Here is a 119,644-nt window from a genome sequence, read left to right as displayed (position 1 = left end):
TGGTAGGCAAAGGGCCAGGTCTTGGCCCATTCTCTGCCCTCCCCCCCACCCAGCCCCTCCTGCCACAGCCCCCAGTCCCCTGTCTGCCAGCAGCCCACTCCTGCACGCTGATGGTGCTGACCCTGCTTGCACCTGTTGATAGCGCAGAGCAATTGGGGCGGGTTCAGTGCGTGCCAGGCGGAACTGCAGTACATGGGAGCAAAGATTTTTCAGTAACCACCAGATGCTCTCCCCAATGACAGCAACTGCTGCCCTGCCTTGGTTTGGCACGCCCTTTCACCGCTCCATTCTGCTGCAGCCAATGCCTGCCATGTTCTGCACATGCCTCCTGGTGGTCAGTCCACATAGCGACTGGTGGTCAGGTTGTTCCCATTGTTCTATTTGCATATTAGCCTTTTATTACATAGGGTTGTAAAGATACATGGCAATATCACGGAAATGTATTTAGGACTATAATATTTTCAGAATCTGGGAGGAAGCAAAAGTATTGAACACATTAAAAGAGGTTTTTGTGTTCATGGAGGTTAAAGATTTTGAATTGATTTTTAGAAAGTGAGAAAAAGTCTATTGGCTGCCGCTTGTACACCCTTACCAGGGATTAAGCCCACAACCTTTTGCTGCACAAGACGGTGCCCAACCAACTGAGACACACCAACTAGGGTAATTCACCTATTGATTCAAACAGTTCGGTAAATTCAAAAGAACCTTTTTGATGGTTCTTAGAAAAGAGATACATAGGAATGTGTCGCTAACTACACGTGTTCTGAGAAGTACATTGTTGGGTAACCTGTGAACATCTGACTCAAGCTTAGGTGGTCTGCCTACTGCTGTGAGCTACAAACCTGTACAGAATGCTGTAGGCCAAGCATAGACAATGGTAGCACAATGTTGAGAAAAGGTACAGTAAAAATATGGTTTAAAAGATTTAAAATGGCACCACACCTGTATAGGGCATTTCCTGTGAATGGAGATTGCAGGAGTGGAAGTTGCTCTGGGTGTCAGAATGTTGAATGAATAAAGGCCTAGGACATTACACTACTGTAGACTTTATAAACACTGAACCACAAACCCTCTCCTCTCCCTGCTTGCTTTCTAACAGGGTCATGTAGAATGTCAATGCTGCTCCATAAACAGTACGTTCAGTGGTCGGCAAACTCAGTCAACAGAGCGGCAAACTGCGGCTCGTGAGCCACATGTGGCTCACGAGCCGCAGTTTGCCGACCACTGTTAGTTGGACTGATTGGAAATACAAAGAAGAAACCAAATTGGCTGGGCAAGGTGTAGATCACCATGATAGTGACAAAGGAGGGAATAAAACTTGGCTTGAGGGTCAGGAGGAATCATTAAGATGGGAGAGATAAGGGGATCTAGGAGATTGTTGTGGCAATGTGGTTTTGGCTGTTGAATGATGGAGCAAAAGTCAGATTAAGGAATTTTGGTAAGCCTAGAAAACATGGAGACGGTGTTTAACATGCAGAGGATCTAGAGCTAATTCTCTAGATTTTAACTTGGGAGATTTTGTTTTTTTGCTGCATTGCCCCATCTGGTTCAAAGGGCTCTATGGCATTGAATTGATGGAAGAAATAAAACTTACACTTTACCCTATGTAATAAAAGTGTACCTGGTAATATGCTAATTAGGCCAGACAACTTTCCAGACGAAGCCGAGGCTGCGAGGGAAGCTGGGGGAAGGAAGGCCTACTCTTGCATCAGGCCTCTAGTATAACAACAAAAAATTTTACAAAGTACAGGGAGGGACAGGCTGGCTCCACACCACTGCAGAAAGCTCTTACTGAAGTGGCAGTGGTACATAGTACTTGAGGTAGCTCCTGTGGACCTGTGTCCTTGTGCAGGATCTGAGGTCCTCCAGGAATTTACAGCAGTGTCCTCTGAAGACATCAAGGTAGATCTGGGAGAGCTGAGGGGACAGGATCCTCTGCTGAACAGGTCACTGGGATGTAATCTGTGCTCTCAAAATTGAGGTTGTGAGAAATGGGATCTATTGCCACACAGATAGTGACCCCATCAGAGATCCTGAATCACATACCCTTCCATTTCTTAGACAAAATTCAGCTCCATTATGATCTTATGGGACCATCGTGGTATATGTGGTCTGCTATTGACGAAACATTATGTAGTGCATGACTGAAATAGTTGTCTTAGTGAATGGGAAAGCAAATATACTAGGGAAACAGAACTTCTGGCAGGTGAGGGGTTGGATTTAGTCAGGGCTTTGCCACCTAACTTCAACAGAGGAAGAAAAGAGCAAAACTATTGAAAGTGAATGTAGGGCTATAGTTGACAGTAATGTTCCCAGCATCCCCTGATCTAGGGATGGGTCTGATTAGCCAAAGCCAATAAAAGCATAGCATTCTCGGAGAAACCAAGATGGCGGCATAGGTAAACACCTAAACTGCTGCCTTGCACAACAATATCAAAACTACAACTAAAAGACAAAATGGACACCATCCAGAACGACAGGAAAGCTGGCTGAGTGGAAATTATACAACTAGAAGGAAAGAGGAAAGCACATTGAGACTCAGAGGAGCTGCAAAAGGCTGAGGTATGGAGATGCATGTGTGCGGAGAGGACAGGCGGCTGAGTGCGTGGCTGGTTTTCCCAAACGGGAGAGAGACGGAAGCTCCCGACTGTGCTGAACTCCAGTTCTGGGCGAGACTCTGGGAACCAAGACTCATTCGGGGGGAATCTGGACTGTCAGGAAAAGAGAAAGCACACTGAGACTCAGGGGAGCTGCGGAGAGCAAAGGTCCGGAGGTGTGCGTGCGCAGAGAGGACTGACTGCTGAGTGCACGGCCGGCTGAGTGTGCAGCTGGCTTTCTAAAGCGGGAGGGTGACAGAAGCTCCCGACTGTGCTGAACTCCAGTTCCGGGCGAGTTTCTGGGAACCCAGACTAATTCTGGGAGAAACTGGACTGTCTGGCAGCGGGCGAAACTCGAGGGCGGCTTTCTCTCAGAGGTGCTTGCAGCGATTACCAAGGGGCACTGAGACCCAGGGGCCTCGTAGGGCAGGGCTGACGGGAAGCCAAGGCTGTCTGCTCTGCCCTGAGACTCATCTAAGCTGAGCACAGAGGCTTTTGCAATTTGGAAGTCTTGTCTCATAAGGGTGTCTCCAGCACAGAAGTTCTCCCAGCATAGACACAGCTGATTCTCACAGTCAATTGGCCTGGAGGTCAATTCCTCCCAGTGACACCAACAACAATCAAGACTTAACTACAACAAGGCTGTGCACACAGTCCACAAAGGGGTGCACCAAGAATGTCCAGCTCAGGTAACTGGGGAGGCTGAGCCACTGGGCCCTAGAGGACACCTAGCACACAAAGCTACTCTACCAACTCAGGGAAGCAACGAAAATGCAGAGGCAAAGAAACAGATCACAAACGAAAGAAATGGAGGAAAACAAATGACTGGATATAGAATTCAAAACCACGGTTATAAGGCTTTTCAAGAATATCCTAGAAAAGGCCGATAAATTTAGCGAGACCCTTGAGGATATGAAAAAGGACCAACTAGAAATTAAACATACACTGACTGAAATAAAAAATATTATACAGAGACCCAACAGCAGACTAGAGGACCACAAGAATCAAGTCAAAGATTTGAAATACAAAGAAGCAAAAAACACTCAACCGGAAAAGCAAAAAGAAAAAAGAATCCAAAAACTTGAAGATAGTGTAAGGAGCCTCTGGGACAAACTCAAGCGTACCAACATCAGAATTATGGGGGTGCCAAAAGAAGAGAGAGAGCAAGATACTGAAAACCTATTTGAAGAAATAATGACCGAAAACTTCCCCCACCTGGTGAAAGAAATAGACTTACAAGTCCAGGAAGCGCAGAGAACCCCAAACAAAAGGAATCCAAAGAGGACCACACCAAGACACATCATAATTAAAATGCCAAGAGCAAAAGACAGAATATTAAAAGCAGCAAGAGAAAACCAGTTAGTTACCTACAAGGGAGCACCCATATGACTGTCAGCTGATTTCTCAACAGAAACTATGCAGGCCAGATGGGAGTGGCAAGAAATATTCAGTGATGAATAGCAAGAACCTACAACCAAGATTACCCAGCAAAGCTATCATTCAGAATTGGAGGTCAGATAAAGAGCTTCACAGATAAGAAAAAGCTAAAGGAGTTCATCACCGCCAAACCAGGATTATATGAAATGCTGAAAGGTATTCTTTAAGAAGAGGAAGAAGAAGAAAAAGGTAAAGATAAAAATTATGAACAACGAATACATGTCTATCAACAAGTGAATCTAAAAATCAAGTGAATAAAAAATCCAATGAACAGAATAAACTGGTGAATATAATAGAATCAGGGGCATAGAATCATGACAATTCTCGGGGGAAAAGGTTGTGGGGGGTGCGGGAAGAGATTGGACAAAAATTGTACACCTATGGATGAGGACAGTGGGGAGTAGGTAAGGGCAGAGGGTGGGGTGGGAACCGGGTGGAGGGGAGTTATGGGGGGAAAAAAGAGGAACAATTGTAATAATCTGAACAATAAAGATTTATTAAATTTAAATAAATAAATAAATCGGAAAAAAAAGCATAGCATTCTCTGGTGACTGAAATGGGTCCAGGACTTGGCAAGTGTTCCAAATTGACTCAACGGAGTAGGAGTACTATTTTAAGGGAGTTGGTGGTAGTGGTTCTAGACTGGCATGCTTAACCTTGATATGTGGTGCAGTTACTGGTGATGACATGTAGGTTATGGTTATATGAGTGGAAGATGAATAGACACTCCTGAAAGTGAAAGGTCAGAAATAGACAATGGTGTTCAAAGAATCCTCTGGGCAATGAGATGGCCACAAGTGATGGTAGAAGTAGTACCATGGAGAAGCCATGACAGTGACCCTGGAATGAAAATCTTCAAGGAATGCTGCTGGATATCGGATATAATCTGAGGGTGTGGGCTTCAAAGAAGTTGATGTTGAGGCCATATGAAGGAGGAAAATAGTGTAGAAGTGGCAATGGTGTGACAGGAGACTTAGCCCACCACCAGGCATCATAGTACTTGGGTTAAAATAAGAAAAAGACGCCACTGAACGGGCTCCGAGGGAAGTGGTGTCCTAGGGGTGAGTCTGGTTAGAGGTAGAATAAGAAGGTGAAGGAATATTCAGAATAGGCCGGTGGCTGGCTTTCAGAGGGCACGGTGGAAGGTTTGGGAAGGGAGCAATATTGGATCAAAATTGGAGTAGGAGACAGTTCATGGGAATTAAAGTGACAGCTGACGGGGGAAGCTTTAACATCTGGTAGAGGCAAGCAAACAGGATTGTAGCACGGGACAGGCTTAGTCCTGTGGTTCTGCTGGAGGAAGGACTAGTCTGATACTGGTGAGGCTGGCTTGCGGCTGGGAAGGAGCAGTTTTAGCAACTCTGCCTCTCCTTGCTCAGAATGGTACCCCAAGGAAAGGAGGGTCAATTTACATTCCTTTAATCTGGCTGCCTGCTTATAAGGCTATAAATGGTACAGAAGTGAGTAGATTTACACCTATTCGAGTGATGTTTTAGCACTTTACAGGTTTAGGGTAACTAGCTGGTGATAGGGAATCTGGATTATTTTTAAATAGAATCCTTTTCACTTCAAAAATATTATGCCCTGCCCTAGCTGGTTTGGCTCAGTGGATAGAGCACTGGCCTGCGAACTGAAAGGTCCCAGGTTCGATTCCGGTCAAGGGCACATGCCCAGGCTGTGGGCTTGATCCCCAGTGGGGGACTTGCAGGAGGCAGCTGATCCATGATTCTCTCTCATCATGATGTTTCTATCTCTCTCTCCCTCTTCCTTCCTCTCTGAAATCAATAAAAATATATTTAAAAAAAAATATTACGCCCTAACCGGTTTGGCTCAGTGGATAGAGTGTCGGCCTGCGGGCTGAAGGGTCCCAGGTTCGATTCCGGTCAAGGGTATGTACCTTGGTTTTGGGCACATCCCCAGTAGGGAGTGTGTAGGAGGCAGCTGAATTGATGTTTCTCTCTCATTGATGTTCTAACTCTATCCCTCTCCCTCTCCATTCCTCTCTGTAAAAAATCAATAAAATATATTTTTTAAAAATCTTTGAAAAATATTACTCTGGGGCAAAGAAAAAAGTTTAATCAGAAATGACCAATTTAGACATTGTTGCAGAAGTCCATGTAAGTAATGAGACCTGGACCATAGACATGACAGCAGGAAAAGGAGGTCCAATTTGAAATGTTTTCAGAAATGGGGTTGACAGATCTTTGTGACTAGCTAGATGTAGGGATGAGGACGAGGGAAGAATCCAGCATGATTGTGGTTTGTTGATGCAAATAGTGCCATCTGCTGGAATAGAGAATGCAAAGGGGTATGCTCAGTTTTAGCTATATAGAGTTTGGGGTACCTCTGGGCCATCCATGGGGAGTATGCAGGAAGCCGATTTGGAGCTGAAGCCAGGTTGTAGCTGAAGGTTTGACACTCAGCAGGCAACTATTGAAAGCTATGGTCATAGATGAAGTCACATTACTCGAGGAGCATCTGTGAAGAGCAGAGGGTGGAGGCCCCGGCTTTTGAAATAAGGCCAAGGACATAAAAGTGATGATTGGAAAACGATGTATTAAATCAAGAATCGTGGACATCATAGAGATCTAAAGAATAAAGTAGAAATGGTTCACCTGGCATCAAAGCCAAGAGTTCCAAGGAGGTGGAGGGAATCCTGGGAAGGTGAGCTAGGCCCCAGACCGCAGCAGCTGGAGGGTGAATGGAGCTGCTAGCCCACAGCCTTCCCCATTTCGGTAACAGCTGGTCCATCCTGACAGGTCCCAGCCCCTCAGAGTCAATCCTGACATCTCACTTGTTCTCACATTCCACGTCCCGTAAGTCTTTAAATCCTATCGGTTCTACCTTTGAAACCCCCAGAATCCGAGCACTTCTCACCGCTTCCAATCACATGGATCCAGGCCTCCATCATCTTGCCTGGATTATTGGCATAGCCTCGGTGAGCTCCTTGAAACCTTCCCACGCCCGCCCCTCTCCCGCAGTCAGCTCTCAACATTAGCAGCAGGGTGTCTTAAACACATGTCAGACTTTGGGTCACTTCCCTGCTCAGACCCTCCAGAGGCTTCAGTGTCACTTGCACCATATGCCCCCACCTGTCCCATTCCCATACTGTTCTCCCCCAGCCTCCTCCACCCCTGCCTCAGGCCTTTCCTCCTCGTGCCAGGCACACTCCCACCTCAAGGCCTTGACACTTGCTTTCCCCTCTCGACAGGATGACTGTTTCCCCAGATAACAAAATGGCTTTCTCCCTCAGACCGCTCTGACCTTCCTTGACCGTCTGTTTAATGTAGCAGGCCCTCCCCACACCCAGATCTCCCAGCCTTCTTACTTACCCTGCTTGATTTTTCTCCATAGTACATACCCTCACCTGCTCATCTATATTAACTTTATTCTTTCTCAGAGAAGGTAAGCTCTATAAGGGATTTTATCCGTTTTGTTCACCTGTTGATGTAGCCAACAAGACTAAAAGAGTACAGAGTTAAAGCTCACAGCTGTAGCCGGCTTGGCTCAGTGGATAGAGCATCAGCCTGCGGACTGAAGGGTCCCAGGTTCGATTCCAGCCAAGGGCACATGCCTGGGTTGCAGGCTTGATCCCCAGTAGGGGGTGTGCAGGAGGCAGCCGATCAATGATTCTCTCTCATCATTGATGTTTCTATCTCTCTCTCCCTCTCCGTTCCTCTCTGAAATCAATAAAGAAATATTTTTTAAAAAAGCTCACGGGATATGTTGAAGTGGGATGAAGGAAGCAAGGGCTGCCACTGGAAGGGCAGATGCGTGATTGGGGCCCTATTAATTTACATATTAGCCAAATAGGATGCTTGTGAGAAGGAAAGGGATGTGGTTATCATTCATACTGGGATGAAAATTGCCCTGGGCAACATGGGACTTCCAGTAGCTCTAAAGATAGGTAAATTTTGGGGAAGGGGTGTTTTAGGACGAGGAGACATGTTTATAAGGTGAGGGAGAAGGAGCCAGCTAAGAAGACAGCTTTATGCATACGGTACAACAAAATGCCTCATTTTACCCTGTGCATAAAATTTGATTTCCATAAGTCATTTTCAGACACCAGGAAGGAACGTGATTTGGAGTCAGGAAACCTGAGCTCCACACAGACAGTGAAATCCCACCTTCCAGAGCCTCCTTGTGGAGCTCACACAGAAGTCAGCACGGCATGTGGAAGTATTTCTCAAAGTGTGGTCTATGGGCCCCACTCGACAGTCCCCATCAAACCGCTAATTCAGATGCAGGGGCGGACCCTCCGAATGAGCATATTACATAAGCCTGGAAACATTCAAATAGTACCAACTTCCTAAAGTTCTTGTGAGGATTACATGAAAATCAGTAAAATAATAATACCTGAATAATAGCTGTAGTGACTCCCAGGGGATATAAAGGCCTGGTGCCTCCCTCCACCCCAATCATTTTAGCTTTTTTCTCCTTTTGGGAGCCGGATATTAAAGTTTAGGGGACAATCAAAAGCAACCACATATATGGGGAGAATCAGAAAGTCACTGCACGTGCCCAAGGAAAGCCACAGCCTCAGCTAAGACCTGAAAAGACCTTAAACTTACACCTGAGGCCGATCCTTGGCTTTTCGCTGTAAGTCAGGACCCACCTACATAAGCACCTACGTCACTCACAAGGAGCACATACACAGCAGTAATGAAGTGAAACAGTAAAAAAAATTTAAAAGAAAGATAACAATTCCTGACCTTTACTTGTGGTAAATAAATAATAAAAAATATAAGGCACATATGTACATACGTCAAAATGACAGAACTTTTTTTAAAATATATTTTATTGATTTTTTACAGAGAGGAAGGGAGAGGGATAGAGAGTTAGAAACATCAATCAGCTGCTTCCTGCACACCCCCTACTGGGGATGTGCCCGAAACCAAGGTACATGCCCTTGACCAGAATCGAACCTGGGACCTTTCAGTCCGCAGGCCGACGCTCTATCCACTGAGCCAAACCGGTTAGGGCAGAACTTTTTTTTTTTATCTACACTAATAAAAGAGAAACATACAAATTAACGATCACTCCGCTACGCCCTCCAGCCAATCAAAGCCAGTATGCAAATTAACCCAACAAAGATGGTGGTTAATTTGCATACACAGGCGCAGAGTGAAGACTGAAGACAGTGTACAAGGAAGAGAGAGGGGAAGCAGAAAGCGGGGGCGGTGGCAGCAGTAGTGGGAGGGAAAGCACAGGGGGAGGGGGGATGGTGGCGGCGGGAGGGAAGCCCGCCTCGGCGGCCGCAGAGGCAGCAACAGCAGGGAAAGCGTGGGGCTGTGGCTGTGGCGGCAGCGGGGGATGGGGGAAGCCCTCCTTGGGGGGCTTCTCTACCTTCTCTGCTTTACTCAGGCCACAGGAAGCCCTATTCTTGCGGGAAAAGGCCCAAGGAAGCCCTATTCTTGCAGGAATCTTCCTGCAACGGGCCTCTAGTATATAAATAAATGGGAGATGGTGACATAACCACGAAACGACATACATCGAGTCCGACGTAACCCGAGGACTGCCTGTATTTACTTATTTGTTCAATCCCCGTCATATGTAACCAATCTGTGCCCCTGCCAGTCAAGGACTCTGCAGCTTTGTGGGCCACCATGTGATCTACAGGGAGAGGGAGTGCTTCCGTGACACCATAGCATCGTGTCAGCCTTTTGATGCTTTGAAAAAATTTCTACACTTCCCCAACAGGAGTGTTGTCCAGAATGAAATTGCCTAAAATTTCTCATAAGTGGAACCAAATCTTACTTTTATGTGCTCTAGGAGCAAAAAAGATCAGGAAGCATGACTTTGGTCCAGTTTTTCCTGGGTCAGGTTTAGTTGGGGCTCTCCCTAATCTCACCAACTCGAGATGAAATAATAAATTCATCCATTTTCAATGCACCTAGAATTCAAATGATGGAGGAGAACAAGGTATCTCAATTGAAATTCTCATCTAGAAAAGGAGAGGCACCACACAGCTTTCGCTAGCTTAGGTCAGTGTTTCCCAGACTTCAGTGTGTACACGAATCACCTGGAGATCTGGAGACGTCTGTTCCACTGGGTCTGGGGTGAGGCCTGCGATCCCGTGTTTCCAACAAGCTTTCGGATGATGTGATGCTGCAGTTGGAGGGCTGTGCTTTGAGTAGCGAGTCCCTAACGTATTTGTCACGCTTATTCCAGTGGTTAGCGGGGGTATATTAAATTGTGCACCTGAAAAGCGTGGAGGGATTTTTAGCCTTTTATTTCTTGCACTTGCAAACGTCCACACAGAGAGAACAGTGAACCTCTGAGAAGCACTGGTTAACACACAGTGCACCGCACACTGCTGAAGATGGAACTCAGTAATTACAGAAAAGAGGAAGGCCACTTAGGCCCAGAGTCCAGGAGTGTGAAGAAGCCTGCAGGTTTGGGGAGGCTGGAGAAACCCGCGTCATTGAAAAGCAGTTGAGTATATTTGTCTGCTTCCAATTTCCCTTGCAAATGTGATTAGTTTGCTTGAATAAATAGGAGTATGAAAGAAAAACAAACCACTGGTTATCAAACTTATTTTATAACTTCTTCTGCCCCTGACCTTTTTGTTCCTAGAGTATTTTAAAGCAAAGTCAGCCATTATATTATGTCAGGGTGCACTTCTAAGAGATAAGGGTTAAAAAACAAACAAACCACAGTGTCATTATCACACAAAATGAACAGCACAAATAACACAGAATTAACCGTAATTCCTTGGCATCGTCTAATACTCAATCCCCACCCAGATCTTTGGATGCAGACAACAGGTGAGTCCCCTGGCCAGCTACTCCAGTGCCCGGGTTTACTCCCCTTGCTACTTGGACATTCCTTAGGGGCTGAGCATACAAATATATTCCTCCCCAAACCATATTTTTTGGCCAATTTCATTCTTAGGTGGGCAGTGTTTGCAAAAACAATGGCAGAAGCTTTAGGATTAAACCCTTTGCCTCTGGCTAATTCTTTAGCCTTGAGGTTGGGACAGTAAACAGGATTCCAGTCCTGAGGCTTGGGAAGTTAACCCCACCACAGGCTGGCAGCTCAAGTGACCTTGACGTAGACATTTGAAAGAAGTTGCTTCAGGAGAGTCCTGGGGGATCAAGCTTCCCAAACTCTTCTGGCTCCAAACCCTTCTCCCTTCTCCCAGGCACCCTCACATTGCCGGCACCACAACCCACCCCCCGCCCGGCCTGCTCCCACCCCCCACACACTGTTCATCAGTGTATTAGCTGGGTTGTATGTGGTGAACTGACTCCACCTCTCCAGACTCTGGCCTCGCTTTAGGAAGGACCACACTGAAGTGTGCTCCTGCCTTGCTCTCAGGCCTGCCCCGGGCGCAGAGCTGGGCTCTCTCACTGCCTGTCCCTGAAACCCTCAGGAAGCAGCTAGGGCAGCCTATCCCCACATCTTCCGACCAAGTCCTATCACTGCAGAACCTGGTTCTATCCTGTTTTAACAAGACCCAGAAAAGAAGTTTAACCTTGGATACACCACCTAGGAGAACACTGGTGGGCCCTTAACTGTTGCCCCTTAAAATCCCGCCCGCATCCTGGCCTGAGGAACGCAGACCTGAGCCATGCCTCCTGTCTCCTTTCTTTTCTCTAAAGCTGGTGCTGTTTCTATCCGTGAGGATGGTGGGTGGGGTGTGTGTGTGTGTGGGGGGGGGGGGGGGGGCGCATGAAACCTTGCTCAGTGACAGTCCTGAGCCTCTGGTAGACCCTGAACCGTAAGAGACCACACAGTTTCCTGGCCAACTGCTTGGTTGCCAAATCCCCAGCCTGGGACCGAGGTCGAGCCTTGGGCCCCACATCCCACGCTGCTCAGCCTGCACCAGTGACAGGAGCCTTCTGCGACACTCAGTGTCCAGGTTCCAACTCGGGGTTAGACAGGGCTCTTGTGGCTGCGCGACAGGAATCACACTCCAAGTGGTTTCAGCAAAAGGGGTCTGTTTATTGGGAGACTCGGGGAACAGCCTGGTCTCAGGGTCTCAGGAAAGGCAGAGGGAGACAGGGCTTCCTCACCTCTTCTTGGCGGTGCCTTGCTCCTCTGAGACTCCCCCCCGCCCCGCCCCGCCCCGCCCGCCCCGGAGTGGGAAAAATGTGGCCCCAACTTTAGGCCTCACAGAGGTGCTGACCGCTGCCGCCCCTCGGGAGCTGCCTGAGCTCAGATGCCCAGTCACCCCAGGCCGATTACATGGGGGTGTCGGGGGTGGAGCCTGGGCGTCAGAGGCGAGAGCAGCTGAGTTATAGCTCAGGATGGAACTCAGGCCAGAAGACTCTTCGTACTCATCCATGTAAACCATTTAGGGCCACACTCGGGCCCCTCTCTGGCGCCCCCTCTGGCCAGAGGCTGGATGGGCTTCATGCCTTCATGCCGTAGCCATTCCCGAGACTCCGCAGGGATGTGCAGCAGCTGTCCAGCCAGGGCCCACACCAGTGATCCCACAGCAGCTCTCCTCCCTCCCTTTCCCGCTCCCTCGACATTCATCTTGTCAGAATTCATCTCTCAGAGTCAAGCTCGGAGAAGGCTGGGTTGTGTCCTGGGATCTGTGACTTGGTGAGAGAGGTGGTCACAAAAAGTGGTGGAGGAATCAGAAGGAAGCTGGCTGAGGAGGGCATCGGGCAGGCAAGGGGCCATCGTGTCAGCTCTTTCCGCGTGGGAGAGAGAAGGCGGTGGCCAGAGAGAGACTCGGGGTCCGGGAAGGACGTTTGTGGTGGGAGAGGCCTGAGCAGGAGGGAGGAACGGATCCGGGTTCATTTTCCCTGCTCTCCTCTGAGGCCTCTCCCCCTTTTAGACTAAGGGGTGGGTACCTGTCCCAGGGGCAGACCTAGGAACAGGGGCGGGACTGCATCTCTCTGTAGGTCCAGGGATCCCTGACCCGGGGATGCTGCCCAGTGCTGGGCCAGGCCTCAGGGTGGGGTCTCCCATTAGGAGGTCCTAGGGCCAACCCAAGGCCAGGCTGCGGAGGTTACTGGGCAGGAGTCCTGGTCAGCCTCGGCCGCTGTGTAACCCACCCTGGACCTGTCTCCCCATCCTATGCCTAACAACCCCAGGGACCAGCTCTGATCTCTCTGAGCCAGCCCCCACCCTGGCCATGCCCGGGACAGATCAAATGACACCACACTTGGGGCTGGGTGTTCACTTCTCTTTCCAAAAAGTACCAAACACACAGTCTGGGTGTGGCAGGGAGACAGCCAGGCTGGGGGGCTGGGCATTACACACCCAGGGGGGCCTTGGAGGAGGCAGACAATTTAAGAATTGGTCTGAAAGTCAAAAGAGAGGACAGTTGGTTAGTGGGGTGAGCAGCAGAGGGGGAAGGAGGGGCAGGGGCTGTGGGGATCAGGCCTGGGCCCAGGGATTGGCCAGTGGGGTCAGACCTGGGCCCCCAAAGCAGCCCTGCCTGGGGCCCGTTCCCTGGGGGAGGGGGAGGAGGACGCAGTCTGTGTGGGTGTCCACGTAGTGCTGGGCAAGCTGCAGAGCTGAGACCTGAGCTCAGAGGCATGGGGTCTCTCTGAACCTGTTCCCTCATGTACAATGTGGCAACATTCGTCATCCCAGCACTGCCTCCTTCATGCGGTGGCTGTGAGGAGCCCAGGGCTCTGGCCACCCCAGGGCGCTGGACACCAAGGTCCATCTTTATTGCTCTGCCCCAAGGTCCGTCTTTATTGCTCTGCCCCCAGGGCCCAGCACGGTGTAGACACTCACGTAGGCCTTCAGTGAGTAAATAAGCCTCCAGTGAAAGGGCCGGCACCTGGACTGTGGGGAAACACGCAGGTGCCATGAGACTGGGTGGACCGGCCCATGCCTGCACCTGGACCTGTGTGTGCACATGTGGCCTCTCTCTGAGTGTCTGGGTCTCGGTCTCAGAGCGAAGGGTGGATGCCTATGTTGGGGACAAGCTGCTCAGAGCCCTAACCAAGCTCAGGGCACACCCTGTATCCCATGGGCCCTGCCCAGAGCGCTGCAGGGGCTGTGGAGTGCTGGGGGTAGACTGCTGGCTGGGGCTGGTGGCTCAGACGTACTCTCTGGCTGCAGCTGAGGGTCCCGGCCGGTAGGGCTGTGGGCTGCTGTTGACTCTCTCAGGCTCTGGGCACGTGCAGCAAAGGAAGGAACCCCCCAGCATGGCCAGGCCGGCAGAGGCCCAGCCCACGAACAAGGCTGGGCCAAACTCGTACCTGCAAGGAGTAGGGAGGATGCCATCAGGTATGGCTGCAACCCAGGAGCTCGGTGTCACCAGGGGCTCCCTAGCCTGGGCCCTGGCTGGGGTCAGGCAGGTGTTGGGAGCTGAGACTGGGGCCTCACAGGCCCTAGCAGCCGCTCCGGATGAGCTGGGATGAGTGCTCATTCTTCCTCCGTGGCCACCCCAGCAGGTCGACACTATACAGGGTGACCCCCAGGCCCATGGGAGGCTGCTCCATGCAACCCCGGGCCCCTTCCTTATCTGGCCAGTCCAGGGGTAGGGGAGGGCCTGCAGGTCCTGTTGGCAGAGCAGGGCAATCCCTGCTGCCTCTCTCAGTCACGGTCTGACCCTTAGAATCCCAGCCAGGGCTCCCCACTGCCCTCTGAGAAGGGCAGACCCTCCACGTCACTCCAGGCTCTTCAGGTCTGGGCCCTGTCCACCAGCCTCGGCAGTGCCCTGGGTCTACCTGCGTCTGTGCCTTTGCCTGAGGCGCCCCCTCCTGGAGCATCTCCTGTTCTGCGCCTCCTGTGCTCGGCCTTCAGGACCCAGCTAAGAAGCTACCTCCTCCAGGGGACTTTCCCAGGCTCCTCTGTGCTCCCCTGAATTGCCCGGACTCTCACTAGGTGGCCATTCAGTACCATGCTTGTTCAAGCCATACAACCGAGGTCTCATTTTTCTTCCCTCTCCATACCTCTGCCTCCTCCAGGGAGCACTCCCAACTGCTACAGCCCAGGCATCTTTTCTCATCCTCCCTCCACCCCCCGCAACTCCTCCACCCCCACCACCCTACTCTCCCCACCTGCTCAAGGCCTGTGGGATGTCTGGGATTGAGATTGTCCCATTCTCTGCTCCTGGCAGAGCTGAGAGGTGAGGGAGGAGCCACAGGGGCTCAGGTTCTTCAGATCCCCATTCAGCCCCCACCTTATGTGTCCTGACCCTCCAGCCTTTGAAATATCTCTGACCTACTCTTCACTGCCAGCCCCCTGGCCCATGCCCTCTGCTCCAGACCTTTGCAACAGCACCTAATGGTCTTGCCCCTCTCCCACCATTCTTCACACCACAGCTGGAGGGGTTGTCAGCTGCCCAAGGAACAAAACCTTCCCATGGCTGAAGATCCTCCGTGATCTGCCCGACCTCTTCTCCAGCTTCACCCACCCTGCTTCCCACCCCAAGTAACGGCTGCCTCCCGCAGAAATAACAACAGCGGGGCTTGGCTGAGTGCTCTCCAGGGCCCAGGCACTGTGCTGAGTCCCTTACCTGCATATCTCGTTAAACCCTCACAACCTCGGGTCCTCGGGTCCTAGCTCCCTTTAACAGGGAGGTAATCTGGCACAGGAAGATTAAGGAACTAGCTCGGTACACAGCAGTACGTGCAGAGCTGGGATTGAAGCCCAGAGCCAGGCACTTAGCTTCTGGATGTCCTCACAGGCACCCTGTCCTTTGGAGGGCCCAGCCACAGAGAGCTTCTCAGTGACAACACCCTGTGCGCTGTCCATGTACCCTGCAGGATGTAGGCCAGTGGCCCCAGAGGCAGTGGGAGGGGAGGCCCAGCCTGACCCCTGGCCCAAGCCATGTCTTGGCACTCACCTGGCATTGATAGGTGTGCTCGGGTTGAAGAACTCCTGGGTCACCAGGGTGGCATACCATGAGACTGCAGTCAAGGTGCAGAGGCCTAAGGACAAAGGAGCAGGTGCTCAGATCTGCCCCCTGCTGGCCACAGGGTGGACTACCTGTCATGGCCAACATGGTGGAGAAGGAGCCAGGGGCACTCACCTGCCAAAAGGAAGAGGGCCCCCCCAGAGATGGCAATGCGGCCCTTGGCAATGGGGTTGCTGTCTCCGACCCGGGTGCACTTCATGCCGACGACACTGAGGATCATGGCCACAAAGCCCAGGAGCACAGCCACCACCATCAGGGCTCTTGCTGACTGGATGTGACCTGGGGGGCAGGAAGGGCTGAGCCGATGGGGGGCGGGCGGGGAAGTGGGTGGACGGGGGAGCCCCGGAAGGGAGGGACTGGAGCAGGAGCTGGAAGCTGCTCTGGGACTGCCGTGGGCAGGAGTGAGGGTGTAGTAAAGGTGGTTCGGGGTGGAGCTTCCCTGTACAACCCATCGTTCACTGTTCCCTCTCGTTTTCAGGCTTCTCTGTGGTGACCAGGCAGTCCTCTCATCAGCCGCTCTCTGGCTGGGACTCCCTTTGGGGCCTACCCCACCCAAACAGCAGGGGCAGCTTCTACTGAGACCTTTCAGATTCGGCAAAAGGAGGAGCTGAAGGCAGCTGAGGCCCAGTTCAGCCCAGATGGCCCTTAGGGAGGGATGCCAACCCCCATTGGCTGTTGTGATTATTGCCACCTTCCCCTTTGCCCTTTGAGTCACCCATGCAGCCGTATGCCTGCTGCCCGGGTCAGTTCTGGGCTGGGGGCAGATGGCTGGTCGCTGGGCTCTGGCCTGTGGGCCCCAAGCCAGGGACAAAGCTGCAGTGGTGCCTGCTTATAAGCCAACTTTTTAAGGCTCAATTCCAAACCCCAGGAATTGAGAACAACTTGAAGGCTCAATTCCAACCCCCAGGAGGAAGCAGAGAACAACTTGAAGGCTGGAGCACATGCATGTGCGCATGCATGTGTGCATGCACGTGTATGTGTGCATGTGTGTAGGTGTGTGTGTGTGTGTGTGTGCGCATGCATGTGGGTGTGCTTGCATGTGGATGCTTTCCTAGCTGGCGGGGCCAGCATGTGAGTGCGCACGGGTGTCTGCCTACAGAGCATGGGGAGAAGGGGAGGGGAGGGTCTTGACCGAGCCTTTCTGAGTGCCAGGCACTCATCTCACCTGACCCTCCCATCAGCCTCTGTCATAGTTTTCCCTTTATACATGAAGACGTAGGAACACAGAGAGGGAGGGCCAGTGGTTTTTTCAAGGTTACAGTGGCAGAGCTGGGATCTGGACCCCCGGCTGCCAGAATCTAGACCCCTGCCCGCTGTGGGACACCCAGCCGGCCTAGATTTTCAACAAGTTCACAGGGCGGGGGGCAGGGGCTGGAGAGTGGAGCCCATGCAGATGGTGGACTGTATGGAAGCTTGCTCGGGACCTCCTACTCCCCACTCTCCACCCCCACCCCCACTCCCAGCCCAGCTGGCATGAGGCCTACCTTCCAGGGCAAGCAGCGAGTCGTAGAGCTTGCACTGCACCTGCCCGGTGCTCTGGGAGGCACAGGACATCCAGAGCCCTTCGTAGAGGCCCACAGCGGTGATGATGGCGTCGCCGGCATAGGAGGACTGCTTCCACTGCGGGAGGGCTGTACTGGCAATGATGCCCACCCAGCCACCCAGGGCCAGGAAATAGCCCAGGAGCTGGAGGCCCGAGTTGGCCATGGCCCAGGGGAGGGGGCTGGGGGTCCCAGAGCTCAGGGCTGGGCCAGGGTCCCTGGGGGAGCGGGGGTCATGGCCAGGTGAGCCAAGCTGCTGGGCGGGTGAGGTGCAGCGGTGGTAAGAGGCTGAGGAGAGGTGGCAGCCCAGCCACAGCAGCAGCAAAGGCAGCGGCTGGGGCTCTAGAATGCAGGGGGAGGCCTAGGCGCTGGCATGGCCAGGGGCCCGCCCACAGCAGCCGGCTAAGCCAGGGCAGGTCCCAGCAAAGCTCCTGCCCAGCCCCCTGGGGGTGGGAGTTGGCTGTGGAGCAGGTGGGTGCTCCTGCCCCACCCCCAGGGACAGAGAAGGGAGGGACTGGGGGGAGTGACCCTGTTGTCCTCAGGGCCTTTCTGCCAGGAAAACCCCTTTAGGAACCTGATGCCAGTGCCTAAAATTCTCCTAATTCCTACCGGAGCTCCAGCCCCGAGGGGAATGACTTTGCTCTTGGGTGGCTGAACTGACTCCGGGGCTTCTGTGCTCTCAGCCTGTGGGACAGAAAAGAAATGGAATTCCAATGTGCAGCAGGTAAGACTAGAGGAAGACACCGGGGAGAAGAACTTTTTGGAGAGGACTCTGAGGCAGATTTGGAGAGACGGGGCTGGGAAGGGGTGTTGGAGAGAGGGTGTCCTGGGAACCTGGGGGCCATGTGTATAAAGCCAGGGGAGGCCAGACCAGGGAATATGCACTGTGAGGTCTGTTTAGGATATGAGCAGGGCAGAGAGGGACCCATCAAGGCTGGCCCAGACCTGGCTGCTGGTCAGCAAGGGGCCTGGCAGGGAGGTAGGAGATAGCACCGGCCTTCTGGCATCAGCCTGAAGGAAGGCAGACTGTTCAGCTCCTTAATCCCCTTCTGGCTGGCTTAGCCGCTCCTGCTGGGGCCCGAGGCACTGTGCCCTGGCCCCCAGCTCCAGAGCAGCCTGGTGGGGAGGGAGCCGTGGCCTCTGCACATTCCTGGGGTTCAGGCTTCCCCCTCTTCCCACCCACCTTCCCCTCTCTCTCCCACACCAGCTCCGCCCTCTGGAGCAAGAGAATATTTAACTCTCCTGGACCTCATTAGCAATCCCCTCACGTTCAGTTGAGTTCAGTTGTGGGTACAGGGGGAATGTCACAACCCTGCTCCCACTCCTGCCAGCTCCCTCCCCCAGCCGCCCCCTTCATCTCCAGGGGCCACCTGCTTTTGCTGGACTGAACTGGGTGAATGCAGGGTCCTGCTGTTGACCACCCCAGCTTCCTCCCCCACAGCCCTGGCCCCCCTCTACAGAGACCCATCCCCAGCCTGCATCCTTGCATTCTTCACGTGGCTATGCAAACGAGAGGGTGCCAGGCACTGCACAGACAATGGCTGCCCTGTGTGTCCACCCAAGGCGTGGGCCCCTGGTATGGCCTGGAGCCCCAGTCCTTGGGAGCTGGAGGAACAGCCAGCCCTCTGAAGGGTCAGGGGTGGGTGCTGTTTGGCCTGCGGTTTGGAACACTGGCCCCCTGTGGCCCTCCCTGCTGGGAAGACCAGAGCCACCTAGATCTGTGTACTTGGGAAGAAGACCTAGGATCCAGAAATCAAGCAGAAGGTCTAAGCCAGGGGTGGGGAACATCTGGCCCGAGGGCCACAGAAGGCCCGTGAACTCATTTGGTCTGGTCCTGCCAAGGCATTAGGGGTGAGTTAATTAAATGTTTGACCAAATATAGCAGGCTCATTTTCAAGTGCATAATTTTGTATGGCCCGTGAATGATGTTATAAATACCCAAATGGCCCAGGTCAGAAAAAAGTTTCCCCACCCCAGGCAGGAGCCGTTGTAGAGAAGTCAGTGCTGAGTTCAGATTCCTCTTCCCCCATAGACAACGCCGAGTCAGCACAGCCAGGGGGAGCGAGGAACTGCTGGAGCCCAGAGTGGACACGCCTGGGCACCCACTGAGCACCTGGCGCAGGTCTTTGCACTTTAGTATCAAGATCACACAGAAACCAAGTGTCAGCTGAAACTGGTTTGGCTCAGTGGATAGAGAGTCGGCCTGTGGACTGAAGGGTCCTGGGTTCGATTCCGGTCAAGGGCATGTACCCTGGTGTGGGCACATCCCCAGTGGGAGGTGTGCAGGAGGCAGCTGATCGATGTTTCTCTCTCATCGATGTTTCTAGCTCTCTATCCCTCTCCCTTCCTCTCTGTAAAATATCAATAAAATATTAAAAAAAAAAAAGAAACCAAGTGTCAGAGCCACACAGGCCCTCAAGACCACGGCTGCCATCCTGTCCCGTGGTGCGTGCGTGGCTGTCTCCAGGACAAAGGTCTCGGGCTCTGAGGCCTGGGACCAGAGACATCTATGATCCAGAATGACGCTCACATCCCCCCGCCCCCCTCAGCCCTCTGTCCATCTCTTCTCTTTGTTCTTTGAGGTCTTGAGTCTGTTGTATCCACATGCTCCCCATGGCCTTCCCTCACCAACGTTCCAAGGCCTTTCAGGGCTCAAGTCCTGCTCCTGGAGTGGAGTTCCCCACCTGGCGGAGCTTCTCCACCCAGGTTCCTCCCACGCAGGGGCCTGCCCCACCCCAGCCCAGTGACTCCCAGGCATGCTGGAGAGCACCCAGCCTCCATTAAGAGCTAACTGGGAACTGCCCCGGGGTGTCACACCTCACTGTTTAACAAGTGTTTTTACATACATTACAAGAGGCTTAGGGTCGAGCTTTACCTCTGCCACTGAAGCTGTGTGACATTGGGAAGTCCCTTAGCTTCTCTGGGCCTGGCTCCTCAACTGAAAAGTAGCGCTAATACCCCTTGCCCTGTCTGGTTCATGGCGGTATTTACAGAGATCAAACAATGGGCGGGGAGTGCTTTTGGAAAACACAATGTGCTTGAAAACTGTGGCCAGTGAGATCTGTGTTCCCAAAGACACCCTCCTGGCAGGGTCTCCCCTTTGTGCCCTCGTCCCGGGTGTGGGTGCACTGACTGTGGCCAAAGACCTACTGCCACGACTGTCTGGCAGAGCCTGGCAGAGAGTGGGCTCTGAGTAGGTCTGTGCTGATCGTGACCGGTTGGCTTGAGGATGGCATGTTTTTGCTTCCCTCCTAGTGGAACGCTGGCGCCCTTCCCCGGGTCCTCTCCCGCCGACAGTCAGGAGGGTCTGACTCAGTTGGTTGCCATCCAGCACATTCTCTGCAGCCACCACCTGAAAACTGGAGCTGGTCTTACTGCCCCCAACTCAGTCTGACTTCCCTGCCGAACCACAGGCTTGGAATGGAGAGGACTTGCCCCAGGCCCCACAGCTAGAAAGTGGTGCAGCAGCAATGCCTGTACCCCCCCTCGTTCCCCCTCTCCCCTCAAGCCATCCTGCCTGCCCAGCCAGGTCAGGCGCCTTGACTCCGGATCCCCGAATGCCCTGCATATTTCCACTCACAGCACTTGGTGTGTTGTTTGCCTCCTTCAGAGGACTGAGGACGGTGCAAACCTCATGGCCCTATTACCAGCTCATTGCTGTGCCCCACGTCTAACCAACTCACAACAGCCGTGAGCACAGGCTCTCTCAATGCCTGTGCTGAGAGCTCTGCCAACTGCTGGGTGCCAGAGACCACAGTCCGCGTTCACATCTTCCATGTTTGCTGAGCTGCCTCCACCCCCTCTAGTGTTTGCACGTCACGCTCTTCATCTGGAGCAAACTTGCATGGCCGACATGCCTTTGCGTGTGCATCACAAACACAGATGAAGCAATCGCAGCCGCATCTCGCCCGGACCCTGCCGTCATTTGGCTTTTCGTGATTTACTGAGTCTGCTGTCTCCATGTGGTTAGCATCCGTTGAAATGGTAAAGGTTATCTGCCTTGATGTAGACGCTTCTGGAAGACCAGAATCAGGCAGGTATAGTTTTCTGTAATATTGGGAATTTACTATGTGCTAAGTATTGTGCCAACTGCCTTATGAGCATTCCCTTGTGAACATTCTTTTTTTTTCTTTTTTAATATATTTTATTGATTTTCTACAGAGAGGAAGGGAGAGGGATAGAGAGTTAGAAACATCGATGAGAGAGAAACATCGATCAGCTGCCTCCTGCACACTCCCCACTGGGGATGTGCCCGCAGCCAAGGTACATGCCCTTGACGGGAATCAAACCTGGGACCCTTCAGTCCACAGGCCGACGCTCTATCCACTGAGCCAAACCAGTCAGGGCTAAACATTCTTTTAAAAAATATATATTTTTATTGATTTCAGAGAGGAAGGGAAAGGGAGTGAGAGATAGAAACATCCATGATGAGAGACAATCATTGATTGGCTGCCTCCTGCACGCCCCACACTGGGGATCGAGCCCACAACCTGGGCATGTGCCCTGACCTGGGAATTGAATCGTGACCTTCTGGTTCATAGGTCGACACTCAACCACTGAGCCATGCTGGCGGGGATTCTCACAAGCACTCTCGAACATCCTGGGAGGTCAGCACTGCAAGCCCAGGGGCCTGGGGAGGAAGCGCACTAGAAGGTCACGCAGCTCCAAGTGGTGGAGGGAGTCTTGCCCACTCAGCACGTGGTGAAGCTCATGTTCTTCCCACTAATGTGGCCCTCTCTCCTCAGGGCGAGCAACTCACTAGACAGGCCATGGGACTACAGGAACAGAGGCCATCCCTACAGGATCACTCACAGGAGCGTACTCACACGGTGCTTGTCTCCCAGCTTAACAATGCAACCGTTCCTTCTCTCCGCATGTCCCTCCAGCTCAGCTCTTTGGCCCCACGGAGAGCCAGACTCCTGAGAAGAGCCCTTTATACCCACCTTCCCTTCTCACTTGAACTCACTCCAGCCCGTCCTTCTCCACACTACCTCCCCAATACATCTCTTGCCCCTGATCTCCATATCGCCAGATCAAAGTGGGTTCTCCGCCTCGGAGGCGGCTCAGCCTCTCAGCAGCACGTGACAGCAGTTCCCTCCTCCTGAACCTCTCTCATCGGCTTGTCCCTCTCGGGTCCTCTGCTCCTGTCTCTGTTGGCTCCCAGTGTCTGAAGCCCCTGACACCTCCAGCCAGGCTCAGTCTTCTGACTCTCTCTACACTGACCTCAGTCTCCTGGCTTTGAACGCCATCCAGACGCTGATGATGTCTCCGTCATGCAGCCTCCTGCTGTCCCTGAACTCAACTCAAATACAACCAATTCTCTATTTGGTATTTCCACTTGGATACCTAATGGGCTCCTCAAACTTCAGCATACCGTGTGCAAAACCAAACTTTACATCACCCTCCCTCCTGCAGCCCTAGGCTGGAATCCTTCTCAATGCTCCTTTTCCTCAGCCATCCAATCCATCAGCCACTCCTGCTGGCTCTAGGTGAGATCCAGAACCTGAGCTTTTTCACTGCTTCACCCCATCCACACCAGCTTCACCTCCTCCGGGGCCACTGTAGCAGGGCTGCTCTCCTCTCTCCACCCTCCCCCACAGCCCATTCTCCACACACATTCTTCCCTGAGGCCTTTAAAGTAAGTCCACGCCATCACTCCTCTGCTCAAAACCCTCCAAGGGCTCAGGTCTCACAGTCAAGGCCCAAGCGCTTGCGAAGGCCAACAAGGCCCTGAGATTCCGACTTCATGCTGCCCTCCTTCTCGCCCACTCTGTGCTGTCACGGTGCCTCCTGGCTGTTCCTCCCTCCTCAGGGCCCGAGTGCTTTCTTCTCTATCTCAAAGGATCACACACACACACACACACACACACACACACACACACACACACACACTTCTTACCTGTCTGCCTACTAAAAGATAAGCAGAGGGCAGGGACTTGTTTGGTTTGCTACCATATTCCCAGGACTGTAAGCCCAGGTTACTGTTGATTGGCACTGGGCTCTGTTCAATCAACAACCACTGGCTGAGTGAATAAATGAGCACCGAGTGCAGGCTCCCAAACTCACTGCCCCGCAGCATCTCCAGCCCAGGAGGAGGATGGACCGTGCCAGAGGGGCTGAGTCTCCAGTTCCTCTCCTTCTCTGTCTCCTGAGGTGTGTGTTGTCCTGCAACCGGAGGCCCTGCGGTACGGGACTGAGGCCAGGCAGCACAGCAGGACCCACATGGGGCCAGCGTGCCCCAGCACTGCTGACCACTGCTCCTTGCAGAGCAGGATTAATGATAATCCCTGCCATTCATCCAGCGCATTCCAGCTCACCAAGTGCTGCCGTACCTGGTACTGCATCTGGGCCACACAACTGCCCCCGCTGGGCAGAGTGGGGACCGAGGTTCCCGTGGTAAGACACAATCCGAGGTCCCCAAGGTTAAGTTCTGGCCTGAGCTGCACAGGAAGTGGCTAAGCAGGGTACTGGGCCTGGCCTCTTCCCACTGTACCTGTGTCCTGCCCAGAGCAATTTTTACCCAGTGAGACCTCGGGCAGGTGGGCATGTTTCTGTTCTCTGAACAAACTACTGAATAAAAAAACACGAATCATTTATTCTTTGGTTGTCTACACAGACACTTAAATACTGTATCACTGTCACGCGGCTGCCTGAGCAGGCACCCCATGGTGGCTCTGAGCCTGCGTCCTGAGTCCTCGGCCACGTTGAGGGTAGCAGGCCATCCTGCCATGTCCACTCCAAGAGCAGTAGCACCGTGCGGGCGGCTGTGAGCAGGGTCCTTTCGCTGGGCAGCAGATGTAAGTGCCCACTGCTCTGTGGCCCCCAGCGGCCAGCCAGTCCAGGCCGTAGGCCACAGTTTCCCACGGCGGGTCTCATCCCCAGTCCACGGTGAGCTGGACACGGTCAGAGCTCATCCTTGTGCCCTGACTCACTGCTGGAGACAGACTCCTCTGCAGTTTGGGGGGGGCCCTGCTGCGCTTCCTGGGGCTGCTCCTGGGGGAGGTCCATCTCTTCTGGGCTGAAGAGCATCTTGACCAGGTCATCGGCCTGTACCCTGTCCTGCAAGGACAAACCCCTGCTACTCAGGGAGGCCTTTGGACCAGGTACTCACCACCGCTCAGGGGCTACTTCCTCAGTGGCCTCTGAGCTCATCTCCTTCCCAACAGGTCCTGCTCTCTGGGCAAAGCCGGCTGAGGTGGTGCGCAAAGAGGAACCAAGAACCAGGGTCATCGCCCATCGTCCCCCTCCCTGGAGCCCCAGTACAAGTAGGGAAGAGGGCCAGGGAGGATGAGGCAGTGACCAGGATGACACAGTGCACCTTCCATGTCTAAGCCATCGGCAAGGGGACTGGGAGAGGTGGAAGCAGAACAGGGCCCTTCCAGGGCATAGCAGCATCAGCTGCCCTCACCCGCTCGCTGTGTCTAGCGTCCAAAGTGAACCACAGGGCGATGGCACAGCGCTGCCCCCTGGTGACGGCCTTCACTCCGTGTGGGTTTTCGGTGCCCGAGGAAAACCCCACGGCCCTTCCGCACTGGGGCTGCACCTCTGCCTGAAGGGCACAAAGGGGAACACAGGACAGACTGTGACCTGCCTTCAGAAGGGACATGGGGTCATTAGCGTCCACGCGTGAGGGTGGCTCCTCAGCCCAGCTTCCCGAAGACCAGGCTGAAGAGCAAAGGTGACCAGAGGAGCGACCAGCACAGCAAAGCCCCTGGTTGGGGGAGGGGAGCGCTGCCACTAGAAGACCAGGTGGCCGTTCTGCCCTGCACTCTGAGGGTTTCTGTCTCTTAAGAATGGGGACCAGGACACACTCACTGTTACGGTCTTGGCATCCAGTTCAGTGAAATAAAAGTTTCCTCCATCGAAGTCTCCATTTAGGTAAAGAATGGCACTGGGAAAGGCAGAGAGAATCTCAACACAGACTTTTCCTCCTCCCGCTCCCCAGACAACCCACAGGTCCAGTGCCTTCATCTCCAAGTGCTCTCAACCAGCAGCTAGACGGGCCTTTCAGAGGAAGAAAGCCTTCTAGAGCCTTCTTTGAAGCCTCACAAATGACTCCAATCTTCCCATCCCTACCTCCTTGCCCCAGAGAATCCACCATGCCCTTCTCTGGGGGACTTCTGCACCAAGTCCACTCTTCCTGTCCTCATCACACTACACTGTAAAGATTTCCTTGTTGTCTGGCTTCCTACCCAGAGGGTCTGGGGACATGGGATTGGACTCTGGGAACAGCCGCTCCCAAACCTGTGTGTATGTGTAACTGTTGGGGGAGGGGGCAAAGAGCAGGGCACTGGGGGGCTCAGAGGGCGAGCTGGCACCTGTAGTCCCGGAAGGTGTAGGCAGGGGGCTCCTTGATGCACTCGAGAGCCTCGGCGTTCAGGATGCAGTTGTCCACGTGGACCGGGTGGCTGCTGTCCTTCCTCTCAGCCTGTGTCTCTGGGACCCAAGTAACACGTTAGTGCTGAGTGCCTCAGGAGATATCACAGCTCTCCCGTTGGCATTGGGGGGATGGGGGGTGGGCGGAGTGCTTCCCAAAATGAGTCTGGGAATACCCAGTGAACAAGCAGGTCTCCAGCTGAGCTGTATCAGCCCACGGGTCAGGACAGAATCACATGAGTGTCCAATACCATCATTGAGAATCACTGGCCTAACCAAACTCTTGTAGTTCCCCATAATTTGGCTTCTGGGGACCTCACCAGCCTGATCTGATTGCTCCCCCTTAACCTCACTCTACAGAATGGCAGCTTTCTTAGTTCCCCCAACTGCCGGGTTGCTCAATGCTCCTTTGCACATCCTGTTCTCTCTGGCTGGAACAACCCTGTGCACTCCACTACTGCTATTCATCCTGCACAACTATCCCCTCCTCCAGAAAGCCCACCTGACTGCCCAGGTAGAATGACTGTAACTGCCTCGGCTGTTATCACACTAGGTTGCCACTTATTTGGTTACGTCCTCAGCATCCAGTCAGGGCCTGGGCCTGGCATGTGCTTAGCGAAGGATGCAGGGTGAAGGAAGCCCACCTTCGATGGCAGTGCGGCACACCAGGTGGGAGTAGGAGAAGTAGAGGGGGGTGTCCAGGCGGAAGTAGGACTCCATGACACGCCGCATTTTCTCCGTCACGTTGTAGTACAGGTGGGCACTCTGCAGAGGAACTTTCCCTTCCTGTCCCAGCTGCCAAGGAGACCAGTGGTCAGCTGCCCTGAACGCCCCTTTTGGGCCAACAGGGACCCAAGGCCCCAGGCTCCTCATCCCTATATCAAAGGTGCAGTCTCTCTGCTTCCCACACACAACACCCCAACGTCTTCTGCTTTCCCTCGCCCTCATACTTCTCTTTAAGAATAATCTGTGCACGTCACGCACAAGTGCGGGCCCTTGGAGTCAGCTGTTCTTCAGAAAGCACTCACAGCTTTGGATATTGGTCTTATCTTGCTTGCCTCATTTTATTACTCTTGGTCTAACAGCCAAAATTCCAAAGTGAAACTCACTCAGCTTAATTTACCCTTTCTCCATGGCAGCTGGAATGTGGCCAGGCAGACATCTTTAACTTTTTCTACCACCATCCCCAGTTCCTGCCCCAAACCTGGCTTCCCCTTCCCCTCCCCTCACTCTAGAACACTGAGCACTGACTCTACCTTGAGGGCTTTGAAGACAGTGATGCCATAGAACTTTTCGTTGGGGGTGTGTGGGGAGGTTTGGCCCCGGTAGCCATCACCTGATGTTGCTGCTGCCTACAAGCCCAAAAACAGGTGGAGTCAGCCAGGGCAGTTGACCACCTCTTCTCAGGCCCCAGCCTCGGGGGCACTGAGTAAGGGAAGCTGGGCTCTGGGGAGAAGGTGTGGTCACCGGTCCCTCACGTTGGTCAGCCTCTGCAGCTCCCGGCACTCATCATCAGAGATCATGCCATCCATCACTACCCGCTGGGAGCCATTCAGGACTTTGGAGTTCATGGTGAGATGGATGCCTTCATAGAGCAGGGGGCCACCTGCAAAGCAATGACAAGACTAAATCCAGCAGCCACTCTGTCCAGAGACTCCATCGGATACTGCTTCCCTGTCAAGAACAGAAATTCTAGTTGTTTCCTGTTCACCAGAGAAATCTCCCATTTGGTCACTTCCAAAGGTAGGGTGGTCCAAAGGAGAGAAGTTGGAGCTGGAAGACAGGAGATCCAAGTCCTGGTCCTAGCTCTACTCCTGACCAGCTGCTGGCTCTTTAGGCCTTTACATTCCTAAAACGAGCTCCTGAATCAGGAAGAACTGGGTTTGACTCCTGCATTAATGAGCTGTGTGACACTGGCAAGTTACTTAACCTCCCTGAGTCTTAATTTTCTCATCCGTAAAGTGGCATCTACCTCATGTGATATCTGTTTGATATAAATAAAAATACAAATTAAATCCTTAGCATAATACTTGGCACAAAGTATATGCTCCAAAGTTTAGCTACCATCATCATCATTCATTTAATATGAGGATCTTACAATCTGCCCAACCCACCTCCTGGGGAGTGAAGAGAATCAAGACAAATACCACTGAAAGCACTTAGAAAACAAAGGAAATCCGGACACATTCTTTTCACATGCCAGTCTTGTTAAACTAATCACTTTTCGTAGAGCAAAGGTCAATGCTTCTCCTATTTCTCAGTAGTCTCTCTGTGCTGGGAACATATTAGAGACTCAATCCAACTCCATCTATTTACTGAGACTGCAGTGTGCTAGGCAAGGCAAGGGCTTAACTCCTGAAGATAGCACCTGTTTCAACAATTACACAAATAACCAGCATAAGACAGACCTTGTGAAAATACAAAGAATTTCAACAGAAAGAGGGAGGGGGTCCCAATTCGCCAGGGGAGGCTTTGCAGGGTGTATCTGAGATGCCTCGCAGGCAGAGATGAAAGGAAGTAACTTAGGAGGGATGGGCATGAACAAAGATTTGTGGGCAAAGAGGACTCCAGGAACAGGAGCAGTCCAGGTGGGAGGGGAGAAGAACATATAGTTAAAGGGCAGAATCCCTGTGTTTGGAAGACTGATCTGACCCTGGTGTGGAAAAAGGTAAGGACAGACAGGAAGATGGAAGACAAGGGCAGACAGGCGGTGCTGGGCCTGAAGCAGGTTGCGGCAGTGGGAAAAGAAAAAGGCTGGGCTGAGAGGAGAAACAGAGCAGAGTCATGGGTAGGCCTTCCTGGAGGACTGGAGGGGATGGCCTCGGGGGGAAGGAGAGGAGAACCAGAGGACACCTGCAGCTTTTGAGGCGTGGTGACAGGATGCATGGTAGACTTTGGGAGAAAACAGTTTGGAAGTAGTGAAACAGGGTAAGTTTTGCCCTATGAATACTTCCTAGTGTCACTGTGACAAGAGTACTTTCTTTCACAAAAGACAGTTCTCAGTGCCCTTCCCTGATGGAAGTCCTGTTAGGAGGGACACCGAGGCAAGGTGAGGCCTGGCCCATGATGGCTTAGATCCTGAGGCTGGCTCACCGCGAGCTTGGTGCATCCGGGGCACATCCTGCTAGTGCGGGGCAGCTGCCTTGCTGCCTCCATGACAGCTGCAGGGCCCTGAGCTCTGTCCTCTCACCTTCCCGGGTCAGCCTGCTCACATCCAGCGACTCCTTGGTCTTCTCTTCCACAAGCGTCTCAATCTCCTTCATCAGGTTTCCAATCTCCTGGGAGATGCGGGCGGCTGTTTCCCGTTCTGACCTGTGAGCACAGCTGCTCTGAGGACTGGATTCTGGGTCTGGCCTCAGCTCCCACCCCAACTTCCCAGATTGGACCTGCCCACCCCTTGCCAGGAGTTCACATCTGCCTGGGCTCAGAAGCCTCAGTGCTTCATCAGACCGATCCAAGCATGCAGTTCTTCAAGGTCCTCACTTCTGTTTCTCTTGTAATCTCTTGGGAATCACCTCTTCTGGAGTCCATGAGTCCTAAGGACAGGTCAGGAAAAATGAACAGTGTAGGGTGACCTACTTAAGCTTCCAGGTCTTGATGCATAGAACAGGGTCTACAGGAGAAGCCTCCTTATCACCTTTGTGGTCCCAGGAGATGAACTCTAGTCACCTCTGGCTAGCTGCCCAGAATTCCCCTTTGTCGTTTTCTGTCTCTCATCCATGGGTTTCAAGATCCCATGTTTGGCTCACTCCCTGGAGTCACACAGCACACCACTTACCCCCATCCCTTCCCCCCTCACACTCCCCCATCTCCCCAGCTCCTGTGCCCCGGCTCACCGGATCAATAAAGGGAATTCCAAAAACATCATAAGCAAAGAAAAGCAGTTCTTTCTCCAGCAGGCTTCGCTGTCGGTACTCCTGGGCGCTCTGAAAAACAAAGTAGAAGAAAGTCCTGGAACTTGACCCTGTCCATTAACTCTCGGGGTGCCCCCGGGCTTTCTACACGTCACTCCCACGGCGAACCGAGGCTCCTCTCCATTACTAGTGTGTCAGTTCCCCAGTCTGCGACCAAGTCTCACTGCTGTGCTCACAGGCTCCTCCTGCATGGCTCAGGAAGAACCTCTGAGGGCGGCATAACCAGGCTTCCCTTGAAGGGCAAAAGCCCTCTTCCCCCCCGAAACCTCTATTAATCTCCAAGACAGAAAATCTGATGATTCTCTGGAGATGTGAAAATGCTTCTCAAAGGAGAGTTCCTTCTTGATTTATGCAGCTTAGAGCTCAGAAAGGAAACCTCAGGAAGTGAATAACTTGACTGTTACTTCCTGCATCCTTATAGCCACCTCTGAGATCGATACTACTATCCTCATTCTACAGATGAAGACACCGAGAAGCAGAGGGGATAGACTATTTATTTTAGGGGACACTTTAGGAAATGGTAGAGCAGGGACGTGCATTCAAACCTTGGTCTTTCCAATCCTAAAGCCCATGTGCTTTTCATTACACCACTGCCTCCCCTCAGACTCGGGACAGACCATGCCCCTCCCTGGAGATGGGCAGCTGCAGCAAGAGCAGCGGGTCTGGCATCTGGCCTTCCCACAAGTGCTCACAGTAGGGCTTACCCAGGGCAGGGAGACTAAGTACCTTCCGGGTCACATCTTTCCCTAGGTGCCCTGCTAGTCTCCAAGCAGCGGAAGGAAGGAAAAGAAAAAGAAGACATCGTCAGTTGAAATAAAAGATGAGGGCAGTAAGGAAAATGTTAATGGTGTCAATGAGTCCTATACCATCTACTACTATATTTACCCAAGAAGATAGATGGGAATTTCCTCCTGCAGAATTTAAGTGATTGGCTTCCTTTATCAAGTGCTAGACACCAGCTAGATATGTTATCTTATCTAACCCTCCCAATAGTTGTCTGAGGCTGCTAAGGAGCAGATCCCCCTTCCACCATTTATTCATTCCACACCAATCTACTGTGTCAGGAACTGAGCCAGCACTGGGATAAAACAAGAAGACAGATTTCGGTCAGCACTACCAGCCATTCGCCACTGTGCAAGTTAACTCATCTCTTGGTGCCTACATGTCCTCATCTCTAAAAGGGAAAGAACAGTGCCTACCTCACAAGGTGGCGGTGATGATTAAGTGAGATGATGGGTGTAAGGCACCCAGCACAGTGCTTGGATCAACAAATGCTCGTCACCTTCTTCCCAGAAGGGGAGTTCTAGTTAAAAATGGTAGTTTGACCATATGAGCTTATTTTCCTCTCTACCCCAGACTCACTAATATGACCATAAAAGAAAGGAAAAAAAAAAAAAAGGAAGACAGAGACTAGAAGTGCCATCTCAAATCCAGATGGTCACCATCTAGTGGCCAAAGAGGACAACTGCAAGGTAACCCTCTCCTGTGGGAGGGGATGGCCAGAGAAGGACTATTTATATTGGAGATCTCAGGGTTCCAAAGCTAGGAGGAACCTTGGTATTTTTCTTCAGGGTAGGCTGGTGACCCCACCCTCACTGAATTATTTGAGAATCAAAGGAAATAAAAGCCGTGAAAGAATTTTGTAAGCTGTAAGATGCCGCACGCATTTGAAAGGTGGCGATTTTCAATAGTGAGCGCCACAACAACCAGAATGGGAAGGCTGTTGCTACCACATCATCTACTTCCTTCTCCCAGTGACCAGAGGAAACATGAGCTACCCGGCTGGAGTCCCGGCAGAGGAAAGCATCCCGTGTGTCCCTGAGTTAGGTGGACAGCACCGTGCATGTGTCTCCCAAGCTGGAACTTGCTGCTTAATTAGATAGGAAGAGGAGGGAGGAGTGAAAACACCCCCACATTCTGCCACCTAGTCAGTTCCCCTCTTGTAGCCACTGCCTCACTCAGGCCTCTTGACTCCCCTCTGCACCCCCACAATAGCTTCCAGCTGGTCTCCTGCTTCCAGCACCTTCCCATTCTGAGTCATTCACCGTCACATCCTGTCAGGCTACCGCTTAAAACCACTATCTCATGGAATAGAGTCCAAGGTCCTGGTCGGGCACTCAAGACCCCTTAAAATCTGACCCTCCCCAGCCTCATCTCTGGTAATTCTCCATTACCACCTTTCATTAATATGGGACAACTGTCCATGTTGTTTGCACATGCTGCTCTCTGTCCAAAAGGATCTTTCCTGCCTCATTCACTGATTGTTTTTTTAAAAATATATTTTTTTATTGATTTCAGAGAGGAAGGGAGAGGGAGAAAAAGATAGAAACATCAATGATGGGAGAGAATCATTGATTGGCTGCCTCTTGCATGCCCCCTACTGGGGATTGAGCCTGAAACCCAGGCAAGTGCCCTTGACTGGAATCGAACCCGGGACCTTTCAGTCAGCAGGCCGATGCTCTATCCAGTGAACCAAACCAGCCAGAGCTCACTGACTGAGTTTTTTGTTATTATTTATTATTATTATTATTATTATTTTTATTTTTAAAATATATTTTTATTGATTTCAGAGAGGAAGGGAGAGGGAGAGATAGAAACATCAATTATGAGAGAGAATCATTGATCTGCTGCCACCTGCATGCCCCCTACTGGGGATTGAGCCTGAAACCCCAGCATGTGCCCTTAACTAGAATTGAACCCGGGACCCTTCAGTTTGCAGGCTGACGCTCTATCCACTGAGCCCAACCAGCCAGGGCTTACTGACTGAGTTTTTTAAAACCAAATGTCAACAGCACTTTTGTGAAGCATTCTCTGACTCATCAGCTGACTGCTTTTCCTCCCTGCTTCCACTAGAGCTTGTACTCACTATCTACTATTATATGCACTAGAGTTCTACAAATTTTGGATTACATGTCTTTCTGTACCATCAATGCCCTAAGGTGTGTTTCAGATGGCACTGAAAAAAACATGAGAACAATACATTTATAACTAAAAGAACTCCAGAGTATCAACAGCCATGAAAAGAAACATCAGTCTCCCTCCCACCCCTAACCTGTAGGCCCATGCCTCAGGGGTAATCCTGATGAACAGTTTTTTATCTGTCTGTACAGAAAGATTACAATTTAAAATTTAAAGCATATATATGTATTTTAAAAAGACAAATAGGATTTAATATATTTATTTATTTTAGATATTTAATTTTATTTATATTTTTTAATTTAATAAATCTTTATTGTTCAGATTATTACAATTGTTTCTCCTCCCCCCCCCCATAGCTCTCCTCCACCCGGTTCCCACCCCACCCTCTGCCCTTACCTACCCCCCACTGTCTCATCCATAGGTGTACGATTTTTGTCCAGTCTCTTCCTGCACCCCCCACACCCCTTTCCCCTGAGAATTGTCAGTCCACTCCCTTTCTATGCCCCTAATTCTATTATATTCACCAGTTTAATTTGTTCCTCAGATTTTTAATTCACTTGATTTTTAGGTTCACTTGTTGATAGATATGTATTTGTTGTTTATAATTTTTATCTTTACTTTTTTCTTCTTCCTCTTCTTAAAGAATACCTTTCAGCTTTCATATAATACTGGTTTGGTGGTGATGAACTCCTTTAGCTTTTTCTTATCTGTGAAGCTCTTTATCTGACCTTCCATTCTGAATGATAACTTTGCTGGGTAGAGTAATCTTGGTTGTAGGTTCTTGCTTTTCATCACTTTGAATATTTCTTGCCACTCCCGTCTGGCCTGCATAGTTTCTGTTGAGAAATCAGCTGACAGTCGTATGGGTGCTCCCTTGTAGGTAACTAACTGGTTTTCTCTTGCTGCTTTTAATATTCTCTCTTTGTCTTTTGCTCTTGGCATTTTAATTATGATGTGTCTTGGTGTGGTCCTCTTTGGATTCCTTTTGTTTGGGGTTCTCTGCACTTCCTGGACTTGAAAGTCTATTTTTTTCACCAGGTAGGGGAAGTTTTCGGTCATTATTTCTTCAAATAGGTTTTCAGTATCTTGCTCTCTGTCTTCTTCTGGCACACCCATAATTCTGATGTTGGTACGCTTGAAGTTGTCCCAGAGGCTCCTTACACTATCTTCAAGTTTTTGGATTCTTTTTTCTTTTTGCTTTTCCGGTTGAGTGTTTTTTGCTTCTTTGTATTTCAAATCTTTGACTTGATTCTTGCGTTCCTCTAGTCTGCTGTTGGGTCTCTGTATAATTTTTTTTTTTAAATATATTTTATTGACTTTTTACAGAGAGGAAGGGAGAGGGAGAGTTAGAAATATCGATGAGAGAGAAACATCGATCAGCTGCCTCCTGCACACCCCCTACTGGGGATGTGCCCGCAACCAAGGCACATGCCCTTGGCCGGAATCGAACCCGGGACCCGTGAGTCCCCAGGCCGACGCTCTATTCCCTGAGCCAAACCGGTTAGGGCTCTGTATAATATTTTTTATTTCAGTCAGTGTAGGTTTAATTTCTAGTTGGTCCTTTTTCATATCCTCAAGGGTCTCGCTAAATTTATTGGCCTTTTCTAGGATATTCTTGAAAAGCCTTATAACCGTGGTTTTGAATTCTATATCCAGTCATTTGTTTTCCTCCATTTCTTTCGTTTGTGATCTGTTTCTTTGCCTCTGCATTTTCGCTGCTTTCCTGAGTTGGTAGAGTAGCTTTGTGTGCTAGGTGACCTATATGGCCCAGTGGGTCGGCCTCCCCAGTTAACCTGAGGTGGACACTCTTGGTGCACCCCTTTGTGGACTGTGTGTACAGCCTTGTTGTAGTTAAGTCTTGATTGTTGTTGGTATCACTGGGAGGAATAGACCTCCAGGCCAGTTGGCTGTGAGGATCAGCTGTGTCTACGCTGGGAGAAGTTCGGTGCTGGAGACAGCCTTATAGGATTAGACTTGCAAAATTGCAAAAGCCTCTGTGCTCAGCTTGGATGGGGCGGAGTCTCAGGACGGAGCAGACAGTCTTGGCTTCCTGTCAGCCCTGCCCTTGCGTGCGCGCCTCCAGACCTCTGCCTTCCTCGACTCCCCTGAGTTTCTGCCTGACAGTCCAGATTCCCCCTGTAAGAGCATGGGTCCCCAGGGGCTCGCCTGGAACTGGAGTTCAGTGCAGTTGGAACTAGGGTTCAGTGCAGTCAGGAGCTTCCGACTCCCTTCCGCTAGGGAATGCCTGCGGCGACCTCCGCATTCAGCTTTCTCTGCAAGCGCACCTCCAGACCTGCCACGGCTCCCCCGGGTCTCCGAGTCTCCATGTGCCTTTCTCTCTACCTGACAGTCCAGACTCCCCCTGTATGAGCCTGGGTCCACGGGGTTTCGCCCGGAACTGGGTTTCAGTGCAGTTGGAACTAGGGTTCAGTGCAGTTGGGGGCTTCCTTCCCCCTCCCGCCGGAGAAAGTCAGCCAGGCACTCAGTCGCCCTTCTTCTCTGCACGCGTCTCCATACCTCAGCCCTTTGCCGCTCCTCTGATTCTCCGTGAGCTTTCCTCTTTCCTTCTAGTTGTAGAATTTCCACTCAGCCAGCCTTCCTGTGGTTCTGAATGATGTCCGTTCTGTCTTTTAGTTGTAGTTTTGAAATTGTTGTGCGAGGCAGCAGTTTAGGTGCTTACCTATGCCGCCATCTTGGTTTCTCTCCTAATTTTTTTTTTCCTTTACTTAAAATCATATGGAGACAATTTCATATTGGTGCACAGCAATCTGCTCATGCAATACAATAGTCTTGTAGGTCACTGAATGAGTGTATCATAATTTATTTAATAAGTCTCCAAATTAATGGTAGTTAGCCTGCTTCCAGCTTTTGCATTTAGCAGGAATGTTCTGGTGCACATCTGTGCATATTTAGCTTTGTATGCCTGTTCAGTACAACTGCACGGTAAATCTCTGCAGTCCCATTGCCGGTTAAATGAACAGTCCAATTTACAGTCCCACCAACAGCGCAGGAGTGTGTCTGCTTTCTCACCCCCTATATTTCTCCAATATATTTGCTGTATAAATAACTGAGTGGCCTCTAGAGTAACTGTAGCTATTTACTCTTTTTTGACAAAGTGAAAAACTGGTCCAAAGTTACAGCCATTTTTACACACACTGTAGACAGTGTGGGAGAGGCCAGCAGGACACAGGTGATTGAAAGCCACGGTGATAAGACACCCGTTTCAGGAGGTGGCTGAGTTTGGAGGTGAAGAAACCGGCCACCTGCTCCAGGTGTTCCAGCACAACACCGCCGTGATGCTACCCGTCCACACAATATTTTGTACACACTTTTCAGCTCACTATCTCATTTGACCCTCATACTCATTCTGTGTTGAAGACAGAGCAAGAGCCGTAATCCCATTTTATAGAGGGAGAAACAGATGCAGAGGGGTAATGCAGAGTGCCTAAGATCTTCATGATGTGCTGAAGATCACGTGGCTAGTAAGTGGAGGAGCGAGGATCTGAGTACAGACTAGTGACTTCAAATCCACCTAATTGGCCCTAGCTGGTTTGGCTCAGTGGATAGAGCACTGGCCAGTGGACTGAAGGGTTCCAGGTTCGATTCCGGTCAAGGGCACATGCCTGGGTTGTGAGCTCGATCCCCAGTGGGGGGCATGCAGGAGGCAGCCAATCAATGATTCTCATTATTGATGTTTCAATCTCTTTCTCCCTCTCCTTTCCTCTCTGAAATCAATAAAAATATATTAAAAAAAAACAACAACCATCTCACTGTTCTGGGTTCAAGAAGGAAAGGGTTCAGGTTCTGTGCAAGGCATATACACAAATATCAAGGTTTATAGTATCAAATTCAGTAATTTAAAAACAGCAAATTTTTCATGTTTTGAATTATAAATATAATACCCATTCACTGCAGGGAATTTAGAAAACATAAATAAGTGAAACACAAAAATCACCCATAATCTTACTACCCAGAAATAACCATTGCTAACATTTCAGTGCATTTCATTTTGGTCACTGCATTACATAGATTTTTCTCCTTGTTTTGGAGGGAGATAGAAAATAATGCCAAAAGAGGGAGAGTTCAGGCAATGGCAGAAAGAAGGGATGAGGAAGAAAATGGAGACAGAAAGCTTGTGAGTGAAAAAAAGAGAGCATGATGTTAAAAATGATAAATCTTGGCCAAGTGGTATCAAGTCTCAAAGTAAGGCGTGCCAAAAAGGGGAAAGGCGTACTGCTTTGCAGTTCTGCTTTTCTTTGACAACTCAGAGTACATGCATCTGGGCCCAGATCATGCTAATTAATTATGCTAGTTAGGGCTCCAGCAGCTTCTCCATGCTTTCTTTGCTCCCTTATTCTCTCAGTGACAAGCGCTCAGTGCACTCCCAGCTGCCCAGGCCCCCTGTCCCCACCGCGCATAAGCTGTGCCAGCTCTCCTCCTCCACCCCACTCTGCCCTCTGGTCTGGGTTCAGCTGAAACGTTTCTCACCTCTCGGGGGCCAATGGATCTGGCTTGCTCTTCTCCAAGCATGGCAGTATAGTAGGCCAGATTCTGGTTCATCACCTCATCATTGGGGAAGAAGAGGAGATAGGTCTTCGCACATTCAATAGCCTGTGTATAATTCCCAACTGCAAAGGGAAAGAAAAGTGGCTGAGAAAGGTCTAATTCTGGGTGCCAGGAACTACCAGTGTTCATTCTCAGCACAGATTTGGGGGGAGACATAGAAGAATAATATTGAAAGAAAAGAATTTGAATCCTCTGTGTGCCCACATTTGTAAAAAATTCACAAGTAATTCAAATGCTGGCCCCCAAATTAGACCAATTTCAGGAATATTCCTGTCTTCCTACCTTCTTTGCCCTTTTCAGAAGAGAGGGGAAGATTATAATAGCATATTGCCTCTTTGTTGGTATGGATTAGTTTATAGTTGAACTATAAACATCATATACTCATGAATATGCTGTAATGCTTAGCACATAATAGGAACTCAGTAAAGATCTGCTGACTTGTTTTTCTGGATATTGACACACACACACACGATCACACACCTGCCCCAGAGTATCAGTGCTATACAAGGGGGAGGGCTGAGAAATGTCCTGTGAGCTGGTTTAAATGTCCTATGAGCTGGTTGTCCTAGACTTGCTGTAACAATTCAGTTGCAAAATTAGATTATAAATGTCATAGAAGGGATGAGAGGGAGTCCTAGAGCCTCCCTCTCCCAGCTGGTATGGGCTTCCTTGGCTGTGGCTTGTGACAAGGCACCCAGGGGTCACCTGGCAGGGTGTCTTCCAGAGCCACAGAGAGAAGCCAAATGAGTTGAAGCACAGCAAATACAAGCCCTGCCTGCCTTGCTTCTGGCTTCTGATTTAAAAGCAGCAAAGAGGAAAGTTGGCCTTACTGTTATAGTAGGCAAACTGCAGATAATTATAATGCGACGGGAGGAAGTCTTCGAAGGGCTTCTCTCGACTTGGGTGGGAAGCCAGCTCCGTGACACAGTTCTGTTTGCAGCTGAGGACCTGGATGTAATGATCTGAAAAGAATCAAAGAGGAGGTGATTCTTCAGGTTTCAAATTCCAGTTAAGATGAACAAATTCAAGTGGAAGCAACTGTCAGTCAGATTCCCAGATTTAGGAGATTTAGAAATGAGATTGAAGATGCTGTGTGTGTGTTATCACGACACTGTCCTTGGAGCTGAGGTAGGGTTGAGGGCTGGGCTCTGAGCAGCGCACCTGTGATGGCCTGGAAGAGGTCAGCGTTGTACTCCAGGTAGTTGTAGCCGTCATAGTCGTAGGGTCCTTCGCAGAGGGCCCGGCACTCCTCCTCCGCCACAAAGTACTGCTGCAGCGCCGCCTCTAGGTGGGGCACGGCTTCCTGCGGTTGCTCCTCTGAGTAGAGTCGCACCCCCAGTCGGAACTGGTCCTACTGGGAGGAAGCAGTACTCAAATGCAGGCCAGATAGCCCTCTCTCCTCCCCTACCCCCCCATCTTGATGAGGATCCTCATTTCTTGCTCATCTCAGGTTATGAATGGAAAGGGTGACCGCCATATAATGAAGACCTTTTGTAAATGGTCTTGACTTCCTTCATTTGAAATTTAAAAGCATTTAACTAGATCTAGATGAAAGATGTGGGAGTTCATTGTCATTTGTTTCACTTTTCTGTTGGGCTAAAGTTTTCAAAATAAAAGTTTAATGAAAAAAACTGAATTCTTAAATGTTAGAATGTGGTCTGTGGCGATGACAGCAATCTTCCCAGCAGTGAGGGACTTGGGCACGGCAAGCAGCTGATTACAGACTCTGCTTTTGCTGTCTGTGGGACACAGCTCCCCATTCCTGTGGACAACAACCATTTTCAGTTGTCACAGAATCACTAAAAAAACAACCCCAGACCTGTGTATGGCTGTATAATGTACTAGGTGTGCGCAGTTTATTTTTAAAAGCAAAACCTACATAATAAAAAAAAAATTGTGACTAGTAGATTAAGACAATCTATGCATGATATGGACTATCATATAGCCATTAAAGTTGTGTTTTACAGGAAAATTTGAAGACATGAGAAAAGGCTCATGATACAATGTTAGTTCAAAAAGGATGATGAAAAACACATACAGAATATGACATCAAATTATGTTTTAAAATCACATACAGAAGACTTAAAATATAGGCCAAAATATCAACTACTGGTTTTCCTAAGGTGGCAGTATTATAAATGATTACTTTCTGTTTTATACTTTACTGCAATTTTCTAATGGTATACAACAAACATACATTACTTCTGCAATCAGAAAACAACCCTAGTAAGTATCACTGTAATAAAAAGAAAGAAGGAGACAAAGTTTTTCACCATATGAGGTTTGGCCTCAAGATCCTTGAAGTCAGCTTCCTTCACTCCAGACATGGTCTGGTAATAGTCTAGGTTCTGACGCATCTCCATGTGCTCAGGATTGCCCACGAAGAAGGTGTGCGCTGCTGCTACGGCTTTCTCCAACTTGTTTATCTAAGAATGAAGCACGAGAACATGTTTCTCACATCCAAACCCTGAAGGTCTGTGTCCACATGTGCAGTCCACAGTAAACAGGAAATAGCCTTCCTGAGCCTTCCGTTCAGTGTGCCCCCACCCCTGTCCGCCCCAGAAAAGACCTATGGCAGGAACTACATACCAGAGATTAGAAGCACAAGGCCCTGGGCAGATTTTCAGTTATTTTCCAAGTCAGGATTAGGGGCTCCCCAAATTACAGGAGGTAATGCTTCGACAGTGTAAACATTCTATTTTAAACAAAGGTCATATTGTAGAAGGAACACTATAGAAGACTGACTGCCCAAATAATGTATTCTCAAGATTTAGATGTACTGACTGAGCTAAAGAAAATCCAAGGCTTTAAGAATTTAAGTTTAGAGGAGAAAGAGCAGTTAACAATCAGACCACGTCTAAGAAAGAATGTGCTTAGAAAAAGTGTCTAGTTTGTTTGTTTTGTTAATCCTCACCTGAGGATATTTTTCCATTGATTTTTCTTTTCTTTTCTTTTCTTTTTTTTTTAAGAGAGAGAAGACAGAGAAACATCGATGTGAGAGAGAGAGGCACACACATCGATGTGAGAGAGACACGTCGACTGGTTGCCTCCAGCACGCCCTGATCAGGGGCCAGGGATCCAGCCTGCAACCTGCAACTGAGGCACGTGCCCTTGACCGGAATCAAACCCCGGGGTTTCATAGACCCTGCAGTTCAAGGACCAATGCTCTATCCATCCATGAGCCAAAATGCCCAGGGCAAAAAAGTGTGGTGGTTTTTTTTTGCATAAAATGACACATTCAAGGAAAAGAAGGGTGGTTGAAAAATACTAAGGTCCTCTACAACAAGCATGTCAAACTCGCAGCCCGCGGGCCCCATGCAGCCCACAACAAGTATTTTGGGGGTACAGCCAATATAATGGTATGTAAGAAACTTTTTAATAACAATTTTGTAACTTAATTTTTACAATATCCTGTTATACATAATCCTATATAATAAAAGGGTAATATGCAAATTGACCCTAATGGCGGATGACCAGGAACAATAGGTCACTACGACGCAGGAGCTGCCCCTTGGTGGTCAGTGCGCTCCCACAGGGGGAGCTCTGCTCAGCCACAAGCCAGGCTGACGGCTGTGAGCGCAGCAGTGGTGGTGGGAGCCTCTCCCGCCTCCTCCACAGTGCTAAGGATGTCTGACTGTGGCTTAGGCCCAATCCCCCAGGAAGCGGGCCTAAGCCGGCAGGTGGACATCCCTCGAGGGGTCTTGTACTGCGAGAGGGTGTAGGCTGGGCTGAGGGACTCCCCAAGTACAGAATTTTCATGTACCAGGCCTCTAGATATTAATAACGAACTACAATGTTTGCTAATGATTACTATAATCGTGTTGCATTCATTTCCCTTACGCACCTTATGCACAGGCACACCATTTCTCTCCAATAATACTAGCAGCGAATATTTTAGCAGCGATTTCCATGTCATTAGTCTTGTACTGACTTGTTTGGTGTGTGCAACAGGAAATATTTCGCTTTCGAAGAACAAGAAAAAAATAGGTTTATTTGTGTTACGTTTATTAATTTGTGCAGTTATTCAGTGTCTGGTAAGTTAATGTTCAAGAAAAATATTAATTTTTATTAAAATGTTCTATTATTTTATTACTCATTTATTTCGGCCCTTTGTATTCAACATGTCTCTATCAAAATAAACCTATGTTTCTATGAAAATTGAAGCTTTTGTTTTTTTGCAGCCCACATAAACTTAAACCTTGCTTATTTGGCCCATGTTAGCCTTTGAGTTTGACATGCTTGCTCTACAACATCCAGACATGGCATCTTCAGATTAAAAATCCAGGACTCATGAGGTTATACAAATATCTGAGGGGATGGAGGACAGGGATGTGCTACAGGCTAAAATAATGTCCACAGCAATGGACTCCAGCATATCAAAGTTACACAGGTTCATATGTAGAATCCAAACTAAATCACTGATGATTTAATGATTAACTAATGGGCAAGTGAATTAAAAAATGCAAAGTATTTAAAATAGAGCCTGTAACCCTAAAATAGCTGTAACCCCAGGTCAATAATCCCCATCTCTGGACCTCAGTTCCCTTAATTATAAAATCATAAATTCTCCTAAGTCCATTCCTTTTATGGATTTATTCTCTCTCCCATCTTTCAGCATTGCTCTTGCTTTCTCTGTCCTCCCCCATCTCCTCACTCCACCCCCAGCCCTTCAGTTTCCTTCTCTCATGTGAACAACTGCACTCATCTCCCAATGGTTCGCCACCACTTTCTCCTTCTTCCAAGGCTTATTCCACATGGCTTCCAGGATTAGCATTCTAAAACCCACTTCTGATGCTGGCTCCCTGAAGCCTACAGAATTCTCTTCCCAGTCTGGCCTCACTCTACCTGGAAGAGGGTGCTCTCCTCTAGCAATATCTAGAATCAGCTTCAAATGTCACCTCTTTTTTTCAAGTCTCTCTAATTTCTCTGAGACAAAGCTAGAGCTCCCTACTCTGTGCTCCCACAGCCCTATGTACATATCATTTTAGTAACCCTCATTATAGTGATTCTTAACACAAGACTAACAAAAAACCATAAAGTTAAGCATTTTAGTTTCTTGCACAAGAACTGGAACGTAGTAGGTATTCAATAAATTTCTGTCAAAGACTTTTAAAAAGTGCTGTTAAGTGGACATGACTAAAGATAGCCCAACTGTTTTGGTTTCAAACCCAGTACTCTTCTGAGTAATTAGGAGGAATGGAGCAGAACTGTACACAAAATATTTGTGGAGAGGTGGAAATCTGAGGTTCCAAAGGTTTTCTAAGTCTCTCTTTAGGTTGAATTGAAAGTCTATCAAACTATGGACATAACGGATATGAAGCACAGCTCCTTCTTTTTCACCGAATAAAATGGGGCTAATAAGTAGTACCTACCTTACAGGATGTTGCCAGGATCTGGGCAAATGAATTAATAAACGCAAAGTATTTAAAATAGTGCTGAAAGTATGTGCTGGCTATCATCATCATCATCATCATCATCATCATCATCATCATCATCAAGCAAGCCAGGAGCGCTCCAAATCCATGTATACTTGGACTTAAGGCACTCTGGAACTCCTAAAATTACTCATTTCTTTGGAAACCTGACAGCTAGCCAGAGGGTCCCCCACAGGGCGGGGCCAGACAGCCCCTACTGGCGACGTGGCAACCTCAGGTCTTGAGAGAAAGCCGTGGCACTCAAGGCAGCAGGAAAAGCATCACTGAAAAACGAACCGGAAGGAAGATAGTGCAGAAAGGTCCGGGCTTCTCACTCGGACAACTATAATGAAATCAGGATGAGAAACCCAAGCTGCCACTTTAGTTCCCTTTAGGAAGCCTGTCGGGGAAACACGGGCCAAGTTTTGGTTGATGGGTGCCCTAACCCTAGGCTGGACTCTGGGGCTACCATCTGATTATGCGAAGCGGGCTAGGCAGGTCTCCCAGCAGGGTCCTTTGCCCTCCCTGGGTCTGAGGAGAGCTCCCGGGCCGAGACCTCCTTCCTTCTCTGCGGATACTTCCCGGCCTCCCCTCCCCCCGCCAAGTTACCCCGGGTCGCCTTCAACTATGCCCAGAAAGACCCCAGCAGCGGACAGGTCTGCACCTTGAAGTAGGCGACCTGCAGATAGTTGTAGGGGCTCCGCTTGTGGAACTCCAACTCCAGCTCTTCGCTGAGCGAGTGGGCGCCCGGCGGTCCCAGGCAGCGGCGCAGACAGGCAGCGCGACGCAGCAGGCTCCCAAAGAAGCGCAGATCGTGCAGGGCAGCGCCCGAGGCCTGCGTCAGGCTCGGGGGCGATTCGGAGTCCAGCTCCCACGGGAAGTCGGCGGCACACCGGGTTCGGCAGCGCAGGCGGAGGGCGCGCAGGGCGGCCCGCGAGCGCAGCGCCCGCTCCATGCTCAGTACAACCCCTGGCCAATCCCCGCGCGCATAGGCCGCGGTCCCCTCGGCAAAGAGCAGATCCGGCGCCACCATGTCCCACTCTGCCTCGGATTCGGCATGGGCTCGGGAGGCAGCGGCGGCGACGGCCAACAGTGTGGTCAGCAGCTTCAACACGCGTGCCGCCATCACCTCCTCAGACCTAAACCAGATTGCTCGCTACCCGCCACGGAGACCCGAGTCCCACCCCCAGGCAGCCCCGCCCCGCCCCGACTGAAGCCCCGCCCCCAGACTGGGCGCACCAAGTACAGAAGGCTTGCAGGGCTCCACCCCTCAGCGGAACCCTATGCGTCACTCGGAGTCCCGCCTCCGAGCTCCATATCTCTGACACCATTGGCCAGGGACCAAGGAAGCTCCGCCCACGGGTTTGTGTGCGCATACACTCTTCCGCGGCGGGCCACTGGTGGTAGCGAAGGTTAGCTGCTGCCATGGAGGACGCAGGGACGCCCGGGCGGACTGAGGGAGTCCCTGAAAGCCAAGTTCCTTCGGCGTCCGATCGGGGAGGTATGCAGGGCGGGAATCAGAAGGGGAAGAGAGGCCCTCACGGGGCAGCTAGTCTGCCGGGCTTCGCGGGAGGCCGAGGGCGGGCGCTCACGGCCTGTGTTCCCGGGTGTGTGTCGCAGGAGCCCTGGTGGAGCTCACCCCGAACCCCGCCGGCCTGGCCCTGGTGAACCCCTACCTCACCCACCGGGCCGGGGACCCCTTAGACCTCGTGGCGCTCGCAGAGCAAGTACAGAAGGTGAGGAGGCGCGGCCGGGGACGTCAATAACCATGTTCCTTCACTGTTGGTCCTGCGTCTTACGACTCGGACCCCACCACCACTTAGTGTGGGGTGGCAGTGTTCTTGTCTCCATTTTACACACAAGAAAACCTGATTGTCATTGCGAGTCTGGTCTCGAACTTGATCTGAGACCAAAGGCTCCTTCAGTTGCAGCTTGCGTGCCCATAATCTCCCTTGGTGGGAAGGTTTGCACAGCACTGTCAGTATTCATGATTTCTTTTGGGCCTTAGGACAACCCTGTGAGGTAGGCAGGACAGAAGTTGTTCTTCTCATTTGACACTTGATAAGTTTCCTGGGAAGTTTCAAGAACACTGTAATGCAGGTCCTGCAGCGATGCATAGTTCACTTAAAACTGTTTCCCCATAAGATCTTTTATCTGTGACCTGAGAGCTTTTAGAACTTAACATCTAGAAGGGCAACGACTCTTAAGTTGGCCTCTGTCCTACAAGCCCAGTGCGTAGACATTGCTAAAAGAGTAAAATAAGGAGGAAATGTGACATAACGGAAAAAGCACTGGAATTTACACACATGAGTTTTAATCCCACTTTTGATATTAACTTGTGCTATGACTTGAGGCAAATTACTTTTCTATGGACCTCAGCTTCCTTATAAGATGCAGAGTTTAGACTAGGAGAGCTCCTAGATCCAAAGCTCTGAAAAACCCAATTCCATCTAATCTCTTACCAAGACTTATAGAACCTTCTTCAATTTGTACTGGTTCCTGCTGCTTTAAAGCTTATGATAGTGCCCTGGCCCGGTGGCTCAGTTGGTTGGAGAGTGGTCTCCTACACCAAAGGTTGTGGATTTGACCTCTGGTCCAGGGGCAGATGGGAGACAAATATTTGTCACATCGATGTTTCCCTCTCTCTCTCTCTCTCTCTCTCTCTCTCTCTCTCTCTCTCTGTCTCTCTCTCTCTCTCTCTCTCCCCCCCCCCCATATCCTCAAGTCCTAGCTGGTTTTGCTCAGTGGATAGAGCTCCAGCCTGCGGACTGAAGAGTCTCGGGTTCGATTCCGGTCAAGGGCACATGCCTGAGTTGTGGGCTTGATTCTCAGTAGGGAGCATGCAGGAGGCAGCTGATCAATGATTCTCTCTCATCGATGTTTCTTTCTTTTTATCATCATTGATATTTCTCTCTTTCCTTTCCTCTCTGAAATCAATAAAAATATATTAAAACAACAACAACATATCCTCAAGTGAGGATTAAACAAATAATAGCCATGGCTGGTGTGGCTCAGTAGTAGAGCATCAGGCCACTCACCAAAGGATCCCGGTTCCATTCCCTGTCAAGGGCACCATTCTCCAGTAGGTGGGGGCACGCATGGGAGGCAACCAATCAATGTGTCTCTCACATCGATGTTTCTTTCTCTCTCTTCCTTCTCTTTCTTTCCCCCTCTAAAAGTCAATGGGAAAAATATCCTCTGGTGAGGATTAATAAAAATAATAACAATAATCCTATATAATAAAAGGTTAATATGCAAATAGACTGAACAGGGGAGCGGCAGGTCGCTATGACGTGCACCGCTCAGCCAAATGCTGGGCTCACGGCTGGTGAGTGCAGTGGTGGCAGGAGCCTCTCCTGCCTCCGAGGCAGTACTAAGGATGTCCAATTGTTGGACATCCCCCGAGGGCTCCCGGACTGTGAGAGGGTGCAGGCTGGGTTGAGGGACCTCCCCTCCCCCAGTGCATGAATTTCGTGCACTGGGCCTCTATTAAAGCTTATAATATACATTTGGCCTTGATTATATTCAAAGGTTTTTGTATAATAATGTGCTCAAATTCCCTCACCATATACATCTCTGTACTTCAGGGTTTTTAATTTTTTTAAATTAAGAAATATTCAAATGTTTAGGAAAGCTCCTTTGATTCAAACTTTGTGCCTTCTCTTTTCTAGACAGGTAGGGAGCAAAGTATAACTTTTCTGGATTAGAAGAATGTCATGTGTCTGTTTAATCAGATCACCCTTATTGGGAGGGAGGCTTCCAGGGCCAACTTTTAGGCAAACATTTTCATGGGTTACTGAGTAACCATCATGTTTATTACAATGTCCTGAAACAAAGAAAGAAGGGATCTAGTTTTTGTTCTTCAGCCTATAGTCTAGTGAGATATAGAGGATACATTATTGTGGTGCCTCATTGTTTGAGAAGCTGAAACAAAAACACTAGAGACAAACAAATTGAATCAAGAATATTTACTGCCTGTGTACTGAAATGTACTTTCCAGTATGACTGACCTCTGACGTGCCTTTTAAGTATTAATATGTGTGTAGAAAGCTCTGAAATTTTTTTTTTACGAGACTTATTTAATATATTTTTTATTGATTTCAGAGAGGAAGGGAGAGGGAGAGAGAGATTGAAACATCAATGATGAGAGAGAATCATTGATAGGCTGCCTCCTGCATGTCCCCTACGGGGAATCAAGCCCGCAACCCTGGCATGTGCCCTTGACCAGAATCGAACCTGAACCCTTCAGTCCGCAGGCTGACGCTCTATCCACCGCCAAACCAGCTAGGGCAAAGCGCTGAAATTTGTAATCAGACTGATCTGTGTTCAAATCTTCAACTGCTATTTATTAGCTGTGAAACCTCGGACAGGTTGTTTCACCTTTCTGAGTCTAATTCCTAAAATGAGAAAGTGAAGTTATCATATCCAACTTCATAAGGCGTTATGAGAATTAAATCATAATATATGTAAAGGGCCTCAGAATGATTGGGGCCAGAGTTTGTGCTTAGTAATTATGGATACTCTCATTTCTGTTTTAATTAGGCTCTTATGTTTACAAGGAACAGATTTGCTGCCACCACCTTAAGAAAAATGAACTACTTTAGTTCTAGAAACCAGCTACTCTGTCATTGGCCATAAGGTACCTCATTGTCCTTGGAACAAAATGAAAATTCTTTTGTCTTGGTCCATGATCTGGTCCCTGCCCTTTTTTTCACCCTCCCCATTCCCACCCCCACTAACTACTCTTCAGCTGCACTGGCTTCAGAAATGCCTGGAAGCTTAGCCGGTTTTTTGCATGCCTGGCCCTTTCATTCAGATCCAAGACAATGTCACATCCTGAGTGAGGCCTTTTGTCTGTAGAAGGCTATATCCTACTATCTAAATTATTAATGAGTGCCTCTACACATGGGTTCCAATTCCTGCAGTCCTCACTGCTCCCTGTTATTAGACCAGTTATTTCATTTGTTTTCTTTGATCCGATTCTATCACAGGATTATGGCTGTTTCCTTCATAACAGTGCATCATTATTCTAAGTACGTGTAATATTACCTTTAATTTTCTTTTTGGTGTCTGTATTACTCACTACAGGGCTTTGCTGTATAATATGGTAGCTACTAGCTATATAATGGCTGTTGAGGACTTGGAATTTATGGTTAGTGCAACCGAGAAACTAAATTTTAAATTTTATATAATTTTAATTAACTTAATTAAAAAACCTGATAGTTATTGGAAACTATTACCCGTAAGTATATTTGGAACAATTTGAGTATGTGAATCAACTCAGCTATAAACTTTATGAAGTCCAACTATAGATCAAGTATTTCCAATGAAAATTTAGCATCCAAAATTGATAGGTGCTGTGAGTATAAAATATAAACTTAATATGAAATGTAAAATATCTTACTAACAATTTTTATTTTATTATTTTTAAAATATATATTTATTTCAGAGAGGGAGGGAGAGATAGAAACATCAATGATGAGAATCATTGATCAGCTGCCTCCTGCATGCCCCACACTGGGGATTGAGCCCTTAACCCAGGCATGTGCCCTGACCGGGAATCAAACCGTGACTTTCTGGTCCGTAGGTCAACGACGTTCAACAACTGAGCCATGCCAGCCAGGCTTATTAACAATTTTTTAAATATTAATTCCATGTTGAAATGATAAGCTTTTGATATATTGGCTAAATAAAATGTTATTAGAATTAAGTTTAGTTACTTTTAACACAGCTATAAGACAATTTAAAATTACATATGCAACTTGTTTTATATTCTAAAGGACAATTGCATTAGATTTGAAAGCTAGGAGAGATGGTGTAATCTTGACAAAGGTAGGGACCTCTCTCTCATGTTTGTTAATGCTTAGCACGGTGTTTCACACACAGTAGTGGAACAGATAAATGATTGACTCAACTACCTCAATTGTTTCTGTTCACTCATAACACTGACTGATACCTGACTTTTACCTTAAGCTCTCTAAACTAACCAGCAAATTCTGTTGTTATTCTTTAGTTCAGATTCAAGTTTAGCCTCCTAATTTCTTTTTCTTAGCTTAATTGTATGCCACTGGAAATTAATCAGCTTTTCTTGAAAGTTTTTGACAGATTTTGATGCCTGAGTGATAATCCCAATACATTAATTAGTCACACCATCTCTCCTAGCTTTCAAGTTTATTTTATTTATTTTAAGCAATTTCCCTTGCTTTCACACATTTTCTAGCACATGACAGGCAGTCTTATGTGTACATTATAACTTTGTTTCAGGTCTACACCATAGACATTTTAAATAACAATTATGAATGTAAATATAAGTTCAATTGAGGTATTGATCAGATGAACAGATACTCTCTGTATATAGCTAGATTCTTATATAACAGGTGATAAGAGCGCTATCATACATGTCTTTAGATTTTCATTGAAAACCCAGCCCTGATTTCAGAAATGTTTAAACATGAGAAAATAAATGGAGGCTAAGGAATAAGCGGGGTTAATGGGGTGGAGGGATGTATTAGATGGAATCAGATATACATAATCAGTATATTTGGTAGCGAGAGAAATCAGGGTATGTTGGTAGACCAAAGAAGTCCAGTGTGATTAGAACAGAGTGAAAAGGGTAGAAAGCTGTGGGAAGTAGAAAAGAGCACTTAATTGTGTGGTGTGGGGTCATGTCAGGGCTGGCTTCTCATTAGCAGTGCTATTTGAACTGGGCTTTGAGATGAATGAGAATTCGTGGGGGAATGGTGAGGTTGGGGAAAATATTTTAGGCATAAGTGAAGATGTTGATGCAACTCTTCATAAATGGGATCTAAATAAGAACATCACAAGTTGATCCTTTCTCGACCCACAGTTCAGTTTCTCTCCCCTTTAGGCTGATGAATTCGTCCGGGCAAATGCCACTAACAAGCTAACAGTGATAGCTGAGCAAATCCAGCATTTGCAAGAACAAGCCAGGAAGGTGAGTCATGGCTTTTAGGCAGGACTTCATTTTCCTCATTTAGTTCATAGGATTGACTTACAATCATGTAGCTTGTCTTCAGTACCTTCTAGAAATATAGAGGTATTGAGCAAAATAAAAAAAGTCCAAGAGGTTAAGTATAAGCTAAGTTTTTTCAATAGGAGAAAGTTCAGTGAGATAAAGCATTTTGAAGGGAAAATATGTTTTCAGTTATAAAAGCAATGTACTTACTACAGAAAAGTAGGAAAGAAATATAAACACTCAAAGCCACTAATGCTTAACATTTTGAAATATATTTCTTCTAAAGGAATTTTTACAGCACAGTAAAATTATAGTCTAATTTTTATCTCTGCAGAATCATCTGATCCCAGCAGTGACTTTTTGCTATGGGGGAGGAAGCAAGATCATAAATATTAAACAGTTTCTAGATTTTAATTGGGATGATCACTGAATATGAGTGCCTGTTACCTCCAATACCTAATTTGTTACCTCTCTGTGGTTCTTAGGTATTAGAAGATGCTCGCAGAGATGCTGACTTGCACCATATAGCTTGTAATATAGTGAAAAAACCTGGCAACATTTACTACCTTTATCAACGGGAGAGTGGTCAGCAGTATTTTTCTATTATTTCTCCAAAGGTAAGAACATTTATTTTTGCACAAAAGTTTACTCCTAGTCTTTGAGAAATTCTTGGCATGTGTGTGAAAATGTAGGCATAGGGGTTGGTAAATGGTTTCCCAGAAAATGGGAGGTTGTGTGAGCCCCAATATGATTCTAAAAAACATACATGTGCTTAAATTATTTCACAGCCATTATGTCTGCAAAGGGAGGAATCCGTAATGGGTAATGTTAGGCTTTCCAGGATGATTCTGACTGGTCTGAAGTGAAAAGCCAAAAAAGAAATCTGTGGCATAATTAGGAAATGTCTTTATCCTACTCAGAACTGACTCCTTTGCCTTCTCTAGGAATGGGGAATGAGTTGTCCACATGACTTCATTGGTGCCTACAAGCTACAGCATGACTTGTCCTGGACTCCTTTTGAGGACATTGAGAAGCAAGATGCTAAAATCAGCATAGTGGACAAGTTGCTAAGCCAGCCAATGGCCCTGCCTCCAACGCCTGACCTCAACTTCCAGGGACTGACTCACTGAAAATGGACTCTGACAAACAGCTCTCACGGAAAGGACCTGTCACCTCCTTGTTGCCCCCATTCTCTGCCTTGATGGGAGGTGGCAGGAGAATTGAGGATGTGTAAGTGAATCATGAACTTCTTGGAAGGAGACCCTGTGTGATTGTAATGCTGTCATTATTAGTTTTAGTTGGGATGGTAATGAATCACCTTGGTCTTTTTTGGGATCCTCTCTGGGTCAAATACCCAACCAATCAGTTTCATCATACTGGCTAGTGTACTTTCTTTCTCCTTTGTCTCCCTCTATTCTCCTAAGTCAGAGCATTACAGAAAGAAGAGTTTTTTCTTCCCATAAATGGTTGGCAAGGATTTCCATAGGGGACTGGTTTTAATTTTTAAGGTTAACTAGTCTTTAAGATTGGGTTTAGGCTACTTTAACAGTTGGTGCAGTGGAGCTTCAAATTCATCAGGGAGCTTGGCCGGCATTGCTCATTGGTTGAGTGTCCCCTATGAACCAGGAGGTCATGGTTTGATTCTTGGTCAAGGCACATACCTGGGTTACGGGCTTGATCCCCAGCGTGGGACATGCAGGTGGCAGCGGGTCGATGATTCTCATCATTGATGTTTCTATCTGTCCCTCTCCCTCTCTGAGATCAATAAAAATATATTTTAAATAATCCTATCTAATAAAAGGGTAATATGCAAATTAACCGTCACTCTGTCACAAAGATGTCAGTGCCCATAGCCACAATATGGTGGCGCCCAGTCCTCTCAGCCCCGCCAGAGTCCCCCAGTCCTGGGGGCGGGGAAGAGCGGCCACTGAGAGCGGGCAGTGTGAGTGGCCTGGCAGAATGCTTGCTTCGTCGCTGCGCCCGGTTCAGGCCGGAGCCGGAGTGGACACAGACACGGATAGGGACAGGGGGCCGGCCCGCAGCCTCCGCAGCCAAACACAGGCCCGGAGAGGAGACGGTGGGCCCACCTCCCGCGGAAGCAGCGCGGGTCCCTCCCGGCTCTCGCAGAAGCGGCACGGCTTCCTCCCGGCTCCCGTGGGCGCCGGCAGCTCGCTTACGCCTCCTGCGGAAGCCGCACCACTCCCGTGGAAGCAGCGTGGCTCCCGGTGGCATGCTGTGGTTCCCGCCGGCTCCTGTGGAAGCGGTGGGCGGCCTACTGCGCACGATATTACGCGATGGGTTACTAGTAATAATAACAAATTCATCAGGGAAGAAGAATGTTGTGTAATGGAGGATGATAAACAGCTTGGCTTGGCTGCACTAGAGTGTGTGATTCTGGTATTTCTGTGCTATGGGTGAGGTTTGACTTGCCCTCTCTGCTCATTCTGCTTTGCTAGAGTGACTGGAAAATCTGAGGAAGCACAATGGCCAGATTTTGGGAGGGTCAGCCTCTCAACTCACAGAGTCTGCCCTTAGATCCTTGCTACATGGGTCTCTGCAAAATGGCAACTTTCTTCTATCCCCTCTCCAATCCATTCTGCAAAGATCAGCTTGATCTTACCTAAAGTCACACAACTCATAGCAATGGAGCACCGCTCCCCTTCACAAGATAGTGTTTATTAAGGAGTTGGAGCTTGGGAGGACGGAGCTCCTAAGTGCCTGGAGCAATTAGGCCTTTGTAGTCTTAAGCAGCATTTGATTCAGTTGTCCACTCCCTGCTTGAAAGGTTTTTTTCCTTCATTTGGTTTGGAATTACCATCTATCTGCTTTTCTCCTACTTCACCAATTGCACCTTTTCAGTGTCCTGGCACATTTTTAACTGCTCTGGGCCAAGCCCTTGGCCCTGTTGACTTTCTCTCTAATCCATCCCCTTGACTTTAAATACCACCATATGCTGCTGACTGACATGCAGGTCCAGCCCGATCTCTCCCTCAAGTTTCACACAGACTGTTTACGCAAGAGCCTTTTTTGACACTAGAGACCCAGCGCTCGATTGAAATCGCACGAGGAGGCACCCCGTGGGGGGCCGGGGCCTGCGCCTGGCTCACAGTGTCCCCCGGCCCCCCTGCCTGTGTCCGCTCAGGGGCCACCAAAGCTGCCGTGCCAGCTCAGGCAGGCCCCCTGCCTCTGTCTCGGTCTCGGCTCCGGGCCTCACCTGCTTGCGCAACCTCCTCCTGTCTAGTCGTGACCTGTTACAGAGTCCTGGCCTAATTTCCATATTACCTCTTTATTAGATAGATCATTACAAACTTAACCATGTCCAAAATGGAAGTCTTGAGTTCTATCCAAAAACCTGTTTCATCACCAGTTTTCTCTGCATATTTCCATCAGCACCTATCTCACACTGTTGTCAAGGCCAAAAACCTATGTCATCCTTGATTTCATTTGTTCTTCCCACACCAATCAGCAAGTCATCTTAGCTCTGTCTTTAAAATACATCCCAAATCTGACTGCTTCAGACCACTTGCACCACTACCCTCTTAGTCCACAACACCAACATTTCTAGCATACACTAATGCAGTATCCTTGTCTCCCCACCTCTATTCTCACCATTCTGTTTCCACAGAGACTGTCAGCATCATCATTAAAAATTATAAAGCAGGTCACAACACCTCTATATAAGAATAACCCAACAATTTCTCATTACACTTAGAATAAAATCCAAACTTTTTACCAAGGTGTTATGTGATTTGCCACTGTCAGTATTCACCATGTTCCTGCTGACATTCCCATCCTAACACACCAAGCTTGTTCCTGCTTCAGACCCTTTACATTTGCTGTTCCATCTGCCTGGAATATCCCCCAAGATCTTGGCATGATTTGCATCTTCTCATCATTTAGGTCCTGCTCAAATACTACTTCACAGATGACCCTATCAGAAATACCAACTCTCATGTCAAAATCACTCTGACTGCTTTGTTTCCATAGCCCTTCTCATGACCAGACCTTATTGGTTGCCTTTCCCAATAGGACAGAAATGGCGTCTGCTTTGTTTACTGCTATATCCCTAGCACCTAAAATAGTGCCTGGCACATAATAAACACTCTAATAATGAACGGATGAATAGGTGGACTTCTGGAGCTCTGCATTTATTTATATCCTGCAAAGGATCTCAGTCAATGTAGCTAGAAGAAATACAATATGAGCCACATGTGTGGTTTTAAAATTTTTGGTAGCTATATTAAAAAAACAGAGAAACAGATGAAATTAACTTTAATAATACATTGTACTAACCCAGTATATGCAAAATATTAACATTTCAATAGATAATACTAAAAATATTAGTTATTTTAATTTTTTAAAACAATATTCAAACTCTGGTGTGTATTTTGCACATACAGCATTTCTCTATTTGGACTAGTCATATTTTAAGTGCTGAAGAGCCAGATATGGCTAGTGGCTACCATATTATCACAAGGGTAGATTGTCTAACCTTACTATTCTTTATTTATTTATTTATTTATTTTTAAATATATTTTATTGATATTTTACAGAGAGGAAGGGAGAGGGATAGAGAGCTAGAAACATCGATGAGAGAGAAACATCGATCAGCTGCCTCCTGCACACCTCCCACTGGAGATGTGCCCGCAACCAAGGTACATGCCCTTGACCGGAATCGAACCTGGGAACCTTCAGTCCGCAGGCCGACGCTCTTTCCACTGAGCCAAACCGGTTTCGGCACTGAGCCAAACCGGTTTCGGCTAACCTTACTATTCTTGTTCTTCACTTCCTGTGAGATCCAGAATGGGAAGAAGCTAGAAACTTCTGGAAGATGGAGAAGAGGGGCTTTCTTAGCTACTCCTGCTTTTCTCCCTCTTCTGAAGGAAGCCTTGGGGAAGTTTCAGCTAACCAATGCATGCTCATGTAATAATAATAATAGAGCTTTTACTCTGTGCTAATATAATCCCATTTTACAAACTAGAATATGTTAGTGCCGGAATATAACTTGGTTAAAAGTTAAAGCCAGTATTATAACCATTATGCTACAGTTTTTAATTTACCACCTTAATGGACCACATGGCATGGACAAATTAAGAGAAACACAAGTCAATCTGGCCCTTGGCTTGAACTTGCAGCACACCTTTAGTTGCCTCCATCCGGGTTCTTTCTTTCAGTTTCTCAGACACCTTAGGTCTGACTTTCATGTCAGACTGTGTTCAGGTCTCAGCTTCACGAATTATTAATGGTGTAACCTTTAATAAAATCAATGAATTCCCTATTTCCTCTTCTGGAGAACGGGAATGCTAATATCTTGGGCATTTGAGAAAAATCTAATAAATGATGATACTGTCTGTAAAACATTGAGCACAGTGCCCTGTGGCTAGTAGCCACTCAGGACACACTCTAGATCCTGTACTGTTTCTTTCCCCTCCAGGTTGCTAGGAGAGGCAGTGTCACTTGAGCTCCTAACCCCGCCCCTGCTCTTTGCATATCCTCTCTAACTTTTAGTGGCAGGGTAGGTGGGAGAATGTGAGGCAGGTGTTAGAACTGGTGCCTGGGGTCCTACCCAATATTAACAAATTCTTTCTGTAGCACACTCTTCATCCAAGTGGCCAAATCTAAACACTTTAGAGAGGCTCTTACCTTCTCCCTCTCATTTCTCTCCCACACTCTTGGGATTCCATCTCACCTTGGCTCCTAGTCTGGCTACATCCCATTCCCTTCAGTTGCTGACCCTGCCCGCAGCTCATCTCTCATGCAGTGTTACACAGCCTTCCTCCACACTGGCTGCCAGAATAATCTTTATAAACCAACCTGACCGTGTCACTTTCCTACTTAAAACGTAACTGCCCTAGCTGGTTGCTCAGTGGATAGAGCATCAGCCTGTGGACCCTTGGGCTCAATCCCCAGTAGGGGGCGTGCAGGAGGCAGCCAATCAATGATTCTCATCATTGATATTTCTATCCCTCTCCCTTCCTCTCTGGAATCAATAAAGATATATATATTTACTATTTTCAGGACTGGGTGTAAATTACTCAGCTTGTCTATCCAACAAATATGGGGGTGGGGGGGTGGAGACTTGCTATATGCCTAAACGTTCTTACGGGCACAAAGATACACCAGTGCACCGCACAGTGCAAGCCTTGTCCACACGAACCTTACATCCTAGGGACCTTCTAAGTCTGGACCCCAGCATCTGTCCCTTTACAGGCTTACCTCCCAACTCCCTTCCAGTCCACCTCCAATTCACCATGCATTCTGTTCTCCTCACTTGCCAAGCCTTCCCACACTCGCCATGACTGAAAGTAGTCCCCTCCCATCAGATCCCTCCAAGCCGTACTACAAGACCTAGGGCTCCCCAGCAAATTGAGGCCTCCCTTTGGCCAGCTAAAGCCCGGCTGCCCCTCCCCTGACTCTCAGGGATTATGAGCTAAGAGCCAGGGCTAAGCCTTGGGGCCAGTGCCGCTGCCCCTTGCTTGGCTGGTCCCCCTCCGCTGCACAGGAAGCTGGGAAGGAGTGCGGCCCCCACCCCATTTAGGAATGTCCTGTTCCCAGGTGAGCGTAAGCAGCAGCGCGTGTCCCTCAAGTGCTGTGAGTGACCAGGTCCCTGGGGGAAGTTGTTCCGAAGTGCGGGCACCCAGCCCCAGCGCCATCTCTAGCGCCTTTTCCCATGGGCGGGTCCTCGGCAAGTGGAGCCTGGACTGAATTCCGAACAGCGGGGAGGGGAGCTCCAGTGTCTCCAGTTCGGAGGGACCAGCTCAAGAGAGGCCGGCTTTCTGTTGTTGAGGGATGTTGGCCCCGAGGGGTGGGGTGGGGTGAGGTGGGAGCGTGGAGGAGGAGGGAGGGTGTCTCTAAATAGAGTGACGATGCCCTGTGTCCTGTGTCCCACACCTGCTGGACCCTCCACTTGGAGCTGCTCACTTCAGTGTTGCTCCTGGGGTTTCCTGAGGGAGGAACCGGCTTGGCCATTCCTTTCTTTTCCTGGGAAACCTCAGGCATTTCTGCTTGTTCACCAGTCTCCTGGCTCGTTTACTTCAGACCACCCTCCATTTCCAACCCCTATCTGACCAAAACCCCTCCTTACTAAACACCATTGCCTATCCACAGGCTGCAATTCAAGGTCACACCTGGGCATCCCTGCTGACTTGCCTCCAGTCAAGTGAAACCTTCCCCCAGACTTAGTCTCTCTCTCCCTTTGCACCTGCAGCAACTGGATATGCCCTTGTCCAACCGAACACTTGCCATGCTGCCTTATTGTCCCTACACATGTCTGCCTCCCCTACCTGACTCGGAGCTTCCTGGGGGTGCAGCCTGTGTCATGTGCATCAGCAAATATATATTTTTAAATGAGTAAATGGAAGATCATAAGTGTTGGGTAGATGTCATGTGTGGTAAAGCAGCTGGATTGTTGAGAGTTCATTTGAGAAGGCTTCTCAGAGGACAAACTGACCAGGCTTTGGTGCAGGGAGAGATACAATTTGGTGCAGTGAGAGGATCTCAGGGAAGCACCAGTGTGACGTACTCTGTTAATTTGTCAGTCATTGAACAGCTTCTATTGCCAGGCCTCGGTTCGGGCATAGGGAACCTTGGTCTGCACTCATGTTGCTTCTCCTGTAGTAGAGGAGGAAGACAAGATAGGCAATGCCAATACAGAGTGCCAAGTGTGACATGGTGTGCACAAGGACATGTGGCAGTACAGAGGAGGAGCACCTAACAGGTTTGGGATGGTATGTGGAGCCAGGCTTCCTAAAGAGGACCACCACCCAAACCAAGACCAGAGGAAGGGCCAGAGAAGGGATTAACAGGCAATAGAGATTAGAGGCTTAGAGTTGAGCATGGCCTCATTATGAAAGTCTTGTATACCAAATGAAGGAGTTGGAATACTATGCCATCCTGAGGGCATTGGGGAGCCACTGATGGCTTCCAAGAAGCTAGGGAGCAATGCCTCATTTATGACCCCCTCCTCTGAGGAACCTTCTCTAAGCCCCTTGACATGCTGCTCCCCTCTTCTATGCTGCCTCAGCATCCTGGTCACTCCAGTGCAGAGTTGAATCTTCTGCTAGACTGAGTTCCTTGAGAAATGAGACCAGGTCTTAGACTCTGTGTTGCAAGCACCGGGCACCAAATCTTGCTCATGATTAAATGTTTGCTGAGTGAATAGATTGTTTATTTTTTTCCTCTCGATTTCTACAACCCTTACTCTCAGGTCCACATTCTTTTAACCTGGGACATGTTCTTTATGCTAAATAGCATTGAATTGGGAAAGAGGAGACCTGATTCAATCCTGGTTCCACCATTTAGTGGGATAAGCTGCTTAACTATCCTGAAACTTCCATTTCCCCATCTGTCAGATGGGGTACCACCAGGAACAGAGTAAGTCTCCATATGCATGCATGAGTTATTTTCCTGGATAGCCTAGAAGTTCCATGGAGACAAGGACCAAGGGTTTTCACCAGCACCTAGCTCAGTCTGAGTTTACAGTGAATACGCTTGGTCCTGAGGTTGGTAGACAGCAGAATACAGAGGAACCTTACAGAAGTCTTAAGTATTAGTCTGCCACTTCCAAAGGATGTCAGTGACCTTGAGCAAAGTTCTTCCCCTCTCTGTGTCTTCTTTGCCTTACCTGGCAAGTAGGGATAGTGATCCTTACCTGGTAGACCTCACGGGGCCAATGGAAACCACAGAGGTGAAAGTGTTTTGTGAATGAAAGAAATAACATAGTAGATAACCGAGCATTAATTTTTAAAAACAGTGAACTAGTAAAGATGAGGCGTGTCTAATAATTGGCACCTGCTGACTGCCCGTGAGAGGCGGAGATGCTGGGATGCTGCTCTTCCAGGCAACAGTGGGCGAGGCTGGCATAGAGGTGTTTGGGTTTGCTGGGGTCAGCCTTGAGGCCCAGGAGAGACCGGGATGGAGTGGTTCATTGGGAGGGAGTGAGCAGCCAGTCCTTTGCCCCCTCCCCTCTTCTATAATTCTGGCTCACATAGTTTCCAGTCTTAGGTTTTGAGTGGCCCTGGATGAGAAGGTCTGAGGAGTCCCAGTGGCTTTGGTGATGTGGTCACTGACCCCTTGGTGAAAGGGTGGCCTGTGGGAGCAGTGAACCCACAGCACTGCCTTGATAAACTCCCAGTCCCAAACTGCAAGTCCAGCCCTTCCCAGCCGCTGACATCTTGCTGACAGGGTTTATGTGAAAGGACCATGATTTCTTAGCTCTTGTCCAGACCAGAAGGGTCTGGGACTGTACAGATATGTTGAGTGGAGGCAGAGTCTCAGCTTCCTCACCTCTAAAATGAGTAAGGATTTGCCTGGCCAACGTGGCTCAGTGGTTGAGCCTCGACCCATGAACCAGGGGGGTCACAGTTCAATTACCAGTCAGAGTATATGCCCGGGTTGCAGGTTCAATCCCCATTGTGGGGGTGGGGGTGCAGGAGGCAGTTGATCAATGATTCTCTCTCATCATTGATGTTTCTATCTTTATCTCTCCCTTCCTCTCAGAAATCAATAAAAATATATTGAAAAAAATTAGGGTTAAACAGGGAGAATGATAGCACTGTCTCCCGAAGTCATTAGGACCAGAAGAGAAGCGCCTTGTGAAACAGTCTGTGCTACACACACTCATTCTGTCTGTTTCTCACCTCTTCCTTCCCCTTTTGGAGCTGGGCCTGCTGCTCTGGTTGAGGCAACTCAGTTGCAGTCCTGTCCTTCTGAGGGCGTGAGCGTGGCCTGCAGGACAGAGGAGGCTGAGTCTGCAGCGGGCCCCTGTTGTGCTTCCTTCCCCTCAGGTAGCCTCTCTCCCTTGGGCCACTCCTGGGGTGTGTGTGTAATCCCTTTCCAGTGCTTTTTATTCCTGTGGGGCTCATCAAAGTATTGAAAATAGCTTTGTAATTAAAAAAAAGAAAGAAAGAAAGAAAAAATCTCATCTATGACAAAGAGCTCAGTGACAAAAGGCTCATCCCTCAGAAGCGGGGAAGGGCCCATACTTTTGTACCCAGGGTAATGGGGTGCCATGATGGTCAACATATGGCTAGAGGGAGGTTTGTACTATGGGGTGAGGGATGTAGTCAGAGAGGCATGGGAACTATGGTTGTGCTTCACTTGCTTCACTCTTGAGCTTTCCCAAGACACTCAGCTTCAACTCCTTTGTCTTTACCTCCTGTGTCTCCTCCATCTACTTACTGTCTGCCTCATTCCAGCCAGTGGAACAGTGTTTGGAGGGTGAAGTTCTGGGAGAAAATCTAGGGGAACAGGAGCTACCTGGTTCTTAGGAGCCTCTTTTGGGACTCTGACCTTGGAATCCGTTGCCCCTCTTCTCTGGACCACAGGTTAGTGCACCAGTTTCTTCCTGACCAAAGACCAGAGTTACCTCCAGATGAATGAAATTTCCTGGAAAGATGTTGCCAATGTCTTGTCGCTGGCCAACATGATCATGGGGCTCTTCTCCATCTTCTGCAGCCTCAGCAAGTAGGTCTGGGGCCCAGCAAGATCTCAGCCATGGGCATGAAGAAAGAAGTGGGGAATCTAGAGAGCCAGGCACTGAGGCATGGAGATCAAATAAGGGCAGAAGGAAGTGTGGCAGGTTGGGAGTCAAGGGGCCAAGATTCTAGCTTCAGTTCTATCATCAACCTAGTAGGTCACATCCCTGAGCCTCAGTTTCTCCATCTTTAAAACAAGGAGCTCGCACTATGATCTCTATAGTTCCTTCCAGATATGGCAGTCTAGAATGTTTTTTTGAGAAAATCAGGAGATTCTGCTTTGGTAGCTTTTAACAAGCATGTCAAACTCATGGCAGGCAGGTCACATGCCTCGGCTGGCCGCTGGCCGCGAGTTTGACATGCTTGCTACACAATTATTGGGTAGGTAGACTACCATTCAAATTTTTAAATTCTTAAATAAGAACACATGGTCTGGTGGAATATTTAAAATTAGCACTGCTCTGGAAAATCCAAGACATGTATGTGGGCCTCAAAAAGTTGTAAGCAAATGATATTTCTATAAATTGAGTCATATTTCAATGCCTTGGCAAATTGGCTCTTTTTAGATAAATCCTTTATAATGCAAATAACATCCTCCTAATCTGTTTGAATCTCTATAATCATCAGTGGATGTCTTTTCTGGATATATGTCGCATGATATTTAAGTTCTCTCCCAGTTTGAAAATTTTATGATTCTCTAAGTCTGGGTTTTGGGAGTCTCATAAAGTGAGGCATACCTGCAGCAGAAAATCTTTATTTTCTTAATTTAGCCTAATCTTCTGGAAGTGTGTTTTTTATGTTATTATCATGGGCTCAGTTCCTTTAAACACACAGGTATAGGTCTAAACAAAGGAAATGATGAGGTTGTTTGGGGACAGCTGAGGTCTGGGGTCAGGCTTTCTGTTTGCTTCTACGGGGCCACCCAAGCATTGCAGTCAGAGTGTAGACTTGGGAATGGCCTCCTAGGGCAGGTTTGCCAGAGATTGTGGTGGTTGCTTTCAGAGGGGTCCGGGAGCATGTGCTGGACAGAAGCATAGAATCCTCAAATGTAGGATCTGAAAGAACTCTTGGGAGTCATTTACAACATCAAAATACATTAGATAAAAACTGATACAACTGCAAGGAGAAATTGATGACTCTACTATCATAGTTGAATATTTCAACACCCTTCTGTCAGTAATTGACAGAGCTAGCAAGACAGAAAATCGGTAAGGGTTTAGTTGAACTGACAGCACTATCAATCAACGAGATCCAGTTGATATTTATAGACTACTTCATCCAACAATAGCAGAATACATATTCTTCTCAAGCTCACCATGATAGACCACATTCCGGGCTATGAGACACACCTTAACAAATTTAAAAGAATAGAAACTATATAAAATACGCTCTCAGACCATATGGAATTAAACTAGAAGTAAATAACAGAAAGATAACTAGAAAATCTCAAAATACATGGAGGTTAGACACAGTTTTAAATAATATATGAATAAAAGAAGCTCAAGAGAAATTAAAAAATATTTTTAAGAAAATGAAAATATAACTTACCAAAATTTGTGAGATGCAGTAAAAGCACTACTTAGACAGAAATTTATAGCATTAAATTCATTTACTAGAAGAGAAATCTGCTCTGAAACAGACTACATCAAGAGATTTAGAAGACAGGCCTGGCTAGGTGGCTCAGTTGGTTGTAGCATCATCCTGTACACCGAAATATTGCAGGTTTGATTCCTAGTCAGGGCACATACCTAGGTTGTGGGTTCGATCCCCTGTTGGGGCACAGGAGGCAACCAATTGATGTTTCTCTCTCACATTGATTTTTTTTTCTCTCTCTCTCACTTCCTCTCTCTAAAATCAATAAAAACATATCCTCGGGTGAGGATTTAAAAGAAGAAGAAGAAGAAGAAGAAACAAAGAGAATTAGAAGACAAGCCACAGACTGGGAGAAAACATTTGCAAAAGATAAATTGGATAAGGGATTATAAAACTCAACAATAGCAAAATAACCCAATTAAAAAGATGCGCAACAGCATATGTCATCAGGGAAATGTAAATTAAAACAAGTGATATACCACTACATACCTATTACAATAGCCAGAGTCCAGAACACTGACAATAGCAAATGATGGTGAGGATGTGGAACAAAAGGAATTCTCATTCATTGCTGGTGGGAATGTAAAATAGTGCAGCCACTTTGGAAAATAGTTTGGCAGTTTCTCACAAACTAACATGCTCTTACTATATAACCTAGTAATCACACTCCTTGGTATTTATTCAAATGAATTGAAAACTATGTCCAAAATTCTATACTTGGATGTTTATGGTATTTTATTCATAATTGCCAAAACATGGAAGCAACCAAGGTGTCCTTTACTTGGTGAATGGATAAAATAAATCTGTGGTACATACAGACAATGGAATAATATTCAGAGCAAAAAGGAAATGAATTATCAAGCCATGAGAAAACATGGAGGAAACTTAAATGCATGTTATTAAATGAAAGTAGCCAATCTGAAAGGCTACATATTCTGGAAAAAAAATATGGAGAGAATAAAAAGATCAGTGGTTGCCAGAAAGGATAGGGGACTTGGGAGGAGATGAATCAGTAGAGCACAGAGGATTTTTAGGACAGTGAAACTACTTTATATGATATTATAATGATGGGTATATGTCATTATACCTTTGTCCAAATCCACGGAATGTACAACGCCAAGAATGAATCCTAAGGTAAACTATGGACTTTGGCTGATTATGATGCGTCAATGTAGGTTCATCCTTGGTATGTACTAAGAACCAGAATATACCATTCTGGTGAGTGATGTTGATAATGGGGAGGCTATGCATATGTGAGAGGTGGGGGAATATGGAAAACTCTGCACTTTCCTTTTCATTTTGTTATAAACCTAAAATTTCTCTAAAAATAGTCTTAGAAAAATTGAAAAGAAGGAAGATCTAAAATCAATAACCTGAGCTTCCACTGTAGGAAACGAGAAAAAGATGAGCAAATTAAATCTAAAGTAAGAGAAGGAAGTAAATAATAAAAATCAGAGCAGAACTCAATGAAATTGAAAACAAGAAATTAATAGGGAAAATCAATGAAACAAAAACTGGTTCTTTGAAAAGATCAATCAAATTGATAAGCCTCTAGCTAGGCTAACCAAGAAAAAAAGATAAGGCACAAATTACAAATATCAGAAATGAAAGAGGAGCCATCACTACTGATCTCATGAACATTAAAAGTATAATAAAAGAATGTCATGAACTCTATACCCACAAATTTGATAGCCTAGATTAGTGGTCGGCAAACTCATTAGTCAACAGAGCCAAATATCAACAGTACAACGATTGAAATTTCTTTTGAGAGCCAAATTTTTAAAACTTAAACTTCTTCTAACGTCACTTCTTCAAAATAGACTCGCCTAGGCCGTGGTATTTTGTGGAAGAGCCACACTCAAGGGGCCAAAGAGCCGCATGTGGCTCGTGAGCCGCAGTTTGCCGACCACTGGCCTAGATGAAATGGACCAATTCCTTAAAAGATCTAAACTATCAAAACTCACAGTAGGAGAAATACTAGATAATACGAATAGGCCTATATGTGTTAAAGAAATCATTTGGTACAAACCCCTCATTTTACAGATGGAGGAACAAAAAGGCCTAGAGAAAGAGGGAGTGATTTATCTGAGAATTCACAGTAATATAGTTGCAGAGGCTGGGCTAGAACCTAGGACCCTTGGGCCATTGAATATACCTGAAACTTAGAGTTGGAAGGGACCTTAGTGATTACCTAGGAGGTTTGGGCACCACTTCAAGAAGGTGGATTGAGAGTATAGAAGGAATGTAAGTGTGTGTGTGTGTGTGTGTGTGTGTGTGTGTGTGTGTGTATGTGTGCACATGTGCATGGTATATAAATCTGTGTATATCAGAAAGGATGTGAATGTGGGGAACTTGCAGGGGTGTGTATGTGTGCAAATGTAGGAAGTGTATTAGTGTACTGGAGGTGTGTGAAGTGGTTGTCCAGTGGAGACTATGAAAGCTGTCCTGTTTGGGCCTGCTGGTCCACACTTTAGGAAATCCAGCTGTGCTTCCTGGATGCTTCTGATCAGCTTCCTAATGGACATGGCAGTCAGGACAATCACCAGACATCTCAATATCTGCTCCAAATCAGGTGAGTCCAGGCCTCAGACGCCTAAACCCTGACCCCAGGAGCTCCCATGTCAGGTCAGCTCCTTCATGGTATAACACTGACAGGCCTTTATCAGTCACCAGTCCTATTCACATCCCTTAAGTATAGCAGAAGCAACCCTAGAGTTGGAGCTGGAGCCACTCAGCCTAGATCTAGCTCCTTTGCTGGCTCACTTACTGATCTCTGGTTATCCTTAGCCTGGCTTTCAGTTTCCTTGTCTGCCCTGAATTCCTGTTCAGAACCAATCCAAGAACTGGGAGTGGGAATGGTGGTTGTGATGGTGGGAGAGAGGGGAAATGAAAAATTACTCCAAGCAGAGCAGTTGATCAAAAATACAATAAAGTACTTTTGTGTCAGATTTTGCTTGAAAAAATGTTCCATAGTTTCTTAATTTGTATTCAATTATAGTCCAATTCTTGCATGTTAAAGGGTGGAACTAAGACCTGGGCCAGGAAAGACTTGCCTAAGGCCACATGGTCATTCTAAGGTGGAGCCAGAAGAAGACCAGTCTTTGATCTATAGACACCCAGGGGAATAGATGTTGCCTTCTGGGACCTCAGACCCTGCTTGTCACCATCTCAGCACCCCCACCAGAGGGGACTAATGTACACGATGTATAAGTGTAAGTTCTTCTAACCTTGGCGTTTTGGAGCAGGAGCTGAGCTGAATGACTTTGCTGTCTTCACCACCTTTGGCCTGGCCTCAGCCCTGCTTCTAGGCGTGGATGGGCCTCTGAATGGGTTCCTGGCCATCATCTATGTGTTAGCTGCTTCTTTCCGCCTGTGTTTTTATTCAACTAGTGAGTGAAACCCAGCCTTATGGCTGAGCTAGGGAACCGTGGAGGGGGAGGAGCCGTTGAGTGCAGTAACTGACTCCTCTCCTTCCTTTTATGAAGTCCCTCTTCCTTCCTTCTGCTGTGCCCCAGACCCCTTGAAGGCTGTAGGCTGCACTGGAAGAGCCCTGGTCTGGGGGTCGGGGGTGCGGGTGTGAGGTAGGGGGGTGAGGTTAGGGCCCTCAGTTCTTGGGTCAGCTATGCCTTTTTCTCATTAGGTGACCTTTGGAGGGCAATTGCCTAAGATTCCAATGCAAGGGAGTGCAGATGCAGCCTAGATCTAGGGCCCTTCTACAGAGGCTTCCTAGGGCCAAGGCACCTGCTTTACTAGTACCTTGGGGATCCAATGCAAAGCCCATGCACCATCTCCATGAATAGCTAAATGCTTTATAGCCTGCTACTGCCCTGAGATTAAGGGGGTTTGGAGTGAGGGGTAGGGAAAACCCAAAGGGACAGGGGCTTGCTTCATACAGATACCTTGAGATCAGCAGGAAGCTGCTAATCCCCATGTTTTCTTCCCCAGGAGGCATTTCCTTCACATACAAGGGTCTACCCTGCCCCTATGCTTCCTGTGTTCTGGCCTCCACCTCCCTTCTGACCAAAGGCAACACATTCATTCTCTCCTGCATGGCCTCACTTATGATTCTATTCATGATGGACCAGAGCTACTACCCACATGATGAAATCCTGGAATCTGAGAATTGGAAAAAAGTAGTTTATCTTGGAGGTGAGTGGGGATGAGAGAGGAGAGGGTAGGAAATACACATAAGAAATCTTCATAAAAACTGTTGTATTTCTTTTTTCTTCCAGGTGTCACCATGCTGCTTTTTTCTCCATTCTCAATAATTGCTTTTTACTGCCTAATGTGGTCGCTCTCCTACATCTTCTTTCCAGATGTTCTGTGGGGCAAGACAGAGTGTCTTAGGCAAGAGCATCTAAGAAACTAAAGAGCTCTTCCCACTCCTTCTGGCTTCTGCGTGGTTTGTGCCAGCCTGTTGGGCCAAGACTTGCCTTATCCTCACTAAATCTTTCCTTGTTCCTGTGTTGTGCTTGTGGTAGACACATGGTGTCTCAAACCAGAACAACCCACAGTAGGGCCAGCAGCCTTCCCTTTTTTCCCTTTATTCAGGGATCTGAATCCCTTCAGGACAGTAGTTGTTCATGTCAGATGGAACAGAATTTTTTCCAAGCTCACTTTGGGCCAGGTTTGCATTCCAGCTCTATTACCACGAAGGTTAATCCCTTGGAAAGGAAACTCATCAGAATTGGTATAGCTCCAGTAATGGGGTGGGACTCAGTTCACTAAGGCATTTCTTCTTTCTTTTTTTGGTTTTGTTTTGTTAATCCTCACCTGAGGATATTTTTCCATAAATTTTTAGAGAGAGTGGAAGGGACGGGGAAAGGCAGAGAGACAGAAACATCTGTGTGAGAGAGACACATCTATTGGTTGCCTCCTGCATGCGCCCTGGCCAGGTCCTGGGATTGAGCCTGCAACTAAAGTACAAGCCTTTGACCAGAAGTGAACCAGGACCCTTCAGTCTGTAGGCCAACACGCTATCCACTGCGCCAAACCGGCTAGGGCTCTGTGTTTCATTTTTTCAAATATCTGTTTTTATTGATTTCAGAGAGTGGAAGGGAGAGGGAGAGAGAGCGATAGAAACATTAACGAGAGATACATTGATTGGCTGCCTCTTGACATCCCCTACTAGGGATCAAGTCCACAACCTGGGCATGTGCCCTGTCTGGGAATCGAACCGTGACCTCCTGGTTCATGGGACAATGCTCAACCAGCCATATAGCATTTCTTTAAAAAAATTTTTTTTTCACTTACAGTTGATATTCAACATAACATTAGTTTGAGGTGTACAACCCAGTGATTAGACATTTATATAGCTTACAAAGTCTAGTCTACTAGATAAGTCCAGTCTACTACCCACCTGGCAGCATACATAGTTGTTACATTATTGACTATATTCCCTATGCTCTACTTTATATCCCATGACTATTTTGTAACTACCAATTTGCACATCTTAATCCCTTCACCTTTTTTTACCCAGCCCACACCTCCCTGCCATCTGGCAACCATCTCTATATCTATGAGTTTGTTTCTGTTTTGTTTGTTCTTTTATTTTGTTTTTTAGATTCTACATATAAGTGAAATCATATGGTGTTTGTCTTTCTTTCTATGTCTGACTTATTCTAAACATACCATTTAGGTCTATCCATGTTGTCGAAAATGGTAAGATTTCATTGTTGATAACTGAGTAAAATATTCCATTGCATATACATACCACCTCTTCTTTATCCAATCATCTATCAATGGACACTTAGGTTGCTTCCATATCTTGGCTATTGTAAATAATGCTGCAATGAATTTACATACTCTAGCCCCATAAATCAGAGCTAGTCATAGGACAATCAGGTTGCCCAACTTGAAATTCTGTAATTATTTCAACAAAGCCACTGCCTTTTGCTTCATGTAGAGATTAGTCATATTGGAAGCTTGAAGGATCGTTTGGATTCTAGACCCTCATTATATGCTTTTTTCCTAAGGTCTAAAATATTAACTCTAGATATTCAAAATGCCACTTCATATCCTAAGATCCAAAGTGAATAGAAATAAACAATATTGTATGGAACCCTAAAGCTACACCTCAAAAAAGAACATAGGTCCACCGAAAGCAGCACACCCCAGCACTCTCTTGACTTTTACCTCCAGGTGGTGTACAAAGGGTTGTTGGCTGTCCACCTTGTCCTCAGCTGGGCACCAGAGCACTTTTCACCTCAGGACTAACTTCTTGAAGTTTGCAGAACAATGTATATGGCAAATATACATTCAATTTGAATTTAGGATTTAAAAATAAAAATCCAGCGAAGTCCACATTGCTCTGATTTGGCTCTACAGGAACACAGTCCCTCTCCCTCCCCACTGCTCTCTAATCATATTTCTATCACATATGTTTTTTCAGAATTAGATGACTATATCTGTGTCTCACTATATTGTAACTTCCTTCACAAACATGCTTTTGGATTTCTGCTGTCTGCCAATACCTGGCACTCAAAAAGGTTTACTTTGGAGATGAATTGATTTAGTTGCGCATTCTAGAGAGCTATATACAACGTTAGTATAATGTAGTATGAATCTTACAAACATCCATGAGCTCAGACATTCCAGCCTGAAGATCCTCATCATAAATCCGTTTCTAGGCCTGGTAAAGTCACTGCCAAATGAAAAAGCAATGCCTGCCCTCTTCTCCTGCTGGTGCAGGCCTGCTGCTAGCTGTCCACATTCACAAGGTGAGAGGACCCTGGCTTACAGCTCTGACCCTGAGTAGCAGCTCATCAGGGAGTCAAAGGGCACAGATTTATACTGTATGGCTACAAATGGAGGATCAGGGGGCTATAGAGTTTCAGCCCCAGGAAGAATGAGAATTGGAAGCAGCCACATTCTTTCTGCCTCTCTCTTCCACACCCCTCCTGAAGGAGCAAGGGTTCCCTCTGCTCGCCTCACTTTTCCTCTCCTATAACATTGATCCATTTCCTATGGCTAGGCACCCCCAACTGAAGTATGAGCAAATGCACATTTTATTAGTATTTTATTTGTATTTTTGGAGCTTTACAGTTTCACAAGAAATACTGATTTTTCTCAAACAATAGAAAAAGGCTTAAAAAATAAGAGTATTACCTTAGGAGAATAAAACAAGTCTCTTCAGCAAGCATTGGGCCAATTCAAATTGGAGGAACCAGTGAAGCAGAAGTTACATATAGGAAGTTCAGATTTTATCCAGTTTTAGGAATAACACAAATGCCTTCTGGTCTAGTCTGTCAGGCTCCACATGGGCCATCTCAGCTTAAAACTGGTACGAAGCTCACAGACAAAGCCTCAGGGGTCCCATCTCGTTTGAACATGGGTGGCTCACTCTCCAGGAGGCTGCATCTGTTTACAAAACTCATCAAACTGCTGCTGCTCCAGTTCGGTCATGACTCTGTTAAGGGCATAAATCTAATGGGAGAAAAAGATGTGTTAGCAATGGAGGCAGCTGCTCAACCTATCTTCAGACACAATAGGCGGCACCATTTGAAAGTGCCGGAACTGCACCAGTAAGGGAACAGGAGAAGCAGATATTCATTCCATTTGGGGAAGCAGGAAAGCAGTGAAACAGGTGACTTAATCTGGCCTTTAAAGGATCTGTAGGATTTGAACAAATAGAGACTGGGGAAGGGACTTGATAGGTGATTGGGGGAGGAGGGAGTATTATGATTAAATAAATATAATGGAAAAGTACAGGATTCATTCTGGAAACTTCAAGTATGCTAATATGAAGGATATTATAGAGGAGGGTTGGGGAACTGGAGAAAGCAAGAAGAGTATGTCAGGGACTTAAATGCCATGCCAAGGAACCTGGACTTTATCTGGCCGACTCTGGAAAGCCACCAAAGGTAGGTGTGCAGGGAGCAACCTGATTACATCTGGGCTTTGGGAAAGATAACTGGAGACCATGTGAGGGATGGAGTGGGGGGAGGAGAGATTACAGGCCACATAGGAGGCATCTCACTATTACATCAGTGAGAATAGGACCCAGGGAAGACAGTGGGCTGGAACAAAAAATGCAACAGATAAGGTGAAGAGCAGGGGCTCTACCTTATTTCTCATCTTTCTTTATCCTTGTGGTCTCAACGTGTCCACTAAAGAACAGTCATGTAACTTCCCAATTTGTAGGACAAAAAAAAAAAGGGAATGTTTGTATTTAGGGAAAATAACTTGATTAATTAAAAAGACAAGAAAGGCCGAAACCGGTTTGGCTCAGTGGATAGAGCGTTGGCCTGCGGACTGAAGGGTCCCTGGTTCGATTCCGGTCAAGGGCATGTACCTTGGTTGCGGGCACATCCCCAGTGGGGAGTGTGCAGGAGGCAGCTGATCGATGTTTCTCTCTCATCGATGTTTCTAGCTCTTTATCCCTCTCCCTTCCTCTCTGTAAAATATCAATAAAATATATTAAAAAAAAAAAAAAAGACAAGAAAGGGGCAAATAAAGAAATTGAGATGTGAGACACATAGAAAATAAGAGCAGAATTAATGGAAAAGCAGCCCAATGTACAATAATAGAGAGGATCACCAAAAGGTGGTGGATTTCTGAAAATGCTTAAGTAAACCAACATAACTGATCAAGACAAAAAGGGAGTAGGCACAAACAATACTATTAGAATTTAAAAAAACACACACACCACATAAGTACTAATGTAATAGAGATTACAGCAAACATTATGAACTTGGTGTCAATAAGTTTGAAAAGGTAAATGAAATAAATTCCTAGAAAGTAAAATGATCAAAACTGATTAAATAGTAAGCTTGAATGACCCTATAATCTTTTTTCATAAAAAATTTTTATTGTGATAAAATCCCCTAATCTTTAAGGAAAATGGAATTCCACAGTGACGAAAATAGTCACAAACAACAACACAAATAATTCTGAGAAAATATAATACTGGCCTGGCTGGTGTGGCTCAGGTGGTTATGGGCGACAGTTTCAACTTTTTATTCACAAACTGATGGTAAGTGTGGACTGACCAAAGGACACATTGGTGGGTGCAGAGCTTGGGCCTCTCCTTCTCCCTGCCAAATGCAGAACATCTGTGCTGGGGTGTCTGACACTCGCTCTCTCTCACTGACCCCTCCCTCACATGTCCCTTTTCTTTCTCCTTTCTTCCTTCCCTCAGGTCCCTAGCACAAACGCTCTGCCCCAGGAGTCGTCTGGAGACCTGACACTAACTTGGCATGCGACTATGGGCTTCACCATTCTGGACCTGAATGATCATCTCTCTAAACATGGAGGACACCCGTTTTGCCTGCAGGCAGGTAGGGCTCCCCATCACAGTTCTACTATTTCTCTATTCTGCATCATCTCCAGCAGTTGATAGGTGTACAGGCCCCCTCCTCAATCTCACCTCTGCTCTTTGTCTTTGCTTCAGCTCCTGCTGGGCTGATTTCTGCTTGGCCTTCTCAACTCTGCTGACAGGTTCTTTAACTTTGGACTTTTCTTTACGTGCAGGTGGATCCATGACTTGGCTTCTGAATACTTCTTAGTTCTGACCTGGATGGTACAGAAAGAGGGAACGGAAAGGAAGGAAAGGGAGGGGGGTGGGGAAAGAAGGAGGGGAAAAAAATAAAGAGTTGCCAGTCATTTCAGTGGTCGGTAAAGTCATTAGTCAACAGAGCCAAATATCAACAGTACAACGATTGAAATTTCTTTTGAGAGCCAAATTTTTAAAACTTAAACTTCTTCTAACGCCACTTCTTCAAAACAGACTCGCCCAGGCCTTGGTATTTTGTGGAAGAGCCACACTCAAGGGGCCAAAGAGCCGCATGTGGCTCGTGAGCCGCAGTTTGCCGACCACTGGTAACTAATCCCTTAGCTCCGCCCTTTCCTTTGACAGGTGAGGCAGAGTGGCCCGATGGAAAGGGTGCTGCATTTGGAGGAGTAAGACCTATCTCCCAACGCCACGACCTCGCTGGGCGTCCCCACGCACATCTCCCTGTTCTGGGCCTTAGTTTTCTGTCTGCAAAATGGGACAATAGTCCATTCCCTGGCCTCCTTCCATGAGCTCCTGTGTGAGGACCAGGTGGAAACCCATGTGAAAGCGTTTCATACACTGGTGCGTGCTGTACCCGACATGGGACTGTTACAATTATGAAGACACCAAGGCCACAGTCTGGGGCAAGACAGCCCAAGTCTCGCAGGGGGAGGCCCGAGCCTCGCGCCATCGCCAGCCTTCGGGCCAGGGCTTTGCCACCTCTGCCGGCGGGACAGCTGCGTCCCAGGCCTGCGGGCAGGGCCCCGCCCTCCGCCGTCCGCGCCAGCCAAGCCACCGCCCCCCGCCGCCCGGCCCGCCCCCCGCCGCCCGGCCCGGCCCGGCCCGGCCCGGCCCCAGAGGAGCCTCCCCTCCCACCGCTGCGGGCTCCGGCTGTAAGATGGCGGCAGAGGCGGGCGGCGCTCGGGAATCGGCACCTTCCCTCCCCGGCCTCAGGTCTTTGGGGCCCCGCCGCGTCGTGGACACCGCCCCACGAGGGGGATCCTCGCCTTTCCCTACCTCCCGGCCTCGAGTCCTGAGCGCAGCGCCTCAGATTGGGCGGGGCCTGGGCGGGGCCGGCGCTCTCCGAGGCCCCGCCCTCAGGCAGGCCGCGCGTGCGCAGAGGGCTTATCTGAATGCCTTGCGTTGGCTTTAGGGCTGGGGCTGGGGCTGGGGGGGCAGAGGGGCAGGAGCGGTTTAACAAAAGTTTTTCCCGGGAATATTTTGTGGGACAGCTGCTAGGCTTTGAAGGGTGAGATCTGAAACCTGGGACTAGAATTGTAACTTGTTGAGTCTCAGTTTCTTAATTCAAACAGCGGGGGTGGGGATTGCTGTCTTCTTGATTTCTAGCTTTAATATGAGGAAGATCAAGTGAGATCCCGTTTGCCACAGTACTTTGAAAGAGGAAATCGTCCATAGTGCAGAAAACAAAAAAGCTGGCTGTCATTTTTCATTCATTAGATTATCAAGGATTGAAGAAAATGGAGATAAATGCTTTGACAACAGAAATCCTGTTCAGTGCAACAACAAAAAAACTAACAACAATAATAGCCACCTCTCTTCTGGGCTTTTTATGTTCCAGGCACTGTTCTTAGAGCTTCACATTTCTTAACTCATGTATTTCTCATAATAAGTTTGTGTAATAATGTACATGTATAATAATATATTATTATTATCCCTATTTTACAGATAGAGGAACAAAGGCACTGAGAAGTTAAGTGACTTGTCCAAGGTCATGCAGCTAGTTAAGTGTCCCAGCAAGTTCAGCCAGGATTCTAGGTAAGACAATGAAAACATATTCAGGCCCATTACTTTTGTTTCTTTTGAAACAAATGATGGATGCTAAGCAAATAGGGTGTAGTCTAGATGGACACACAATTTCAAAGTGTAAATTGTCACAACTTGTTGGAAATCAGTTTAGTGCTACATATCAAAAGCCTTAAAAATGAGCACAACCTCACAAATAGACAAATACTGCATGATTCTATTTATATGAGATCTCTAAAATAGTCAAACTGCTAGAAAGTAGAATGGTGATTGCCAGGGGCTAGGAGAGGGGAGGAAAGGAAGTTGTTCAATGGATAGAGAATTTTGCAAGATGAAAAAGTCCTAGAGATCTGTTGCACAACAGTGTGACTATAAAAATGATTAAGATGATAAACCTTAAGTGCCTTTTTTATCAGATTTAAAAAAGAGAATAGCCCGGTTGGTGTGGCTCAGTGGTTGACAGTCGACCTATGAACCAGAAGGTCAGGGTTTGATTCCCGGTCAGGGCACATGCCTGGGTTTGGGGCTCAATCCCTAGTGTGGGGCATGCAGGAGGCAGCCGATCAATGATTCTTTCTCATCATTTCTCCCAGAGAAATTCTTGCACATGTGAACCATGAAACATGGATCAAGAATGTTCAAAGCAGCACTGTTTGTAAAAGCAAAAGACCAGAAACAACCCACATTTTTACCATCAAGGAAATGGACAATCTGTTGGTGTATTCATGCAATGGCCTACCACACGGCGGTGAATGAATGTACTGGAGGGAGTGGACAATCTGTTGGTGTATTCATGCAATGGCCTACCACACGGCGGTGAATGAATGTACTGGAGGGAGTGGACAATCTGTTGGTGTATTCATGCAATGGCCTACCACACGGCGGTGAATGAATGTACTGGAGGGAGTGGACAATCTGTTGGTGTATTCATGCAATGGCCTACCACACGGCGGTGAATGAATGTACTGGAGGGAGTGGACAATCTGTTGGTGTATTCATGCAATGGTCTACCACACGGCGGTGAATGAATGTACTGGAGGGAGTGGACAGTCTGTTGGTGTATTTAGGCAATGGCCTACCACACGGCGGTGAATGGATGTGCTGGAGGGAATGGACAATCTGTTGGTGTATTCATGCAATGGCCTACCACACGGCGGTGAATGAATGTACTGGAGGGAGTGGACAATCTGTTGGTGTATTCATGCAATGGTCTACCACACGGCGGTGAATGAATGTACTGGAGGGAGTGGACAGTCTGTTGGTGTATTTAGGCAATGGCCTACCACACGGCGGTGAATGGATGTGCTGGAGGGAATGGACAATCTGTTGGTGTATTCATGCAATGGCCTACCACACGGCGGTGAATGAATGTGCTGGAGGAAATGGACAATCTGTTGGTGTATTCAGGCAATGGCCTACCACACAGCGGTGAATAGTGAAACTGTGAATTAGTCTGGATGGATTTCAGTGTCTTAATTTGCACTTCACCCAAAGCAGAGTGTTTGAGACAAATCTTTCCATATTTAGGAAGTGATCCCAGGAATCAGAAATGGTGAGAAGAAAAGGAAGAAAAACCAATAAAAGGTGCATTATTGAGCTACTGATGACTGTGGGCTACTGTGCTCATTCCACTGGGAACTCTCTGAGAGTCGTGAAGAATACAGTTCAGAACGGTCCCTCTGAGGTGGGAGGCTGGAGCATTTTCCTCTATCTCCTATCCCCACAGGTTGATCCCCTGAGGTATTAACTTTCCTGAACTCCTGAGCTGCACACAGATCAAACAGCCTTCCCAAGCTTTGTAGAGAGCCCGAGTGAGATGAGCAAAGAATTGCTGTGGCCTTTGCGGGGGGCATGCTGGCAGCTTGGTGGCAAGTTTCAGTTACCCTGAAATCGAGTGGGTTGAGGGACATGGTTTGGGCCACCACAGGTGTCAGCTGGACTCAGAAATGAATGTTGACTGAAAAAAGGAAATTATGGAGAATTAGGTATAATGTGCTCCATTTTTATAAGGTTCAAAAATACATAGAAGTATATAATGCTTTGGGGGTTTTCCCATATATATTTTATTATTTAAATATTATGTGATATGTGCTTCTTGTAAAAACCATGAAGAGTAAAGATTAAAGTTTCCTCTCTCTCTCCTCCCATCAATTTCATTGCCTTTTCCAGAAAGAACCATTTTTAAAATTTATTTTTTATTTAAAGATTGTGTACAATAGTTTGTACACAATCTTGCATTGGTTATATTACTTTCAGGTATACAATATAGTGATTGGACATTTTTATACCTTACCATATGATCATCCCACTAATTCTAGTAATCATCTGTCACGTGTGCATTTATCACAATATTATTAACTATATTCCCCTTCACCTTTTTCGTCCATCCCTCCACACCATCCCTTTTGGTAACCACCCTGTTAGTCTCTATTTCTATGAGTCTGTTTTTGTTTTGTTTTTATAATTCATTGTTAAGGATATAATTATAGATGTTATTAATATATGATTATGGATATTATGAAAGCTGTCAAGACAGGCAGGAAAGGGTTTATCACAGGTTGGTAGACAGCATGTTTGCTTGTCAGGAAGCACACATAAGGGTGCAGCTGGAGATAAAGGTAGTGAGTTAAAGAAGGTGGCTAATTGGTAGATGTCTTTGAAACCGATCTTCAATTTTACTCAGATTTGGAAAGTAAATGGGAGCAAGCTTTTCAGAAAGGGTGCTTTAGGGTCAAAACTTATGAAAAGGAATCGCTATGCAGTTAGCTGGGGAGGGGAAGGGTGTGAGGGCCAAAGGTCCCTGACACCCGGTGGCACTTGGAGTTTCCCTCACTTTTTTAGGGAGGCCTCTCTTTGCTCTGTTCCTTTATCAGGGGCAGACAGGCAGGGCGGAGCTTGTGGTGTGCAGGGGCAGCTAGAAGGGAGTCTGTGGGACAGACGAGGGAGCCCCTGGCTGAGGGCTGTGGGCATTAGAATGAAAGGAGAGCTTTTCCCAGGCCCACCTCCGGAGCCCTTCCTGACCCCTCTGCCTGATGCCTGATCTCCCTGGATGGATGGAAGGAGGGTCTGCAGCTTGGAGACTCCAGCTCTGCCGCACAAAGGGCCCTTGATTCCAAAGGCGGTGAGTGCTCCTCCCTTTCCCCTTCTTCATTCTTTTCAGTCCTTTAACTTTCTCAGGATCTTCAGGTTCGTTGGAGAAACTATCCCCTTTCTCCTTACTCATGAGAACATTTAAAAATATAAATATATACATACTTTTATTGATTTCAGAGAGGAAAGGAGAGGGAGAGAGAGATAGAAACATCAATGGTGAGACAATCATTGATCAGCTGCCTCCTGCATGCCCATACTGGGGATTGAGCCCACAACCTGGGCATGTGCCTTGACTGGAAATTGGACCGTGACCTCCTGGTTCATAGGTCGATGCTCAACCACTGAGCCTTGCTGGCCGGGCACAAGACATTTTAAAGGACGAAATGAGGCAATGGGAAATGGGAAGCACAAAAGGGGAAGAGTGACAAGGAGCCTGGGTGGGTTTTGTCTAAAGACTCTCTTTCAAGTATTATTGTCATCATCATCATTATTATAGCTATCATTCATTTAGTCCTTACTACTAGCCAGGCCCTGTGCTATGTGCTTTCAGACTGATCATTTGTAGATTTGCAGGGTCTTCTGAAGTTGCTTGGCGTTATTAAGGGAACTTCTGTTGTAATGCTTTTCCTCACCCCTAGAAGTAACCACTGTTTACTATCTACACTCTTGCCTCTTTGCTAAGCATCTTCTCCCTAAATTGTATCATACTATCCATAGCTTTTTAAAGTTACTGTTTGGGTTACAGTGAAAACTTCCCAAATGCTCTTTTTTTTTTTTTTTAATATTTTTATTGATTTCAGAGAGGAAGGGAGAGGGAGAGATAGAAACATCAATGATGAGAGAGAATCATTGATCGACTGCTTCCTGCACACCCCCTACTGAGAATTGAGCCGGCAACCCAGGCATGTGCCCTTGATGGGAATCAAACCCAGGACCCTTCAGTCCGCAGGCCAATGCTCTGTCCACGGAGCAAAACCAGCTAGGGCCCAAATGCTCTTAAAGATTGTTTTAGCATATGTGTATGAAATGCTGCGTAGTATTTCATTGCAAGAATGTGCAACAGTTAGTTAATCATTCCCATTTAATGTACTTTTAGGTTGTTTTTAACGTTTCCTTTTCACAAGAAGCTTTGTGATGAGCATCCTCACCGTCAAATCCTTATGCACATCCTTATTTATTTCCACAGGGTTCTTTTCTGGGGTAGACTTACTGGATTAAAACTTTCACCTATTTACACATCATTTCATACTTACTGCTAAATTACCCTTGCGAAAGTTGATTTGCACTGGGCAAGAGAGTCATTTTCCCACATGTGTAATAACTCTGGGTCTTATTTTTTCTAATATTTGATAATTTCAGGGAAGACAAAATCCTATCTCACTGTGGTCTTAACCTGCATTTCTCTGATGACTAGAGAGTAAAAGTCCATTTCTGGTGTCATCCTCTCCTGGGCTGGTTTGCCTCTATGGCTGCTTAACAGTGACTTGAGGACGTGCTTCAGGGAGACTCCCTGGCGGGAACCACCTCGGCTGCCCTTGTCACACAGAGTGACAATCTGATGGAAAGACTTCATTTGCCTTTTTATTCTTAGAATATGGTGCAAATCGTTTCACATGTATTTCCTATGAGTCCTTACTGCAGCCCTATCTACAAAGGAGGTACTATCATGAACTCCATTTCATGTGTGAATGAGGGAAGACTTGGAGGAGTAAATGAGACTGTCTAGGTCACACAGCTGGTAATGGCAGAGCTGGGGCTTGGCCCCAGGCTGACGGTAGGGCCTGTCCTCTTAATCACAATAAACAATCCGAATTTAGGAAGATGGGGCCATGGTGGGGGAGGGCTCCTCTTATTTGACTTCAGGCAGCCCCGGCTCAGTTTGGAGCTCTGTGCTACTCTGGGCATGTCTACTCCGGGTGTGTTTCAAAAGCACCTCTTACTTGACGGTGTTGGGGTTTGGGGTAACTCCAGGGGATCCTGGGCCCTGCCTGCTTCCACCTTCAATAATAATTGATAAGGTAGAGAGCTTTTCTCATGTACCTAACTTCTCCTGTTCAGTTTCCGAGTAGCTGGCAACCTGCAGGAAAATGAGTGGGGTTGAAGCAAAAAAATATATCCTAACTATAATCCTAACCTCACCGTGTCCTAGTGTTATGTGGCCATTTGCAACACTGGGAAAGTAGAGAAGTATGCTGTATGAATCATGATTTAAAACAAAAACAGCCCTGGCTGGTTTTGCTCAATGGTTAGAGCATTGGCCCTAGGACCAAAGGGTTTGATTCCCAGCCAAGGGCACATACTTCGGTTGCAGGTTCATCCCGGGCCCCTATCAATGTTTCTCTCTCTCTTTCTCTCTCCCTCCTCTCCCTCCCTCTCTTCTGTCTCTAAAAAAATCAATGGGAAAAATATCCTCAAGAGAGGATTAAAAAATAAAAAGGCCCAGTGGGAAAATATAAAAAAATAAATATAAAAGCTCAGTGGGTTTGGTTCAGTGGTTGAACTTCAACCCATGACACCCCCCGCTCCCCCCACCACATGCCTGAGTTGTGGGCTCGATCCCCAGTAGGGGGCATGCAGGAGGCAGCTGATAGATGCGTTTTTCTCACATTCATGTTTCTATCTCTCTATCCCTCTCCCTCTCTTTCTAAAATCAATAAAAACGTATTTTTTAAAAAGTAAAATAAAAACAAAACATCCCTAAACCAGTGTGCTCTTTGCCACAAAAAAAACAAAAAACAAAACAGAATTGGAAATGTGTTCAGAGCTTAAGTCATCTTCAGTTTCCCAGCCTCTTTTTGACAGCCCCACCTCTTCCAAGTCCCATCTTTGTCCTATTCCAAGACCTGTAGGGACCTGGCCTGATAACTTTCACCAAGCCCCTCCTCTTCAGAAAGGGTTTGAAGTCTTGGAGAGAATGTAAGAGATGATCTCTTCTTGAAGTATTTTATTATACTTCTTCCCCGATGGTGGCATGAAAGGTTTGTGTCCTGCTATAGGAATTTCAGGCAGTCAAGTAGGTAGGAAAGAGTTTTAGAGTAAGGAGTTCTTTAGGGTTTCCCTGTGGTTAATGTACTCAGTGCCCACACCTCTCGTGGATCACAGCACATTTACTGGGTACTTGTTCTGCCAGGCATTTGTGGCAAGTTTTTTTAAAAAAACAAAACGTTTTCATTGATTTATTTTTATTTTTATTTTTTTAGAGAGAGAGGAAGGAAAGGGATAGATAGATAGAAGAAACATTGATGAAAAACATCGATCAGCTGCCTTCTGCTCGCCCCCTACAGGGGATCGAGCCTGTAACCCTGTCATGTACCCTGACTGGGAATTGAACCAGGGACCTCTTGGTTCATGGGTCGATGTTCAACCACTGAGCCTCACCAGCTGGGCTGCGGCAAGTTCTTTACATGCCTTTGAACCCTCACAGTCCCTGTGAGGAAGGGTCCTCCTTTATAGATTAAGACCTGGAGATCCACAGATGTTGTACAACTCTCCAGGGACACAGAGCTAGTACCTGGGGAGCTGAGACTTGAACCCAGGTCTTTCTAACTCCAGACCCTGAGTTTGTAAGATAGGTGTCTTCGTAATGAAATGGAGGGACCTCACTGCCTTGGTTTGTTGTTTCTCAAGAGTCAAACTGAAAAGGCTGGCAGGGAAGAGCTCCAGGCCCCACTGCGGGTGGAAAATTGGCCTGGAGCATTTCCCAAACTTGGCCTGGGACCCTAATGCAAAAAGAGGTCACTACTCTGGTGCTTACCAGGTTAGTTCTGGATATAAATTCTCAATCTTCCAGACTCCTTCCTATGCCTTCCAGGGCACACACAGTGTCTCACCTTGGTTCTCACTCATGGCATTTATAGACTTAACCATGTTGCCAGCCTTCATGCTGAGCACTTTCCTCCTTTAACGCACACAATAACTCTGCAAGGAGGCACATTTATACCCTTTTTAAAGATGGAGGAAGAGAGTTTCAAGGAAGTGAAGCCACAATGTTACACGGAGGTAAGTAGCAGAGCTGGAACTTGAATTCTGGTCTGGGTGGTTCCAGAGCACCTGCTATGCTGCCTCCATCTCCGCCCCACCTCTTAGGTTGTAGCTTTTCCACATCAAGCTCACGAACCTTCTCTGGTGTCTCCCTGTCTGTCCTCCTAGTTCGGATGGAGACAGCAAGTTCCTCTGGCTCCTGGCTCTCCAGCTGCCTCATCACCCTCGTCTTCCTGCAGCTGCCCATACATGTGTCAGGTAGGAGCTCCTGACCTCCTGCCCTGCCTGGGACATCTTTCTTTAGGGGTTCTGTTCTAACCCCAGTCCTTTCCAATGCCCTTCCCAGACTCTCTAGGAGCCTTCCCCACGTGATCTCCATCTTCATCCTTTGCGGAACTCTCGCATCCCTCCCAGATTGCGTTGTCCCTTTCTTGTTTTCACTGCACAGGGGACTCCGGCCAGTTCCACCTGGCCCCGCTAGGGGGCACAGCCAAGCTGCTCTGCCCTCTCTCGCTCTGGTCGGTCCCGACGCTCACCGAGGTGCGGTGGCTGCGGTCCTTGCCCCGGGGGCGCTCCCAGGTGGTTCACGTGTTCCGGGATGACAAAGTCCGCGAGGAAGATGTGGTACCGGAATTTAAGGGGAGGACGGCGCTGGAGAGAGACACGCAAGAGGGAAATCTCACGCTGGAGATCCGCCACGTCCAGCTGGAGGACCGAGGGCCGTACCGATGTCAGGTCCGGATTGCAAACCTGAGTCGAGAGGGCACCGTGATCCTGCAGGTGGCAGGTTAGTCATTTTTCAAAGGGGGCTGGATTATGGATGCCGTGACTGGTAGGGGTGGATTTGGCAAGGTACTAGCATGCAGCCAGATGCTGTCTCATCCCTTTGCGGTGAACAGCGTGAGGTGGGGAGAGAGCGGGCATTCAAAGCAATTAACAGCCCCGCCCCCTGCTCACCGGGAGCGGCCTTGGGAGCCAGAAGAGGGCCCTGGCGGGGCCGGGATCTTGCCAAGGGCCTGCCAGCGGCTTTCCTTTCCAGTTCTCGGCTCCGACCCTTACATCCACGTGAAGGGCTACGATGCTGGATGGATCCAGCTGGTGTGCAGGTCGGTGGGATGGTTCCCACGGCCTTGGGCCGAGTGGAGAGACCCTCAAGGCAGGGTGCTTCCATCTGAGCCCCAGGCCTCTTCCCTGGACAACGCTGGGCTCTTCGAAACAGCCGTATCCAGCAAAGTCAGGGACAGCACGGTGGGCAGCGTGTCCTGCACCATCCGCAACGATGCCCTGGGCCAAGAGAAGACCACAGCCATGGTCATAGCAGGTAAAAGCTGGGGCAGAAAACAGGCTCGAAGCTCCTTGGTGGCTCCAGAGAAAACTCTTACCCAAGTGGGAACTTTATAAAGAATTTTTGAATTAAAAAAAAATATATATATTTTTTAAAAAATATATTTTATTGATTTTTTACAGAGAGGAAGGGAGAGGGATAGAGAGTTAGAAACATCGATGAGAGAGAAACATTGATCAGCCGCCTCCTGCACACCCCCTACTGGGGATGTGCCCGCAACCAAGGCAAATGCCCTTGACCGGAGTCGAACCTGGGACCTTTCAGTCCGCAGGCTGACGCTCTATCCACTGAGCCAAACCGGTTAGGGCTTGAATTTTTTAAATACTAAGAATAACACATTTATTATAGAAAACTTTAAAAAATACAAGATATTTTTTTAAAAATCAAAAGAAAAAGGAAAAAAAGGTCTGATTTCATAAACTGGAGAGAGCCACTGCTAACATTTTGGGGCATTTCTTTAGAATTTCTTTCATGGGTGCATCTGAGTGTGTATTGTTACGTATGTGTATTCTTCTGCCTAGGTTTTTTCCCCTCCACTTACAAGGCCGTGAACATTTTTTGCCCATGTCCTTAAGCAGTTCTCTGCAACAGATTTTTAAGGGCCGCATAGTATTTCGTTGTGTGGGTATAGCATAGTAAAATTAATCAAAGCCCTATTTCTTGATATCTGGATGGTTTAGACTTTTCCTGTAACAGTGCAGTGAACAACTTTGCACATAATTTGGGAACTGATTCTCATTATTTTCTTAGAATGTGTTCCTAGAAGTAGAATTAATGCATCAAAGGGTTAGGAACCTTTTAAAGACTCTTGAAACATGGAGCCATGTGGCAGAGAGGCGTGGTTTTAGAGTAAAGAAGGAAAGAGTGTTGCCTGGGGTCCCAGGTGAGGAAGGATCACCGACGTCGGCTAAGCCCTTCTTTTTTCTCTCTCTCTCACTTCTCCTCGCTTCCTACTGCCACTGCCTCTCATTGGTGCTAAGCACTTTACATCCTCCTCGCTCTCTTTTTTTTTTTTTTAATATATTTTATTGATATTTCACAGAGAGGAAGGGAGAGAGATAGAGAGCTAGAAACATCGATGAGAGAGAAACATCGATCAGCTGCCTCCTGCACACCTCCCACTGGGGATGTGCCCGCAACCAAGGTACATGCCCTTGACCGGAATCGAACCCGGGACCTTTCAGTCCGCAGGCCGACGCTCTATCCACTGAGTCAAACCGGTTTCGGCTACATCCTCCTCTCTTTAAATCTGTCACAACCAGTGGGACTGGGATTATTATAATCCCCATTTTACAGATGACAAGCCAGGCTTGGAGAGGCTCAGTTTCCTGCCTAGGGTCCCACGGAGGATGAGTGAGGACTCACACCCAGTTTAGACTCTTTGCCACTTGTCATCGTGCTTCCTCTGCTCCTTTTTGGTCTCTCTTTCTTCTTTCCTTTCTCCTGCCTGGGTTTTAGGCCTGCTGCTGTAGCCCCACAGAAGTAGCTTTGCCCCCACCGATACAGCTCAGGGCAAAGGAGTTGCTGATGGCTGTTCCACAGCAGAGGGAGGATTTGAAGCAGAAGGCAGGTGGTGCTCAGAGGAGACTGCAGGTGATTACTGAGGAAGCACCTCCAGTTCTTCAAAGATAACTTTTCCATGGAATGACAGGGCAGGATGAGGTTGTGATTGGGAAGCTGAGTTTGACGCATTGTTTTCAGGCAGGACCATCAAAACCACTCCTAAGAGATGACTGTCTGGCTTTAAAGTCATCCCTGAGTCATCGAGGGTTTGAGGGACTTAGAGAAGCAAACACCCTCACGTATCTTGGCTAGAGGTCTCTCCCTAGAGGTGACAGAGACCGTTGGGATGTGCCTGAGTCATCTCCCATATGAGGTGGGGTCCTTGGCCTGGAAGAAGCTCTGAGATATCTCCTGAGGGTGGTCATTGGTGGTTTTGTTTCAGCCCCATCTCCAGGGAGGATCTCCCCCTCAGCAGTGGCTCTTGCTGTGGTCCTGCCTGTCCTGGGGCTTCTCATCATGGCGGGCATTTGCCTCATCTGGAAGCAAAGACGATCAAAAGGTAACTAAGTGGTAAAGGAGCCCAGGGAGGCAGGAAGTGGGACTGTAGCTTCTCTAGGAAAAGGCTGGGAGGAAGGAGACATAGATGTGCTGGTTATCCATAGGTTGGAGACTCTGCAAATTGTCTAGTAGAACAATGCTCTGGGGGCTCACAATGCAGAGAAGATCAAAGAAACTGAAGAAAGTTCCTGAGAAGAGTTGTGAATTCTCAACTTTTGAGAAATTAAAAATAACTGATGATGCCAATCCTCTAATTAATTAAAAAAATCCAATTCTATCCATTGGATAAAACCCTCATAAATATAATTGCAATTCACAGGACCCCAAGGTTGTATGGCACCTTGAAAGACACATAATCCAACACCCCTTTCCCTATCTGATGGTTTGAAGACCCTCTAATCCTTTCAAATGGTCACATACCCACAGTGACAAGGAGCCAAGTCCTGCTTAGCAGCTTGTTGTCCCCGGACAACTCTGGCTGTTTGAAAAAGCTCTTCCTTAAGCTGAGCTGATGTCTCTCTCTCCCCCTTCCAGAGAAGCTTCTCTATGAACAGGTGATGGAGGTAGGTAAGTGTCCTGGGATGGGTGGGGATGTTTCTCTGTTTTACTCATTTTTATGACTCCAGTGTCCACTAATCTAAATTCTGTACCAGAAAATCCCAACATCTGTTGTCCTTGGTGGCAGAGTTTGCTGACTCTGACTTGTAATAGCTTATCTTTCAGTATGTTTGTTGAGTTTTGTCTGTGGACTCATTGCTTGATCTTATTCTGTGTGAGTTGTGTAGATCTAATACGGGGGAAGCTTTTATTCATTCAATAAATAATAGATAATTGTCTGCTAAGTGCCCTGGACTGACTAAATGCCGGGAATACAATGGTGTGTCTTAGCAGGCAGTCTTTACCACCTGGGACCTTTCAGTCCAGCCAGGGAGGTCTACATGAATTAAATGATTGCACAAATCAATGTAAAAGTGCAACCATACAAATGCCACGAGTGGAAGTTCTGGAGGCTGCGAAGAGTATGACCAGGAGGAACCAACCGAGCTTCAGGGACAGGAGAAGAGTCCCCAGAGGAAGTGATATTTGATCTGGAGGAGGGCGAGGCATGGGGGGAGAGGGAACAGAAAACTATCCACAGAGAAAGAACAGCTAGAGAAAGAAACACAGTGCAGAAGTGAGGGGGAAGCCGATAGGGGACCAAGCTGCAGACATAGGCAGGGCAGGCCGTGTGAGGCCTTGGAAGGCATGTGGAGAACTTTAGTCTTTCTCTCCAGGGCAGAGGTAAAGCAGTGAGTGGGCTATCTTGATCAGAACTGTGCTTTGAGCAGCTTTCTCTGGCTGCAGTGTAGGGAAGAGACCAGAAGGAGCAAGTCAGGATTGGAGGTAATTTGAGCTACTAGTCTGTCATCCAGATGAGAGATGATGAGGGCCTAGATCAGGGAGGTGGCAATGGTGATAGAGGTGAACAGGTTTAAAAGCAGGTAAAATCAGTAAGAATGAGGGACCTTCAAGGTAATGGCACAGAATCTCATTTTTTATTTTTTATTATTACTTTTCTCCCTCTAGAAACTCTTCTCTCAGACCATGCAAAAGAAAAAGGTAATTATATGAAGGGGTAGGGAACAAATAACATATTCTTTTTTTTTTCTTTTTTTTTTTTTTTTCAAATAACATATTCTTTCTCCTCCTACATAAATGCTGACAGTCTATTATTTACACATACATTATGCAGGTATATACACACACACACATATTCTCCATTAATATTATTGGAATTTACTTTCCAGTGTGAGGGGGCTATAGGGTAGGTGGCAGTGGGTGAGGGGATGCTCATGGTAAAAAGTCATAGGTCTGAATTACCATGAGCTCCTTTTATCAGCCTTTCCACCAATCACCTAAAAAGGTCTCTATTCAATTTAAAATCCATGAATTTGCTCATCTGGGATGTATGAGAATCTCAAGGATCCATACAACATTTGCATTTAGACAGGTGATGTGATACAGTGGGAGCCCCACAGGCTTTCAAGTCAGCGACACCTGGTCAGGTCACTGGTCTGACTTGGATGTGTCGCTTCACTGCTATGACCTTTGGTTTCCTCATCTGTAAAATGGGATTAAAAATCCCCTTGCCCGATTGTTTTCAGGGTTTAAAGAGACAACTTGAAAAAAAACTCTTCTATTATAGTGCCTGGTACTCCTCTTCCTTATTGTCATTTCATCTTCATTAACTGAATGTTTGCTCTGGGCCATTGAGGGTAAAAGTTCAACACCCAGGGTACAAAAAACAGGCAGTCTCTGCCCCTTAAAAATCTAGCTGAGAATACAAGTCGCTGGCTCAGAAATGGGACCCATTCAATGATTTTGGCCTCTCCTCTCCTCCTCCCTTACATGTCCCTGACGGTTTAGTCCAGCGGGTGAAAGTGTGGGGGTGCACGCAGCAGGGGCCCTGTGGCTGCTCTGTCCAGGAGCAGAAGGCACAGGGTGGTGCAGGGGCCAAGGCCTCTGAGTAGGAGTCAGACACACTTGGGCTTGAAGCCTGTCTCCTTGGCCACTTACTAAATGGATGACCTGGGCAAATTTCCATGTCCCTCTGAGCTTCAGACCTGGAAACAATAATTCTATGCACCTTACATTGTCAAGAGGGTTCAGTACCTACATCATTATGAGAACAGGACACCATAAATGGAAGCTAATAGTAGTGGAAATATAATATGTCAATATTATATATAAATAATATAATGCATACATAATATAATCAATCATTAATAGGATGATTAATCATTATATAATTATAACATTAGTAAGATTAATAACATTAATATAAACATAAACCAACAGCTCCTGAGGGGCCATATCATATCCAGCTTCATTGCTCCAGTGCCTAATGCTTAACACATGCCCAGCCCTTAGCACAGGACTTGGCAGTGGACTCAAACGTATAACTTCAATTCTCTGGCAGGGCCAATGCTCCCGGAAGCATGTGAAGCATATACATACATCCCAAATCATCTGGAATCTCTAAATCTGTGACTCCCTCCGTAGGACTTCAGGAGAGTTGCTGTAGAGAGTGATAGAGCCATGTCCACAAGTCAATGCTAGGCCTTCGCTGTAGATATTATAAACAGTAGGATATAAAAGGGCAGCAAGGCACACACTCATGTACACATGGTTACAAACACATGGAAACACTCATACAGACAGCGGAAATGAAACCACATGAAAAGGAAGGAGGAGCCAGACCTGGGCAGCCTGGTCTTTGGGAAAGCGGCACCAGCTCCACTGGCTTCCCCAGTCTGCCTTTGGGAGGTGACTGCACTAGCAGCTGAGAGGGATGTCATCCTTTCCACGGTGGGGGGTGGGGGGATGAGCCTCCCTGGGCTCAGGGATAAAGCAGAGCATCTGCTCACTCAGGCCTTTTTCTCTGTTTTTCAGGAAGGCTCCATAAAGCCCTCAGTAAGTTCCGCTCCTCATCCGTAGCACGGACCTCCTTCTGCCAACATCTTTGCTTTAGGATGGGTGTCTCAGTTTCATTTCCTGGGGCAGAAGAGAGGGGTCAGGGTGCTTTAAACCATGGGGTTGGAGATTGCTTGGTTCTCAACAGCCTCTCTTCTTAAATATTCCCTGCTCCCCTTTTCCGCACAACAGTTACCTAGTCCAGCGGTCGCCAACCTTTCGGACCTCACAGACTATCACTAGGTCCTAGTCTCTAAGTGGGAAACGTTAATCAAGAAGAGATATAGCTCCTGTAGGTGAAGCCATCTGGAAGACCTTTTATCACCAGGCATGGCATTCCCTTAGGTGGGATCCCAGGCAAGGGGTCCTCATTAAACTGAACATGTGGAGCAGCGTTTCTCCATCTCATGTACGAGACCCTCTTTAGTGCAAAAAAAGAATCTTCAGACATGACAGGTCTACTTTATTTTACCTTGATTAAATGAACACAAGAAAATTTAATAGAAATTCAGTGATAGTTTTTGTTTGTTTGTTAATCCTTACCCAAGGATATTTTTCCATTGCTTTTCAGAGAGAATGGAAGGGAGGGTGGGAGGGGGTGAGAGAGAAACATCGATGTGAGAGAGACACATTAACTGGTTGCCTTCCAGGTGCCCCAACAGGATGGGGTGGGGGCAAACCACAACCCAGGTACATGCCCTTGACCATGATGGAATCTGCAACCCTTCGGTGCAGGAGCCAACACTCTAACCATTGAGCAACACCAACCTGGGCTCAATGATAGTTTTAAATGCACTTATATTTTTTTCTCTCACAATATATACATATAGTACATATATTACCTAGATGCGTGAGATGTGTTATTCAATGAGTCGTAGTCAGGTTTGGCTTACTTGGGAATTTGCTGGCCCTCTGCAGTATCTCTGGAGGCTCCTGGGGCGGGGCTGGGATGGTCAGGGTCTTGCTAGTGAGGATCTGATGTGGGAATGTGGTTGGGAAGGGATCGCAGCATTATGGAAATGTGGAAGCCCTCCTTCTGATTGGTCAAACTGTTTTTATTCTTTAGAGAAACTCCGGAGTGAACTGAGTAAGTTTCCCATGTTGTTTCATACTGAATTCTCTCCTGCTGATTCTATATTTTCAGTGATAGCTCACCCCTCTTGTTTCTTTTTTCATAGAGTTGAAAAGAGCTGCAGCCAACTCAGGTGAGATGCACTTTCTGGGTGCCTGACTCACGCCTTCTGGGGGTTCTCCTTGTCTCCTTCCCGTTTACAAACCCTTTTATGTCTTTCAGGCTGGAGAAGGGCCCGGCTGCACTTTGGTAAGTGACATCAGGCAAATTCATCTACATTTCAGAGCCCAGTGCTCTGTTCCTTTGGAATGCAGACTGACTTTTTTGTTTGTTTTGTTTTTTGTTAATCAAATCTATTTATCTGCTTATCAAATTAAAAAAACCTTTGTGATTTCTTTTGTGGGGGGGCTCAGTTAGACTTAGAAAGTTTATTGGTTATTTGTATGTCTTCTCAATGACTTGTCAGCTCTTATCCCGATTCTGGCTACTATTTGATATGTGAGGATTCTTCCTATATAAAGTGTAGAAACTATGTCCTACTCCTCCCAAATTATTTTTCTGAGTTTTTTATTTGCATTTTAATTTCCTTATATTATTTTTTTGATGCACGAGTGTCTTGTTTTTATGTAGTCCAATTTAAAAATCTTTTCCTGTGTAGTTTCTTCTGTGCTTTCGGGTTTTAGAAGTCCTTCTTATCTCACAGTTGGGTAAATAGCCAGTGTTCCTCTGTCTGTATACACATCTGCCACATTCTTCTTGTTCTTGGGGGTTGGTGATTGAGATTCTCAGAGAAGAAGGGAAAAGGTTAGGCAGGTGCCCCAACATTGTAGACTACAAAAGGTTTTGTAGTTTTATTCTAAAAGAATTGCACATCTCTTTTAATTTATTCCTAAATATTTGCATTTTTTGCTGCTGTTTCAGTGAGATCTGTTAATTTCCCTGCTTGGGTCCTTATCAATTTTCCAGTCTGTTCATGCCCCTTTTGTTCACTCCCTCTTCCTTCAGGCAGGTGGAACTGATGAGTTGGCCACTTGAGAGCACGCCAGGTCACCTTGGTTGACATTCTGGGAATTCACAAGTCCTTCTCACACCCACAGTCTGGCTTATTCCCACCACCTGGGCAAAACACACATTTTACAGATTTAACTCTCCAAGAAGTGTCTGTTTTCTGTACTGGGGGAAGGAGGGAGACTCATCATGACCTTCCACAAGTTTAAGGAAGAATCCTTCTCTATTCACATTTACTAGTAAAAATAATAATTATGAGCAATAATTTCAGTTAACAAAATGAGCATCACACATTGTGTATGAAGGAGGCACTACCTCATGTGTCAGCTCATCAAATGTGCACACAGCTCGACAACGCATTTTACAGATGAGGAAACTAAGGTTTGGAGGTGAATAGCACGCCCCAGGTCACATAACTAGCATGTGGCAGAGCTGGGACTTCAACTGCCAGTGTGGCTTCTGGGGCTAACATCAGAGCCAAGGTTTATTATCCTACACGAGCTTCCTTTGGACCATTGAAGACAAAGGCAGTATTTCCTAAGGCAGTGGTCAGCAAACCGCAGCTCGCGAGCCGCAGTTTGCCGACCACTGTAAGGGCTTAAGGCAGCTTCACAAAGGACAACTTTCTCCTGTTTTATTGAACACATGAGCAGGAGATCTAGGAGACCGAAGACACTTTTCTTTGGTGTCAGGTCAGATGGGGTAGAAGGAGTCATAAACTAAAATGGGTCCAATGACAGGGGTTGCTGACCCAGAGGTGATCTTTCCCTCCAAAGCTACCCAAAGATCCCGAAAGACCCAGCCCTCCCAAACCTCTGCTCTCTGTGCCTCTCTGCAGTGGCCGTGACCCTGGACCCCGACACCGCGCACCCCAAACTCATCCTGTCTGAGGACCGTAGGTGTGTGAAGCTTGGAGACAGAAGGCAGCCTGTGCCTGACAACCCCCAGAGATTTGATTTCGTCGTCAGCGTCCTGGGCTCCGAGTCCTTCACGGCTGGCTGTCACTACTGGGAGGTGTACGTGGGAGACAAGACCAAGTGGATCCTGGGGGTGTGCAGTGAGGCCGTGAGCAGGAAGGGGAAGGTCACCGCCTCGCCCGCCAACGGGCACTGGCTGCTGCGGCAGAGCCGAGGGACCGAGTACGAAGCGCTCACGTCCCCGCAGACCCCCTTCCGCCTGAAGGAGTCCCCGCGCTGCGTGGGCATTTTCCTGGACTACGAGGCAGGCATCATCTCCTTCTACAACGTGACCGACAAATCGCACATCTTTACTTTCACCCACGCGTTCTCTGGCCCGCTTCGCCCTTTCTTTGAACCTTGCCTTCACGATGGAGGGAAAAACACGGCCCCTCTAGTCATCTGTTCGGAACTCCAGAAATCGGAGAAATCCGTGGTCCCCAAGCCAGACGGAAAAGGCCACGCTAACGGAGATGTGGCCCTGAAGGTGGACCCTTCCCTCCGGCCCTGGTCCCCTGATCTTGGCCCGGCGCTCCAGGGGCTCAAGGTTCCTTCTTTTTAGGGAGGTGCCTCCTTAGCCGCTCCCCGCCCATCCGGCCCAGGGCTCTGGGTTTCAGACTCCTGGCCCGACACCGCCTCTGGAACAGCTCATCTCCTTTCCCCAAATCCAGACCCTTTTGTGGTTCTATTCGCGCCACCTTTCTCCCGTTTCTAAACCCTGTCTCCTTCGGGGGACTTGAAGTTCCCATCGCCTTGGAAGAATTCTTGAAAACCAAGTGAACAGTCAGATTAGGGCTAGGTGGTGCTGGTGAGTGTGTGTCGAGATGCGGGGTTCTCCATTCGAGGGACTATTGAAGAGAACTTCATTTTATCGCATCCTGACCTTGGGCTTTTAGTTGTGATGGTATGGGGCCCAGTCCCTGACTTCTTACTTATGTCATCAAGAATTGCTTTTCTCCCTGTTTTAGTTCACGCCTTTAGCCCCCAAAGCCAGCTTTTTAAAAGTAATCATGTTTGGGTCACACACTCTTTCTTCATCCTTCTGGACTATGGGGTAGGGTGGATCAGGGGGTAAAACATACCGTCCCTTTCTAGTTCCTTGATGCTGTTTACAGCATAGTGTTGTGGTACCCAGAGCTAATGTACGTTTTCAAAGCTCATTTACCTGTTGATGATGGCCAGGTACAGGCACTTTAGAGTGCTCGCTGTAACCCCGAAAAGTCCCAGGAGCAAACCAGGGAACTGGTAAACACAACTTCAAACACAGCAGGCAGCTGTGTGAGGCCTTGGAAAGACAGCTATGGGTGAGTTTGTCTGCTGCGCTGGCCCTTTCGAACACCCTCCTGAGACTTAGAGAGGCCCCGCTGGAAAAAGTGGCAGGTTTAACCACAATATAGACAGTTTTCCGCCACAGGACATTATACTGGAAGACCTGACTATTTGTGTAGCACAAGCATGTCAAACTCAAAGGCTAACACGGGCCAAATAAACGAGGCATGAGGCCCACGGGCCGCGAGTTTGACACGCTTGGTGTAGCAGACTCCTAGGGCAGAGAGTATTGATTTCAGAAAGGAAGTTGATAGACCAGTTGTGAAGATAAAGTAATGAATCAGATTTTTGGTGTGGATTTCAGAAAGAAGCTTAGTCACTTTCATGTCATACCACAGAGGTGATCTGGCCTCTTTTTGGAGATATTGGCTATTAGGTTTCAGATGGGTACTCAGTTCTACCCAACAAAAACTGGATCTTTCTGTCAGAAGTTCACTCTGTCACTCTGTAGTGCCTGTATTAGTCAGGGCTCTTCATAGAACCATATATATATATATATAGTGAGAGAGAGAGGGAGCAATGATAAGAAATTGGCTCATGTGGTTATGGAGGATGGCAAGTCCCAAGATCTGCAGGGTTAGTCAGCAGGTTGGAGGGGTCCAGGGGAGCCAATGGTTTATTTAGTTCCTGTCTGAGTCTGGAGGCCCAAGACCCAGGAGGGCCTGTGATATAATTCCAGTCTGAAGGCTGTCAGGCAGAAAGAATTTTACTAGGGAAAGAGTCAGCTCTTTTGGTTCTATTTATGCCTTCGACTGATTGGCGAGGCCCACCATGTTAGGGAGAGCAATCTACTTTACTCAAGATAATAATGTTAATTTTATCCCAAAATACCCGTACAGAAACATCCAGAATAATATTTGACCAAATATTGGGGCATTCTGCAGTCCAGTCAAGTTGACACACAAAATTAATCACCAAGTAGAATTTTTCTTTCTTTTAAAAAAAATTCTCATTACAGAATGTTTATTATTATTATTGTTAATTGATTTGAGAGAGAGAGAGACAGAGAGAGAGAGAGAAACATCCATTGGTTGCCTCCAGTATGCATGCTGACTGGTGATTAAACCTGCAACCTGGGTATGTGTCCTGACTAGGAATGGAACCCGCCACCTTTTGGTGTATGGGACGACACTTCAACCGACTGAGCCACACCAGCCAGGGCCCAAGTAGAAATTTTTGTTTGCTTTTGTACAGTTCTTAAATAAAGGTTTGGTATTCTTGTTGTTATTTTCATTGTGAATGAAAAGTTGTAGGAAAAGACTTTGGGCTGATAAGAGGAAAACACATTATGTGATTGGTTTCCAAACAGCCTTGAATCCACTCAAAGGGGCTATTTCAACAGTTAAAAATAAAGCTACAGTTCTATTTCTGATAGAGATATTAGCTATTAATTTTCAGATGGGTACTCAGTTCTACTCAACAAAAACTGGAGTCTGCTTCTTAGCATTTTATTTAAATCAATTTATAAACGGATTGATATTTCACTCATCCATATTCAGTTTCAAATCCACTTTCCTGAATATCCCAATCGTAAAACTAACATTGTCCACACTGGATGCACCCAAGAGAATTTACCACCAGGAAAGAGACCTGACACTTGTGGGGGCAGAGCTTGTTATAGCCTTCCGACAATTCTGCCAGAAATTTTACAGGGGAGGAAAATGCTGCTCCAAATGGCTAGGTGCGAGAACTGGGATTAGAAATCTGGTTTACTTAGCTCTGAAGTCAATACTTTTTGCACTAAAATAGCCTGCAGATATGAGATACCTGTAGAATTTTAGCCTACTTATTCAATTAGACTTTTTTTTGAGTGAAACCTGAAAAAAAAATCCTAATCCTGCATATACATTGGTGGGCTTGTTCCGTCAGGATAGATGAACAGTCAGGTTTAACTACATAGGACCCAGAAAAATCCCTGTACAGGGGTGTTAGGAGACGTGGAGGTCCTAGGACAGGGAAGGTTTAGCTTCTCTGATCAGTGGATTGGACTGGTTGATCTCTAAACTCCCTTCCAGTCCCACAATCCTTTGACTTTAAATTATGAACCTCTATGAACTTCGACTGAGGCTCAGGACTCTAGGCTCCGTGGAATGTCTTCAGGACCAATGAGAGTCACCAACTAACTCATGGAGGTCATGGAGGTTAGCTCTACATAGTCTACAACCCCCAGGCTAGTGGCACTACATGGGGCTTTTTCCTCTGAAGCACAGAAGGAAATCTGACGACCTTAGGAGGAAACCCAGTGTCCAGGTGGGGTTCCAAACTTGGCACATTTCTTCCCCGAGGCTACGGTCTTCTTCAGGACTACAATTCCCAGCAATCCACCACTGAGTTCACAGCTGATTGGCGGTCCCGCTCGGGTTTCTTGCGTTATGGCAGCAAGTAGAGCCAATGGGAAAGAAAGGCAATTCTCAGGAGCCAATTCTGGAAAGGCAGGGTGGATCCTCTCTGGGTTCCGGCTCCGGCTCCTCCCGGGCTCACGGAGGCAGCGCTGTCCCTGACCGAGCGGCGGGAGCGAGGTGGGTTCGGGTTGGGCCCGCGGACACGGGGGGCGGCAGACATGTTTTCGCGGGGACTCTGAGCGTGGCTCCTTCCATCTCTCCGGGAAGCCGGAGGTTGTGGCTTTGCTCCCCGGACCCAGTGGGGGCAAATAGGGCCCTGTGATCCCGACCCCTGTCCTCCCCGGCCCGCGCGCCAGCCTGCTGGCGACAGCCCTGACCCTCGGGCCCTTCTCCTGTTGGCCTTTGAGGACTCCAGTCCCCCTGGCACTGACCATACCTTTGGGGTCAGCCCCACCTATCCCACCCCTCCGGCCCCAAGCCCTACAGCAACTCCGAACCCAGCCCCTGTCCCCCAGAGCGCTCGTACCCTCGGACTCCGCCTCTTGGGCCGCGGTCCCCTGACACCTCTGATTGCAGCGTTTGCGCCCTGTCTCCTGACCATCTTCTCTGACCCCCCCTCGCCCCCCGACTCCTTTGATCCTCCTCTGTCTCTGACCCGTTTTCCAGCCACCCTGTACAGTTCCCTCTTCTCTGGTCTTTCCAAGCTCTACCCCTTCTTCCCCCCAGTTCTCGACTTGACCCTAAAGAACCCAACCTTCGGCCCTTCACCCCAACTTTCAGCTTGGTCTCTTCCCTCTAGTCCCGGCCTTTGGACTTCAGCATCTGACCAGCCCCATCTTCTTGGCTCTTACTGTTTAGACCTGGCTCCTCCTCCACTGCCAGAGTCCCTTCCACTTTGGGTCCTCCCGGGAAGACAACCAGGATGGGCCCCTTTCTCACTCAAATCTCTGAAATGTGATAGGAAAGTACCTCTGTACTTTACCTGCCACTGTCTTTTCAGTAGATAGTGGGTTCCCCTTGTCTGTGAGTCCCCATCATACCCATCCTGCAAGCCCTAGCTGGAATTCCACCTTTTTCAGGAAGCTGCTCATCCATCACCTCTTCAGGGAAGTTTGCCCCTATCTTTTGAGATCCTGTGGCACTGTTTTTCCTCTCTCTTTCCGCCCTCCTTTCTTCCCCCTTCCCTCCCTCTCTCCTCCCTTTTCCCCTCCCTCTCTGCCTCCCTCTCTCCTCCCTTTTCCCCTCCCTCCTTTCTTCCCTCTCTGCCTCCCTCTCTCTCCCTTCAACACTAGTGTGGCACTGGCTTTGGAATGATGGGAATCGGTCCTAGTTCTGCCACTCTCTCAGCCTCAGTTTCCTCATCTCAATTAAGTTGTGAGATTTATGTATAGTGATTAGTCCATAGCCTAGCACTTGGAATGAGCTTAAAAAAATGTTAACTATTATTATTACTGGTTCCTGTATGATGTGCCAGGTGTGTATGAGGCACTGAGGAGTGGATACAAAGGCGACTAAGGCACAGTCCCTGTCCCCCTGGAACTTAACCTTCTACTGTACAAGTTTCTGGAGTTCATGGCCCATTTCACTGCACTGAACCATAAACTGTTTGAGGATAGTAACCACAATCCGAAATCCTTTTGCTCTTATTTTGACCCAGCATTCAGACCTGGGTAGAATCAGCTTGGTAAAGTATACTAGTAAGTTCTCAGAGTAGCAGGATTCGAAGTGAGTAGAGGCTGTGTAGCTTATGGCATGGAGCCCTTGGTGAGGTGGGCAGGGGTGGGGAGTGACTCGAGGACATAGTCAATCACATTTAACATTTGAGCACGGGGCCTTGTGCTGGGGAGAGATTACCAAAATGATCAGTCCTACCCACAAGTTACTTATAAACTTCTAGTGGAAACAGACATGTAAATGGATACACTGTAATTACAAATCACTGTAAAAGCAAGTACAAGATTCTGTGGGGGCATAACGGAGGACATGGGCAGGAATGAAGAGATTGCTGAGGGACAGTGGGCGAGGAGGACACAAGCATGCCATGGGTTCTGGAGGCGGGCCTGGCCTTCATTTATTCAACTCATTCAACAAATATTTATTAAGGATCTACTCTGACTGCCAATACTCTAGGAGTTAAAGTTACATTAGTGAATAAAACAAAGACCCTGGCCCTCATGGGACTTATGTTTCAGCAGAAGGTAGGGAGGCAGATCATATATAAAAGACATATAAATCAATGCAATGTTAGATTGTAAGAAGTACTATTGGGCACAGGGACTGGAAGTGTGGGAGGGGGGTGTGATTTTTAAAAGGATGGTCAGGAAACAGTGAATAAATATCAAGGAATAAACTTTCTGATGGTTAGCTGCATATTTGAAAGTGAAACAAGCCTGTCTTTCACATTGCTTAGCTAGGTTCTTCAAGAAACACTTTCTAACAGAGATTGGTAAACTATAGCTGGCCTCCTTTTGTTTATAAATAAAGTTTTATTCAGACATGGCCACATTTGTTTATGTATTGTCTATGGCTGCTTTTATAATACAACAGCAGAGTTGCAACAGAGATTCTATGCCCCAAATATTAACTAAATATTTACTCTCTGGCCCTTTACAGAAAAGGTTTCTGATCCTACTTAAAGATTTGAGGCTCTGTCCATATTTCATAGTTTAGATTATATACAGTCTTGTACCATTTTTTAAAATCCTCACCCAAGGATATGATTTTGTTGATTTTAGAGAAAGAGGAAAAGGAGGGATGGAGGGAGGGGGAGAGAGAGAGAAACATTGGTGTGTCAGGGAAACATTGATCAGTTGCCTCCCGTATGTGCCCTGACTGGGAATGGAACCCATAACCTGGGTATGTGCCCTGACCGGAAATCGTACCCGAACCCGTCACCTTTTGGTGTATGGGACAACGCTCCAACCAACTGAGCCACCTAACCAGGGTGTTCTTGTACCATTTTTCAATTAAATTTTTTTTTCCTAACAAGATCACTTAAGGCAGTGGTTCTCAACCTTTCTAATGTTGCGACCCTTTAATACAGTTTCTCATGTTGTGGTAAATATCTGTGTTTTCTGATAGTCTTAGGCGACCCTGCTAGTGGTTCTCAACCCACAGGTTGAGAACCGCTGCTGTAGAGCCTAAGACCATGGGAAAACACAGATATTTACATTATGATTCATTAACAGTAGCAAAATTACAGTTATGAAGTAGCAACGAAAATAATTTTATGGTTGGGGGTCACCACAACATGAGGAACTGTATTAAAGGGTCGCGGCATTAGAAAGGTTGAGAACCACTGTCTTAAGGGATCTTTTCCATTCTTGTATTCTCCACAGGTCTAGGAAACAGTGCCTTCAACAACTGTAATGGTAGCTGTCGTTTGCTGAATGGCTAGTACGTGCCACCCGCTACACTGAGCATGCTTTGGCATCTTCTCTAACGCGGTGTAGGTAGGTCATCACAATTTTAGTGATGTGGGAGTTGAGGCTCAGAGTGGTTGAATAATTTGCAGAGTTTTAAAGATAATAGGCGTCATCACTGGGATCCAACCCTAAATGTAGTCAGTGACCCTTCTGTTACTTTATGTTGCTGTTTTCCAAAAATACTTGCTGATCTGAAGGAAGTATCAGTCTTTCATTTTATCATCAGTGCCCTCCCATAGTGTGTGCTTCCCTCCCTCATCCCTTTGTTCATGTCACTCTACTGCAGCCCATTCTGCCTTTTGAAATGTTATTTCTCCAAGGCCCAGAGGAAACACCACACTTTCCTCTTATAAGAAGTACTTTTTCTTCCCTTCATTCTCTGTTCTTGGCTGTAGGACCTCAAAAGAATGTGTGCAGCTCAGCAAGCATTTACTGATGTTTGCATAAGTAGGCCCTGTGTCTGTAGCTGTGTGTGAGGGGAGTGTGGTATGTGTGTATGTGTTTGTATAGCTGTGTGTGTGTGTGTGTGTGTGTGTGTGTGTGGTTTGTGTGTCCGTGTGTATAGCTTTGTGTGTGTGGGTGTGATTTGGGTGTCTTGTCTCTTGTCTTGGTGTATATGTAACATGTGAGTATATGGCTGTGTATATGTGTGTGAGATTGCATGTGGTGTAAGAGTACAGCTGTAAAAAAAAAAAAGCGTACAGCTGCTGTGTGTGTGTGAGTACATAGCCGGGTATGTGACTGTATGTGTGGGAGGGTTGTGAATGGTGTATATGATATGCATGTGTGTGGCTATAAGTGCTGTGAGAGTGTGGTATAAGTGTGTGTATGTGTGACTGTGGTATGTATGTGTGGTGTGAGAATGTGGCTGAGTGTGTCTGGTATGTGAGTATGGCTGTGCATGTGGTGTGAGCATGTGTGTGTGCATGTGGCTGTGTATGGTGTTTGAGAGTGGAAGTGTGTACTGACCAATCAGAACAGACACAGTCCAGACCCTGCAGTAGGTCTTAGAGGTCTCAGATGTTCACTCGTTAGTTGCTGGATCATAGTGAGGTCCGAGGAAGGGAAAGGAAGGGTACAGAACACCTAAGAGGATTCAGAGCTGGGCCTTGTAAACAACCAGGAGAGCCTTAAGAATTAGAGCTTCTGTTACGTTCATTTTGAAAGCAGGCACATAGATGGATACTTTTAAGGAAGGTTAAAAAAAAAAGATTTAAACATGAGTTTCAGTTAACTTACGGTTAGGCAGAAGAACTGAACTCATTCTAAAATGGAAGTCCTTCACTTACACATAAATTATAGTGTGGACTGTTATCATTTAGTGGTATGAAGGAGAATGATATTATTCAGTTGCACAAATATAATGTGTGGTGGTGGACAAAGTGGTTCCTTTTCATTCTGGTTTGGTAGCTTTAAATATCTGGAAGTTTGTTCACTTTAAAGTTAGTAAGTAAAGGCATTCTATGCAAGTTTTCCCGTTAATTGAGATTACTTCCGATGACTGGTTCCATGGGGAAGGTGTATACCTCTTCAAACAGAACAGGATTCCCTGTGGCCTGGCCTGACCCAAGGAATAAAAGGTGTTGGCCATTTGTGTTCGTTCTCAGGATTCAGAGATGGGCAGTGAGAAGGAGCAGAATCCAGAACAGCACCTGCCTGAGGAAGGGGAGCGGGGTAAGCCTTGGAGAACGGATGACCCAGAGGGTTTTCGGATCCCAGATGGGGAGAAAGAGCATGGGCAAGAGAGCCTGTCAGAGAGACCACAAGGGATCCATCCCAAAAAGCCCTGGCAGAAAGCCACTGTCCCCACTGGAGAGCCAGGGGACCCCATTGTCCATTCAAGACTTGAGGCCGATGAGAAGCCCTTTATATGTGCCCAGTGTGGCAAAACCTTCAATAATACCTCCAACCTGAGAACACACCAGCGGATCCACACGGGCGAGAAACCTTACAAATGTTCTGAATGTGGCAAGAGCTTCTCGAGAAGCTCCAACCGCATCAGGCACGAGCGGATCCACCTGGAGGAGAAGCACTACAAATGTCCCAAGTGTCAGGAGAGCTTTCGGAGGCGCTCGGATCTCACCACACACCAGCAAGACCACCTGGGCAAGCGGCCGTACCGCTGTGACATCTGTGGCAAGAGCTTCAGCCAGAGTGCCACGCTGGCCGTGCATCACCGGACCCACCTCGAGCCGGCACCCTACATCTGCTGTGAGTGCGGGAAGAGCTTCAGCAACAGCTCCAGCTTTGGGGTGCACCACCGCACCCACACAGGCGAGAGGCCTTACGAGTGCACCGAATGTGGGCGGACCTTCAGCGATATCTCCAACTTTGGAGCACACCAGAGGACTCACAGAGGGGAGAAGCCCTACCGGTGCACTCTGTGTGGGAAACACTTCTCTCGGAGCTCAAATCTCATCCGCCACCAGAAGACGCACATGGGCGAGCAGGCTGGGAAAGACTCCAGCTGAAGGAGTGAGGGAGAGAGAGTGAGAGACTCCAACTTAGCGTAGGAAGATCTTTAGGATCTGCTGCTGCCCTTTGACCTCAAGCCCTTCACCCCACTTTGGAGAATGGTTTCCAGTTGCCTCTGAAGCCAGGATCTCCAGAAAGTCCTGAGAAGGGACTCGGAGTAAACATCTTTGCCCCTATCCAAGCCGATATTTTGCCTTGGGAAGTCAGAGGATCTGGTCTTGGCTTCATCTCCTTGGGGTGAAAGAGAACTAGGGTAGGTTTAGTACATGCCAACTTTATTAGGGCAGCTGTCCCTGGCCTTTGAGGAAGTTCCTGTGAGATGGGCACCACATTGTGTATGAACTGCTGAGGGCCCATTGCAGTGTCCTGCTAGTTCCGTCCACTGTGTTCCTCCTTAGCCTGGAGAGGAGGTCCTGCCTTAGAAATGGAGGGGAAGCCCTCAGGGAGTCATGATCTAGGGACCTTCACACTCCCCACGTGTGACTTGTTATCCCGACCCCAACCTGCATCTGTTCCCTGAGTGATCAGCAGTAAAACCCTTCAATGAAAAGGACCTGTGTACTTATTTGGGGGCATCAAAGAAGTGGGGAGCTGGTCTCTCTGTAGCTACTCTGAAAGAGAGTTGAATTTCAAGAAAGACAAGATGGGTGGTTTGCTCTGAAAAGCAAAGGGAAGCGGGCTAAGTCTCTGGGCCTTTGAGTAGAAAAAAAAGAAATTAACATTAATTGAGCATTCACTATATGCCATAGATTCTACCAGTCACATTTCTTAAAAAAAAAAAAAAAAAAAAAAAAAAATATATATATATATATATATATATATATATATATATATATATATATATATAATTGATTTCAGAGGAAGGGAGAGGGAGAGGGAGATGGAGAGAGAGATAGAAACATCAATGATGAGAGAGAATCATTGACCGGCTGCTTCCTGCACACCCCTCACTGGGGATTGAGCCCGCAACCCAGGCATGTGCTGTTGGCCAGAATTGAACTCGGGATCCTTTAGTCCACGGGCCGACACTACATCCACTAAGCCAGATTAGCTATGGCTACCAGTGATATTTCCATTAAAAAAAATACATATTTTTATTGATTTCAGAGAGGAAAGGAGAGGGAGAGGGAGATAGAAGCATCAATGATGAGAGAGAATCATTGATCGGCTGTCTCCTGAATGCACCCCACCAGGGATTGAGCCCGCAACCTGGGCATTTGCGCTTGACCAGAATTGAACCCTTCAGTCCTCAGGCTGACACACTGTCCACTGAGCCAAACCAGCCAGGGCTCCCATTTCCATTCTTTATTTCATTTAGTTGTTATAGCAACCCTCAAGGGAATAAAATGAAACAGAAGTGAGGAAAGGGCAAGTTACTTGCTGTGAAGTCACACGGTAGGTATGTGGTAGAACCAGAGTTCAAGCTTGAGCCTCCCTTGATTCTAAGATGATGTTCTTTCACTACATTCACCTTGTTGGCTTTGAAGAAGGAGCCTCTTAGGGGGCTGGCCTGGGTCCAAGGGATTGCTTGGAGGTGGGAGCTAGTATGGCCTCTTGATGGGGCCCTGGACTATTTGCTCTGTAGGAAGTTAGTGCCACCTTTAAGTTAGTGCCACCTTTTCAGCTTTAGACTATTTAAAAAAATATATATATTTTTTATTGATTTCAGAGAGGAAGGGGAGAGCAGCATCAGTGATGAGTGAGAATCATTGGCTGCCTCCTGCATGCCCCACACTGGGGATCAAACCTACAACCTGGGCATATGCCCTGACTAGGAATCAAACCATGACCTCCTGGTTCATAAGTCAATGCTCAACCCCTGAGCCACACCAGGCAGGCTCAAGTTTAGACTCCTTATTGAGCACTTTTTGTGTCCAGGAAAAAGACAATGGCAGGGAGTAGCAGGTAAAGGGCGGGATAAGATGAACTCATAATGAGAATCTGCCCTTAGGAGCAATAACTGAGTGCTCAAATCTGGGACAACTTAGCAGGAATCATTTTTGCTTCCTGCCCCGATTTAGGCCTGGTTCCACACTGCAGATTTCAGTGCTTTCTACATATAAGTTTAGTGTTTACCAGATTTCTTCCAAGAAATACAAAAGACCCCTCTCTACTTCTTGCCAATCCGGGGTCCTGCTTCTCTGGCGTGAAGGGTCCTCTTCATATGTGGACAGTTGACAGAATGAGACTGTGGCATCAGGCTTGGAACTGACACTGCCCATAACCTGACGTAGCACATGGGACCTTGCCACCCACCCGGGAAGGGATGTGCCCAGGAGCTTTCCACTCTTCACCTCACTGGATTCTCACAACAACCCTGTGAAGTTAGACTTATGCACATTTGACAATGGCAGAAACAGGCTGACAGAAAATGACTTATCCAAGATTACATGGCAAGTAAATGGCAGGGTCAGGAACTGAACCTACTTCTGCCCAAATCCCAAACCTGTATTTTTTCCAACTATAAAAGACTTCCCAAATGATTCCCTGACATTTGTATGGCACTTTACAGTTTACAGAGCACTTTTATTTCACATACATTTCCCTGCTTCTTGAAAATCTCCATACAAAATATTTTAAACACAGAGTCAAACAAACTGACATGTATAAATGCTCATACACCTTAATAATAAAGGTCGCCATCTATCAAACATCTGCTGAGCAACAGTTATTGAATATCTCTTACCTTTGATCTCTGTAACTATCCTGCAAGGTAGCAGTATCCACATTTTCAAGTTAAGAAAATTCTGAGAGGTTAAACGACCCGACTTAATGACCCAGTTGGGATTCAAATCTGGTACGTCTGATTCCAAGGCCAAGCTCTTCTTTATACCCATGACCACGCCACGTCTGCCTTCTCCTCTCAGTCTGGGGAGCTTGGTATCATTATCCTTCCAACCTTAGTGACACACTGTGACTTTTTGGGTGTCTTTGCTGCTAGTAAGACCCAGGGCCAATGTACAAGGCATCTGCTTTGATCATGGGACATAATTTGCTGACCAATCTCATTTGCCCTTTTTTGACCAAGTTCATGGGCTGGGGTTTCTGTGTTGTCCAGACTTTTGAGTCTTGACTAGATAATTTATTCACTCTCTGGCTTCCTTTTTTGTTAACTTTATTTTCTTCTTCATTCTCTTTTCTCCTTCCCCTTCTCCCCTTTCCCTCCCCTTTTTCCCTCCTTCCCTTCCTTCTCTCCCTCCCTCCTCTCCTAGCTGCTAGGAATACTGACCATAAAGACATGGTCCCTGTGTTCTCTGAGTGCTGGAGGTTGGCACACAAACCCATAGTCCAAAGTAGGATGACAGCTGTGTTACAGTTGTTCCCAGGGGAGGGCCTGAACTTGGCCTGTGTTGGATATTGGGACCCTGAAGTTAACAACAAGGTGTTGGCGATCATAGGTGGGGATGGCTAACTCTTTGGAGGGGATGAGAAGGCTGAGATGATGATTGAATTTGTCTTAAAGAATGCATAAGTGCCCTAACCCAGTGGTCGGCAAACTCATTAGTCAACAGAGTGGCAAACCGTGGCTCGCAAGCTGCATGTGGCTCGCGAGCCGCAGTTTGCCGACCACTGCCCTAACCGGTTTGGCTCAGTGGATAGAGCATTGGCCTGCAGACTCAAGGGGATGTGCCCGCAACTGGGCATGTACCTTGGTTGCGGGCACATCCCCAGTAGGAGGTGTGCAGGAGGCAGCTGATCGATGTTTCTCATCGATGTTTCTAACTCTCCCTTCCTCTCTATAAAAAATCAATAAAATATAAAAAAATAAAAATAAATTTAAACAAATAAAAGTTCAAAAGTTCATGAGTGGGTCAGGCATAAGGCAAACTTCTTTAAAAAAATGCATAGATATTTATCAGGTAAAGAAGAGGAAGAGAAGGCTTATTGTTTTAGGGAACGTCTGATGTAGTTGAGAGTGTCCGGTGAGGATGAGATGGAGCTGATAAGGTAAATGGAGGCCAGATCATGAAGGGTGTTGGATGACAGCATAAAGAATTTTGGATTGTGGACAATAATTTAAATCAGGAGGCCAAAACCGGTTTGGCTCAGTGGATAGAGCGTCGGCCTGCGGACTGAAAGGTCCCAGGTTCGATTCCGGTCAAGGGCATGTACCTTGGTTGCGGGCACATCCTCAGTGGGAGGTGTGCAGGAGGCAGCTGATCGATGTTTCTCTCTCATCGATGTTTCTAGCTCTCTATCCCTCTCCCTTCCTCTCTGTGAAATATCAATAAAAATATATTTAAAAAAAATTAAATCAGGAGGATGCCTTTGATCACATCACCCTTAGGAAGAACACTCAGGTTGGTGTGGATGATGAACTAAAGGGGGTCAAGTTAGCAGGGGCTAGATGGGGCTCTCCTAACCCACGAGAGCTCTGTAGGATTAGCCCAGAGCCTTGCCAATTTCACGGAATGGGAAAGTTCAAACTCTCCCTACGATTTCTGCAGGTTCCTGTGATTTATGCTTTATGGTCTCCTCTTGCCAAAGGTTCCTATGGTCTGTACAAGCCTTCACTGCTTTGTCCCCATTAGCCCTGTCCCAGAGTTAAGCACCTTCATGGACTTCCCGGAGAAATTCTGCCATTCTAGGCATTTAGAATCCCTTTGAGACACTGGGAATCTTGGGGAGGGGTTTCCATCATGGCATGTCGCTAGGTTCCTCTCCTCTTTCCTCCCATTGCTGCTCTTAGCCTCTTTTTCCCAGATTCCCTGGAAACTCCAAGTTGTTTTACTCTATTATAGAAAGCCTTTTGGCTTTCCTCAGCCTCTGACGCCAATTTGCATACACAAACACATTAAGGAGCTCAACGGAAGAGGCCTCACCATTTACCAGCTTGTTCCACCCCATAAAGCAGTTGCAAAAATAAATACCTTCAGAGATTTGCAAAGCATGTAAACATTAAAGGTTTAAGACAGTAGTCTAAACTCAAGTGATTTTCTCCCCTTTCTCCTAATAACCCCTCTAAAACAACAGAATGGCAGGGAAGAAGGGTGGCAGGTGCAAAGACATCAACAAATTTCTAGAAGTGGATGACATACAATGATGGCTTAACAGACTGAAGGAAGCCATAGCCCAGAAGTGGGCAATGGAAGTGAGACCCAGTCTTTCTGGCAAAATTCCAGAGAGGCTCTGATTTTATAATTAGCAAGTACTGAGGACAGGTGAAAAGTGGACCTAAAAACTTGGGAGTTTGTAGGTCTGTCTATGCAGAAGCTTGTACCAGTCACCCCCTCTTATCTCCAGAATGGAGGGTCACTGGCACTTACCTCCAGACAAACAACACACACGTGTGCACGTGTGCACACATGCACATGTAGCAAGAACCCAGAGGGGTCGTTCTATATAAATCTAATAAATCTCTAGGAAAAATCTAGTGTGTTTTTGTGTGGTGTTAGCATACCAGAATAAAACTTTTGTCATTCTGACATTTACAAACCCTCCCCCAACAATCATCCACCCTATAGTCAAGCCTGCCATAAAACTATACTCATTCTTCCTATTCAAGAGGGTGACTGTATCAGGGAAACAGATACAGCAACAGAGGAAACATACAGCAAAAGAGAAAACCAACTCAATTACTAAAGTTAATCAAGTTTTTTATTTCACAAACAGGCAACCAGGAGCACCAGAATTACGAAGATAGCTAGAAGCATGAGAGAGGGAGGGAAGAAGGGAAGGAGGGAAGGAAGGAGAGAGAGAAGATAAACAGAATAAGTGACTCTAGAAAACAGAAAATAATGGCACAGTAGAATCTTTAAAAATTCTAATTATATCCTCAGAAAGATCTGAAAAGATATTACCTCCATAAAGCAAGAAAGGTTGCTAGTGGAAAGAAATAATTGGAAAATAAGCAATAGCTTTTGGAAATTAAACATGGTAGCTAAAATAAGATATTCAAGAGACCACTTGGAAGATAAAATCAAGAAAAGCCCCTGGGGAGGTAAAGGCAGAAGGTAGGGTGGGAACCGGGTGGAGGGGAGCTATGGGGGGAAAAAGGAGAAACAATTGTACTAATCTGAATAAAGATTTATTTAAAAAAAAAAAAGCCCCTAAAATGTAAGCAAAAACACACAGATATGAAAAGAAGAAATAAAGGACATAGAAAATCAATCCAGAGGGTTCTTATGGTGAAGACTGCTGGTAATCCTCTCACCCATTTTTTTTTTTTTTTTTTTTTTGCGGGGGGCATTTAACTAACCATTTCCCAGCCTCCTTTGCAGTTAGGCATAATCATGTGATTTAATTTCTTGCTAATGGAAAATGAGCAGAATTGTATGTGACACTTCTGGACTTAGACCTCAGGAGAGCTGGTATGCCTTCACCTCATTTTCTTTCCACCTTTCACCAGCTGTAATCTGCAGGAACCCAGCTTTGCTGGTTGTAGACTATACAATGTTCTACTGTAGACTCGCCAGATAAAGCACAGGAGACGCAGTTAAATTTGAATTTCAGATAAACAGTGAATCATTTTAAGTATGTCAGATATTGCACCCTCGTGGATGCAGAGCAACAGGATTAAAGGAACTGGGTTCTGAATCTAGCATGTGACTACCTTACTCTACTCACCTGGACTCTCACCTCACAGCTGTCAGTGAGAGAGAAATACACTTCTTTCTGTACTCCAAGCCACTGCTTTCTTGGGTCTCCTTTTTTACAGCACCCTAACCGTTCACCCTAATACTGAGAGGTTGGTTTCTCTCATAATAAGACTGGTGCATTTTACTGTATATGGTGTCTTACTGTTACCATTGGTCATTTCCCCTCATTTTTAACATACCCCAAGTTGGAATGTGTTCAATAATTAATGCTGTTTTAGATAAAATGAAATATCACATTACGAGAAAGAGATGAGGCAGTGATCTCAACAAGATGGCAGAATAGGAAGTCCTAGCCTTCACTGTCCAACAGAGACACTGACTTAACACCAATATATGGGCCAAAATACCTTTATGAGAACTCCACAAATCCACAAGCCAGCACCACTCAGCTCAGGTTGTTCTTGGGTTGGTGGCAGGGGTTCAGAGTTGGGAGGAGAACAGTGGATGGAACATATACCCAACGTTCTGGCTTTTCAGAAGGCGGCTTGAGAAATTGGTTTCTATCTTACCTGATTTGGGACTGACGGAGAGCCACAATACTCTGATGCCACTGAGCCCAACATACTTTTTTAATTTTTAAATCAGGTTGGAATAGGGTGAAGAAATACCTAGTAAGGGAGGAAATAAAAGTATTGCATTTAAACACCTCTTTTGAAGAACTTGGCACTGAAGATTTAAGTAAAGATTTAAATAAAATGGTGGCTGGATGCAAAAGGATTTGCTAGATTTAGCAAATAACAATATAGGAGACCCAGTTACATTGAATTTCAGGTACACTGTGAATGGTTTTTAGTATGTCTAATGAAATATTGTGGGCATACCCTCAACAAAAAATTATTTGTGCATATATTCAGGGCATGCTTATTCTATAAAATAATTTTTTGTTGCTCTAAAATTCAAATTTAACTGTGAGTCCTATATTTTATCTGGGAAATTTGGATGTGGGCTCAAGATACTTTCTTATTTGAGAAATCTTGAGCATATTTAACAGATAAAAATATCTGGAGAAGTTAAAAATGCAAGTGAAAGAAGGGAGATTGACTTATCAAAGAATGGAAACTTCTCCCCTGCATTGAAACAGAGAGAAAGGAGAGGATGGTGCTGGTCAAGCAGATGTGTAGATCTGGTTTTGGAAAGATGCTGAAGCCTTCTTTTCAAGGCTTCCTATCTATATATATAAAAGCCTAAGCAACCGGCTGACTGGCTGACTGGCCGACTGGCCAGTAGCTATGACACGCACTGACCACCAGGGGACAGACGCTCAATGCAGGAGCTGCTGAGTGACAGCAACTTTGCAGAGTGCCCTCTTGCACCCTGGGACCCCTCGGGGGATGTCAGACTACTGGTTTTGGCCTGATCCCCACAAGCCAGGCCAAGGGACCCCACCTGCCAGAGGGACCCCGCTCACTTCGCAGACAACCTTCAAGCCCCAGCACTGCCCCAGGTACAGCCAGCTGGAGGGACCATGGGAAGTTGGCTCCAGGGCGTGTCTGACTTGTCTCACCCAGTCCCATCCTGCTGGTCACCTTCTAATTAATTTACTTTCAATGTGCACGAATTCGTGCACCAGGCCTCTAGTTTTCTTTATAAAGCAGCAAGTCATGAGAGCAAAAGGGGATTAGGATGAGAATGAATAGGAAGAACAAGGGAATATGAACTTATTGCAAGAGTGAGCAAAGCTGATTTAGAAAATAAGGTAAGATGCTGGTGATATTGGACAAAGTGGGGGGTCCTTTTCCCCAGTGAATTTTCTGAGACTTGCATGGGAGAATGAGTGATTTTTATTTGTGTGGAATTCCATCCCTGGGTTTCCAAGGTCCCATTTCTCTTAGTCCAGTCATAGAAGAAATGTAGCTGAGGTTTCAGTACAGCTAGAAGCAAAGCCAGTCTCAAGAGTTTCCTTTCCATATTGGGCCTGGGTTGCAGTCCATTAGTTCATTGTGTATGTGTGTGTGTGTGGGGGTATCCACATGGCTGTGGGCCATGTAGGCAAATGCAGGAGAGCACACCCCAAGTAACAATAGTTCCAAGGGTCCCGAAAGGACAAGAGCAATAAGAGGGTTAATTCCTTTATTCAGGGGATTAAATATCCCAAATTTCCATGCACTTGCAGTGGCCACACCCATTCTGGCCAACCATCTCTGTCCCCAGGTATGGTTAATAGAAAGCACCTTTGCTAGTCCCCCCAACTTTACTGGGCATGTGTCCACCTTCCCTTTGTTGGACCCCTGGGGAGTGTAAAGTTGTAGTTTCCTGGTGAAGCTGCCTAAATTTCATGCCTATACCTGGCCGTCCCTTTGCTCCTTTCCTGTTATTAATAATTAGGTTAAATTACAACAGTGTCATTGGCAGTGTTGAAGGCACAGTTAATGTTGGTGATCATGAAGAATGGTACCAAACTACCTAAAGCGTGGTTTTGCCCAGTGACATTCAAATACTCAAGGCAGGTATGAAGCTGATAGATTATTATTTATTTATTTATTTTAAAATCTTTTTTGTTGAAAGTATTACATATGTCCCCTTTTTTCTCCCATTGATTCCTTATAGCTTGCCCCCCGGCCCCAGGCCTCCACCACCCTCTTGTCTGTGTCCATGGGTTATGCATCTTTGCATAGAAGGTCTTAGGTTAATCTCTTCCTACCCATCCATCCACCCTCACCTTCCCTCTGAGATTCGACAGTCTGTTCCATGCTTCTATGTCTCTGGACCTATTTTGTTCATCAGTTTATTTTGTTCATTAGATTCCACATATGAGTGAGATCATGTGATACTTATCTTTCTCTGACTGGCTTATTTCGCTTAGCATAATACTCACCAGGTCCCTCCATGCTGTCTCAAAGGGTAAGATATCCTTCTTTTTTACTGTTGCATAGTATTCCATGGTGTAAATGTACCACAGCTTTTTTATTCACGCATCTACTGATGGGCACTTGGGCTGTTTCCAGTTCTTAGCTATTGTAAATTGCACTGCTATAAACATAGGGGTGCATATATTCTTTCTGATTGGTATTTTGGGTTTCTTAGGATATATTCCTAGAACTGGGATCACTGGGTCAACTGACAGTTCCTTATTTAATTTTTTGAGGAAACTCCATATTATTTTTCATAATGGCAGCACCAGTTTGCATTCCCACCAGCGGTGTACTAGGATTCCCTTTTCTCCATATCCTTGCCAGCACTTGTCATTTATTGATTTGTTGATGGTAGCCATTATGAGAGGTGTGAGGTGACACCTTATTGTCGTTTTAATTTGCATCTCTCTGATGATCAGTGACTTTGAGAACTTTTTTATATGTCTCTTGGCCACCTATATGTCCACTTTGGAGAAGTGTCTATTTAGGTCCTTTGCCCATTTTTAATTGGATTATTTGTCTTCTTTTTGTTAAATTGTATGAGTTCCTTATATATTTTGGATATTAACCCTTTATCAGATGTATCATTGCCAAATATGTTCTCCCATACAGTGGGCTCCCTTTTCATTTTGTTGACGGTTTTTGTTTTTTGTTTTTTGCTGTGCAGAAGCTTTTTATTTTGATGTAGTCCCATTTATTTATTTTCTCCTTAGTTTCCTTTGCCCTAGGAGATGCGTCTTCAAACATTGCTACGAAAGATGCCTGAGATTTTGCTGCCTATGGTTTCTTCTAGGATTTTTATGATTTCACATCTTACATTTAAGCCTTTTATCCATTTTGAGTTTATTTTTGTGTATGGTGTAAGTTGGTGATCTAGTTTCATTTTTTTTGGCATATATCTGTCCAATTTTCCCAACATCATTTATTGAAGAGACTATCTTGAGTCATTGTATGTTCTTGTCTCCTTTGTGAAATATTAATTGAGCATAATGGCTTGGGTTGATTTCTGGGGTCTCTGTTCTGTTCCATTGATCTATATGTCTGTCTGTTCTTGTGCCAGTACCAGGCTGTTTTGAGAACAGTGGCTTTGTAGTATAACTTGATATCTGGTATTGTGAGACCTCCAACTTGGTTTCTCTTTCTCAAGATTTTTGCAGCTATTCAGGGTCTTTTTTGGTTCCATATAAATTTTTGGAGTATTTGTTCTAGATCTGTGAAATATACTGTTGGTAATTTAATAGGGATTGCATTGAATCTGTAGATTGCTTTGGGTAGTAAGGACATTTTAATGAAGTTAATTATACCAATGCATGAACATGATATATTCTTCCACTTGTTTATATCTTCCTCTATCTCTTTTTTCAACGTCTGTAGTTTTCTGATCACAGGAGTCTTTTACCTCATTGGTTAAGTTTATTCCAAGTTATCTTAATACTAGAGGCCTGATGCACAAAATTCATGCAAGGATAGGCCTTCGCAGCTGCCCTGGCTGCTGCCTCTGCCCTCACAGCCCCGGTTTCATCTGGAAGGTCGTCTGGATGGTCGGTCTGCTGTTAGGTCTAATTAGCATATTAGCTCTTTATTATATAGGATTTTTTGTTGCTGTGGTAAATGGGATTATTTATTTAGTTTCTCTTTCTGAGAATTCATTATTGGTGTATAAAAATGCCATCGATTTCTGGGTATTAATTTCATATCTTACTACATTGCTGAATTCCTTTATTAAATCTAGTAGTTTTTTGGTGGAGTCTTTAGGGTTTTCTATGTATAATATCATATCATTGTGAATAATGAGAGTTTTATTTTCTCCTTTCCAATTTGAATGCCTTTTATGTTGAATAAGGGTGGTGAAAGCAGATATACCTGTCTTGTTTCTGTTCTTAGGGGAAATGGTTTTAATTTTTGCCCACTGAGTATGATGTTGGTTGTAGGTTTGTCATATATGGCCTTTATTATGTTGAGTTATGATCCTTCTGTTCCCACTTTGCTGAGAGTTTTTATAAAAAATGGGTGTTGGATTTTGTTGAATGCTTTTTCTGCATCTATTGATATGATCATGTAATTTTTGTCTTTCAATTTGTTTATGTTATGTATCATGTTTATTGATTTGTTAATATTGTAACAGCCTTACATGCCTGGAATGAATCTCACTTGGTCATGGTGTATGATCTTTTTATTATATTGCTGTATCCAATTTGCTAATATTTTGTTGAGGATTTTAGCATCTATGTTCATCAGGGATATTGGCCTGTAATTCTCTTTCTTTGTAATGTCTTTATCTGGTTTTTGAATTAGGATGATGCTGAGCTCATAAAAAGAGCTTGTAAGTGTTCCTTCCTCTTGGATTTTTTGGAATAGTTTAAGGAGTATAGGTGTTAGTTCTTCTTTGATTGTTTGATAAAACTCCTCTGTGAAGCCATCTGGACCAGGGCTTTTGTTTACTGGGAGTTTTTATTTATTTACTAGTGACTTGGTGCATGAAATTCGTGCACATTAAAAGGGGATTAATTAGAGGAAATAATTTAATATTGCTATTTGCCCTTTCTCTATAATAGAAGTGTCAGAGATGAAAGAAAATTAGTAAAATGTATATGAAAACCTTCCTCCTGTCAGAGTCTGGGGCTCACCACGGGACCCAGAGTCAAGTCCCCGCCCACCCACATGCACCTCAAAATCACGTGAGACCCAGACCCGACCGCCCCCTCCCCACCATTGGGCTATATCCAGACCCGGCCAGTCCCATCCTTGTCAAGCCCTGCCGGGCAGGGGGCGTAGCCTCAGGTCCCCTGACCCAGCACCAGGATGGGGGGCATGGCCTGAGGTCCCCCAGCCCAGACTGGGGCGGGGGGCATGCCTTGAGGTCCTCTGTCAAGCCCCACCAGGTGGGGGACACGGCCTGAGATCCCCTGTCAAGCCCCGCTGGGTGGGGGGCATGGTCTGAGGTCCCCTGTCAAGCCCAGCTAGGCAGGGGGGTGCAGCCTTAGGTCCCCTGGCCCGGTGTGGGTGGGGGCATGGCCTGAGGTGCCCTGTCAAGCCCCACCTGGTGGGGGGCGCGGCCTGAGGTCCCCCAGCCTGGCGCTGGGGGGTGAGGGGAGCAGCTTGAGGTCCTCTAGCCCAGCATCAGGACAGGAAGCGTACCTTGAGGTCCCCCGTCAAGCCCCGCCATGTGGGGGGTGCAGCCTGAAGTCCCCTGTCAAGCCCCACCTGGTGGGGGGTGCGGCCTGAGGTCCCCTAGCCCAGCACCAGGACGGGAAGCGCACCTTGAGGTCCCCTGTCAAGACCTGCTGGGTGGGGGGTGCAGCCTGAAGTCCCCTGTCAAACCCCATGGGGGCAGGGGAGGGTGTAGCCTCAAGTCTCTGCTGATTGCTCGTTAAGGCTCCTTATGGGAACTTGGCCTCAGCTGTGGGTGCAGCCATCTTTGTGATGGAGTGATGGTCAATTAGCATATTCCCTCTTTATTAGATACAATTATTGCTTCAATTTCCTCAATTGCTATTGGCCTATTGTTTTCTGATTCTTCCTGATTCAGTTTTGGGAGATTGTATTTTTCTAGGAATTTGTCTATTTCATCCACATTGTCCAGCTTGTTGGCATATAGTTTTTCATTGTGTTTTCTTACAATCCTTTGTATTTCTGTGATGTCAGTTGTTACTTCACCGCTTTTATTTCTGATTTTAATTATTTGGGTCCTCTCTCTTTGTTTCTTTTTTTAAAAAAATATATTTTATTGATATTTTACAGAGAGGAAGGGTGAGGGATAGAGAGCTAGAAACATCGATGAGAGAGAAACATCGATCAGCTGCCTCCTGCACACCTCCCACTGGGATGTGCCCACAACCAATGTACATGCCCTTGACCGGAATCGAACCCAGGACCCTTCAGTCCGCAGGCCAACGCTCTATCCACTGAGCCTAACCGGTTTCGGCTCTCTTTGTTTCTTGATGAGTCTGGCTAAATGTTCATCAACCTTGTTTATCTTTCCAAGAACCAGCTCTTGGTTTCATTTATCTTTTGTATTGTGGGTTTTTTTTAGTCTCTATGTCATTTATTTCTGCTCTAATCTTTATTATTTCATCCTTCTAGTTATTCTGGGCTTTTGTTGTTGTTTTCTTTCTAATCCTTTAAATTGTAGAGTTAAATAGTTTATTATTTATTTTTACTTTATTTTTTTGTGGTAGGCCTGTAATGCTATGAACGTCCCTCTCAGGATTGCTTTTGCTGCGTTCCAGAGGTTTTGGGTTGTTGTGTGTTCATTTTCATTTGTTTTCAGGAAGTTTTTTATTTCTCTTTTTATTTTTTTCTTTTAAAAATTAATTTATTTTCTAAATACAGTTGACCTACAATATTATATTAGTTTCAGGTGTACAACATAGTGATTAGACATTTATATACCTTACTAAGTGATCACCCTGATAAGTTTAGCACCCATCCCACACCACACATAGTTATTACAATACTAGAGGCCTAGTGCATGAAAATTCATGCACTTGGGGGTGGGGGGTCCCTCAGCCTGGCCTGCGCCCTCTTGCAGTCTGGGACCCCTCAGGGGATGTTCACCTGCCAGCTTAGGTCCACTCCCTGTGGGATCGTGCCTAAGCTGGCAGTCAGATATCCCTCTGGCAGCCCAGGAGCCCTTAAGGGATGGCCACCTGCCAGCTTAGGTCCACTTCCCATGGGATCCTCAGAGGGAAGTTCATAGCATTACAGGCCTACCACAAAAAACAAGAAAAATTAATAAACTATTTAACTCTACAATTTAAAGGATTAGAAAGACAACAACAACAATAAAGCCCAAAGTAACTAAAAGGATGAAATAATAAAGATTAGAGCAGAAATAAATGACATAGAGACAAAAAAAACCAAAAACACAAAAAACAATACAAAAGATAAATGAAACCATGAGCTGATTCTTGGAAAGATAAACAAGGTTGATGAACCTTTAGCCAGACTCATCAAGAAACAAAGAGATAGGACCCAAATAATTAAAATCAGAAACAAAAGCAGCCTAATCCCACAGCTGCAGTTGGACATCCTTAGTGCAGCTGAGGAGACTGGAGAGGTTCCCACCACCACCGCTGTGCTTGCAGCTGTTAGCCTGGCTTGTAGCTGAGCCGAGCTCCCCGCTGTGGGAGCACACTGACCACCAGGAGGCAGCTCCTACATTGAGTGTCTGCCCCCTGGTGGTCAGTGCGCATCATAGTGACCGGTCATTCCATCATTAGGGTCAATTTGCATATTACCCTTTTATTATATAGGATAGGACTAGAGGCCCGGTGCACGAAATTCATGCATTGGGGGAGGGGTGTCCCTCAGCCCGGCCTGCACCCTCTCCAATCCAGGACCCCTTGGGGGATGTCCGACTGCCTCTCACAATCTGGGACTGCTGGCTCCTAATCGCTTTCCTGCCTGCCTGTCTGCCTGATCACCCCTAACCTCTCTGCCTGCCTGCCTGATTGCCCCTAACCACCTCTACCTGCCTGATCACCCCTAACCACCTCTGCCTGCCTGCCTGATTGCCCATAACTACTCCCCTGCTGGCCTGATCGCCCCTAACTGCCTCTGCCTCACTCTGCACCCAGGACCCAGGATTCCCTCCCTCTCCTGGGCCACAGCCATAGGCGCTGTCGCCTGGGACCATGGGGACTGTGGGGTGTGTGGATTGTCCCTCTCCTGGGCCACAGGTGCAGGCGCAACTGCTGGCGCCCGGGACCACAGGGCGGTCAGCTTGTCCCTCTCCCAGGCCGCAGCCTGGCTGGTCCCCATTCCTCTCTCCCTAGTGTTGAGTGTCTGAGCTGTTATGGCGAGATGGCATGAAGGCATGATGATCATTTGCATATTAGCTTTTTATTATATAGGATTATTGACTATATTCCCTTTGCTGTGGTACAGACACTTTGGAAAATAGGCAGTTTCCTATAAATTTAAATATACTATAAGACTTAGCAGTTCCACTCCCAAAAGAAATGAAAAGTTATGTTTCCACAAACAAACAAACAAAAATCCTGTACATGAACATTAATAATGGCTCTGAAAACATGACTATACTGTCAGGAATGATTGACTCTAATTACAGGAAGTTTTTTATTTCTTTCTTGACCTCATTGTAACCCATTAATTGTTTAATAACATGCTAGTTCACCTCCATGTTTTTCAATGTTTTTGAGTGTTTTTACTGTATTTGATTTATAATTTCATTTCATTATGGTCTAAGAAGGTTCTTGTTATGATTTCAATCATCTTGAGTTTGTAGAGACTTGTTTTGTGTCCACAATGTGCAGTACCACAAACAGACACCAGAGGGAGCAAGAACCATGAAAAAGAAACCTGAAAAAGAAAGCGGCAACCTAATGGGAAAACAGCCTCACAAGCTGGGAGAAGTCACATCTACCAAAAAAGTTTGGCGAGGTCCCCAGAATCTCCAGCCAGCTGATTATTATTATTATTTTTAATAAAAGTTAGTTGTTCTATTTATTTATTTGTTTAAAAAATATATTTTATTGATTTTTTACAGAGAGGAAGGGAGAGGGATAGAGAGTTAGAAACATCGATGAGAGAGAAACATCGATCAGCTGCCTCCTGCTCACCACCCACCGGGGATGTGCCTGCAACCAAGGTACATGCCCTTGACCGGAATCGAACCCGGGACCCTTCAGTTTGCAGGCCGACGCTCTAGCCACTGAGCCAAACTGGTTAGGGCCAGCCAGCTGATTATTAAAGGTCTTCCCCTGCCTCAAGCCAGTGTATTAAAAAATCAGAAAAATGATGTCTGAACAAAATGAGAATGTCAACAAAGAGAAGCTATAGAGAAAGAACCAAACAGAAATCATGGAGCTGAAGAATACAATCACTGAAATGAAAAATTTATTAGACAGGTTCAACAGCACATTTGATCAAACAGAAGAAATAATTGCAAACTCTAAGACAGATTATTTTATGTTATTGAGTCAAAGAAACAAAGAAACAAACAAGCAAAAAGAATTAAGAAGAGTGAAGATAGCCCAAGATACTTATAGAATACCATAAAACAGACCAACACAGGCATACCTCAGAGATATTGTGGGTTTGGTTCCAGACCACAACAATAATGTGAATATTGCAATAAAGTGAGTCATAATATTTTTTGCTGGTGGAGTGTCTTGCCTTTAATTTGTAAAAAAAAAAGCAACATCTGTGAAGGCAATGAAGCAAGTGCCATAAAGCAAAGAATGCCTATATATGCATTATGGAAGTTCCAGAAGAACAAAAAATTGAGAAAAGGAAAGAGAACTTATTTAAAGAAATCATGGCCAAAACACTCCCAAAACTACCCATGAATCTAAAATTATTTCAAAGTAAAAAATTAAAAAGAAAAAGACACAGACTTTCTGAAATAAATGGTGTTTGGGAAATTGGTTACCTATTCGGAAGAAAATAAAATGGGATCCCTATCTTACAATATAACAGTCTATTCCTAGAGGATTAAAACCATAATACAAATGGAAAAGTATTAGAAAACGCAACATGGAAGATTATCTTTGTGACTGCAAGATAGGAAAATATTTCTTAACTTGGTCCAAAAAAGAACAGACCAAAAGGAAGAAAATTAATATGTCTTTAAAGCTAGAGAAGGCCTAACAGTGGTTCTCAACCTTGGCTGCATATTAGAATTACTTGGAGAGCTTTGAAAAATCCTGATGCCTAGGCTGCACCCAGACCGATGACATCAGAATCTCGGAAGAAGGATGAACAGCCCTCTCAGTAGCTTAAAAATATCATAAAAGAGCGTACGCATCCACTCAAATTCTGTGAGAGAAGTTTCCTTTCTTGCACCCTGGGTGAGGCTGAAATGCTGATCAGATGAATTGCAGAAGGGTGTAATTTGAACCCAGGAGAAGGATATGGACTAGAAGTCCCCTGTTGTTATGGTGACTATAACAAGGGGTCACTGTATCCACCCGAGGCTCAGGTAGACTCACCTGGAAGCCTGCAAAGCTCAGGTGCTGCTCCCCAGTGTCAAATCTCTGACTGATAATGACCTTATTGGCTGATAAATTGTCAACCCAATAGCCTCAACTTTTTAAAGATGTCAACCTCAGCCTTCCTGAGCAGGTAACTATGAATTGTTGAGCCAGTCACCTCAATGTGGCCGCCGTGGATGGTAACTCTATCATGGTTGTGAATTGACCCAGTAATCTGAACTCCCTGGAGATGCTAGAACTTCTTTCTCAGTGAGTTAAGTGGTTTTTCAAAACTAGAAAGGCTTAGAATTAAATTTAGAGGTGATAAGGAAATCAAACCTATCCTATTAATATTTATGGGTTTGAAATAAGTGTGTGTGTGGTACTTAAAGTGTACTTTTGAAATAACATGATATATTGAAGAATTTGGTAGATTAGCCTAATTTGATAGGTTAGACTTATGAGGTGTAAGAAAATTTAATTAAGTTTGTAAATAGTATTGGCATATTTGACAAGTAGATCTGCTAGATTGATATGTTTTATATATATAACAATTTTTTATTAAGTACCTGGAAAGGATTTGCTCATTAGGGATGAAAGTTGATTGATTAGGCATATGAAGGATGTAAAATAAAAAGAGAATATATGAAATTTACAAATTCAGTTTAAAATGCTTAATAAAATTATATTTTATAAGTTTAAAAGTGGGATTAATTATTTAACAGAGTTTAGATTGTTCTACCTGAATTACTACCTGAAGTATTACTAACTTCAATAAAATATCCCCTTAAACCTAATTATTATTTTTATATAAATATAAGCAATTTAGAAATAGTATACTTGAAATTGAACTTATAAGACTTAAATAAAACCAAGGTTTTGAGCGTGTAGATGGAAAATTTAATATTAATTTAAAGCCCAAGATGCTGTAAATAGTCTATATATATATATATATATATATATATATATATATATATATATACACACACACACATTTTATTGGTTTCAGGGAGGGAGAGGGAGAGAGAGATAGAAACATCAATGATAAGAAAGAATCATTGATCGGCTGCCTCCTGCACATCCCCTACTGGGGATCGAGCTTGAAACATAGGCATATGCCCTTGACCGGAATCAAACCTGGGACCCTTCAGTCTGCAGGCAGATGCACTATCCACTGAGCCAAACTGGTTAGGGTGTAAATAGTCTTTTGTGCTCACAAATCTGCTCCCAGATAAGAAAAAAAATACATGGACATTATTATTGCCTGCATCTAACAGATGAAGAAACTGAAGCTCAGAGGTTAAGAAACTAGCAATCAGCTCCTGTGCCTGGCTCTGAGGCCTGTGCTCTTAGCCAGTGTGCATGTGGCCTCCTGCTGGACCAACCCCCTGAAAAGTCAAGACTTCAGAACAATCAAATGAAATGCTTTGAAGTGACTTACTCAATGGAAGCCAGTATGTATAATAAGTTGATTTTATAGCTAAGCAGTCCATCTCAGCTCAAGGAAAGGTACCTTATTGGCGCATGTAATGGAAAAGTCTGGCTGCAGGCAGGGTGCTAGACTCAAACCCTGCTTCTCTCTGTCCATCTGTCCTTATTGGTTCCACTCAGACAGACTGTCTTTTCCCTTGTGGTGCAAGATGACCGCAGCTATCTCTCTGGGCTCAAGTACAGCTAAAACATGTGGCTGCCTCTCTCCCAACTGTTCTCACAAGAGCATTACATCTCATTGACTCTGATTACCTCATGGGCGTATTCTGTAACCGACCACTGTACCTGGAGGAATGTGATGTTTTAACTGCCCCTGCCTGGGGTCACAGGATGACCCCTAGAGTTCACGGTGAAGTCAACTCCACCACAAACATATGGGCTGAGAGTAGGGAAGGAGCCGTCCTCCTTGAGGAGCTTGATTGGATTACAAAAACAGCTGTCTACTACAGTGGGGAAATGTACCTCTCCCACTTGAAGTTCTTGGGAGTACCTCGCTATATCATTCCCATTTACTGCTGACATATTCCTCTACTCTGCCAAATGTCACAATACACTGTAACTTAATTGTGTAGCCTTTGTTCTTCCCATTTTGAGAGCAAAGATATCTTTGTGTTCCCTTACTTCATTCAAATCTGTGTTCAATGATCACTTTCTTAGGAAAGCCTTCAAATGATCTTATCTAGAACTGACCCACCTACCCAAACCTGCCCCCACAAACCATCATCCTCTATCCTTCAGTTTTCCCTTTTTCCCTCATAACACAAATCACTACCTGATACTTTATTAGACATGTGCTGATTGCTTGTTGGGTTTTCCCCACCAGAATGTAAGCTCCATGAAGGCAAATCTTCGTTTACTGCTGTATCCCCAGCACGGAAAGACCAGAGCTCCATGGCAGAAAACAGTTTGTGCTGGGAAACCTGCACCACGTGGTTTAGGAGATGCCAACTATCAGAGTCAGATGAACTTGCAAAAGGAAGACCCTTATATTAAAAAAAGAAAAGGAAAAGAAAAAAAAGCCTGGCAGGCGTGGCTCAGGGGTTGAGTGTCGACCTATGAACCAGGAGGTCACAGTTCAATTCCCAGTCAGGGCACATGCAGGAGGGGGCATGCAGGAGGCAGCCGATCAACAATTCTCTCTCATCATTGATATTTCTGTCTCCCTTTCCCTTCCTCTCTGAAATCAATTTAAAATATATCTATAATAATAAAGGTGTAATATGGTAATTAGACCAGACAGCCGAATGACCTTCTGGATGACCTTCCGGATGAAGCAGGGGCTGTGAGGGCTGAGGCAAGCCGCCGCAGCTGGGAGGGCCATGCC

The 119,644-nt window shown here is 46.7% G+C and overlaps 7 protein-coding genes and 1 long non-coding RNA gene across 14 annotated transcripts; 5 read left to right on the top strand and 3 right to left on the bottom strand.

Moving 5' to 3' along the window:
- Positions 1 to 11,963: 11,963 nt before the first annotated feature.
- On the bottom strand, positions 11,964 to 17,749 carry CLDN19 (claudin 19). The gene is made up of 5 exons (XM_080655632.1): positions 17,355 to 17,749; positions 15,985 to 16,149; positions 15,799 to 15,883; positions 14,054 to 14,206; positions 11,964 to 13,294 (listed from the first exon to the last, which is right to left on the bottom strand). Exons 1-5 carry the CDS (start codon positions 17,575 to 17,577, stop codon positions 13,246 to 13,248), a joined length of 675 nt encoding a protein of 224 aa, XP_080511758.1. The 5' UTR covers positions 17,578 to 17,749; the 3' UTR covers positions 11,964 to 13,245.
- A 6,234-nt stretch (positions 17,750 to 23,983) lies between these two features.
- Positions 23,984 to 43,780, bottom strand: P3H1 (prolyl 3-hydroxylase 1). 2 transcript variants are annotated; one of them, XM_080654062.1, is made up of 15 exons: positions 43,265 to 43,780; positions 39,460 to 39,612; positions 38,348 to 38,537; positions 38,017 to 38,148; positions 37,109 to 37,248; positions 29,624 to 29,713; positions 29,271 to 29,323; positions 28,978 to 29,099; positions 27,266 to 27,393; positions 27,044 to 27,139; positions 26,432 to 26,582; positions 25,730 to 25,847; positions 25,227 to 25,302; positions 24,820 to 24,960; positions 23,984 to 24,470 (listed from the first exon to the last, which is right to left on the bottom strand). In XM_080654062.1, the coding sequence occupies exons 1-15, from the start codon at positions 43,724 to 43,726 to the stop codon at positions 24,315 to 24,317; spliced, it is 2,208 nt and encodes a 735-aa protein (XP_080510188.1). In that variant the 5' UTR covers positions 43,727 to 43,780; the 3' UTR covers positions 23,984 to 24,314. The 2 variants fall into 2 exon arrangements, with proteins under 2 accessions (XP_080510188.1, XP_080510189.1); XM_080654063.1 differs by having other exon boundaries at positions 23,988 to 24,470; positions 28,978 to 29,123; positions 43,265 to 43,762.
- A 145-nt stretch (positions 43,781 to 43,925) lies between these two features.
- On the top strand, positions 43,926 to 61,470 carry LOC308240063 (uncharacterized protein C1orf50). Of its 2 annotated transcripts, XR_013959789.1 has the most exons (6): positions 43,926 to 44,101; positions 44,221 to 44,336; positions 49,469 to 49,555; positions 50,062 to 50,193; positions 50,521 to 50,806; positions 59,902 to 61,470. XR_013959789.1 is itself a non-coding variant. In XM_080652971.1 (5 exons), exons 1-5 carry the CDS (start codon positions 44,026 to 44,028, stop codon positions 50,704 to 50,706), a joined length of 597 nt encoding a protein of 198 aa, XP_080509097.1. In that variant the 5' UTR covers positions 43,926 to 44,025; the 3' UTR covers positions 50,707 to 51,361. The 2 variants fall into 2 exon arrangements, 1 of the variants encoding a protein (XP_080509097.1); XM_080652971.1 differs by lacking the exon at positions 59,902 to 61,470 and having other exon boundaries at positions 50,521 to 51,361.
- Positions 59,908 to 66,029, top strand: TMEM269 (transmembrane protein 269). Its single transcript, XM_080652951.1, has 5 exons — positions 59,908 to 60,040; positions 64,119 to 64,216; positions 64,890 to 65,033; positions 65,590 to 65,793; positions 65,877 to 66,029. The coding sequence occupies exons 1-5, from the start codon at positions 59,949 to 59,951 to the stop codon at positions 66,011 to 66,013; spliced, it is 675 nt and encodes a 224-aa protein (XP_080509077.1). The 5' UTR covers positions 59,908 to 59,948; the 3' UTR covers positions 66,014 to 66,029.
- Positions 66,030 to 68,840: 2,811 nt separating this feature from the next.
- SVBP (small vasohibin binding protein) lies at positions 68,841 to 72,221 on the bottom strand. Of its 3 annotated transcripts, none has more exons than XM_080654383.1 (3): positions 72,155 to 72,221; positions 71,012 to 71,157; positions 68,841 to 69,069 (listed from the first exon to the last, which is right to left on the bottom strand). In XM_080654383.1, exons 2-3 carry the CDS (start codon positions 71,123 to 71,125, stop codon positions 68,983 to 68,985), a joined length of 201 nt encoding a protein of 66 aa, XP_080510509.1. In that variant the 5' UTR covers positions 71,126 to 71,157; positions 72,155 to 72,221; the 3' UTR covers positions 68,841 to 68,982. The 3 variants fall into 3 exon arrangements, with proteins under 3 accessions (XP_080510509.1, XP_080510510.1, XP_080510511.1); XM_080654384.1 differs by lacking the exon at positions 72,155 to 72,221 and adding an exon at positions 72,014 to 72,151; XM_080654385.1 differs by lacking the exon at positions 72,155 to 72,221 and adding an exon at positions 71,716 to 71,833.
- Positions 72,012 to 75,042, top strand: LOC308240911. The gene is made up of 4 exons (XR_013959844.1): positions 72,012 to 72,091; positions 72,824 to 72,913; positions 73,495 to 73,671; positions 74,149 to 75,042. It is a non-coding gene; the product is annotated as an uncharacterized lncRNA (long non-coding RNA).
- Positions 75,043 to 80,148: 5,106 nt separating this feature from the next.
- On the top strand, positions 80,149 to 90,556 carry ERMAP (erythroblast membrane associated protein (Scianna blood group); the record flags this gene model as incomplete). Of its 2 annotated transcripts, XM_080655979.1 has the most annotated exons (11): positions 80,149 to 80,233; positions 80,424 to 80,762; positions 81,015 to 81,296; positions 83,266 to 83,382; positions 83,916 to 83,948; positions 84,948 to 84,980; positions 86,814 to 86,834; positions 87,901 to 87,921; positions 88,013 to 88,039; positions 88,129 to 88,155; positions 89,753 to 90,556. In XM_080655979.1, the coding sequence occupies 11 exons, from the start codon at positions 80,149 to 80,151 to the stop codon at positions 90,430 to 90,432; spliced, it is 1,665 nt and encodes a 554-aa protein (XP_080512105.1). In that variant the 3' UTR covers positions 90,433 to 90,556. The 2 variants fall into 2 exon arrangements, with proteins under 2 accessions (XP_080512105.1, XP_080512106.1); XM_080655980.1 differs by lacking the exon at positions 81,015 to 81,296.
- Positions 90,557 to 93,631: 3,075 nt separating this feature from the next.
- ZNF691 (zinc finger protein 691) lies at positions 93,632 to 100,211 on the top strand. 2 transcript variants are annotated; one of them, XM_080652422.1, is made up of 3 exons: positions 93,632 to 93,718; positions 96,880 to 96,993; positions 98,574 to 100,211. In XM_080652422.1, exon 3 carries the CDS (start codon positions 98,583 to 98,585, stop codon positions 99,435 to 99,437), a length of 855 nt encoding a protein of 284 aa, XP_080508548.1. In that variant the 5' UTR covers positions 93,632 to 93,718; positions 96,880 to 96,993; positions 98,574 to 98,582; the 3' UTR covers positions 99,438 to 100,211. The 2 variants fall into 2 exon arrangements, with proteins under 2 accessions (XP_080508548.1, XP_080508549.1); XM_080652423.1 differs by lacking the exon at positions 96,880 to 96,993 and having other exon boundaries at positions 93,673 to 93,718.
- Positions 100,212 to 119,644: the final 19,433 nt, after the last annotated feature.

Source organism: Plecotus auritus (genome assembly GCF_963455305.1).
Source record: "Plecotus auritus genome assembly, chromosome: 2".
Taxonomy (NCBI): domain Eukaryota; kingdom Metazoa; phylum Chordata; class Mammalia; order Chiroptera; family Vespertilionidae; genus Plecotus; species Plecotus auritus.
Note: the sequence above shows the minus strand (reverse complement) of the source record. Positions and strands in the feature narration are given on the sequence as shown.

Bases quoted from the DNA above. Each gene is read 5' to 3' on its own strand.
- ZNF691 (XM_080652422.1), top strand. From the start codon at position 98,583: ATGGGCAGTGAGAAGGAGCAGAATCCAGAACAGCACCTGCCTGAGGAA.
- SVBP (XM_080654383.1), bottom strand. From the start codon at position 71,125: ATGGATCCACCTGCACGTAAAGAAAAGTCCAAAGTTAAAGAACCTGTC. The intron at 69,070-71,011 runs GTGAGATTGAGG...TTCTCCCATTAG, and splicing joins AGCAAAGACAAAGAGCAGAG to ATTTATGCCCTTAACAGAGT.
- P3H1 (XM_080654063.1), bottom strand. From the start codon at position 43,726: ATGGCGGCACGCGTGTTGAAGCTGCTGACCACACTGTTGGCCGTCGCC. The intron at 29,124-29,270 runs GTGAGGACCTTG...CCCAGAATCCAG, and splicing joins AGATTACAAGAGAAACAGAA to TCCTCAGAGCAGCTGTGCTC. The intron at 27,140-27,265 runs GTGAGGGACCGG...TTGGGCTTGTAG, and splicing joins AGCTGCAGAGGCTGACCAAC to GCAGCAGCAACATCAGGTGA.
- TMEM269 (XM_080652951.1), top strand. From the start codon at position 59,949: ATGAATGAAATTTCCTGGAAAGATGTTGCCAATGTCTTGTCGCTGGCC. The intron at 60,041-64,118 runs GTAGGTCTGGGG...TCCACACTTTAG, and splicing joins ATCTTCTGCAGCCTCAGCAA to GAAATCCAGCTGTGCTTCCT. The intron at 65,794-65,876 runs GTGAGTGGGGAT...TTTTTCTTCCAG, and splicing joins AAAAGTAGTTTATCTTGGAG to GTGTCACCATGCTGCTTTTT.
- LOC308240063 (XM_080652971.1), top strand. From the start codon at position 44,026: ATGGAGGACGCAGGGACGCCCGGGCGGACTGAGGGAGTCCCTGAAAGC. The intron at 44,102-44,220 runs GTATGCAGGGCG...TGTGTGTCGCAG, and splicing joins TTCGGCGTCCGATCGGGGAG to GAGCCCTGGTGGAGCTCACC. The intron at 49,556-50,061 runs GTGAGTCATGGC...TGTGGTTCTTAG, and splicing joins TGCAAGAACAAGCCAGGAAG to GTATTAGAAGATGCTCGCAG.
- CLDN19 (XM_080655632.1), bottom strand. From the start codon at position 17,577: ATGGCCAACTCGGGCCTCCAGCTCCTGGGCTATTTCCTGGCCCTGGGT. The intron at 15,884-15,984 runs GTGAGTGCCCCT...CTTTGTCCTTAG, and splicing joins GGCCCTCTTCCTTTTGGCAG to GCCTCTGCACCTTGACTGCA. The intron at 14,207-15,798 runs GTGAGTGCCAAG...TACTCCTTGCAG, and splicing joins AGCACACCTATCAATGCCAG to GTACGAGTTTGGCCCAGCCT.